The sequence below is a fragment of the Sylvia atricapilla genome, chromosome 1 (genome assembly GCF_009819655.1).
Source record: "Sylvia atricapilla isolate bSylAtr1 chromosome 1, bSylAtr1.pri, whole genome shotgun sequence".
Classification (NCBI taxonomy): domain Eukaryota; kingdom Metazoa; phylum Chordata; class Aves; order Passeriformes; family Sylviidae; genus Sylvia; species Sylvia atricapilla.
This window is the reverse complement of record NC_089140.1, coordinates 129,517,785-129,635,060: the sequence shown is the minus strand read 5'-3', so window position 1 is coordinate 129,635,060 and position 117,276 is coordinate 129,517,785. Positions and strand designations below refer to the sequence as shown.

At 41.1% G+C, this 117,276-nt stretch overlaps 2 protein-coding genes across 2 annotated transcripts; both read right to left on the bottom strand.

Moving 5' to 3' along the window:
* Window positions 1–2,348: 2,348 nt before the first annotated feature.
* LOC136370269 (neural-cadherin-like) lies at window positions 2,349–58,355 on the bottom strand. The gene is made up of 33 exons (XM_066333638.1): window positions 57,344–58,355; window positions 44,349–44,543; window positions 43,680–43,905; window positions 42,182–42,386; window positions 41,683–41,794; window positions 38,157–38,406; window positions 37,074–37,216; window positions 36,553–36,725; window positions 36,034–36,202; window positions 34,229–34,399; window positions 30,700–30,872; window positions 30,441–30,608; window positions 29,275–29,524; window positions 27,908–28,035; window positions 26,448–26,634; window positions 26,166–26,309; window positions 24,232–24,515; window positions 21,678–23,295; window positions 19,709–19,802; window positions 18,757–18,941; window positions 17,952–18,184; window positions 16,652–16,929; window positions 14,057–14,271; window positions 13,627–13,758; window positions 12,665–12,788; window positions 12,350–12,482; window positions 12,086–12,266; window positions 9,167–9,333; window positions 8,245–8,509; window positions 7,212–7,392; window positions 5,543–5,796; window positions 4,502–4,656; window positions 2,349–4,135 (listed from the first exon to the last, which is right to left on the bottom strand). Exons 1-33 carry the CDS (start codon window positions 58,353–58,355, stop codon window positions 3,734–3,736), a joined length of 8,607 nt encoding a protein of 2,868 aa, XP_066189735.1. The 3' UTR covers window positions 2,349–3,733.
* A 6,268-nt stretch (window positions 58,356–64,623) lies between these two features.
* Window positions 64,624–95,661, bottom strand: DPY19L4 (dpy-19 like 4). Its single transcript, XM_066333623.1, has 19 exons — window positions 95,487–95,661; window positions 91,786–91,893; window positions 90,713–90,837; window positions 89,876–89,966; window positions 87,976–88,097; window positions 86,991–87,136; window positions 85,193–85,316; window positions 84,515–84,649; window positions 83,151–83,282; window positions 82,964–83,062; window positions 81,669–81,742; window positions 79,707–79,865; window positions 77,909–78,028; window positions 76,720–76,840; window positions 75,163–75,219; window positions 72,721–72,803; window positions 70,871–71,003; window positions 70,301–70,459; window positions 64,624–67,944 (listed from the first exon to the last, which is right to left on the bottom strand). The coding sequence occupies exons 1-19, from the start codon at window positions 95,620–95,622 to the stop codon at window positions 67,780–67,782; spliced, it is 2,289 nt and encodes a 762-aa protein (XP_066189720.1). The 5' UTR covers window positions 95,623–95,661; the 3' UTR covers window positions 64,624–67,779.
* Between the last annotated feature and the right edge of the window lie 21,615 nt (window positions 95,662–117,276).

Genomic DNA, 117,276 nt, shown 5'->3' with positions numbered 1-117,276 from the left:
GATCATCTAGACCCAACCACTGGTGCCATGGACAGACGCCTCCCACCAGACCAGGTTGCTCAGAGCCCCATCCATCCTGGCCTTGAACGCTTCCTGGGCTGGGACATCCACAACCTCCTTGGACAACCTGCTCCAGTGTTTCACCACCCTCACAGCTGATGGGAAAGATGGCTGCTAATGTCTTTACAAATGATTCTATGAGGAGATGATTTCAGAGATTTAGGAGAAATAGGTCTTTGAAATGAGTCTCTAGGAACATCAAGCTGCACAGATTTGTGACAGAGCTCAGGTGTTTTGACCAGACATTTTGAATTCCTGAACTTTAGGGTATTAGGTGAAACAGATCTGTGAAGTCTATTCCAGAGCCCAGATGGTCTGAACTTTTGGTGGATCCGCAGAACCCAGACAGCTTGAACTTCCAAACTTTAGGGGAAAATGACAATACATGTTTTTGGAGGAATATGTGGTAGGCAGTTTGGGAAGGCTGGACCTTCCTGATACTTCAGCCAGGAAATACCAGGAAATGAGGAAATGAAGAGGGGAACATGGTTGGGAGTTTGGGATAAAAGGAGGCTACATCCTCCAAAACCTTAAGAGAGACCCCATGAGGGATTGGCCGAGTAGACTCTCTCCCTTTTATAAAATAAAATTGAAGGATTCCTCTGCCTCCTTTATGGACATTGGCTTTTCACAGTGTGGCTTTTATGTACATCATTAAAATTTTTTTCCTAATATTTAACCTAAATTTCAGCTCTTTGCGTTTTTACCCACTCCTCCTTGTGTGATTGCTACAGTTCCTGAAAAAGAATCTCTCTCCAGCTTTCCTTTGCTTCAGATACTGAGGGGCCGCTGTGAGGTCTCCAGACAACCTACCCTTCCCCAGGCTGAACAGCTCCAACTTTCTCAGCCTGTCTTCATAGTGGGGATGCTCCTGTCCTCTTATCAACTTCATGCCCCTCCTCTGGACTTACTCCAACAGCTCCATGTCTGTCTAATGAATGAATGGCAGAAGAGCTACTCTTTCAGCAATAACAACTTCTAATTTCATTAAGTATTTGCACTGTCCATGTCTGATTGTGCCACTCTCTCAACTGCATCTAGCCAGGATCTGGTTCTGAAGCTTTTCAGGTATCCCTGTTCTTAGAATGTAGATGTCCTGGGGAGAAGCAGGATGACTAGCAGAAACTTTTATCTATTTCAGTAATTGGCTGAGTTTCTCTAATATTTTACCAAGAGAAGAGTTCTCAAAGGCTGCACAGGAGGTTTGCAATGTAGATATATGATGGCATACAATAATATTACAGTACTAGAAAAACTTTTGACCCAAAGGGTAATTCAGCAGCGGAACTCGCTACCGAGGGAAGTGGTTGCAGCACCAAGCCTTACAGTTCAAGAAATGTTTGGACCATGCTTTCAAGCAAATGGTGTGACTCTCGGGGCTGTCATGTGTCTCAGCTGTAAGCATTCTGCATTTTGCTATAAGTGACTCAAGAAGATAGAGGTAAGTTCTTCTTTCTCATCTTCTGTGAGGGCAGAAGTCCATTACATGTCCTGAGTTCAATGCAATTTATCTTCCGTCATGCATGTTCCTTTGTGTGTTCAGTTATTTGAGAGAAAAAATTAACTATTGCTTCAGCTTTCCTGAGTTATTGTTTAATGCATCCAATATGTAAAATATTGTGTAAAATGTAAATATGTATATTTATACGTAAATATATATATTATATGTAATATGTATATTATGTAAAATAATATGTAAAATGTCCAGTTTCAGAATATGAATTACAAAATAACCCTCAGGGAGATCATAGTCTGTTAGCATGATTTGTAGCACATTGTTCAAATTAGTCTCTTTTGGAAGAGACAGTTTACCAATAATTATGCTAAGCTTTACTTGATACCAAGTTCAGAAGAGGCAACTTAATAAAGAGCAATAAAAATGTATATCCACTTCATGAAAATGTTGTAAGAATTCAACACTTAGAAGAGTCCCTTTACTGGAGTTCTGTGGCTCAGCAGTTTTTATTTGCAGCAACAACATATGTAATATCCCTCAATGTAAGAAATGTTGTAGTTTCTTACCAAACTACACATATATTTTTAGAAAGGAGGAAAAATTGACATTAAACAAGATGTGGCTGTATGTTGATATATCTACCATATTTATTTTTTATGACTTCATAATAATGATCAGTGCCTAGGCATGTGAGGTTTTGGCATGAAGGAATGGCTCACGGTGACACGTTCTCCAAATCTTTCTAATAAATATTACTAATTTAGTATCATTTATACAAATCATTTTATTAAATGAATGCAAATTGTTTTATTCAGTTCACATGGTACTTTTGTTCAAACAATTTTTGATGTAAACTATTTGTTCTAACAGTATCAAAATCTTCCTTCTAGGTACAAAACTAATTTACATTTCCATTCTTTATACCAAGTAAAATGATGAAGAGTGATGAAAGATCTGATTTTAAAACATTAATTATAAATCAAAGCAAGTGTCAAGACTTTGATTAAAAAAAAAAGTTGAGTATCATGGCAATTAAAAAATCCCACTGAGTTGAAAACAGTTAAAAAACCCTTGGCTCTTCAGAGCTTACAAGCACTCTGTAAGCACCTATTAACATTCACAGATCACCCCATGCTTTGGGAGCTGCCCCACTTCAGAGAGATTAAGAGAGAAAGGGAAAGAACAAAGTGATTTACCCATGGTCACAGAGGTGAGTGTTCAAGTCCATGTCAGATTTCAGAAGCTTCTGATTCCTTTTTTTCCATACTAAAACCAGTCGTTTTTTGGAGAGCAGGAGGAGGTAAAGGATTAGAGACCAGGTTTCCCATGCTTTCTGTTTTGAGGATCCCAGTTTTTACAATGACTGTCCTGATTGGAAGAATCCAGTTCCATCTTTTGCCTGGATGCCCTTCTAGCTTGTCTTCACACCTATCAGCTCTTCTGTTTTCCAGCTGCACACTCTGAAGAAGGGTTCCATATGAAAAGCAAAGTTGGATATAAAAGTTTCCTCAACAGAAACTTCTTCCAGGTCCCACAATTGCCTTTAAGAGTGTAAAATTGTCACAAAGTCATGTTCACAGATGGGATCTTGCTACTCTTTTCCTCTTGGTAATTAGAAAAAGGGTCAGACAAAAAGTCCCACAGAGTTGAGCAGCCTGTAACAGTGAGTGACGGGGTGTGTGTCATGTCACAGAAGGGCAGAGTTTAGGAGGATAAAACAAAAGCTGACTAGAAACCAGAAATTGTAAATGGTTTATATTTAACATTGGTAATAATTATTTCACAGTCTAAAATTAATTCAATTTTAAAAAAGAATGCCCTATTCGTTCCATTGTTACCTGCCTGACAGGTTTCATATTAATACTAGGGAGAAAATAGTTCAAGTTCTTTTATCCAGGATAATACTAGTAAGCCACTGTGGTCTACACAAATAAAAAAGGATATTATAATACTATTCTATAGAAATCCTACATTCCAAAATTTTCAAGAAAATTCATGCTTTAGAAGTTTTTGCACTTACATAATGAAATAACTATGTACAGTGCATATAAAAAAAGATCAGTCAAATAATCACTCCCGGGAAAAGTGAGTATATAATGCTATTGTAACTAAAAACTTACATCACATGAGTTACTTGATGTAACATATATAAAAAAGGGCATTTTTAAAAGTAGTGTCCATATGTCATGACAATGTGTCAAATTCCTTTAACTCCAGTTACAAATTTTCATTTGAGACTGCATAGAGTTCTTTAAGCTTCTCAAACTTTGACCCCCACTCTTGGAGGAAATCGTAATTTAGATCTTCATCCCCACTGATGGAATCTAATGAGCTAAGGCTCCCTGCTAGAGAGCATTGCCCTTCCAAGCAGTAAAAATGAATAGTGTCAGCTGGAAGACTCTTTAGATCATTGTCTGCATCCCGTATGATTTGAGAAACATAATCCTTGAAGTCTGGGATGCTGGTAACAGCTGATATTGATTGCTTTTGATGTGCATGTTTTGGGAGTGAGTCTCTTTTGGGGCCAGTTGGTGTCCTGGAGTGTGGAGCAGCTGCTTGCAAAGAGGAGCGAGGAATTTTATGGAGAGGTTTCTTCAGTTCATCTATATTGTAAGCATTCTGGAAACAAAGAGAATGCAATTATTGGAGAGAAACCGCTCAAAAGGAAACTGATTCAAAAAATGTTTTACAACACAAGGCAACACAAGACTAAATTCTGTGGGTTTTCCACAAGCTGAAGAAGAGAGGGCCTAGTTCAGAGGACTAAGTTCAGATCATACCAAATTTCTTCATGCAATGATAGCTTTCAGCTAAAGCAACAATGATGTGTCCAGAACAGCTCCATTGAAAGTGGGCACACATGACCAGCATCATTAAAGGTGCAGACTTGATTGAAATAGAAGCCTCCCACTAAAGAGGACTTAAGGTTAAAAAAAATAAAAATAAAAATAAAAAAAAGAAGACTGGATTGAAGCTGCATCATACCTGGTCACGTTCTCCACCTCCTTCTTCATTATAATTGAAGACATTTTCTCGAACATCCTCCCAGCTTTCATGCTCTTCAGGAATATGGTAAATTCCTCCTTTTCGAAACCCTGAACTTCCCCACTGACTCCACACCGTATAGGAAACCAAGAGTGCTGGAAGAAATAAAGACACATATTTGTTATATAATGTATGTCAATGTATGTTGCATGATAAACAAGTAGTTATATGATTCCTGAGATATTAAATCAATTCTTAATTTGACAACTAAATTTGCAAGTAAGAAATGAGTATTGTTAATATATAAACAACTTAAATTCATGAATGTAAAGAATAATCTATGTATATTACATCATAAACTTCATTAAAAGGGTATTTTACTTACCTAAAGGAATCCATTTAAATAGAAGGCATTTTGGCCAATCTCTGGCCTTTCACCAATCCTGAGTAAATAAGATACCCAAAGTAAGTAAACCACTGTTTTAATGAAGGTTACAAGTGTAATATGATCATGGAGTCTTTGCTATTATGAGATGTGTATACAGTTTATCAACATGAACAGTTTTATGTTGTTAATAATTTTTCAGCCAAAATGCAGCTGAGAAAGGACACACTGTGAACATCTCTCTCTGCCCACACTTTAAATGAGGTTTGGCTTTTAAGACCATAAACTTTCTAGAAGATCTCTTCCTTCCTAGTGTGTGAAGAGGATACATAGCTGTAGTTCCTACCTATTGCAATTGTAAGGGCTCAGGGCAGGTGAGAGTTTCAAATGGATGTGGCTGCACACAGAGTTGCCCACAAAGATGGAAAGCTCTTACTTAAGGATTTAAAATAAGTGTCTCTGGAAAAGTCCTAACTTTGCTTGAACTGTCTTCAAGTAAGATAACTATGTGCTGTTGTCTGTCTCTTAGCATCCTCAAATAGTGATCTCCAGAAAAGCCAGAACACTGATCACAAAACTCAAATGTAAAACAGACTTAATTCAGTGGAACAAGGTACAAGATTAAAAATAAGGAAAAAGGGTACATGATCTCCTACCTAGGAAGACAAGGAGGCACATGCTGATTGCCAGAATAGAGCCAGAGCTTAGTCCAACAGGTCTTCCAGCCTTCACCTGGCTAATTTCACACCATCTTCCCTTGTAACCTTCAGGGCACTGGCAGATAGTCTTGTCTTGGGATTGAGCCACACAGGTACCCCCATTCCTACAGGTCCAGTGTCCACAAGGGGATGAGGTACAGTGTCTGAGCCCTGTAAGGGTGTCAGTCACTTCTACTTTCCCAGCTGGGCACCTGAACAACCAAAGCAGATGATATCTTATAGGCAAGCAAAGCATCTGAAGCTGTATTTTGTTTTGTGCAAAGCTCATTACTGTTTCTTTAAAGTAAAGTTTAATTATTTTCAAGCAAACCACAAATCCACATTGGAGGTTTGAAATACAAGAAAAGTCTAACTTAGTGAGTTAGTAGACTTATGAAAACATGAACACATGTTCTGGTTGCCTGATCCAGAAGATATGCAGAAGAGCTTCACTCTTTCCTTAGAAGAGGGAGCCATCACTTTCTGACTAACCCTTTTTCTACATCCATGTTCTAATCAAAGCCCCTAAAAGAAAATAGACAGCTGATATCAATAGGAAAAGAGGTAGCAAGGACTTGGTAGTTATGTTTAGTAATGTTCCTTTGGACCCTGAGGAGAATAGTCATTGACCTCCTCAGAATGACTTGGTTTGTCTTTTAGGATTGATTTCTTCTTGCGTGTAACTGGAGAGGCCCTGGAGGTATAGTGTGAGGTCACAGACTTTCTTTCTGCAATCCAAAGAAGAAATTAAACTGAAAAAAAAGGCAGAGACTTCATATTGTTCTTTCAGAAGCAGTGTGAAGAATGGAGTGTCCCCAGGCATGCTTAAAACCATCTCATAGCCTCTTCTAGCAAAGAATCACCAGACTTCAGAAGTGCCAAATTTTGTCTGAATTCCAAGAATTCAAGTGACTCCTCCTCTCAGTCATGTGTGTATTTATGTTTGGGTTTTTAAAACAGGAATGCCTGTATTTTGATTTGCATATTTTAATAAATATTTTGAATTTTTTCTTTAAATAGTGGATATTCTCCAAGAAATGAACTGTGTAGGAAAAGAGCTGTTAGGCTTTGGTTCTGGCCCTGGGAAGCCAATTTTAGAATCCAGTTTTGTGACAATCTAATTTTGAAAGTCTCATTGTTTCATACAAATTAGGATTAATTTCAACTTCTTTACAGGAAATATATGTAAATATGTATTGTATTTGCAATATAAATATATATATTTTATATACATATATGTATATATCGATGTGTCTATACACACACACACTGTCTATATACACTATAAATGTATATATACAGTATATTAGTATTTTCATATAGAGGACAGATGAAATCTTTTGCAATCCACCTTTTATCAAAAGACATTTCATTTTCTCACTGGCTTTCTGGTGATCTTCTCACCATGAAAAAAAGGTGGAGTAATTAGGTTCCGTACCAGACTTGCAGAAAAAGACAAGTCTAGTCCGTGATAGGAGAGGAGATAGAGAGAAGGATTTGTCTTTGGAATGGCTCTCTCTGGCCTGCAGCCACAGGGAATTTCACTGTTTGAAGCAAGTTGCCTGGCCAAAGGTGGAAAGAAAGAGCTTCCCAGCCTTCCCTTGATGAAAACAAAAGCTTCATGTACCGGCATTCATATTTTCTCCAAAGGTCTACGCAAAGGAAGGGGCTGTAACAGGGCTGGCTGCTGCAGGCACTGGAATGGCATCCCATGGTGACCCCTTGCTGCCTCAGAATTAATCCGAACTCTGTGCTCCTGCCTTCCACAAGGAGCGGCTGACCATCCAGCTGGACATCACGCATACAACCTGCAACAACGCAGAGGAGTATGCACAGAAGAACATTAAGTTATCTACTTCCCCACCTCAAGCCTTGCCCCCAGCACATAAGCAGGAGAACTTAGCGTATTGCAGAAAACTTAAAACATTGTTTAAAAACATCCTTATGCTCCTCAGTTTTATTTTAGGAGAGCTACAGAACATGTGTCTATTGTGCTCTGGCCAATCTACAGGTTGACAGTACTTCCCCAGGAGAGCTGCACTGTACCATTACCACAGTTCAGAGAACTGTGCTATGAATCAGAACAGCTCCAGTAAATTAATCTAGATTTAAGATATAATCTTGAAAGTGGGGCTGAATAAGAAGCAACATAATGGAAAAAGCTGTCTTCTTGTTGAACCGCAGTCTCAAAGTCTCAGCACTCAACCCTAGGAAATGGAGAGAGCACCACAAATTGCCTTGTAATTCTTTCTCCTCCTGCCCATTGTTTTTCCCGTTCCTTGAAACTTTCCAAGACAAAAAACAGGAGTGAAGATCACACCATGAGTACACTGCTTGAGGCATGGGAAACCCTGATCTAGTGGAAGTGCCCCTGCTCCTGACAGAGGGTTTGGAATGAGATGATCTTTAACACCTCTTCCAACCCATTCTAGGAAACAAAAAACTGAAGTGCTATTTTTTAATATTTACAGGAAATCTCATGTCTTCACTAGAACCAGATACAATGGCACATTGGGTTGCACATTGAATTGCCCAGTAAAAGAAGGGCATAGTAGTCCATACAGGAATTGTTCCTTGGGTTTTAGACTATCCAATACACTCAAAGATGCCACTTCCAGGCTTTAATTTCCCCCCTTTTATGAAGCCATCATATCACTTACCTTGGAAATCACTCTCTGAATGACTGGGAAGGCGGTTTCCTAGTACGATGCTTGCCCAATCCATTTCAAACCATCTATTCACACCCAAGACAGAGGTGACTTCTTGATCACCTCCACCACTGTTAACACGCAGGGTAAATTCATTGTTGTAGCGCTCCATGGTCAGAAGAACCCACTGGCCATTGTTTATACGTAATGTTCTCATTCTCAAAGAGTGATTTTTGTCCCCCAAACTGAAGTTAACACTAAAGAAACCCTCAACCACCTAAAAGAAGATGATAAAGACCTTTAATAACAGAAATGCACTTCTAAATGTTATTACTCAGTCCTGCCTCAAGAAATGGATGTGACTTTTTAAAATGGAAATGGCACTCTTGTTTTTAAGTGCTTTCTTCCCAGATAAAAGTTACCACAAGAAAACTGCAGGTGAAGGTATTATAAACTCTTTTTCTACAGGCCACTCTTCTAACTCACATGAACTCTTTAATCAGTCTTCTCCCTACTGATATCTACCTCTAAGTTTTCCCAGCTGACCCTCCTGCTTCAATTAGAATAATTAGCCTCTCTCTAGCTAGCATAGTCCAGACAGCTTTTTTCAACAGCAACAAAAATGTAGAGGCAAGTTTTACAGACAGGGAGAGATAGAAGCCAAGGGAAAAAGCAAACAGGATGAGCAGAACAATCTTCTTCATTCACATGCATCACATGGACATTTTACAGGCAGTGCAAACTAGAATTTATGCGATGAAAGAGTAATATTGAGAAGGACACACACAAATGAGAGTGGTTACCCTCATATGGAAAATTCTTGCTCTTTATTACATTACAGAACAGGTGTCTTTAATCAGAAACTGCATCTTTTTCTGCCACTGTGGTACTCCATGACAAATCAAGAGCACTCAAGAAGAGCAGCTCGGCTCACCTCCAGTCGGATGTGTCCGTTCCCGTCTGCAGAGGCCAGGCTGAGAAGGGTGCTGTGGGAGATCCGGGTGCGCACCATCAGCTGGATCCGAGTGCTCCGAGGGCTGAGGATGCTCCTTGGCTCGTAATGGATCCAGCTGTCCCTTCCAAAAGCCCATTCTGGAAGAACTGAGCACAGCACGCAAAATCAAAGTGAAAACCTCAGAAATAGCAGCTCACTCAGGTCTCTGCTCTTTGAGAATTTACTGGCTCTGAATGTCAGAGTTTTAGCTCTTGGCAATAAAATGAAGCATCAAGGAAAACAACCTCTGTCCCACTTCAAAAGGAATTAAGAGAAAAAACAACAAATCAATGATTTAGAGTTTAGGCAGGAAAGGGACAATTAGATACTGTCTCTTGCAGTCTGTCAGTTACAAGCTATATGTTCTACCCAATCATTCCCACACCATGCCCAAATAAGTTTTGGGTTTTTTTTTTTTAATCTGAAGCATATTTTCCAGTAAAGTAGCTCATGTTGATCTGAGAAATAGAAAAACCAAGCAACTCCCAAAAAAACCAACCAAAGAAAAGAATCAGATCAGTAGTTTAGTCCCACAGTTTAAATCCCTGCTGTTAGAAAATATGCACTTCCCATCTCAGTTGGCACAGGAGAAAGCCCCAGGCAAGACACAGGATTTTTTTAACCATAAAGTTTAAAAAAAGGGGGATTGAATTAGTGTTTACTATTTAAACTAGGGAAAATGCACTGAAATTATTTGTATCCTTATCCCTCAGAGAAAACCAGGGTTCAGCACAGAGTCTGATGAAGTTGCACTCCACACTTCTGTGGAAATCAAACACCACTAAACTACCTGGGCCCTGATGCTCTTGCAGAGAAGGCACCTATTTCAGTCTCATTAACTGACAGAAATTCTAGATCTGTTTTGGGCCAAGCTCAGCTGAAAAAAGGGAATTTCACCAAATAAAGAAATGGTTCAACTTAGTTAATAGACAGGACAGACCCTGGGTCACCAGGGGCTCATCAGATGTCAGTGTCACACAGTAGAAGTCCAAAGTGTACCCAGCTTGTCCATTTAGTTTGGTTCCCAGAACATGAAATATCAAATGATCAGGAGACTTAATTTCTGCACTCTCTTTTCCTTTCACTGTTTGTCTTCCCTCTATCCTTCCTGGGAGCATATTTTCTTATCTCCTCTAGATTTTTCTCCCACATTATTGTTCCTAACCCAGTTCTCTCCTTTTCAGTGTCTCTGCAGCTACAGGTTCTAGCTGATGAGCAGGCATGGATTTGCCTAGGATGCTCCAGTGACTCCTGTCCTCAGCTCTCTGCTCCTAGCTGTGAGCATGTCACAGTCCTTCATAAAGCACCAGCTACACACTAGCATTTTGCAGCCCAATATATTAGAAGAAGATGGTACCAATCAAAGTTTTTCTGTTACATCAGGATATGACTTACAGATTTTGAACAATTACTTTCTGAGCCATTGGTTTGTCCCACAGTAGTGAGGGGTAGAACCAACACAGCAGCTGGACCTATGAAGGAGCATTTCAAAATAATGCAAAACAGAGCAGGATTTGCATTCAAGCAGATGTTTACAAACCAGTATCATCTGTCTGTAATACAAACAGCTTAACCATACTAAGTAATTTTTTGATCATTATGAGCATCTTAAAAAGTGAATGCTCCATGCCTAGACCATGCCAGTTATAATTCCAGTCCTTGCCCTCATTGGACAGACAGGGCTTCTACTGAGTAATTTCCTGTCATATTTTTAAGTCTTGTGTGGCAGATGGAGAAAGAAGAGAGGGTCTGGCTGCTTGCATAGGGTATTATTGTTCTATATACAAGAAGGAAAACTAAGTGCATTGAGCTGAAAGAATATGTATAATGTACCACTTTCCTGTTTATTAATTCCAAAATATTGATCCAACACTAGCTTGCAAGCGCTCCATTCCAGCTGCCCACTGCTCCTTGTCCTCACCTGTAGGTCACTCAAACTACAGGACTAAGTGGGATAATTCTCTTCCAACAAAAGAGCTTTGGGGAACTGATGCTCTTTACAGACTGTTTTGATCTATCACATCGTTTGTACCTTGTACCTAGAGGCAGGTAAAGTCCCAATAAACACGTGTCACTCACTTCTGATTCCTGCCTGGCTGATGAAAGTTTTAACATAGAGGGGACAGAGCCAACTTCAAGTGTATATCCCCTGTACCCTAAACATGGGTGTGGGCTACTAGGAGTTAAATAATTTATTTCCTACATTTTTGAATTGTGCTAAAATTTTCCACTTTGATACAACATCTCTGAGGTTTTCATTATGCACCATGGGAAGTTTTGTTCTCTGATACATATTTCATGCCAACTTTGTATGGGATAACACATTTGTTGCAGCAAGCCTGATGTTATGCCCCCATGTACACCTACTGCAGTGATCTAGGGGCGTTGCTCAACTTGCAATTCATTCTAATGGGAGATGCAAATGCAGTTATCACCATTTTATAAATGGTAAATGGGACCCAAAGATAACAAGAGGGTTATGCCCACAGGTTTCACATGTTCTTTAAACTTCATTTTTTGATCAGCATGAGCAGAGGAAAAAGGCACAGTGCAGAATATTTCCCCCTTTACCACTGAGAAATAAGATGGTGATAAAAGGACAAAAGAAGCTGACCACTTCCCTACCCTGCAAAATAAAGCAGCTCTTAACACAACCCTCATCTGTGATATTATCTTTATTTAACAAGAGTTAGTAGGATCTTTATATCTTTGAAGATTTATATCATTCCCAGAGTGCAGCATGATGTTAGTATTCTATTCAGTTCAAAGTCATGGCAGTATGACTTTGAACATTGGAGCAGTGTCTGATGATGTTCCCACAGATCCTCACCACAAATTTCTCCCTAGAACTTGCAGTACCTTTTTCACATGCTAATCCAGCATATCCTGGGGAACAGTCACAGTGAAAGAAATCCCAGCCACCAACACATTTGCCATGGGTGCCACAGGAGGCCATCCCACCACTCTGACACATTTCATCCATAAGGACACAGCCAGGAGCACTGTTCAGGGACTCTGCAGGGTGCTCCAAATCATAGACCTGGAAAAAGGTCAAAGAAAACCATCACAGCAGGTGCCTACAATTATCAGCAGTAAACCCACACCTGGTCTTTGTGGCCCTACCTTACTATCAACGATGACATTGCGTATGCAGCCCACAAACCCTCTGAAGTGCCTTTGTGAGTTGTGGTAAGGCAAGGTCCTCTTAACTCCACCCAGCTGCAGGGGCTGGTGGCCACTGAAGAGCTTACGCATGCTGAAGAGAAGGCAGGGAAAGAAAGAATTAGTGGCATGCAAAATACAGCACGATGAATTAGTGGGCTGATTTCACCATCTCCCCCCCTGCCCCCCACCTTTTTCTGTAGCTCTTTTGAGGGGAGTAGGGGGTTATTTTTTGCCTCTTGTTTATTTGTTTTTTTTTGGTTTGTTTTGTTTTACCTTTGAAATCCCACAATCTCTCCAGAGGCTTCACAGGCAGACAGATCCATTTGAGAAATCTTCTTAGTGACACTGCCATTGTCTCTAACTGAGACATTCACACAGTTGTCAAGAATCAGCTTTACTTCCTAGAAAAAGGCATTATTTAAAACAATTATATCCAGAGACATGCATTTATTTTAATTACATATTTTATTTCACTTAGCAGAAGATAGAATAGTAACTAGCAATTACAGTGCAGGAAGCTTTGTTAGAACAGTAAAATACTCCACATAATTATCTGGAAAGTTATTGCACATGGCATATAACTAAAGAGCCATACAAAAAGGAAGATCTGACTCTGCCATGACCATGCCAAGTCATTGACATAGTGTGGGAGCATGGGACATGCTTGGAGTTTTCTGAAAGATGACAACACAGAGAGATAACCTAGAAGAGCAGGTCTGTCAGGCTGCATCCAAGATTCTGACATGCCCTTCAGCTTGTCTTATGTGGGAGAGAAGGGTAAGCCTAGCAGATGCCTTCAGCAGTGTTAGATCAGCAAGATATTCCCTGTGCACAAAGTGCATCTGCCTCCTTTGTGCTACACATCTAAAGTCCCCTGGTGGGGCAGGGCTTCTCATTCAGACAAAGTATGGATATTTCTCAATCCACTCAATCACATCAAGAAGCATTTAGCCCCTGAATTATCACAATTCTGTTGTCTAACCAGCAGGCAGGATAACTAAATAAATGAAATAGCATGGCCAGTTTCATAACCAGATCAGACTGCTCTAGTCCTTGGTCTGCTTCACTTCTTCAAGACTAAGAGGATGTCCGAACTGACAAACTTCTACTCCTGCTGTTTCAGAGATTATGGAAAATGGATTGATTGATAAGAGTTCTACAGAAGGGAGGAAGGATTTGGAAGGAATTAGTGGGTACATGAATGAATGCTTACACAGGGCTGTCCATATTTACACTTGCCTTTCCATCATTTATAATTTTAATGTTGTGCCAGCGACGATCTGCAACATTAACTTTTTGTGACAGCTGCAGGAAAAGCTCACCAGAGCTGTGGCTCACGGTCAGTGATGGGACCCCACCAGAGAGTTCTGCAAAGGAAGGAGTCTTATTAGATATGCAGTAACCATGTCCCCATTTAAATGAAATTGAAATGACTGTTGCAATTAGATCTTAGTTGGAGAAGATCTTTAGACAGCTTAAAAAAATTCAGCTTGTAACAGTGACACAAAGATATTAATTAGACATAATGGCAAACTATTGTGCCTTCTTCTTATTCTCCAAAAGTAACTGTCTGAGTCTTTAAAAAAAAAACCACAACAACCCAAACCTATGAACTAAGTAGAATCTCACCTTCACATAAACACAAATACTTTATAAGGAGCTAACCTAAAGCAAGGAAATTTTCCTGTTCTCCAGGCTGTCCTTGTGCTGCTGGTCCATGGTACAACAGAAGGCCATCAACAACCTCAGTGATGAACTCTAAGGAGATGCGACTCTCAAAGCAAGGCTGAAGAGGAGGGAACCAGGCATAACCATGGCCTCTGAAGCTGTGCTTTGTCTGCTGGCAGTCTGGTCCATGAAAATTTGCAACACATTTGCATCTATTTAATAAAAAAGAAAAAAGTAAGTATCCACCATGCAAACAGAAGATGCAGAGGTCTCTTCTGACAAGAGGACTCCATGTTCCCTAGGCCACAGTACAGGTAAAGCACTAGCAAAACTTCTCTCAAAAAATGTTTTGACTTGTTTGTACAAACACAATATAAGTTTAGTCTAAATAATATCTATGCAGGATATTCTGTGAGTAAATGATGGACCTGTTGTAATATATAAAGCCCGTGAAAACCTCTTACCTCTTCAGCATAAAAATACAAAAACATGCTTTTCACTAGGCTTAGTTATCAGCTCGTCTGAACACTTGCGGACAAGAAAAGCAAAGGAATCACAGAATCATAGAATGCCAGGTTGAAAGGGCCTCAAGTATCATTTGGCCCAGCTTTTCTTGGCAAAGGAATGATCTAGACAAGATGGCCTAGCATCCTGGTAGTCAAATCTCAGAGAAGTGTCCATCGCTGGGTAAACCATCACCTCCCAGGGAAGATTAATACAATGGTTGATTATTCTCATTGGGGAAAAAAAATCTGCTTGTGTCCAATTAGAGTCTCCGCAGGAAGGGTGTGGGAAGGTAATATCACCCAGAAAAAGTGAGGTGTGGCTGTTATAGATCTTGATGTCTTCACTTATTGCAAGATATTTGCTAGTTTATTTATTTTACACTATCAAACAAGAGACACTTGAAGTTCTTTCCTTAATATGTAGAAAAAAGTAGCTACAGTATGACAGTAACAGAACCTGTAAGTGGGAAACCAAAGGAACAACAGAAATGGGCAGAAGAACAAGAAGGGAGATCAGCTGGGCTCCTATTCCTTAGTTTCTGTTTCCCATAGATTTCTAGTCCCTTTGAGAGCAGAATGATGGGGGCAGGATGCAGGAAAAGATGACACACAAAACTACTGAAAATGGACCTCAGAGCTGAACAAATGGTAGGTGACAGAGCCTACCTAGAGTTTCTGGGCAGCAAAATTTCCCTGTCTGATTATACCTGAGCAGCAATGAGAACTTTAGCATGACAAGAGCTTCTGCAGCTTCAGTCTGAGTTCTGTCACCCCTACCAAGGGTGCTACGAAGACACTGGCCAGTGTTTCTACTTCTTTATATTGGGATGATTATTTTTAAGCAAACATGCTGGAAGCTGCATTCTCAAAGGGGATCAGACTAATTCTGAGCTAGTGCAGTCCTATCATTTTTTTCATCTATATACTATATTATATATGAGATCTCATTCTTGGAGAAACAAATGAGGTCAGAGATGTGGAGAAGAGGTTATTAAGTGACATAAGAGATGTCATTAAAATGTTTAACAGCATTAAAATGTTTAAGGCAGGCTCCACAAACTAAGAGCATTTTGCAGGGTGGCATTAATGGAACTGGTGCAGCCTGGAATATTCCCAAGGTTTTCCTGGAGACTATATTGGACATAAAATATATGTAACTGAAAAGAGAAGTTCTTTTGCAAGACCTGTGTGTGAAGTATAACAAAACTTAGATCTGCCAGGGGAAAAACATGTGTCCTGGATTGCAATGCAAGATGTAACCAAAAGTATGTATTCTATTGCCATCTGTTGAAACAGGCTGGAGAGGTGTTTTTCTTTATCTCTTCTATGACCCATTCCTCATAGCTCCAGGGGGGAGGGAGCAGATGCCTTCTGATAATGGGGCAGCTGTTAAAACTAGGTGGGGCAGTGTTCTTTATCTCTTCCATGACCCATTCTCCCTCCCCTCCAGGGGGATATCTTCTGTTAATTGGCCATTGAGGCTCACTGCATGACTGATAAAATTATATCATCCCATTGTGAGATGCTGTACCCAGTGGGAAGAGCCAAGCATTCCTACCTAGATAAAAATCTGAGATTCAGAACACAATAGCAGCCTGTTTCCACTGGATTCCCAGAGGAAGACTGGACTCATCTCACCCCCACTGGACATTCAGAAGAAAACTACAGCCTTCTACAGGATCATCTCTGCTCCAACAGAACCACATCTGTTGCTCCAGGAGGACTTAATTAGACTGCTACCAACATCCTGATCAACACGGTGTCAGGTCGTATTCCGACTTTGTCAGTGTTTTCTTTTTTTGTTTGTTTACTTTTTTTTGTACTATTACTTTTTTATTTTTCTTATTCCTGGTAAAGAACTATTATTCCTATTCCCATTTCTTTTTTCTGAAAGCCCCTTAGTTTCAAAATTATAATAATTCAGAGGGAGGGTGTTTACATTCTCCATTCCAAGGGAAGCTTTCCCTGGCAGATACCCATCTTTCCAAACCAAGACAACACGCAATGATGGTTCCTGAAGCTTTGACTGATCCTCCTCACAGTCTGCACTACATTTTGTTTGCACACCTTAAGAAGCTTTACCAACCTGTAGCCCAAATCAGTATCCACACATGTGCCACCATTGAGACAAGGGTTTGTCTGGTATGAGGAGCAGGAAAGATGAGGATTCTCCCGAGCAGCACAGCCACACACAGCATGACTCAGCACCGTCACAGACACCAGTGAAACACTTCCAGCTGTGGTTATGGTTGGTACATGGTTCTGTTCATGCTTACTGATGCATCCACTGCTGTGAGTGCAGTCTGCAGTCACACATTCATCAATGCCAATCTGGGTGATATTTATGTCCAGAATGCTTTCCAGCTGAAGAAGAAGGAGAAAAATTAGTTGTATTTACCTGACTTTTCCCCTGAGTTCACCAATGACAACAATGAAAAGCCCAAGTCTTGTTTATTTTCAAAACTGGTTGCTGTGCTAACTCCTTCCAATGTCTCTACTTCACCCTATACAGCCAAAGGCAGCTCAGTCTGGCATCTGTTAAGGCCAAAGCCCTGATGTAAGTCAATTGCAGCAGGAATAAGCATTTTGAGGGCAAAAATACTGTCAATATTCATTAGAGACTGAGTAGATATTTTTTTTATCACTAATGGTTCTGATTCATTATTTACATGGCATCTACACTATATTTTTAATCTGAACTTCTGACTTAAAGTTAGTAGGAATTGGCACTGGATAGTGAAGAAATACCTTTTCTGGCAAGAATGAGTTGGTACAGCTCTGCACCAACATGTTTCCAGCACAACAAATAGCTTAAAAATAATTAGAGGGGGTTTTTTGTTGTATTTTTGTGTGGTTTTGTTTGTTTGTTTGTTTAGGTTTTTTGTGATTTTTTTTTTTTCCTAGAGGGAAAGGAACTTTACTAAATTTTAAACATATTTCCAACCCGATTTTGTACTGGAGAGTGGCTCTTTGACTACTTTGCTCATTTAAGTCTAGAAACTTGAAATGTTTGACTGGATTGAGAGTTTCAATTAGAGAGCTAAAAATTGAGACATTAAGGCATAATGTAGAAAGGCAACAGCCAAACACATTCTTTCTACAGTTTTACAGTCTTTCAATAGGAAAAGCATATTTACAGTCCTAAAAGCATATTGTGTTTAGGTGATTTAATATATATTTAGAGTCTGTCTTTCAAAACATTCATATTTGAAACCTTTAGTATAAGTTGAAAAGGATAGTTTGATTTTACTGATTAAAACTATATATTTTTCTCACACATTACTCTCTCAATCATTCTATTTGTTCACATTCACTAGACAATGGATATTGCCTGAGTAGACACAGTGAGAAGAGGCTGTGGTTTCATACACAGGATGGATACTTACCCAGTCTCTGGAAGCTGCTACATTGCCATTAAGTTTTTCTGCTTTATAATAAGGTGGACCATAAACTGCAAACCAAATATCAACCCCTCGCATTGGACTTGGGCTATTCAGTACGCTGAAAATGTGAACATTTGCCAGTTGAACTGAGATAATTTCTGAAAGGAGCTTCTTCATCTGGTAGTATTTACTTTGTTTTTCAGGGGACTGGGATATGAACTCCTCTGGTGTGATACCTGTAACAGAAGTTGAAAACTTGACACACCTATTTCTCGCACCTATTGTAACAATAGAAGAGAGGAGCACCACAGAATAAATTATAAGGTTGCAGAAAATGGACTCAACTGCAGGCTCAGGAGTATTTTCATTTTTAGGCTCTGAAATTTTCTGTGCTTGCTTCTGCTAAACCTGTGTGTTCTGAAACTTTTTTGACTTTTATTAATTTCCAATTTTTAAATTTTTTTTTTTATCAAAAACATGTTTAAGAAGATTCTTTCAACCACAGAGGTTGAAAGAATTTGGTGAATGTCAGGCAGGCAGTTGTTCAAATAAAGTTTTTCTTCTGAAATATAAATTGTTGGAATTTAAAAAGTTGGTGTAGAAATCAGACAACTTTTCCTTGCTGTCTTTTTTGTCCGTAGATGTTCCTTCCCATGCAGCATCAGAGGACCATGCAAAGATGCATTTTCAAATCCTTACCTAGAAAAATATTAATTCTCATCCCATGTCTAAGAGCATTCTAAGCAGAATTCTAAGTATCATAGCAGTATCATTAAAGACGTAGACTGCACTTGAGCACATTGCTTACCTTTTATTCGTACAGAACCAGCATTATGGAGGGCATCATCTTTGATTTCCTTCACTATAACCTTAACTGTTGAGATAACATCTGGCCAGACTCCATCAATGACTCTAACTCTTATGTTGTATGTTCCTGATGGGGTTCCTTCTTTAATAGTCAGCAAACCTGAGTTATCATTAAGGATAAAGTACCTGTAATAAGAGTTAAGCCAAGGAACAAGCTATGAGAAGTTCAAAACCTAAGTACTAATTATCATCACTGATGGTTTTCCTGAACCACTTCCTATTTATCAAAGAAAGCAGATGTGCTCGCTCATGAAGGGACAGAGCAGAACAGAACTTTTTTACATTGTCTCCTATTGGCTCCTAATGACTCTTCACCAGTGTATCATGAAGATACTTCCTGCTGCTATGCTGTATTAACTGTGTAGGAAGACTAAAGCTGCAATAGCCATAACTTTGGAAAGCGTGCAGACTCCTAGCATAGATACATTCACTGAAAGTGACACCTCTGTCAAAACCTCTGAGTGGCACATGTACATCTCAGCCCCAGTCACAATCCAGTCACTCTCAAGTCTCTACATCTAGTGTAAATAAGGTCCTAAAACCAGTGGTGACATGGAAACTCCAGGAGCTTGGGTGAAGGAATTTAGAAGTTAGTAGGTATATTTCCTGTAACAGCTCACTGATACAGATTTTGGGCATGCCTGTGAACAGGAATTTATAATTCTGACCCATGAGGCAATGGGCAGCAGGCTGCTTCAGCATGCAGTGTCATTTACTGCAGCCTCACACTCAGAATGGCTTTTGGAGATCTACACACAGAGAAGTGTCTAACCAACAAAATGCTTTTGCATTCTTGTTCTCAAAAAACAGTCAGTGTAAATGCTTGCTATGGTTTTGTGTGTGCTCAATTTCCCCATAAAATTTACTCAACTCTCATTTTTCTCTCCAAATACCTTGATGTTTTCCCTTCAAATTGGTAGATTTTGCGATCCCAGTCATCAGCATCAGGGGCACTGACCTGGCCCAGTACTGTGGTGGGGAGAATACCTAGAACAACACAGCACACAAGTGGCACAGTCAGACCTCTCACATGTACACAAACACGTACTGGTCAAAGCACATGTGTCATAAGCCTAAGATCTCTACACAAACAGTTATGAAAGTTCTTGAGAAAGATGCACCAGTTTGCAAATGCCACATGGTGCCCTACTTATCACATGTTTGCTGTATGACTACATAGATTTAATTCATGGATGACTGCAATAAAAAGCAATGGGAAGGAAAAAAGAAAAGCCACCTCTGAGAATTTTCATTATTTGATCTGCATTATCCAATCAGCTTACAAAGTAGTTTAGACAGGGATTGGTGTTTGGCAGGATAAACAACCAAAATGCAGACTGGGTTATAAAGGACAAAAAGCAATAGCAATTACAGAAAGATAGAAATTACAGCAAGATAGAGAGGACATCCAAAGTACAGTGGCCAGGCTTATTTTGAGTAAATGGTGAGACTTGGGCTGAGATGGAAAGCAGCATGTATGCTGCTGGTTTTGCATTCTCTCAGCAAAACTGACAAATTAGTATTTTCCGGATTTACAAAACTTACTTCTGAAGGAAAGGTCCATAGTTATCTGAATTCATAAATCTACTGAGTAAGGAATCAAGGATACACAAAGAGGATAAATACAGGACTTCATCATGTGACAAGGAACAGCACAAACCCCAACAACCAAGGAACTGAAAGCAAGGAAAGAAAACTGTACCTCTCTGGCAACCATGTGACATTCACTGGATATTTTTAAGGAGACAGTATACAGGATGCCCCGGTGTTTGATTCCCACAGGATATGAATGTAACACACAATGTGATAGTAGCCTTTTGATTTTGTCTCTCCTTCATATTTTAATTAATCAAAGATCTGAGATCTTGATCTCAGTGTACCAATGATTTTACCAGTGTACCAATGATTTTAAAGAAAAAACTAAAATGGAACTCAGGTTTAATGAAAATGTTTGGTATTTAAGCTACAGGCAGACTTTCTCAGCAAATAGAAACAGACTTGGTTTCAATTTAACAATAAACTGAACTTGAATAGTCTTGCAACAGGCAGTACAACATTTCAGTACAAATAAATGTGAACAGCATCTACTTAGAAGTAGTTCCTAGTGTGCCACAACGGACAATCTATTTAATGTGCTAGCAAACCATAGGACACAGAGTAGAGTAGGAGAGGAAGGAATGCCCTGAGCCAACATGGATGCAAGCATCCCAAAATGTTGTCACCTGTGTGGTTTATTTTCCTGATGGGCTTATTATGGGGGGCACCAAATCACAAGAATACTGCTGCCTAATCGCCAAAGCAAGAAGGGAAAGATGGCATCTCTCACATAGCATGAAGCCAACATTCACAGAAAATTCCTCCATAACAGCATTTTTCAGCTGAAGACTTGCATGGATGTTTCAGCAGTTTACATGAGTTCAGTTTAAGTGTATTCACTAAAATTCAATTCAGTCTGAAGAAGGAAAAAGGTTTAAGGAGGAGAAGGAAGGTTCTCGGCATTCAAAATTTCTCTCATAATTTCTCAGCAACATTATGAACTTTGGTAATTTTTTTCTCCCCTGATGTGTTAATGTTGCTGAAAAACTGTATCTGAAACCAAGAGATCATTACTCAAGTTTGACAGAAAGGTGCCAAGAAAAGCAGCCAGTTATGCCCTTTCTTCAAGGCTGGCTCACTTTCTTCCACAAATCAAGTGGCCCAGAGCCCTGTGCCCCACATATCTACTGCTCTCTTTTGGGGCTTAAGCAAACCAGCACCTCTACTGACAGCTTATGTGGAATAGGACAGTCCTCCTGTAAAACTTAAAGCTGCCTCTTTTGACCTTATGTCACCCTTGGAAGCACACATCAGGGAGTGATTTACCATCGTAGCTGTAAATGAGACATTCCATGTAGCCAGCAGAATGTGGGTGGTCGTTTTGGTCCCCGATGTTCACGGTCAGTGTGTTGGTGGAGCTCATGGGTGGCATCCCGCTGTCTGTGATCAGGATGGGCAGGTAGAAGGCCTTGTGCACCTCCCTGTCAAAGGTACGCAGTGCGGTGAGCATGGCACTTCCATTGTGGAAGTCCTGCAAGCTGAAGCTGGTCAGGCCATCGGAATCACTGAGAAGGCAAAAGGAGAAAGGGGCTCCGTTCACAGCAGTGTCTCGGTCCTTGGCGAACAGCAGTGTGGAGGTCTCATTCATTTGGACAACCTGTGGAGAAGCTGTGTTTTCCCAGACCACTGGGTTATAATGTGCCTCGAACTCTGGCCCATTGTCATTTACATCCCGCAGAGTCACTAAAACAGTGGCACTGCCAGTTAGAGGGGGCTGTCCCATATCAGTGGCAACCACAATGAGTTTGTACTGAGCCACTGTCTCATGATCCAGCAATCCTGCAACCATCAGCCACCCATCACTAGCCAAAGAGAACTGGCCACCTGGGTCAGACTTGTTTTGCAGGTGGAAAGAAAACCTCCCATTCAGGCCAGAATCCAAGTCAACAGCAGAAACCTGAATGACTTTGGTGCCAACTGGTACATCTTCCGCAAGTGCAGCTACTTCATAGAACTGGGGATAGAAGACAGGAGCATGATCGTTTGAGTCCTCCACATAGATCACACAGTGAGTGATGCTGAAGAAATCCATGTCCTCTGCTTTCACAGTCAAATTGAATACCCTCTCATGAGGTTTCTCAAAGTCAATCCGTTTGCGTAGCCGGATAAACCCACGGTTGTTGACTTCATCTGTCTCTATGGAGAACTTGCGGTCATTGTCCCCATCAATGATGCTGAACGTCACCATGGCATTTTCTCCCTCATCTCTGTCCACGGCAGACACCACAACCACCTCAGTGTTAATACTTGCATTCTCAGAGACAAATGCTGTGTAAATCCTTTGCAGGAAGACTGGAGCATGATCATTTACATCAGTCACCAAAATAGTGGCGGTGCCTGTCCCAGTGAGCCCTCCTCCATCTCTGGCCTCAACCACCACTAGGTATTTGTCTTCCTTCTCACGGTCCAGGGACCCCAGCACCGTAGAGATGGTGCCACTAACTGAATCAATTGAGAACAAGTTCAAATTAATTTCATTTTTGACGTTCTGAATGATACTGTATGTAAGGACAGCATTTATACCAGCCTTGGGGTCATCGAGGTCCACTGCTGTCATTTCCATGATAGGAGTGTCAGCTGGAGAGTCCTCAGGGATGTGGCCCGTGAAGCAGCCATCTGACACACAGAGGAAAAGGGGTGAGTTGTCGTTCACGTCCCTCACTTCTATGATCACATCTGCAAAGCCAGTCAGGCCCTCTCCGCCTTCATCCGTCGCAAGAACAAGGAAGCGCCAGGTGGATCGCTTCTCCCGGTCCAACCTTTTGTGTGCGCTGATCTCACCCGTGTTCTCATTGATGCTGAACTCGCTGCTGGCTCCTTGTCCATGCAGAGAATAGCTAATGGCATTTTGATCTGCTGCTTGGTCGGGATCTGTTGCAGAAACCTGGAACAAGCCATGGCAGGCAAAAGTTTTATGTTAAAAAAAAGGGGAAATCACAGTTCTCTCATTGATGGCAGCGGCTACAGTGCAGGCTAAATGAATAGTGTGCATTTTAACAGCAAGCATCTATTGGTCTGAGTCATTCAAGTGCTCTTTTAGTAAACATCAGGAACAGCCTAGAGGAACAAAAAGAGGACATTTCAACAGACCAATACATTCTGCTTCCCAGTATATTTTGGAAAGAAAAAAAACTGTAGGAAGAATCAAGTGAAAATAATAGCAGTTCTGCTAAGCAAATATTTCTTGTGAAATTCTTTGAAGCTTAATACAAAGGAATGCAGAGGCTGATTTTCTCTGAGTGAAGAGACTGCTGTGAAAACAGGCCATACATCCAAGCTGATGATCAGCACAAGCCAGAGAGAACTCGCAGCTCCTGATTTGCATCTAGGGATTGTTTGGGAGATTGCTAGTTGGGCCTACCAACCTTTTATTGTTGCTCTAACAACAAAACGATGATGATTGATCTGGAGTCAAAGAACTGTCCCTGGTAATGTTTATTTTGTAGCATAAATTTAACCATTGCATGCATGAGGTACACATGCCAACCATTCTGTGCTTATACAGTTACTCAAAATGTGCCAAATCTTCTTTGTAAAGGAAAGTTATCACATTTTTCAATACTTAGAATCACTTAATTTTAGAATCAGTTTGGAAAGGCCTTTAAGATCAAAACTGACCAATATTTATGTTTGCCAAGAGACCAAGTCCACCAGACAAAATTACCAGGCTTACTTTATTCTTTACAGAGAGTTGCTAGTTAAGTCCTAATACCAGGCCTCACCCACCCTAAATAAACTATCTTTTTGGATGTCTGTGAATGAATGTGACTGAGCTGAACACAAAGCCAGGTTTTGTTCTGCTTTTTGGAAACTGCTTTACCTTTAGAACAAGTACAGGCAGATCTGTAAGCTCCTCCATGACACTGCCCTGGTATTCATTCTGAGTGAAGACTGGCGCTTCATCGTTCTTATTGACAACATTGATGATGATTAGAGTGTGGTTTTCCCATTTTCCATCAGATGCTACAAGCCGGAGCTCATAATGTTGCTCTTGTTCATAATCCAGAGGCTGAGCAATGAAGACAGTTCCAATCTCAGGTTCCACATCAAAAACCCCTTTCACATTCCCCGAAGTGATCTGATACCTTAGTTTGGCATTTGCACCTATAAGAGAAAGAAACAATTGCCCCCTTTGTTCGCTCTGTGAATGCTCGATCCAGCTATGCACAATGGACATATATCCAAGAGAAACCTTATTTTCCCAGACTGCTGTGTGTGTGAGAGAGAAAACATAAAAACATACACAGAATGATCTGTGTATGTAATTTGAAGGTTTTGTGTGTGGTAGATGGGAGCCTAGGTTTGCAGATATGTTTACAAGTATAATTTACAGACACAGACAAGCAGTTGTTGATTGATAATGGAGAAAACGTGTGACCTATAAATTATTGTGCATTCATTTGCCAATAATAAAAAAAGTAATATACTATGAAAATACAAGAAGTTTTTTTACTCCATGGTCCCTAAGCTTCTCATTTCAAATGCCAGTATTCCTTAACTTTTTTTAAGCCACAGGGTGGTGCTAAAATATAACAGAAGTCCTCTATTTTGAGTAAGAATTAATCTTTGAACATTCCACCTGTGCAACAACAGTTGTTTGATTACTGCAAAACTTTTAGGAACAACAACAAAACTTTTAGGAACAATAACAAATAGTTTACTGCTTCCTGTGTGCTTATTTAGAAAGGTAAAAAAATACATTGCAATGCAGTATACAAAATCATTTCCTAAATTAAATAGGTGAACTACTAGGAGCAAAAAGAACATTCAGCTTTTCAGGTTGTGGATGAGAAGACTAGAGCAATATGGATGGCTAGAAAGTGAAAAACCTGTGCTCAACATTAGTGCATGGAGGGACTTGGCTGCCTTTGCAGCAGGAGTTTGAGCATCAGTTGCTAGCAGCTTTTGTCAAATTCTCCCAAGTGCAGCAGCTGGTTTCAAATGGTCTCTTTACATCTCCCTTATGGGCACTAAGAAGCACAGGCATTGCAGCACTGCCACAAAAAGGAACAGCCAGCTCTCGCTTGCTGCCAGTGACATGTCCCTCTGGTTCTCATTTTTGCTGTGTCACCAGCTTGTCTTCTTTTAAATAACAGATTTGTTTCTCTTGAGCAAGTTGAGCTGGACCAGCTGACAAAAGTAACCAAAATGCAAAGACATGGACTGACTAGTGATATATGCTGTTGGACTGGCTCTGCCCATCTGGTCTCACCACAATGTAGGGACAGCTTCACACCATCAGAGCTGGTGTCAGTGTGAACCCAAATAGAAGGGCAGATTTTCCCTTTCTTCCTGTCTTCATTTCTGGCCATGTCAGCCCACGCTTTCCACTGTTTGTCAGACTCTTCCACAACGCATATTTAACCCACTAACTCACCCAAAAGCACACATTTGATTTTCTTACAATAGTGGTAAATAGAACTGTTTCCTAAGGAGATCTTGAAAGCACAGGAGTCAGCAAAAAGCAAATGTGCTCCCCAAAGAGTGAGTGTAAATTTACAGCACTGCTGTGATTCCAGGTGATTTCATTCTACCCCAAAGACATTGCCAGCTAACTTAACCTTCCCTCTACAAATCTGAGCACCTAATTACAGAAAACACTCACATGCACCCAGAACTTCTCTCCCCACTTTCACAAATGTTTGGAATGTGGAATTGTCTCCTGAATGCAGAAAACTGTTTGTCCATGAAGGAAGAGCCCTACACACAAATACACATTAAAAGGACTTAAAAAGACATGCAGGGTCTACTCACCCTCATCTTTGTCATCTGCTGTTGCTGTCACAACAGGGCTCCCAACATCCCTGTCCTCATCTATGCTGACCTCGTACACTGACCGAGGGAAGGCCGGAGCGTTGTCGTTCACATCGCTGACAAAAACCCTCACGTAGGCCGTGTCTAAGGAGGAGATGCAACAGGAACATGCACAGTAGAAATGGCAGAGGTGGAATACCTTGTATTATTCCAAACATTTCACATACCTACCAAGCCTATGAAAGTTAAAAAGCCCAATATAAAATTCCTTCTTAGATTTACCTGTGTTGGGCTGCCCATGAACACCAGGTCTAGCAGATTCTGATAAGTCCTGAGACTGAACTTCAATCAAGTAAGAGGCTCTTTTCTCTCTGTCAAAAGATGCCTGGGTGGAAATAATTCCTGTCTCAGGTTCAATGGAGAAGAACTGATAATCCTCATTAGCATCTTTTAATATTAAGTAGTGAACCTAAAAAGGAAATAGTTGAAAGAGGTTACATTTTCAATTTACATTTGTCTGTCCAAATGCTGTGACCTCCCCCTTCCTCAAAAGCCTCCTGGTTCTGTCTGCAGAGTAGCAACACTGGGGAAAGACAGATCATCTGAACATAATTTTTCTAAGTCTTTTGTTCATTTTGATACAAAAAGTGCAGAATTCTCAAACAGAAGAACAACTGTACCAGCGATATCAAGGGCCATCAAGCCCAATATCTAATCTCCCACAGTGGCCAGTAGGAGCAGTTAAGAAAGATCATGAATAATAGAAGGAGAGAGAATGTATGGACTGGAATTTTCCCTGGTTTCTCCTCAGCTTCTAGTAACCCACTGTGCTTCTGATCTTAACAAAAAAAAAAAACACCAAAAAAACCCAAACAAGCAAACAAAAAACAACAACAACAACAACAACAACAAAAAAAAAAAAAAAAAAAAAAAGGAAAAAAAGCCAAAAAGCTACTAATTTTGCTCCTGTTCAACAAGACTACGTAAAAGAAAACCTCCACCCATGAAAGCTATTTGAAAGCTATTTGAAACCTATTCACATTTTTCCCTTTAATATAGATCATTCTCTGAAAAAACACCATTTCCATTCCCATCCCCAAGTCATGTCCAGAGCAGCACCAGACTGTTCTACCACACAGGTTGTGCTTCAGAAGCTGCCAAATGACAGCTTCAGAACAGCAGTTCTCCACTAGCTAGAGTTTCTTCACAGAAGAGCTAATAGGATTTTTAGGCTCAGAAAAATGCAAAGGAAATGAGCAATTCCCTTCAGAATTCTGCTTTTTCCTAGGGTTGGGTCATTATTACTATGATGGTCAAATATTGGTTTGACCTATTATGGTATTTAATAGATCATGTTTAAATGGCTGTTAATTTAAACTCAAGATAATCACTGATGGTCAATTAAAAAATGAGCTAAAGAGGCATGAGTTTGGAAACATGTCCTGCAGCCACATCCACTTGTCTTGTCATGGGAGCAATCCTGAGAATCATGCAGCAGTGCTTTGTCGGGGTTGCTGGATCAGGATGAGCTGCCACGCTGCAGGACCCTGAGATCACAAACAGCATCTTCTCTGCCTGCATCCTGTGTGATGCACACCAGCCATGAGACAGACAAATGCTTGACAAGTGCTGTAAGAAGTGCTGGTAGCTCATTACCCTGCCATCTGCTGACTGCATATTCTCACTAATTACAATGCTACAACTTGAGTGTTGTGAGGAAAAGAACTGGATTAAGGTCAAACCTCTCCGTGTAGGCCAGAATCCAAGTCCATAGCTACCACCTGAACCACGGACGTGCCAACATCAGCTCCTTCTGGCACAGACACCTCGTAGTTAGAAGACATGAAGAATGGAACATTATCATTGACATCTGAAAAAGGAGGTGATGAGGATCATGGTAAGAAAATATTTGAATACTTTTTTGTTTACTGTGGTTTTGTTCTTTTCCTTCCACAGTTGGATTTTGCTTGGAAACAATTTTACATTGTTTATAATAATAAGCAATCCTGGTTTGGGTTTTTCCGTGTTCATGGTAGCAGTCAGGAGGCATTTTATAGGCACTGGGCAGTTTCTGGAAGACAGTGGCCTAACCCTAGCTGAGATATTGACTAATGATTTGACCAGAGATACACTAAGTCCATGAATGCCAGGACCAGGAGTGCTTTCATCCACAGCTAAGTTACTGAAAAAAGATTTTTTTCCTGTGAGCAGAGTGAAGCTTCTACCAAAATCTGGTACTAGTAACTGCACTACAGGAAAAACCTTTAGGGACAGGGTCCATAACTTACAATGAGGCTCAGACCCTGCTCTACAGCCTGAAGGGATTTTGCATTGGTGGATTATGAAAGAAAGGACAATGCTGAGATAAAGTGAAGCAGGAATGTTTGATTCCCTTTCAAATTACTAGCCCATTTTCATTTCCATGGTGGTGGGAAGGACAAATGTTTTTTGCTAGAGACTTCACTTATTCATATTTTCATTTGAATGTCTGCCTAACAAAACTGACACCACTAATCCTGCAAAAAACCAGGGATTAATATCAGATTTAGAGTTTTATGTGGATCTACAGGAACAGAGCCTTATGAAAAGATCATACTATAGGAGATCTGGATCAAATTTTTGAAAATTGCATCTATCATAAGGACCCTTGCAATTTCATTTCTATAGTTCTAATCTCAGTGTACAATGGAAAATTCTGAATGTAACAAAAATGCCATAACATATATCCAACACAAACCCAGCCTACCTGGGCTGTTTCTCTTTCTATAGCACAGACTATTTCCAGTAATACTCATGTCCTTTCAGTAGCTTGGGAACAAGTATTAGATTTCTCCTCCTTTTGAAAGAAAATCTTTCTAATTACCTTTACAGAACCAGGAACTAGTGCTGCCTAAACATTCAGACAGCAAAGTTTTGCACTGTCTTATCTCCTGAGGATTGTACTTAGGAATTGTTCCAAACAGAACTTTTTAATGACTGCAGAACTTTTTACAGTACATAAATGTACAAAGCATTCTGAGGTGGCTTGCCATTTCATGGATGTTACCTTAATTTGCAGCATTTTACTAAAAATCACAAGACTATTGTTCTGAACAGCAGCAAAGCTTACCTGTTATGTTCACACAAACAGTGGCAAAGGAAGCTAAAGGAGTCATGGCTACGTTTTGTGCCCGGACTGTCAGGGTGAAAAACTTAGTTGTCTCAAAGTCAAGTGGTTCAGCGACTAGAAGAGAAGCAGATCCATCAGCTCTGTTTGGCTTCAGATAGAAACGAACTGGCATGTTAGTCTCTGGAACTTGACCCTCCTCCAGATTATACGTAACCCTGGGATCACCAAGAGGGGATGTGGCTTTGATGGTCTGAAGAAGAAAAGAGCCACCAGATACGTTCATGAAGCACGGGGTTGCAAGTGTTACATGTTGAATTTGATGGCAGAAACATACATGCATGTACGTTCTCCAAGAACATGCATGCCTGTATGACTCTCGTAGCAGACAGAATAGAAACATTTACAGAGCTGAGTTTTATTTTACAATATCTAGGTTTGATGCAGGTGTTTAATCAACAGGAAATTTATCTACCTATAGATGTGCCAAGCCAGAACTGCTGCACAACTAAAGGAAATCCCTCTTCTCTCCTCCTTCCAAAGCAAAGCTGATCCATAAGGAGACCATTTCTCCACCGAGTTTTACATTTTACCCAGCAAGTTACGGAAAAAAATGCAAACCCTAAATTGTTTCCAAGTGCTTGACTATTACATGCAGGAGGAGGAAGGCAGGAATTATGTAGCAACATATAGAAGGCACTGTCCTTAAAGACTAAGTCTCTATGGGTTTAAAAGTAATTAGTTTGAGTTAGAAGAGTCTGAAGCTATGTCACTCCATGCTCCTGTGCTAAACTGAGAAAAGCTTTAAGGAAGACAAAAGCAGATAACACAGCCCACAGAGGATGGAGGAGTGAGGACCTGGCTCTTGGAGGGAACACTCAAGGATTTCCTTCTCTGGCAGCGCACAAGTCTTCCTCCTGTGGAAGCCTGCCTTGAGGGCTATTAGTGTAAGGATTCACTGGGGAAACTGCTGCTAGCTGAAATGCCAGCCTATTCTGTGACAGGTACACCTGACAGACTTCAATGGCTACACAGCAGTGAAGGCTCATAAGGGAACAGGGGCATGCAGTAAGGCTGCAGAGCGGGAATCCACATACTTCTGACTTAGAGCACAACAGAAGAAGAAGTGGAAATGCAGAGGGAGGGAAGTAATCATGCTTTTGACATACCACAATCTTGGTGTCACGAATGGTGTTTTCGGGGATGGTTACCCAGTATGTGCTCTGCTCCCACCGGGGTGGCTGGCTCAGTGCACTGGTGACAGTCACCGTCAGCTCCACCGTGCTGCTTCTGTTCCCGCCATCTGTCGCTACGATATAGCGGATAATGCGCATTGTCTACAAAACAAAGACAGAGGATACTTGAACAAACTAAGAGATTGCAATTAACCCTCTGCAGTGGATTTGAGGGGTTGGAGTCTCACATTACCTGAGGTAGAGGGCAATTCACATACACCCAGCCTGTGCTGGGGTTGATCTGGAAGTATTCCAGCTGATGCTCTAACATTGAGTATGTGACAGCAGCATTCACACCCTGGTCACTGTCGTGAGCTGCAACTCGGAGGAAACTCATCCCCACCGGAGTGTCTTCACTTAGGAAGTCTTTGAAAAGAGAAAGATACTGTCAGCAGGGCTGCTCTGGTTTAGCAGGCTGTATTTGTTAAGAAATACCCCTGTAAAACGTCATTGTTCACTTCATGGGAGGTTAAACATTTCTGTACTGAGGCAGGTTATAAAGTATTGTCACCGACAGTGTCTATATCTCTCTTTTAGCTTCCCTTTCCCTCTCCCCTGCCGCACAGGTTGTTAAGTGAGCTGCTGGTGATGCAGATTGACTGACACTGCTGCTGCCAGCACTTGTGCCTCTCCACGGCGGCGCTGGCAAGCCCCACAGCGGCTCACATGCCCACTGCTTCAGATCACAGCCCAGCCTGCCTGGCTCAGCTGATGATAAAAGCAGGCTGGCATCAAAGGGAATTCTGTGTGAGTTGAATTAACCCTGAATATGAGTGGTGCCAGCAGCACTGCCAGTGGGAGGCACTAGGTAATTGCAAAGCATAAAGACTTAGGTCACAGCGAAGATGCCTCCAGCCCCCAAGTGTTTTGGAGAAGCTGCCCAGAGCAAGGGCAATGATCATTTTATATATGTCCCTTTCCTTAGGTTTCACTCTCTGTCCCCTGAAATCCACCTGTGTCAGAGGTCGTGTCTTTCTGCCCATAGTTCTAGAGAGACTAATCCTTCTTTGAACCTGCTCAGATAATTGTCATCTAAAAATCTGGTGGCAAAGTCACAAATTTGAAGAGCCCACTGCACAGAAGAGTAATTAATTTTGTCGTCCTAAAGCCTAATTTCTGGAAGGCACACCAACAAAATGATGGGAAATCATGAGCAGTCATTTCCTGCTCTTCTCCATTTTGCAAGGCAGTTTTATATGAAGCAGTTGCATCCGTGCCAGCTGTCTTTCTTCCTCACTCATTAAATTGATTTTTTGTCCAGCTCTTCTCTCTATCCTCAGCCATCCAGTCCCAATTCCTCCTTCAAGTAGCTACGTGTGCCTGCCTGATTGTGTTTTTGAGCTGCTTCCTTGTACTAAGACTCCATCAGCTCAGTGTACTAAAACTGGCAGTGAGAAGGTTGTTGCAGTTGGGTTTAGGCAACCCAGTCAGTCTGTTAATTCATGTCTTGTTCAGAAACTATTTCGTATCTTTAATCTCCCTTATATGTATTTCCTTCAGCATTTTTGAGGTGAGATAATCAGAACTGCACACTACTTATGGAGTGGCTGTGTTTTCTGTTTTGGTCTTCTCCTTTAATGTCTACAGTCTGTAGTAGTGAAGCAATACAACTTTAAACAACAGCAACCTCTTGCTCCATGAACAATAATCTGGGATTCAATTGGCTTCACTCATCCTTGTGTCATTTAATTGGCTTCATTCATCCCTGTGTCACTTAATTATCCTGGGATTCTTGTCTTTGGTGTGTCAGTAACAGACAAAGCTAATCTCACAAGAGATTTACCAGCACTAAGATAGATTAATGAAAATTGAATTAACTGCCATAAATCACTGTAAAATACTCCTTTTTCGTGTTTATGTGTGTGTGTGTATTTATGCTGTCTTTAACAGTCAAATTCTGTTAAATCGTATTGTAAGAAAAAAGGCAAAGTTACTTGGAAGAGTGGTACTCTAATTAATTTGGTAATTAAAAATTTCATGTTCTTTGCTTGCTGCTGACACAACTTCAACACTTACTGTACCATCCCTACTAAATTAAGCATTTCTTTAATGCCTGTTTTGCAGACAGATTATAAGATGCATGGCTAGATCAGGAATTTGACCAGCATCCTAGTGCTGAGAGTAAAGAACCAGCAGTTTCCAGGATGAATAGAAACCTATGACTAATGGCATTTGATCTTGTTAGTGAAGAAGCTATTTTTAATTCTGTGACGTTCAAGCATTGATTACTTATGTAGAGATGTTGGGAAAGTGCTAGGCATGACCTGACCACATTATCTGCGGTTTTACCATCTCAAAAAGCTGCCTTTGCTTCAGAACCTTTGCTGGCACCCTCCTTCATGAAAAAAGAAAAAATCTGCCTGTTCTTCAGAAGTGCTGAAGCCACCATAATTACAAATGCAACTTCTCAGCTTCACAGCTTTTGAAAGAGAGAAGTCCTGGGCAGTTTCACTTGAAGGACATGTGTGATGGTAGAATAGAAAGGTTTACCTTTACCTTTACACAAACATTACCTTTACCTCAGGGACTTACTTGTCTTTGCTCAAAATATTTCTCTCCAGAAAGATAAATCCTACTCGACTTCTCAGTGCAGCTTTGGCCAGGTTTGCAGAAGACACTGGTTAGAATGTAGAAATGGCTATTCCAAATCTACACATTTTTATGAATTTGGCACTAAGAATTAATCACTATGAGGTACTTTAAAAAGTGCAACACAATTTTCCTTCTGTCCTTGTACATAACTCTGAAGTGTGGATGTATATTTTGCTTATTTCCCAGCAGATCACTTCTTGTTAAAGAATACAAATATAATCATCCAACTTATTTTTGAATCTTTCTAAAATGCTGGCATCTATGATGTTAAAGACAATTTGGTCATAAGCCATCTCCATTTTAATAAGGCATTGGTTAGTGCTTTGCCCTCCATGACATTTCCATACAAGTGGCAAAAAACTACTAAATGAAGTTGTTGGCAGATGCATCAGGAACGATTTTTTATCCATTTTAAGCAATTTTGCAAGGAAGGACCTGTTCCAGTCCAACAACTAGATATTATGCTCATGACTTGTGGATGACAATAAATGTAAAGAGTCCAAGTCTAATGAAATGCAGGATTCTACTGGAAAAGCATCAAGTCAAATTTAATGAAAGACTGATGTAAAGCATGCCATGTGGAGATGAAAAGGGAATGTCACCAGGGCAAATGGGAAAAGCTAGCTCAGCAGGATGGATACAGCAGGCATTGCCTCCCAGCCAAAGGTAGCCTAGAAACCAAGGATTTTGGGCTGCTTGACAAGACATAAATGCCACTTCAGTCTATTCAAACAGAGGTGCTGTGCTACAGAGACACAGATGACAATTGCACTTCTAGTCAGAGTTGATGATTTCCCAGCTAGGATGTCATGTTTTGCTTTGGGACATCAAATTAAAATTCAGTGTGGAAAAAAGCTGGGCAGAGAAAAGCTGCCCAAAAGAAAAAAGAAAGGATCAGATCTACCTCATCTGTAAGAGTGAAATATGTCAATCTTTTTAAGAGAAGTGGAGTGACTAAAGAGGACTGGGTAATTCTGCACGTTTCCACTGATGATGGGTTAAACAGTCACTGGCTTAGTGGGCAACCAAGGAAAATCACTCAAACCTAACAAACTGACTGCTGTTATAAGGAATAACCTTCTAACAAGATTGATTGGCAGTACTGGGACAAGCAGTTAAGTAACACTCACACTGATAGCGACTGTTCTCAAACTTGGGGTCGTTGTCGTTGACGTCAGCGATGAGGACGGTGACCTGGCACACGCCGATCAGCGGCTCCCGCGCCTGGTCCGTGGCTGTGACAGACAGAGTGTACTCCCTCTGCTGCTCCCGGTCGAAACTCTGCGTGGTGGTGATGACTCCTGCAAACACAGACACCTCCTGTTCTGTGTGTCACAGCCTCAGGACTGAATTCGCAGGGAGGAATCTGCACATCTCCTGTGCAAAAGGAAGCTCTGACCGCATGCAACACAACTGTGAAGCTTGATCCTCACTCCGACCCTGCAACACATGTCTTGGACTAGACCAACTCCAGTTCTCCTGTCTCTCTTCTCCTCACATGTCAACTTTTTCCTGCTGCCCTGATAAGAAGCTCAGTCGGAGTATCTTGTTATCTCATGGCTCATGGAGCACAGAAGGACTTTCTCCTTCTCATTAAAGGGCCTCTCTAGGTGTACTCCAGTGGTAGTCCAAGTAACTGAATCAGCTCATTGAGGAAGCTCTACGAGGAAGAGTCACACCACAGAAGACACAAGGGATGTGACCAAAGTAACCTCTGCTACAGGAGTTGGAGGCTGCCCCATTGAACAGATTAAAATTGGGTAAAATCACAGAGTGGATAAATCAAACTATTTTCTTCAAATCTTCCTAGTAGTAGGTTTTCCTCCCTACTAATAAAGTCCCTCCATACCTCAGTTATTTTCTTCTGGTTATCAGATTTTGAACTGGCCTTCTTGAGGCCATTCAAGACTTATTCTCTATAGACCTATGTCTCTACTATGCTCAGAGTTCTTCAGCTCTGTTGTAATCCCTTCTAGTCTCCTGCACAGTCCTGGACATAACAGTATCTCACATTCCTATTTTGACTATAGAAACATCAACAACTATATAACATCTCTATTTGAAATAAATCGTATATTAAGACGTTATTTCCCTGTTCTGATGTGAGGGTTTTGCCTGCAGTGCACTGGATCTCCTATTTGTGCATGAGATAAGAAATAAACTGTGGCCACATCAGAGGGAAGAATAAACTTAACCTGTAAAAATCACACTTTCTGCTCTGCATTTTTATAGCTACCATTGACCCAAATAGGAAGGTAATAGAGAACAGATTTTCATATTCTAATTGAACTGTGGTTTGTTTCCCTATTTGATTTGCATTTAGGACCCCCAATATAGGAAGTATGTGGATCAGTTGGAGTGAATCCAGAGGAGGGACATGAAGACGATCAGATGGTTGGAACACCTCTCCTGTGAAGACAAACTGACTTGGCATTTTTCAGCCTGGAAAAGAGAAAGTTCCAGGGAGACCTTACAGCACCTTCCAGTACCTTAAGGTGGCCTATGTAAGAGCTGGAAATGGTCTCTGAGCATGTAGTGATAAGACAAGGGGTAATGGCTTTAAACTGAGAGAGAACAGGTTTAGATCAGGAAGAAATTCTTTACTGTGAGGGTGGTGATACTGCCCAACACAAGTTGCCCAGGGAAGCTGTGGAAGCCCCATCCCTGGATGTGTTCAAGGGCAGGTTGGATGGAGCATTGGGCAACCTGGTCTAGTGGAAGGTGTCCCTGCCCACAGCAGGGATGTTGGAAATAAATGATCTTTCAGGTCTCTTCCAACCCAAACCATTCTGTGCTACAATGATTTGAATCACTACAACCTTTAATCTAATCTAATCTAATCTAATCTAATCTAAGTGGGCATACTGATAAAGCAGCATTTTCATTACCATACAATGTCATTTTCATTCTTTCTCAGTAATCTGAAGCCACTGACCTGTGTCTGGGTCAATGCTGAAGCCCAGGGAAGCTCCATCTCGGTGCATGAGTCCATACTTCACCTCTCCATTGATGCCGAGGTCTGCATCATAAGCTTCTACCTGTAGCACATGCGTGCCTGGAGGCTGATTCTCCAGAACCCAGGTGCTGTCACTGTAGTAAGCGCACTAAAAATACACCCAAACATCCGACCCTAAATATTACACAGAGTCACATGAATTTGCTGCACAGTGTCAATATTTTTCCAGCAGGTCTGAGAAAAACTTGGAAAAAATAACTACTATTACTTATGCACACAAAGAAATCAGTTTCTAAGAGAGGAGACAAAAAGGAGGATGAAGGCTTTACGCTTCCACTTATGAAGAAAGCTGACTGTTGTTCACTTACAAGTTCATTCTGCTCTGCACACACATTCCCTTCAGCCCAGCAGCAATCACCAGTAACTATGGAGGCTCTATTACCCCAGGTATAGCTTAGACTACAGAGGGAAAAGAATATCTGCAGAAAGACTTCTTACCTCTCTAAAGACAGGCTTGTTGTTATTAATGTCGTTAACTCCAACAATAACTTCAGCAAAACTGCTGAGAGGAGTGGGACCCCCTGAGGCATTGTCATCTATGGCAGTGACATTCAGGCTGTACTGTGGCCCTTTCAGACTGGGTGGTGGATTTCTGCGAAGTTTAATGATTCCTGAATTTGGAAGCATTAAGTGTCATGTTAATTTACTGTGCAAACACACTAAATCAAGTGAGCATCACATTTCTCTGTCACTGTAATTCTGGCTCAGTTTGTGTTTTGGTTGCAAAGAACAGGAACCTGTCATCTTAGTCTGCACAGCCTTGGAACAGGATCCCAAGTTTTAGCTGATAGTTGAAGAACAACCATCATATCAAAGAACAAATCCTCACTGATACTAAGTGTCCCCATTTGGGGACTATATAAATATGGTGCTTTCTTGCGTTTTTTTGACATACAGGCAGACCAGAGTCAGTAGAGATTAGACAGTAAATAACTGTGTTCTAAAAACTCTTTCCTTACCTTTCTGGCTATCCAGCTCAAAGTTGCCCTCCTCGTTGCCTCCTGTAATCAGATAAAGCACCCCATCTCCATCAGGGTCCTCTGCCCGAACAGTAGCCACCAAGGTGCCGGGACCAGCATCTTCCGAAATGAAAGTCCTGTAACTGATGGACACAAACGAGCAATGGCAGCACACAAAGTATCAGAATAACCATCACCATGTAAACCATCAGCAAGATTATGAATTCATTACAAAGGGTTTTTTAAAGTTTTGGGCATGAAACCATGGAATCTTAAATTGGTTTAAGATATTACTTAGGTCTTCTTTGTTCAACATAGGGTATTTATTTTAGGATTGTAATCCTGTACTTTTGGTATACATAATTTCAAAGGATCCTTTGGAGGATAACAGTATGCACCATGCCACATTGTACTATAAAATAAAACAGAATCATATATCTCCTGAAGCTGAAAAAAAGGACTAGTATCTGCCATGCAGTGTTTCTTATGTCCCTACATATTAATGGAAATCGCAAGATACTATAGAGACAGATGTAAAAATATATTTAATTTGGTAAATAAATATGTGTATGTTTTGTATTTTAAACATGTTCATACTTCAAAATTGTGCAAAGAATGGAAATTGTATTGATTAGGGACAGGAAAGAAAAAGGAATCCTAAACAATCAGGGGCTCATGAAATTAGCTTACAATGCAATCTGTTGATGCTGAAATTAAGTTTTAGTGTTTGCTAACTACCATATTTATTTGTCACCTATACATGGATAATCACTTGGAGACCTAGGAGTCAACACAGTAAAAATCATTCCCTGTATAGATAGGTCTTCGGTTCATTCTGTTTTCTCTCTATTAAGTCAGTATACTGGTATCACAAATTACGTTTTTTATTTTTATATATACGATCTAGAAATGAAAGTCCAACTCATAAAGCCTTTCTGTATAGAAATTACCCTTCAATTTCACTGGTACTTACAGTTGTGCAAAACAAGTGGCCATTTAGCCAAGTGCTATTAAGGTTACATGTAAGAACTAAGGTTACATGTATGAATTTTAAAACCAAGGCAGGTGTTGAGGGTGCCTTACACGGGCTGGGAGAAGACAGGAGCCTCGTCGTTGACGTTGGCCATCCGGATGCGCACGGACGCCGTCCCTGTCCGAGGGGGATGTCCTTTATCGACAGCGATCACCACAAACTCGTACATGTGGTTCGCCCGCTCAAAGTTCAGCCTCTGGTTAGAATTGATGACCCCGTGACGTGTGATGGAAAAATCGGTGCTCTGGATGAAGTAAGAGATCTCAGAGTTGGAGCCAGAGTCGCAGTCTGTTGCAAGCACTATTAGAGAACACATTTAACAGAACAGTCATACTGCGAAGGAGGTTCGGTTATGCTGTTTCCCACCAAGACAGCTCTGGGATTTTTTTGTTAGTTTTTGAGAACGGGCATCACCTAAACCTATTTCATCCATAAAGCTTTTGGGGTTTGTTTGTTTGTTTGTTTGTTTTTTGTTGGGTTTTGTTTGGGTTTTTTGTTTGTTAGGGGGTTTTTGTTGGGTTTTTTGTTTTGTTTTTTGTTTTGTTGGGGTTTTGTTGTTGCTGTTGTTTGTTTTTGTTTTTGGTTGTTTTGGTTTTTTTTTTGTGGTTAGAGTGTAGGAACTCAGCAGGAGGCTGGGAGTGAAAAATCCAAACAACTCTTCCCTCTGCTCCAACCTAGCCCCAGTGACCACAGCCAGGTGAGTTTGCGAGAGCTGGGATCCCAGCACTGGGCAAAATGCTCTGTACAAATAGCAGTCAACACTGGTAATTAGCACACAATTAGTATGCACATTGGTTGAACATTATCACTCATAAACTGGTTCCTCACTCTTTCCAGGAATGCCATGTTCAAATTTAATTAGCTCCCAGCTAGTTATATATTTTTTAATTACCTGGTGCTTCAAGGTACAGAGAGTGATTAAACATTCCTCCCCAGTAAGTGCTTATTCAGTACACTGAATGTCCCATCTGCTCAGAAGCAGCAAACCAACACAACAAAGACCTGGAGCTCACAGAGTAGCATCAAAAGTGATTTTTAAGAGTGGAAGCTCACCTCTCCAATTACCTTGCAATTTTTCTAGCCTAATAATGAGGCTTCACATCATAGCCAGACTGGTAATACACAAACTCCTTATTCTATCAATAAGATCCAGATATGGCCAATGTGGTAGCACACAGACTTCTGGAAGCAGAACAATGATTGCAGTGAGTGGACACCCCAGCAAATAGCTGCAGCATCATCCACAGAGGGGTGACAGAAACAACCCATCTCTGTCAGAACATTAACTCAAAATAGGAAAGGAGCAGAGAATTATTTCAAAAGTACACTGAAGAACTGCTCTACTTAGTTGCAAAAATTTCAACTACAGCTGCCTGTGGAAAGTTACTCATCTTTGTTTACAATGATATTTAGAGTGGTTGTAACATTTTGTTTACAATCTCTCCAAATCCTGCTGTGAATAAATGTTTGTGTGTGTTACAGACTACAAAATCAAGGGCTTTAGAGTTAAGCACTCTTTTACTGCACTGACAGATGAAATACATTAAAAACTCAAGGAAGACTAAAATGACACTGATTTAAATCTGTCAAATATAGTGGTTAAATATTGTTTTTAGAAAGGCATGTAGAACATGAAAAACTTATTTGATTTGAAAAATTCTGATTTAATCTACAGTCATTAGTGAGCCATTGTAACCATTCACAAAAATACATTCTATGTGCTTAATCATATGCTTCTTTTCCCCCAGATGTTTTCTGGCAAATATGGAATATGGCGCTTACTTGTACATGACAGAACCATGCCTTACCTCCCAATAGCACTGGGAATTCTATTCCCCCCCATTTCATTCGGTCCTGGAAACCGGTGTACATTGCAAAGGATATTTATTTTAAGGATCATATGCCAGCCACAAGCAGCTCTGTGCTGGCTTTGCATGTGTTCTGAGCTAGCTCAGGGCAAACTAACTCTGGCTCAGAGGCTGAGTGAGCTACCAGCTACAACACCAAGCCTTGCTCTGCTGAACAGTGATGTAGCTGAAGGCTGAGGGCCCTGCTTAAGAGCACCCTCTGTGCTTCAGACTCTGAGTGTGCTAAAATAAAAGTGGCTGATAGCTGAAACATTTGCATCATCCACAGTTTTATCAGAAGCGTGTATCACACCACCTTTTTCACTGCCATCAACAGCTGCAAGCATGCCCAGCTGTTGGGCAAAAGCTGTCTCATATTTGCATTTATTTTTGTTTGTGGGTCATTCTGAGGCTGCAACAGCCCACATCTCAAGGAACTATGACAAGGATAAGAACTGTTTGTCTTTTTTTTCCTGAGATACTTGCTTTGGCAGTCAGAGTTAGTGGCACAGGTCTCGTCTTGCACAAGGTACAGCTTCCTTGCAGGCACTAACAATTCTGCTCAGCCCTTCTACAGTAAGTGAATTAGCACCTATTTCCACTGACTGTCACTATACTTCCATCTCACATTTTCTTTTCTAAGATGGCTCTTTCTCTTGAAATGTACTCCATGTGGCAAGACAACAACACAGGATGCAATTGCACAGCTTTCACATTCTGATTGCTTTGGACATGGGGAGTACATTTTTTCCCCCACAAGGGGAATTTTGATGAGCTTTACAAGTCCTCTGGACACAAGGACTTTCATCTCTTTAAGGAAAAATCACATGCTTAGGAATTTTAGGATTTGATTATTCTGACCAATTTCTTTCTTCCCAAGAGCAACTAAATCTAAAAATTAAGTATTACAAGCTCTGAACTCACTTAGCAAGTGTTTAGAGAAAGCAGGCCCTGTAGTCCCCTTACACAAGGGAAGCTAAGCTTCTTATCACCTCTGCAACCTGCAGAGTTCAGTTCCAGCTTTGGAAAATTTCCGTTTCTGTATTTTTTGCTAAGCCTTGCCTTGGCACATACTCATTTCTTAGGGTTCATATGCCCTGAAGTCTTCTATCAGGATACTATTTGAGCCTCTAAAAATGTCATCTGTTTACTCAGGGTTTATATGCAAGTGACACATGGCCATGATAAAAACAACAAACGTGGGATGATGACTGGTAAGCCACAACCATAAATATAAGTTCACAGGCTTTCAAAATATTTTTTTCTTTAACACTTTGCAAATCAGTTATGCAGCATTAATGCCTATTTGACAAAATTATCTGCCCATTTAAAAAAGCCCTGCTTTTTCTTAACACATTAAGAAAAAACAAAATAATTGCAGCTGCTTCTGGGACACAAAAAGATTACCAAGATGAGTTAAAAGACATCTACAATATTTAAAGGAAACTAAGCCACTTCCTATGAGCTGCTTTAACTGCCCTTGGATATCCTTGGATATCCAAGGAGAGATCCTTGGGCACAGTACAGTGATCCTCACCTGAAGACACTTACAACTCTACTTCCAGGATACCTAAAAGGCATCCACAGACTGCCAGGAAAGCTGCCATCCACATCTTACAAAGGCAGTGCTTGTGGAAGGGAGCACTTCCTCATGGCCAGAACATGGAAAGGTAACACACTAGCAGGTCCGTGGCAAGACTAAAATGAAAGGTGACAGGATGGTCGCTACCTTGCAGAAGAGACGTGCCAACAGGAATGGTTTCGGGCACGTTGTCTCTGCTGTAAATGGAGCGCTGGAATTCAGGAGAACAGTCATTTTCATCGGTGATATGGACCATGACCTGAGGAAAAGGGACACATTGAGAATGGATTTTAGTTTCTACACTGCTAAAAGAGCACCTCATTCTGGACACTGCAGTGGCAGTCAGTGCTTTTGGTGCTGATCCATCCTTACACTTCTAATGCTATTCTTCTCACACTACTCCTGTAACACAGAGAAGTATTTTCTCCTCCACTCCCAAGATGAGAGGCAAAGCCCAAAAGTAATAACAAGAGGTATTTGCAGAGCCTAGATGTGAACCCAGGCCAGAGCCCAGATTTCTGCCTGTACCTACAAGGCCTCCTCCCTGCCCAGCATCCTCAAGAGTGCCGTCGGCTATCCATCTGTGTAACTGGTCCCACAACAAATGATTGCAGACCATGGGTAGGATGTGAAGAGACTCATGTACCTCAGTCACACTGCTGAGAGTGCTCTCAACTTCCATGGCTTTCAGCAGGAGGTGGTAGAGGTGGTGCTCGCTCTCGTAGTCCACGGGGTGAGTCAGGCTGAGCTCTCCACTCTCTTGCCTCACCCGGAAGAGCCCAGAGGGGTTTGTCAGCAGAGTGTAGGAAAGAGGCTGGCTTTGGAAAGAAACAGCCTCAACAACTGCTACTCTGCAAAGAATGAGAGAACATCACTTTGCTTCTAAACAATAACAAGAGATGTCTCCTCAGCATCTAGAGGAGGAGAACAGGATGAGGAGAGCTGTCTTGCTCACTCTTTGTCAATGCTTGGCTCACCTTTGTATTCAGACTGGAAACCCCTTTTGCTACAAGGAGCCCATCTACCTTCTCTTCTCTCACCAAACTTATTCACTGACATAGCAGTGCTGAAATAACAACCCATTGCAACCCCCACTAACACTAAAACATCTTTTTCTTCTCTACTGTAGCTTTTTAAACACTTGACAGCAGTTACAGGTTTACCCCAGTTCCTCAGTTATTCAGAAATGTGACCTACTATACTTTTAAGTTTCTCTGTAGTTGTATTTTCAGAAAAGAAACAGGTTCAGGCATGGATGGGAAACCCATGGAGCACATGGCTTTCCAGATCCTGCTGTCCACCTTGGCAGGACATCAAAGGAACATTTGTCTCCCTACTGTGACTTATGTTTTGAAGCTCCACCTCTCATACCAGTCTTTCACCAGCATAATACACTTTTAGCTCATGTCACTGAAAGCTCCTGGGAAGCAGTAAAATTTCCCTCCTCCTTCTCATTCAGTCTCTCTTAAGGATTAGTGGCACATCTCCAGCAATTTTTCCTAGGTCATCAGTTTATTTTGAGGTTTCCTGCTCCTTAGAGGCCTTATGGCACTGTTCCACCTGCTCTTTAGAGGCCATTCTGATCTCAAGTAGCTGAACAGTGACAATAAACCCAGAGCCAGCTTGAGAGAATCTCCCCACTGTGGCTTGGCTTAGCTACTCTTCATGCAACAGCAGAGTCCCTTGGAGATTGAGCTTTATCTATTTGTGCTGTTATCTCAAGAGTCTGGCAATGACTTGTCTTTCTAGAAATTTAAACACAAGTCAAACGGAACACAAACAACTCCAGATCTGGTTAATTAAAAGATTATTTTTCAAGCATTTGTTTAAATTACCAGGAGATACATAGCCAATAGTTTGGCTGTTCTAATTCATGATGCAATGCACTAGAGACCCCAAAAGTATTAAAAAAATTCCAGCACCCAGACTACATTTGACACATGGAGACTCATGTCACACTGGAGACTCTGAAACGTCAGAATAGGCATAATTTCTTTTAGAAAACACATTATTTTTGAAGTGTGATAAACAAAGGCATATGCATAGCCCTGAGAAGCAAAATCACAAGTGTTTCACTCTGTTGTGCTCCGTGAAGCTCCTCTCAGACTGCGGGGAGGGAGTTACCTAAAGCAAGTACAACTTACTTTTCTCCTGCTGGAGTATTTTCAGGGACAAACACACTGTAGGACATGTTAGTGAACTGTGGAGGTCGGGAGCCTGCCAGGATGGAAACAGAGGCGTAGGGGCTTTTTTTGCCGTACTCATCAGAGGCTTCCACAGTAACCACATACTCCTTGTTCCACGTCAAAGGCAAACCAGTGGTCATGATAATGCCAGTGTCCTTGTCCACTTGGAATCGCTCTTCACCACCTATCAAGACATGCACAAAGCTGGTCTGAGACATGCCCCACTGCAAGGACATTTGCACTTCCAGCATTTCAAGGTGAGCCATCTTCAACTCACCCACTTATGTGCCTCTATGCACTTCTTTTTACCTTTCTAGTTGTTCACCTTTTCTTTCACTTACACTGCTTTGTTGACTAATGCAGCAAAAAAGAGACTAAAATGAGTAAGAAATGGAGCCTAAAGCCAACAGTAAATCTGCCATCAATTTCAAAATGAGCAAAGAAAGTGGCAACAAGAAAGATTCCCATCCACATAACTTTTACTTACAGCACTTCCAGCTTCTACTCGCTGTATCTTTAATGATTCCCAAAGGGAGAAAAATCTACCAATGAAATTATAAAATGGGGACTTGACAGGAAACATCTACAACTCAACAGAATTTTACCTTTTTTTCGGACTAGGCCTACCTGCAATGAGTGTGTAAGTTATGCCAGCAGTGGTGTTCCCGTGGCTGCTGCAGTGTGCCACGAGCTGGTAGACGAGGGTGCCTTTGCGCGCATCGGGGTCAACGCGCGCCAGGTACGGGTATGGGTACATGGCCCAGGACAGAATCTCCTCCTCTGGGGCAAGGAGTGTCACATGGCACAGGTACCAGTCATCCTCTGCAAAAGACACAAGGGTTTCTAGACAGCCTGGTCGCAAACTTTAGCCAGGAGTGTTAAGATCTTATCCGTTAGTATCTGTAAACAAGCTGAGAAGGAAGCTTCCACTGCTAAGGACGTGTAGAGATTTAATCACAGTATTCTTACCTCTAGGGAGACCTATATTCAGGCCTTTTTAATTCACAGCAAGTCACTAACAAATGCTATAGGTATATATGGGCTCCTTGAAGAAATTTTCCTAAGCACATTTATGTTCTAAAAGTGGCTTTAAGGTTTGACTTCAAATTAAAAAGAATGTATTATTGAATGTAGAGAAAAGAATTTGAATAAAAAGAGAAACTAAATGTAGAAAGTGGGGCATGCAGAAAGGTACATTAGGGAAATGCATGTTTTCTGCCTGTTAAAATATGATGATCACATATTTCAACAAATTGTGCTGGGGTTGCAGGTCTGTTAAGGGCTACAAAATGAAACACCCACCCAGGTGTATGTGCGTCTCATACAGGAAACCCTTCATCTCTGCCTTCAAGAAGGCCATTTCACACAGAATGGAAGAAGACAGGAGCATGGGGACAAAACCAGCACCAAAGGTAAGAAGTAAGCCAGAAATTCCAAACAATTTTAAGTGTATGCAACTGGGAATTCTATTCAGGGATGTGATACTAAATAAAAGGCTACCCACAGATAGATATTCCCTGACACACCAGACCTGTACTTACAAGCAGCCTTACCCTGCAGTAAAAATACATGCCAGACAAATTTCCCAGAGATAATAATTCCCAGGAAGGAAAGAACTTAAACGAAGTTTTGTGGGGTTTTAAAGTATTTAAAATCATTTAAGACATGGTTTTCTTAGTTTTTCTAAGATTACAAGATTTCTGGTTTTCTCATATACCAGCACTGCTTACAAGAGAACATCGGTTCACATTTTTTCTTCCTCTGTATTGCTGAGTAGGACAAGTTCTTATGTAGCTCATAAGAACAGCTGGAGGAGTCACTACTTTACCTATAGCCAAGAAGGAGGGTTGAGAAATACATGTCCTAATTCAGCCAGTTACAGATAGCATTATTTTGCTACTAAAGGGATGAAAACTTGTAGACATGAGCATTTAAAGATATTTTTGTTCATTTATTCATCTAATTCAGGCAGTTCTAATTTCTGCAGAGATTGAATATCTAGTAAAGTAATTTTCCCGTTTAGTGAAACCTGGAGAATTATTTAAAAAATTATAATTACACACATTATTCTTAATATTGCTCCATGTAGGTGATCCAATTGTTAAGTACCAATCAATAATGAGGGCCTAATTTTGCTGTAGGTACTGTAAAACCCACGAAAAGCCATCAGTAAAGCAGAGATTTATGTTTTTAAAAAAACAGGCAAGGGAACAAATTTCATTTAGTTCAGGACAATATGTCAGGGAAAATACTTGTGTTCAAATTAACAGTAATTTTCTGGACTTTTACAAACACCTCACCTTCTTTCTCTATGAAAGGTGTATTTAAATAGAAGCATAGAAGAATTTAGGTTGGAAAAGATTCTAAGATCATCAAGTCCAACCATTAACCTGGTACTGCCAACTTCACAACTAAACCTGGGATTCACAATCCTTGGAAATGTTGAAAAAGCATGTGGACATAATTGTGGCACTTGAGGACATAATTTAATGGTGAACATGGTGCTGGTGTTAGATTGACAGTGGGACTTGATAGTTTTAAATGAGTTAAGAATTCTACAATTCCATGAAAGCCACATCCACATGTCTTTTAGATACCTCCAGGGATGGTGACTCAACTACTTCCCCAAACAGTCTGTCCAAATGCTTGGCAACCCTTTCTGTGAAGAATTTTTCCCCTAATATGGAATCTAACCCTCCCCTGTCACAATTTGGGGACATTTCCTCTTGTCCTCTTGTTACTTGGAAGAGGAGACCTAGCCACTCCTGGTTACAGCCTTCTTTCAGGCAGTTGCAGAGAGCAATAAAGTCACCCCTGAACCTCCTTTTCTCCAGGCAAAACACCCCCAGTTCATTCAGATGCTCCTCTCAAGACTCACCAGCTCCAGTGCCCTTCTCTGGACATGTCTCCAGCACCTCAGTGTCCTTCCTGAATTGAGTGACCCAGAACTGGACACAGCACTCGAGGTGTGGCCTCACCAGTGCCCAGTGCAGGAGGACAATCACTGCCCTGGCCACACTACTGCTGATACAGGCCAGGATGTCATTGGCCTTCTTGGCCACCTGGGCACACGCTGGCTCATGCTCAGCCCTCACTGAACATTGGTAAAATTATGACATTTAGCAAAGGTTCAGATCACAGACTCATGGGATGGGTGAGGGTGGCAGGACCTCTGGAGATCATCTGGTCCAATTGCTCTGCACAAGCCAGACTACCTAGAACTGGCTGCTCAGAAAACTGTCCACAAGGCTTTTGAGTATCTTCAAGGAGGAAGACTCAAAAACCTCCCTGGGCAAGCCAGTGAACTAAACTTCTAGGGGCTGGATTTCAAGAAAAATATGAACCAGCTAGCAAGTGTCCAGAGAAGAACCAAGAGCATAACCAGAAAGGATGCCCTTCAAGAGAGGTGAAAATTGTGGAGATTTTCAGGAGACTACAAGAGACATGCAAACAGTGATATTCTTATATCTTATTCTTATATCACGGAGGATGCAGGGCTGATATGAAGTCAGTCAGCTGTTCTGTAACCTGTAAACCAAAAAATAACTAACTCTCATTCCAAAGGAAAAGACTGGCATTAGATGTTGGGCATGGGATCCCTCAGCATATTTTTAATTGTTAGGACAATGGAGCCCTTGAGAGGGGCCAGAGAGGTGGGGCAGAGACTGAGATCTTTAAGACCTGACTAGACAAATATCTGCTGGCAATCACTTTGTTGTGACAAAACCTGCCTCTAGGCAGAAGTGTGGAACCAGCGAGACTATTAAATCCTTTCCATCACACTTTAATCTCCCTGCCCTTCAGCTTTCACATCTCATTGATTTTTGAGGCATGCATGTCCTCATGTCACTCATTCCCCTGCAGCTTCAAGGAACTTCTAACATAAACATTCTTTGGACTTTGTGTTTTATCTTGGGTATCTGCTTAAGGGTAAGAAGTGAGAAGGGGAGTGAATGGCAGTCTACAAACATCCAGCACCACATATGAAAGGAAAAACATGGGATAAAGCCAAACCTGGAGGGCTGTAATACAGCAGCAGGGGTAATAAACTTCAGCTGTAGGGTGGATATCTTTCTGCAGCTGAGACCTGGCTTACCCTTTCAGGCCCTCAGCATTTATTTCAGATTTTCAGACTTGAAGCTGTTTTCTCCATGCATGTAAACAAAATTTAAATTGAAGCAACCTGCAAGCATGCTGACGAAAGATTTCATGTTATATCTATATAGATCAGAGCTCTTATTCTAGCAAGGCATAAATGGGGGAAAAAAAGATAGTTATAAAGAGCAGATTTTATCAATTCAAAACCCTAAAAAGGCAGTGTTGAACATGATCTGGAGACTAACAGGAGGTCAGGTAAACTAATTTCCCCTATCGTCTAGAAAGCTCTTCAGAAGCAGCACTATGAGTACAGACATTTTTGTTCTTTGCACACAGACCAGGTGTGAGAAACTCAAGGATTTTAAGATGTTACAGACACATGGTAATCTGATAGTGTGCAAAATTATCACACTGTCTTGAAACAAGTCAGTGAAACAAAATAAGCCTTGACAAAGTAGAATTTTTCCCCAAGAATGCACTGGGTTTTTGACTGTCATAGCTGCAAAGGCATTAACACATCAAGCCTCTGAAATCAATAGTTTTATTTTGTTCCTGACACAACCACAGCATCCTATCAAATCAAAATGCAACATCACACAGTGATGTTGCAGTTCACCCATTTTGTCAATATGAATTATCCGCTGCAAGGAAGGAAGTAATCAGGAAACCAGGCTCTATACCCTGTGAAACCTGACTACCAACAGGATGGTCTGGCCTCTGCACCACACATTGGAAAGAGTCTTGGTAGGATCAGTCTGGAAGAGAATATTAAGAAGTGCTGATTCTCCTGGAAATACTGGTGTATCCCCAAGGCTCCAGCTTTGTGTCCTGCTTACATCTAAAAAAAGACATGCAAACAAAAGAGATGTCACTCAATCACCAGTTAAGAGCATCCTAAGTAAAAATGTTAGAATGTAGAATGTACAGAATCTCTTTCCTTAAGATTAGGATTAGAGCTGAACTGACTGATATGGGTTTGAGGGGACTAATGTTGGAAAATTAAGAACTAAGAAATGTGCATTAAAAATGGTAGCTTATGGTTTTTTTCTATCCCCTCAGGCAAAAAGAATCATTTAAATTGAAAATTGAGACTGTGGTATGTGAAGAAGTTTCTGAAGTACCCAGCCTGAAATGAGACACCCCAGTGGGATGCCTAGAAACCCTCTCATTGTGCTGTCGGGCCACACCACTAGTCCTCTGCGGTAGGGCAAGACATCAGGAGCTTTGGCTCATTATCGAACCATAGCCAGGAAATCTACACCTGAGAAATGGTTACTATCATGCTAAAACCCCCTCATCATCCTCAGGACCATAGGCATAATCTACTACGGGGTAGTTAAACTTAAACCAAAATTTCTTGTGCAGTAATTGATCTTTAACCAGTGTTCATCATCACTTTTTTTTTTTTTTTTTTAATTTTTTTTATTTTAATGGCACTGCTAGTGATATTGACACAGCCATGCTGCCCACTGTGCCACTCCCTCCTGCCCAAGTAGCTTTTGAATCTGGTGGTAAATTTTCTTACAAGACTGAAAACCAGTAGCTGGCCAGAAGATGAGCACCCCAAATAAAGGTATTCACTAGGTAAAGGAGAAGAGAAAGCACCTTTAACTTGGTCTTGAGAACTAGTCCAGTCAGCAGCACCTATGATGCTCATGCCTCTGCCCCAGATATAGCATGTGCTGTCCCCCCCACTGAGACAAGTGCAGGGATATCAAGAAACTCTTACAGCAGGGACAGCCTTCACAACACAGATCCCCCCTTCAAAACTGAAGGCTTAATTTTGTGAATTTCTTATCCCCAACTCCCTTAAAAAAGGTTGTATGGGAACACCTTTAGTCCAGCTAGTCTGCTGTCATGAATGTGACAGGTCAGCTCTACCTCAAACACTGATGAGAGATTCCTGAGTGTGATGTTTTTATGTTTATTAACAGATTTAGAGTCTCACAAATACTTCTAAGTGGATGCAATGCCCAGGGGTATCATATTCCTTTGCAACACACATGGGCACTGACTGGACTCATGCTGGACCATGTAGTGAGTACTGTGTCCTGAAGGCAAGGTAATGCCTTCACCATCAGTTATGGAAATAGGCCTCTTTACTCTCTTGGAACTCCACAAGCTACTGCAGCAGCCTGGGGATAAAGAGCCCACAGCCACAGTACTCCTGGGCAATGTGACTGTACCAACTGCCTCAGCTAAAGCTATGCTAATTTCATTTTCCTCTCCTCAGTTAACCACAACCAGCAAGCTTGAAAGAGCAGCCTGCAGAGATCATTTTGCGTTATACCTATTACATATTTCTAAATATACACCAGCACTTGGACACATTTTCTATGTGTACACACTCTTGCCCAGTTTAGGAGACAAGGTCTTGCTTTTCCCAGTGCTGCCTGTGGACTCATGCAGTGGATGAGTCAAAAGGCAGCTGCAGGTGCCACTGGACGCATGGAGAGCAAAGAAAACTCTTCAGCCAATTTTTCACTTTCTGTGTGAATGCACAGCATCCATCACATGGGATGTCTGAGAACCAAGGCATTTGTTAGGCACCAAAGATAATTTCCACAGGCAGATGTCTGTACACCACAGGAAAAGCTTCAGGCAGTTATAGGAACAGGACTTCAAAATCCTTTGTATTTTTACTGCTATCACATCATCTTGCCTGTGGTGTCTTCTTGTAGCTTTTCAAATCTGTTTTAATTTTGTTGTCTGCTTCCAGAGAAAAGTTCTGAAGCACTCTCAGACCTGTGACTACAGATGTAGCATTTCTTCCTCAACCCTTAAATCTACTGTATCTGTCAACAGCTACTCATTACCACAATCAGGAGAATTAGAACACAGCACCATAGAGAAGGTAGGAGGTATAACTACTTACAGGATCTCAAAAGCTTCCATACAACAGGATTCTACATAAAACAAGCTTATTATTACAGTTTGTCATGCTAACAGCTGACTAATCCTCAGCATAAATGTTATTAAATACGATACAAAAAATAATTATTTGCAGGCACGTCAGTTGATGAGGAAGTCAGATCACACCAACGTAGTAAGAATACCTGAGGAGTCAACAGCAGAGAGGGTGTTTGAGGGATTTTTTATGGCTTTAAAAGAGGAAAAGCTACAATCATGTCTTCTTGTCATCCTACCTAGCACAGCACCTGCTCTTCCTCAATTAAGTGGCACTTATATAAGTTTAAATTAGTTTGTGTGGGACATAAAAAAATCTTGTTACTGAGAGGCTGTAGCAGAGTCTGATTGCTTCAGTGGTTAGGAATCACTTTGCTTTGATGTCCAGTCTTCCTGTGGAAAATCTACAGGCATTTATCAGTGTGGTCCTTTAATGTAATTAAGTCTCTTCTCCCTAAAAATTGCCTAAAGGTTTTTAAAACAAAAAGTTGCTTGCTGAGGCTTCAAGCAGTAAAAGCTGCTCCTACGACCATACTTAAAGTGTATTAATTTATTTCCAAATTCTTAAAAAGTTAATGTCACCAGCAAAATACAATCATTTTAGAACAGCAAATGTTTTTGACGTGTGCAAAAAGATGCCAAAAAACCTTGTAGCAAAATTAACTTTAACACTTTAACATCACTGGTGGCAGTTGTGAGAAGCAGCTCAGACTTAGCAGCACTTTGGTCCCTTTGGTGAAGCTGGGCAGCAGCACTGAGAGGAGCATTTAGAGTTGCAGTCTCCAAAGGAGCCCTGTGCTGTGTTCTAAGAGATGAAAAGGTAAAGTTGCTAGCTCACCTTCCAGTTTTTCTAATATACTAAATTTCCAAACAGATCCTCTTCCACAGACATGACCCTTGACACTTGGCTACTTCTCTCTCACAAATCAGTGTCTAAAGACATACACAGGGTTTGCTTACTCAGGCAAAAGCTCAACCACCCATAGGAACTAATGCTCCTTACTTCGTTGTTATCAAGCACTGCTTTTAGGGCATTCCATCAGCAGAACTCCAAATCCTTTCCACCAGCCTGTTTCCTCAGGTCAGGTTTTTAAAGGCTTTTCTTAAACTTTCTGCTTTACCTTTTCTTAAATCTGGGGTAGTTTCCACCAGCAAACTGATCTCAGTGCTCAAACTGCAGTACTGCTGAGTTCTGCACTAGCCAAGGTCTGACTGCTGTAGCGGTGCCAAGGGAAAATAAAGGCTGGATATCAGGAAAAAGTCCTTTACAAAAAGGGTAATAAAGTATTGGAATGGTCTACCTGGGGAGCTGGTGGATTCACCATCTCTGGATGTGTTTAAGAAAAGACAGATGTGGCACTTGGTGCCATGGTTTAGTTGAGGTTAGGGTTGGGTTGGACTTGATGATCCTGGAGGTCTCTTCCAACCTAATGATTCTGATTCAAGGAAGGAAGGAACCCCAAGGAATCCCTAGTGCCTGCCCCAAAACACTGGCTGTGGAGCTTTCTGGGGAGGACACAGCTTTCCAAGCCCATTGCAGATGTATGAGCAGAAGGAAGTTCAATTCCACTTCAGTCATAGTGGCAGAAGAGAAGGCTTCGAGCACATCTGCCATGAGGAGCTGGTATGAACAGACTGCCTGTGCAAACGTGATACGTGGGAATTTTGGGACTCCCATGTGTAATGCAGGTGTGTAAAGGCAGCCCCAGGTCAGCTGGTTCCTGCCAGTAAATGAAAATCAAACACTGCTGCACACTGCACAGTGCTCCTGGAGTGTGAGACAACACCAGGAGCATGCAGAGGTGTCTCTGGCATGGTGCAGCATTGATCTAGGTCTAAAATCAGATTTTTAAATGCCTTCCTGCTATTGAAATGTAATGAAAATTCAGAAATACTAAATCATTGTATAGAAGGATTCAAGATGCTAACCTTAAGAATAAAGGGCTGAATGTTCTATTTTTAAGGTCTCCCACTGCTTTTCTCTCAAACTTGTTATATTAGAGGTTTTCTCATTGTTTCAATAGCATATGTAACTTACCAAGAATACTTGTAACATAAGCTTTACATTTACCTCTTCAGTTATAAGCTTTTCCTAGGCTTCCCAAAATGTCTGACTTTATCAGACATTCTTAAGACTTATTTATTTCCTCCAGATCATTATATATGTTCACATTAATTTTTTTTTTTTTTTTTTTACAGCAGGGTTTTTCCAAAGATAGGTACAGACAGGGTAACATAACCTTCATCCCTGAGCTTGCTCTTTCATCCAATGATCTCTGGCCATTAAAGTGGCTTCATGGGTTAAGTGAAGCAAGATTTTTCTGTCAGTATCCGAATTTGGAAGAACACTAATGGCATCCACAGATGGTTTTAATCAGCTTGATACCAGGAGGAAACACCCCCTGGACACCCAGAGAGAGGGGAAGGGAAGGGAAGGGAAGGGAAGGGAAGGGAAGGGAAGGGAAGGGAAGGGAAGGGAAGGGAAGGGAAGGGAAGGGAAGGGAAGGGAAGGGAAGGGAAGGGAAGGGAAGGGAAGGGAAGGGAAGGGAAGGGAAGGGAAGGGAAGGGAAGGGAAGGGAAGGGAAGGGAAGGGAAGGGAAGGGAAGGGAAGGAAGGGAAGGGAAGGGAAGGGAAGGGAAGGGAAGGGAAGGGAAAGGAAGGGACATATAATATGACCTCAATATCTGATCAGGTCAAATACCTATTTCTGGAGTGAGATTTATTTTCTAAAAATGTCAGGGGGTTCCAGGAAGCAGTGGGCCATTTCTGGCTCTGGCAACAAAGAAAAGGAAAAAAAACAAACCCTCCAAACTTAAGCTATGTCTTGATTTGAAATCATGGCCAGCAACATACATGAATTACTTGTTAACTTTTACAAAAGCTGTATTACGTGGATTGAAAGATTTCCCTTCCCAGTAGGAACCCTGATGGAAGTTTCTTAAGAAAGTAGAAGGGACTCAAACCACGTATTCTTTCCATGTGCAGTCTAGGTTGTATTTACAGGAATGTCAAGATCTGACAGATGTCTTTTTAAAATACTGTTTACTTTCTGTGAGTCGTAAGAGTTCAACACTGATCATATTCTACCATAAGACACTGCACTGAAGAAACTGCATTATGCTACAACCTCCTCAGTCAGATTTAAGATCTATCTCCTTGGAATTCACTTGCAGTAATAAATAGTTGTTATCCTACCAGAAAGAGAACAGGGAATGAGATATCCATCTCACCTCCAAAACCAGGAAAATGCTGAACGGCCTTGCAACTGTTTTACTCACTTCAGTCTGAAACTACCTGCTGGTGTTTGGCCCACTTAGATGTCTTGAGGCATCCCAGAGTTAAAGCGTTGCTAACACCAACCCTCTAACCCTTCAGTGAACTGCAGACACATGGGAGGGAAAGAGATTTGTCTTGTAATGCTCTTTTTGAGTTCCTACTGTTGGAAAACAAAATTACCCTTTGTAGATAGATTATGGAGTGACTTACACAGTTGTTTTCAGTTAGATAGCGTGTGGAGAGTGTCTGCAGTGTGAGTGTGTGCAGGAATACAGACATCTCCCACTGGGTCTCACTAGTCCAAGCCAAGGCAGTGTGCACTCTGTAAGCCCTTTGTGACAGGCTCTTAAAGAAACAAAAAACCAAACCAACAAAAACCAAAACAAGCAGAAAACCCCATTAAACAAAACAAACAAACAAAAGCCCCCAAACCAAAGAGAGAGCTAAAAGCCTTTTAGAGTTGAAGAACAGGGGTAAGAAAATACTTTTTGAAGCATGATAGACAAAGTCCTAAATGTCAAACTACTACACAGTGTGCACCAGTATCGGTTGCCACCATCAGAGAGGGCAGCTGAGGGTGCAGAACAGGAAACTGCACATCCCACTCTGTGTAAGTAGGTAATACCTACAAGAACCTATGTAGGTACTTGTAGGTGTGCATAAAGAGAGGCAGACTTGGAATAGAAAGGGAGCTTCAACTCTTCCTCACCACCCCCAGCCTTTCCAAACTCAGGCCCCACACTCTTCTGATGTGCAGTCAGTGTTTCCAGAATGTGAAATGCCCCAAAAGAAAACCTGGATGAGAAATGTTGGGTCTGCAGTTCATACCTTTGTATGAGAATCTTATCTAAGCTCCAGGTCCACTCCATAACTATCCATGAACAGAGCCCAGAACAGCAAGGCTTTGACAGACAGAGGCTGCCAGATTCCTAAAGAAGATGTAAACTTCTTGGTGTAGGTAGATAAAACCAGTCATAGAAGTTGTGCAAACATCTTTGTGATGCACAGTCCGTGCACCAAGTGTATATTCAGTGGGAGAACAGCTGTGTTTTCACAGTGCCTGCAACAAGATCCCCACAAAACAGATGGCAGCCCCCTCCCTATCACTGCTATGTGTGCTACGGAGCAAATGGGAAGATTCAGAAGGTAATTGTACTCTGTGCTCAGTTTATTTCAGCATTTCAACTGTGCACAGAGATACCATGTCTTCCTAGGACTACTGTTGCAGGAAACAGTGCTCTAAGTTGCTACCTACTGTTTTATATTTTAAAGGTTTTTTTTAAAAAAGCTTTTATTTTCCTGGGGAGAAAAATAAGGCAAATTCATACAAAACCCCAAGACACACACTTCCCTGGAGAAGTGGCACCTGTAAAATGCCTAAGTCCATTCATGTCTTTTACATAAGAGATGGCAATTAATAAAGGTCTGATAGCTTTGTTTTTCAATTAAAGAGGTGATTAAAAGTTTGGCATATGTTCCATAATATTGATTGTTTTGTGAGTGATTGTTAATTACATTCAGTAAGAGATGTGAGGAGAAATGAGGAGCAGACCAAAGCTAATTGTTTGACTTTTGACAGTTCACCAGGTCTCTTCTGACAAAAAAAAAAAGGATGCTCAAATCCTCTCACCATTTCAGCGTATTTTTGTAAAATTAGAAGACAGAAAAAGATCCCAAGTTTGTTGCAGTACAAAGTTAGGAGAGAGTTTTGATTTTCAAAGTAGCTTAAAGGAGTGTCTAAATGACCTTGTCCCACTTGATCATTGAATTCCTTTCTCCCTGAGGCTCATCTCTTGTCAATACATTATTAGCACACAGACAGTGGTAAAAACATGCTGTGCGCCACCAGATTGGAGAGGACAACACAATCATATGTTGAACACTGTTCACAAGGTTATTTGCTTTCATTATAAATAAGCAGGACAATTAAGCTGTGTGTCCCCTTTCCACCCCCATCTTTAGCTTGAATGAGAAGTTCTACTTTAAACATCGCGTGATTTGTTTAAAGTTAGTAGCTGGAAATACTGTGCAGAGTTTTTCTAATGCTAAATGTTTGTCACTTGTACAACACATCCCATGCCTGCAAGAATAAGTTTCTCAGGCAGGCAGCTCTGGACTTGCAGACTGCACACAGCACTCTGGTAAAGATCACAGCCCCCAGCATGCTTCAACATGTTTCTTTTCTTGCCATCTCTACGTTTCACATTTCCTAAGCACTAGGCTGTAAAAGTCATTGATATAAATTGGTAAATATTCCCTGTTTAGTAAAGTTGCAAGCATCTAAGAAGAAAGGCAAGCAAACAATACCAAACAAACCCAAGAAAATGGCAGCCAGTTGTGGTATTAGCGACCTGAGCTGCACTTACAAACACGCGCTAAAACTTACTCTAAGATGAAAATAACACATGGAAAGGATGGCTCTTGCAACCATAACACACCTCAAGCCTAATGTGGTTTAAGAAGTTTATCAAGTCTAACCGTTCTCTATGCTGTCTGAATAGGAAAACCATACACCACATTATGTGAGCTCTTGACATGTAGCTATAACTACAATACATCATTTAGCTCTCTACAGCAACTCCTACGATTCCGGATTCAGATTTTTTTTTTTTTCCCTTGTCGTAAGCTCTTTGACATCTATTTTGTAAGGACACCTTTCCCTTCCCGTGCGCTGCTGTGCCGGTGTCCGCTGACTGCCGGCATCATCCGGCTCTGCTCAGGGAGCGGGCACAGCGGGATCCCCCAGCGCCCTGGGTGCGGCTGCAGCCTGTAAGTGCCCATCCTGGGCAGAGTAGCCTCTTCCTTCTCAGGTCCTTCCAGCGGGACCAGAGGGACAGGAGAGGCTCCCTGCTAACTGCCCCTGCTAGGAGACAAGCTATCTGTTGTGGCGTGGCCCCTTCTTCACCTTAATTGCTTATTAACACCTGAGCAGACACCTCTGGTCCCACAAAAGCGAACCTACTGTGACAAGAATTCCTTACAAGACAACATAACCAAAACACTATTCCCTACGTTTCCAGCTGCTCCTTCAAAGGCAAGAGGCAGAAGCTCTGCGGGCGGTACCTGGGGAGAGCCGGCACATTCCCATGAGCTCCCACAGCCGGAGGACAGCTCTCGCAGCCGCCTGTGGTTCTCGCACCCCACGGAGGGCAGCATCTCAGCGGCCGCATCTCCTCGAATGGCAAATGCCCGGCACGGCCGTGCCCGGTCAGCACCCTCCTCCTGAGGGGAAACCCTTCGTGCTCGGCCATCCCTCTCGCTGCCATCCCGACCCGCCCGGGGCAGCGCCTCGGGGAGAATCGACCCCATCCCAGCCTCCCCGTCCCGTCCCGGGCCGCTACCTCCTCCTCCGCCGCGGTGCACCTTGACCAGCACCTCCGCCCGGCCGCCCGCTCGCAGCTCCCGCCGCAGGTAGAGCCGCCCCGACGTCCTGTCGACCCCCACGGGGATGGCGCCGGGAGAGGCCAGCTCGAACCAGCCGCCCGCCGCCCGGTCTCGGCTCCTCGGGACGGTGAAGACTGTGTCTCCCACCCTCGCCCCGGAGGGCAGGCGGGCCGTGTAGCGCCGAGCGCCGGTCCCCGGCGGCTGCAGCGAGCGCGGTTCCCGCCGCCGCCCCGCTCCGCCCGCCGCCCCCGGCCCGCGCACGGCCAGGCGCAGGCACCGCGCGGGGCTGCGCAGCGGCCGCGGCCGCCCGTGGTCCAGGGCCGCCACGCAGAGGCGGAGCCGGCGCAGCCCCAGCAGCGAGCCCACGGTCAGCACCTGCCCGCTGCGGGGCACCACGAAGAGCAGGCGGCTGCCGGCGCCCGGCGGCCAGGGGCGGTAGGTGAGGCGCGCGTTGGCGCCCTCGTCGCCGTCCGAGGCGCGGAGCCGGGCCACCTCCGTGCCCAGCGGGACCAGCTCGTCCACTTCCAGCGGCCGCGCGGGCGGCAGCCGCGGCCGGTGGTCGTTGCGGTCCAGGACGCGGACCCGCAGCAGCGCCTCTCGGGGGGAGCGTCCCGCCCGCCGCCGCAGCCGGAGCCCGTACTCGGGCCGCGTCTCCCGGTCCAGGGGCTCGGCGGTGCGGAGCAGCAGCAACCCCCGGCCGCCGCCCGGCCGCCGCTGGAGAGAGAAGCGGGAGGCGCCGTCGCCTTCCAGCGCCCACTCCCCGGCCGGCTCTCCGGGGCCCAGCAGCCTCCGCAGCGGCACCCGCAAGCCCCGCACCCGCGTCCCCGCCGGGCTGTTCTCGGGCACCTGCCCGGAGAACCGCAGCAGGCGGAGGCAGCCGCCGCAGCCCGGCCCCGCCGCCCCGCCGAGCAGCGGCAGCAGCAGCAGGACCGGGAGCAGCCCGCAGCCGCTCCGCCGCGCCCGGCCCATCCCGCCGAGCGGAGCGCAGCCCGGCTCTGCGCCGCTCCCGCCGCGGGCACCCACGGCTCGGGCAGCCCCGGCCCGTCCCGCGGCCACTCACGGCCGTGGGCGGGGACGGAGCGAGCCCGCCCCGCGTGGTGGAGCGGGGAGCCCGCCCGTGGCAAACGCACGATGTTGCTTGGCAAATGTCTCATCTTCCCCCATTTCACACTGCCCGTGAAGATCATAAGTGAGTGATCTCTCCCTGGTCCTGTTTCAACTCGTGAAGTTTTTGTTGTATTTTTTCTCCGCTGTCCAGTTGCAGAGAGGAGTAATAAAGCAGCTTTGGCGGGTGCCTGGCATTCAGCCGGGGTCAAACCATCACATTCAGCCGGGGTCAAAACACCACAGACATCTAGCTGCTCCCTCTGGCTCTTATGCAGGCTGAGCAGACACAGGATGAACTACATTTCTTGGGGAGGGAAGGGGGTGACTTGGGGGAAAATGAGCAATCTCTAGCTCTCCTTAGCTAGAAAAACCGAAAAAACCCACCTCGCCAAGCTACGAGAACAACCATAAAAGAAACAGAGGAAAACACCATTGTCTAAAGGAGAGCAGACCTTGGGACACTTGCATCATAAGAGTAGTTGTCACCCAGCAGACATGATTCTCTGTTGTAAGCTGGGTTTGTCCTGGAAGCACAGCCTCCCAAAAGTGCACATTCAGATTGCAGCTCCTCCAGGAAAGATGCAATATTTTTGGGACAAGAACAGTGTGTGCTGTTGTTGAGAGCAAGACTGAAATGCCCCTTCTGAAAGTACCAAGCGAACACATCAGTCCCACTAAACATGCATAAAACAATCTGGGCATGGAACCCATCACTCTGGTTAGCCTGTGATAAGTGCAAGTGTGAATACAAGCCAGACCACTCCAGTGTCAATCACTACCCATCAAACCAAACAGTACTCATTTTCTCACTGCTCCAAGCATGAGTTCCCAGCAGTAACTTCCTGTTAATAAACAAGAACAAGAGTGTCTCCCTTCGCATGGTGATGATAACAGCTCAGGAACAGCCTTTTGTGGAGTCTCCACGTCCAGCTGGTCAAACTGTGTTAGGTGTTGTTCTATCAGAAATGCTCCCCCTTCCTGCTTCGAACAGACTCTCTAATTTTACCAGAAGCTTGTTAGGAAGGCAGGGGTGTTGCCAGCTGTGTTGTAACTTCAGTGATGACATACCTAGGCTGGAAGTGAAGCTCTGCTCAAGAAAGCCAGAACACAGTTGACTTGTCTTTATTCAAATATTGTGGGCAACAATCAAAGGTAACAACCAGCTGCTAGATCTGCACCTGTGCCACCTGGGAAATCACCAGTTTTAAGGAGAGGTAACTGTTGGGAGATCACATCCCATTATTACGAGCTGTCAATCTTTATTTTTGACCCCCTCAAGGTTAAGGGATGATAGCTTCTAAAATGTGGCATAATGTAAGATTTCAGACTGGGAAGGCAAAAGGTAAAACTAAATATTTTTACAGAAGGGTTTACCAGTAACGACAATGAAAGTCACCATCCAGATCCAAGCCTGGTTAATCTGCTGTAGCAAGCTTTGAGTACGCTGTGGTTGCTCTTTGTGCCCTAATTCCTTCCTTCACAAAGGCACTAGAAGGCTCATTAATTAAAAACATTTAATGAGCTAGCCAGACCATGCAAACAATCCAAAGTTTAGGACAAGCTTAGCTCTGTATGGAGAAAAAGCACAGCATTCCCTCTTCTGAAGTGTGTTGCATCCTTACACAATTTTCAACAAGCACATTAAATACTCTCAAAATCAAGTTCCCATTTTTAGCTTACATTACAGGACACACTACCTACTAACACTACCTCACTTTCTATTCTCTTCTATTCAGGCATTTACAAACGTAAATAGCCTATAGCCTGTGAAAATACAAACTAGATTTTATTCACAGTATTCCCTCCCACCTATGAACCTATGTATTTCTAATTCATTAAAACAGCATTTTGGTGATGGAAATTCAGGCTTCTCCTGCATGTCCCTCCCGTTGCCAGAATTTAGGGCACACCTTACAGAGCAGAATCAGAGCCAAGTTCATCTTTGGATACTCAGTAGCACAAGTGTGTTACTTTCAACATCCAATTACACAAAACCTGTGTGACAACAAAACAAATGTACAGACAACAGACATTAGTGGCCACAGATCCTACCATACCATTTAAAGAGATGCAAACACACTTGAGTGTAGCCATGTTTACCAAAGGAACTTGTCTGTTCCTGCAAAACTGAAGCAGAATCCACAGAGACTGACCCAGTGTTAATCCAAGAGAACATCTCAGTAAAGATAGTGGAGATGGCTCTTGGCTTCAATAGGAAGCAAAATAGACACGAAATAAATACAAACAATTAAGCTCCTTAGATAGTGTCTAAACCAAGATATCTTCAAGACACTGTCAGCTTCTATTGCCAAAGGATCATAGTGAAATTTAGAGTTCTTCTTAAGCAAAACTGATCTAGTGAACTGAGGACTGTTGAACTGCAGCCACTAAATTTAAGATCTGCCATTCTGAGGCCAAAACATCAGCAAACCCAACAGCCTTCCTCTGGCCTTCCCTCATAGCTGGGACAAGGCCCTGGAATGCAGCCAGCAGTTCGGACCACAGCTCAGATTGTCATAAAATGGGCCAATTTGGGAGGAAAAAAAAAAAAAAAAAAAAAAAAAAAAAAAAGAGTGGCTTTTATCCATGTGCTAACAATGCTGAAAAAGAAGAAATTAAAACCAGGCTTGATTTCTAAAACTGTATAAATGGTTTAGTCACTTCTGCTGCTTCTGTGATTCTGTCTTACTGCCTAGAATTAAAGTCAGCCATGGAAATCACAGGTGCACCCAGCAGCTACTCCAGGGAGACCACAGCTTCTGTGCTCTGAGTCTCATGGAGTGTAACATGAGGCAGTGAAGAATGGAGCTGCATTCTTACCTGTCCTTTTTCAACTTCCTTCAGAGGGGAGAATAGCTTGAGGCATCACTTTACATTCATCCTCACCTTACAGGATATTCTGGTATTCATTGCAGTTTAAAAATAAAGTCAGTCTTAACATGTTTTGGGTCTTTCTATTACCAGTCAGCACAGCACCAGCAAGAGTCATGGCTTGACGGCAGACAGTACATTGTAACTGTGAAATGGAAGAAATTCCAAGGCATTGAAAAGCTACTCAAAGTTCTGAAAGTAAATGTATGTACTGATAGCATGTTACAACCTACTGAATAGCTCTGTAATACTCAGGATTGCTTAATGTTTGTATATTCTATATATGCAGTTTAATCCATAACAAGATGTATCTCATAATATTAAAAAACATCCATGACATTTATTACCATTTATAAAGCAACCTGAAAGCATAGAGGGGTTGAAGTATGATAGGCTGGGTCACTGCAAAAATGTGAAAATCTGGGAAACTAGGTCCTACAAACATATTCCAGAACCACTGTTTAGGTGGAAAATAATCCAAACCAACAGTAATTTTACCTAACACTTCTGAGTCATCGATTATGAACAGAGTATGTATTTTGTACAGAGATACAGACTCACATAAAACACATATACACCTACTTATAGACATGTATCAATACAAATTCTATTATATATAATTGAATGTTCTCTGTTTCACAGCTAGTTACCACAGCCTCAGTTTTGCATAAAGGCATAGAAGAATACACAGATACCAACATGAATCTCATGCTGCCACAAAGCTCTATTCCCCTTTGAGCTATGCAACCACAAGGCCTGGTTGCTTGAATGGCTAAACACGGATACTCCAACATCAGCTCACTTCCCGACTAGCCTCAAACAAAGCAGTCTGATAAATGCTCAAACTCAGAACCATTATAAATTGAAGATGTAAATACATAATTTTTTTCAGGTGCTAAATGATCTGTTTTGAGAGAAGTGCTTTGTAGGGTATTTCCACTGTCTTTGGAATTTAACTAAAAAAATCAAAATTTTTGTATCATTACATGCTAAATTATTACAAAGTAATCTGCATTCAAAGATTTCCACTAATAATATTGTATAAAACAATAGAGGGCTCCAAAATATATAATCACGATCTGTAAAAATTCAAGGCAGATAATACATAGATTAAAAAATACATAGATTAAAAAATACGTAGATTAAAAAAAATTAAATCAGTAAGCATTTGATGTTGCATAGCACTTTATTTCCAGGTGACATGCTTGCTGTAGGAAGATCTTTAGGGAGAAAGTCACAGAGTTCAGTAATTGCATATGAAGCAGCTCACATTTTGCTGTTCATCCTCACACAAGTATGCCTCAACAGGCAGTCACAGTCAGCACAACATATGGATCCAGTCTGAGCAGGCTGCTTGTCCTCAAGAGTTGCAAGACTGTTTATGCTGCCCGTCAAGACAAACATTTGCATTATGCTGCACAGTCTTCCCTTGACTTCCCAAAGGATGAAATGGTTTAGATCCCAAGCAATCCATACTTTCTGGACTTGGCTTTTATTAAGTTTTTATTCCACAGAAAAAAAAAAAAAAAAAACAAAAAAAAACAAAACCCTGTTACAAGAGAAAAATATTTACTATGTATACATTACTTTGATAAAAAAACTGTCTGAGACAAGGAAGAGAATAAAAGGAATTGTATTCCTTAGACTTGTTATTAAATAGCTGCACATAGATAAGTCCATATGCCATACACACTACTGCTAAATGTCACTGTTAACAAGTAAAGCACCACCAATAATTCTTCTGTATTATTGAAGTAAACAAGTTTGAAACTTTGGAAGGCATTAAACCTTCTGTCCCATCAAATAAATAGGTAACCTTAAAAATCATTTGAAAGGCAGAAATACATATATTTAACTGTGCTGAAACCAAAACCATTGCCAGATTAATTACATTTAAACACATTGTTGAGGTACAAAACAATTCAGAAGACCTTCAGGCATCACTAACTCTGCAATTTGGCATAGTTAGAGCGCAGCAACATAACGGTGATTGTTTTTTTAGCTGTACTGATGAAGTAGAAAAAATTATTAAGATAACACACAATGCATGTCTTAGAATTCCCGCTTTTCCCCCCTCTAAAGTTAGGTTCTAAAAAGCATGATTATGCAGATTTATGTTGAGGTATTATTTCACATGAAATATTGCTTGTGTTGGAATAAAGGTCCGCTTCTCTTTCATCTCCAATATCACAGTACTCCAGATCCACCTGCCCATCAATATTTACCAGACTTACAGATTCAATCACCATTAGTGATAAGAGAAGTTCCTCATTCCATCTCCAAAACACAACAGTAAAACAGACACCTGTAAATGCAAACACATCGTGTGTGCACACACCCACACATTCACAAGCACAGCCTACACTATCTCCCGTTGGAGTTTTGGTTGAAGGACAGGTTAGATGAAGTTTTAAGGATTTCAGAGATACCTTACAATCCCTACAACCTGATCTTGCAGCTCCTTGTCATGTGACTTGCATGGAAAAGCTAATGCAATGTTACAAGGTCTGGATACTTGAAGATGACTTGGTGAAAATCAGGTGGTAAGAACAAGACTTGGTCCCTAGCGTCTACCTTTTAGTAAATAGTAATGCCACTAGAGCAAATAGTTGGAAAAATTTTCAGTGCCTGTGAAACCTTTTGGCCCACCTTCTTCCACATTTGTGTATCTTCTCCTTATTCCCCACCCCCATGGAAAATGTATTTAAGATCGTGTTGTATTAAATTGTATTTCTGTTTACTTTGGAAGAAATGAAATCAATGGTTTTTTTTAAATAATACTAATAGAAGTTTATTCTCAGAAATACCTTTCCTTAGTCTCAAGCATTTCCCGTCAAATCTGAGTTCAAGTATGTGGCAATTCAGGAAGTGAAATAGCATTTTTAAGATTAAGACAAAACCGTGTATGTTAGTTTAGCTGCGGGTTGCCCAAACTTCAATTCACAAGTCTAAGGATAACAGGTGGGTGCCTGAAAATACTATACTAATTTATTCTTTCAGCGTAATTTTTCTGCATTTACTAAGATCAAGTATTTCAGAAAGTGGAAACATGAAGGAGGAAATAAGCCAGCAGAACAGTCACACAAATTGCTATGCAAATTCTCATTCTTGCCAGTGAACAGCTGTTAGATGGCTGGCACACATCCCAGCTGCACCACTTGGGCACCCTTGGAGGCTGGCATATTAAGACACAACAGAAACTGTAGAAATCAAAAGGACAGGAATTTTTAAAAAAAATTTTCACAAAAAGAAACATGAATTGAGGTTTTTGTTTGTTTAATAAAAGCTTGCAAGGCACATGTTTCAACTGAATTGCAACATCTACAGCAAAGCAGATCAAAATTTTTAAAACCTTCCCTCAACCCTTTCAGGGAGTTAAGTTAAACCTGTGGTCTAGTTGAAAATCAAGCCAGGGTCGTCTGCACAAGTCTGGCATAATTATGCCCTATTGTTGTCCCACTGAGGGATATCACTGGAACTTCTTATTTTTCACAGAAGCTGGAGATTTGACAGTATTTTTGCTAATCCATAGCTGGATAAGAAATTAATTCACTTTCTTTGTAAGATACAATTCTTTCAGTCACTCGTTTTAATTATGCCTTTTTACAGGAACAACCACAATGTTCTCCCAAATAAAAGGCTTCTTCTGTTACTTAAGGCTGCTGTGCCAATGGTGCTGCAATATAATTTTCTCTAATATAAAAAGCAAGGTAAAAATCTTAAACGATTCTCCTAAAGCAGAATCAATTGAAGTATCAAGAATAGATTTTTAAAACTACATCAGAACTAATAACAATAACTATGTCACAGTTCAAATAAAGTTCAACTCATTCACTTACACATGTATAAAGGCCAACGTGCTACAAGACAGTTTTTTTTAGATCTGTGGGTGGCCGCATTTGTGGTTTTCTTAATATGTATGTTCTACATGTAGGTGTTCAAACTATGTTCTATGTGAAGTAACACAACATTGCAATAAAACACAACAGGCAGTCAAGGACAGTTGAGTGTTGCACCTAGGCATGGCAGTCCAAGGCATGAAGCCATAAACTCGGCAACTTCATCTACCCAAGTACAGTTGTAACCCTGAAGTTTGCACCTGGAATGCCTTATTGCTGATATGAAATGATATTCATGAATTACTAACTTCAAGAGATTAAATGACTGACACAGACATGTAATTCCTTGACAGTGATTTACACAAATTTAAAAAGGAACTCTAAACTTACTTCCAAATATTCCATCTGTATCCACATATACAGAGGGGGGTCCTGCAGGCCTGCCATAGCTCAAGTTAATACGCAAGCTTCTGTTGATACACGGTAATTGAGTAGTTTGAAACAGCCCAGTGCAGTAAAACATGCACTTGTGCACAAGCAAATAAATGCAGCCTGCACTCCAGCAGACACACAGGTACACATTATCCCCAACATGATGCCTGTATGCCCAGAAAGGATATTTACTTAGAACTTGTAACTCAGTTATATGGATAAATGTTTCTCTCAGTGACAACATCCCATATATTCGATGGATTTATCTAAACATCATTGGTTTCAACTAAAATGTATATTTTAACATTTTGTCAAGAGTCATAGGCCTAAAAAGATAACTAAAAGTAAAAAAAACACATTACAGACATGTTGGCTTTTAAAACAATAAAGCTTTTCTCTTTTAAATCACTCCAAAAGTGATACGAGTTTTAAAAAATCTCAGCACTACGTGTCAGTGTAAATAAGCAACTGTATCTGCATAAGCAGAGAAGAATCATGCACATACAACAACATGCTGCATTTCCTAATAATTTCAGAGTTAAAATCTCCGATTGCAGTAAGGATTGTTTTGCAGCTTCCACTTGCAGAATGGTTTGCAGATTTTTCAGCTGAGGGTTCATCCTATTTTTCCAGATCCTTCATTAAAGATATCTGGGCTCCAACACATGCCTGACAGACTGGTCTCTGGGCCAGGCGTTACATTAATTTGTAACTGCATGTAATTCCTAAGGGGTGAGCAACTTCTTCCAAAATTTAGTCCTGGCTTTTTGTCCAGTTACATCTACATTAAACAAAGCTACTGTTACCTTTTATTGGAGTTTCTATTCTCAACACTAGGTTTAGGCTCAGAGTTGTAATTAAAGCATCATTCATTTTCCTGAAAGTCTATCAGCTAGCAACAAACAGGATGTACAGATAATTTATTAAGAAAAGGAGTCGTAGAGACAAAGAGGGTCCTTTAACAAAGACAATTTTTAGAGGGAAGCAAACCTGCAGAGTACTTTCCCATATTTTCAAGAATCTGTGTATTTGCATAATTGATATAAAAATAGCTATGAACATCTGTACCATTATTTATCAATGGTGGTGATTGTAGTGTTTTAAATGACAGTTATGGCACTATCTTAATATAGCTATTGCATAAGTTGAATGAAATGAGTATCACCCATCCCTCTACACATACACACAACCACCCCCACACACACCAGCACACACAGGGGGTGAAACTGAAGTGCAGAAGTCTCAGTAGCAAACCTGGTTGTCCTGCTACACTTGCCTGAAAACAAGTATGGCATAGTGTAGTATACTGGCCCATTCTGGTGGCTGCTAAAAAAGACACACTTATGCATACACACATGCACACCTAAGTGTGGAAAAATGCTGAACACAAGTTCTTTCCAAACTGAAGATCTGAGCTTGTCAGCTCCTATTGCTAGGTATAATTCCTAGCATTTCCACCAACATGTCTCTGTAGACAATAATGTAGAGATCAGTGCCTTAATCTGTGAAAGTGTTGTTTAAGTAAAATCTTCCTTATTTGATTTATATAAACTACATAGCTACACATAAGATGTATAAATGTGTGTTTGATAAATACAGCTACACATAAAATGTATAAATGTGTGTTTGATAAACACAGAAATGTTTACCATGGAAGACAAGAAAAATTAAAACAAAAAAAAAAGAAACCCCACACTAAAAATCCAAACACTTACTTGAAAAGACTTGGGATAGAGATTGCATTCTTGCTAAAAATTAAAAGCTATGTGACTTAAATGAGCTCTTTAAATAATTTTTTCTGTATTTACTGATGTCTACGCATAACAACTCATTAACACTAAAGTCAGAAATCTCATTTACATGAAGGTTAAGATGATTTATAATGGGAAGAAAAATGTAAAAACATGGAAGACTGTAACACATTATAGGGACTGTAAAACTGATAAATGTTCCCATTTCCTTCAAGGATGGTATATGAGTCTGCTGATCTGTAGATCACAGAATTTCAGTTTGGTAGAATAAAGTTGTCAGTACACTGCATGTGTGCACATCTATCTGCAAAAATAAACTTCCTTGCTCAAAAGGAACTTTTCCAACTGAAATTCATTCACAATCAATCCTCAGAAAGAAGCTTGCATGCTTTTTCATGACTGGAAGGATATCACAGTGTTGATTTTATATACAAAGTAGGATCTATTCCAGTATACTCGAGTGAAATAATTCACATATGGAGAATAGTTCATTTTGATTTCATGACAAAATCGTCCATATTTTGAGTAGGCATAGTTGTCACCTTCCTCACAAACCACCTGTCAGAAAGAAAAAGACCTAATTACAGTACTGAAGATAAGTGGTTACAGAATGTAATTCTGTACATTTAATTAACTTTTGTATTCCGTACATTTAATTTATGATAAACATTTCATTTCCACATTGTACAGTTCCAATAAACTGAAAACACATTCCCCTGTAATTTCTTTAACCATCTAAAATAACCTTTGTGAATTAATCCCTTTGTCAAGGTAGCAGACATTAAAACCAGTATACTGCATTCATATTATAAAGAACAACAGCAGTGGAAATCATGCACATGCCCCATTTACCCAGTAGTTCAAACCTGACCTGCACAGCGCATACCAGTATGAAGGAAAGGAAAATCTCAATTACCTTTCCCAGGCAATTAAGTTTGACATACCTAATAAAGACCAAACACACACACATCACCCTACAAATTCTAACCAACTGACTTGGAAGCAAACTGTATGTTATAGCATCTACTGTCTGATATCCCTTCATTATTCCTTCTGATGGCACAAATTTACGTAGTTTTTAAAAAAGGTGGTAAGACAAACTCACGAAGAAACATCCACCAGTGGCTGCCAAACACAAAGATAATTGCCCTGAGCTACAGCCCTTCAGCAACAGACTGCTGGAAAACATTTGTCTTTCCCTATCAGTAAAACTATGCTCTCAGCCAGTGTCAGAAACAAGATATTGGACTTGGACTACAGGATGTAGCACAAGCTAGAAAATAGTACTTATCTTCTTAAACATAGCAATTCAAAACACATCCACAGACCTGTCAACACACTATCTATCTATCCACTGTCTCACTTAACTCTGGGAATAAGTAAATGCTACAGTTGCAGTCTCCAAATACGTACACTAGCTTCCACTACTTTGGAATGTCTTGATAATCTTCCAATATGTCTTAAACAATTTTTGTTAGCAAGCAAACGGAGAGATTTGTTTAAAGCTTCCTGAGACAATCCACTTTATTAATTTTCCAGAACAAACAATGTCAGTTTTCTGAAAAAACCCCCCCAATATACTCAAATCAACCACTCTCCCCATAACAACACCACCATCACCACCAAAAACCACAACAAAAAACACAAGAAGGATTATCAAGCTTATGTGTGAGAGAGAAGCTTGCAGGAAGCATGAAGATGAGAGATGCAGGGGTAATAGGGCAAGGAATCGTGAAATCGTGGTTAATTGCTCCAATGGAGATCCTAAATGTGGAGAGGAAACAGGAACTTACTCATGCAAACACAGATCTGAGAAGAAACTAAGAGCTAACGTGCAGATTAACAATGTTGGAGGTTATTCATGAACACACACTCTAGTTATGGTACAGTATATTGGATATATTCTGGAATAATCAGAGCATACATGATCTGATAGCAGCAAGACAAGGAAAAAAATAATAGATTTCAGCAATGGTAAGGAAGTAAATAGAAAAATGGAGACAATACCCTTCATGGATAAAGTAGTTAGGAAACCTAGAAGTGAAACTGATGCCAGCTGTAGATTCCTGGGGAAACACAGAGTAATCCCCTAATAATATACCACTCCTATACTGCTTAGAGGTAACTGGTGACTCCCTCTTTCCTGTTGACATGAGAATAAACAATGAAACTCTAACTGAGTTTAAGGCCACCCCCTGCCTTTCTAAAATCAAAATTTTTGCTGGATTTCCAGGAAGCCAATGAACAAGTGGCAGTGAGGTCACCTTATAAATCCCATCTTATTCCCTACTTTAGCAGCAAGAGCAGCACTACCAACACCCAAAGAGACAGAACAAGAAAATGACTGAAGTAGCATTCATGGTGCAGTTTATTCAACCAATCTTTCTAGCAGATGTGGTTTAAACTATCTGTTGGTGTGCTAACCTATCTGTAAGGCTGAACTGAACAGACTTGCACTCTCATCAGAATCAGTCTGTACTGAACTAAAATGCGGCTGGTCCTCATCCCAGCCAGAGTTTTAGAAGAACTGAGTTTATCCATTTTAGAATTTCATCTTCAAAGCTAGTAAAGAATGCCTTCTGAGGCAGATTTCACTGCTTTTGTAATAACCTTTTCAGTTATTCAAGATGTCAGTCTTGAACATTTATATATAGTTAAATGGTATTTAATAATTGGCAGAAAAGCAGCACAGCTAGGTACTCATGTGTTAGGAGGGATTAGGGCAGTTAATAGTATTGGGTAAGATTACAAGTTTAAGAAATAGACAATCCAAAACTTAACTGATCACTTTTAAAACTTGAGTCTTTGTCTGCATGTCAATTACAATAAGAAAAATAAGACCAGCATTTTAAGGTTTACTTTTAATTTAATTATTTATGCATTCAAACATTCATTTTTTCTCACAGATACTTACATGACCATTAGCAATATCCAACAGATCTTTAACTCTACATCCTCTTACAGGTCCCACTTCATTGCAGATTGAATCTTCAATAACCAGAAAGTTGGCTTTGTAAGACGTGAGTATCTTATAAATATCCTCTGCTGACCTCTTTGAATAGATTTGATAAATCTATAAATTAAGAAGACATGTTCATGCAATCCACAGATCAGTGATACTTTAAATACTGGGACACACACACCCTGCAACAATGACCTATCTGCAATGACAAACTCTGTACACATCAAACTGTAAAAAGTTTGGTTCTGAACTCTCCAAAACAGTGAGTCAATGGCCAGCTGAATGGGAAATATCTGATGATGCCAAGTTCTCATCTTATGTATTTCAAGTGGCCTGAAAAGTCTTCAGAAATAATATTTTGATATTTGTTTCTGTGTGGGGTGAAGCACTGATCAATCCCTTCCATGTCTGCTGGACTACTATGTCCTCCTCCCATCTAATACATTTGATTTTTGCATTACATTTGGGTGAAGAGGAAGACAGTTCCTGTGATATGCCACATTTATGAAATTCGATACTTACGTTCTCATTTCTTTTCAGGAGATCATCATCATTATACAAAGGCAAGCTCGACACCATCCATCCTGTACAGAGCTTAATCACACCCATGAGCTGTGGGCTGCCTGCAAACACTGCAGCCACAGGAGCCTGTCGTCTGCAAAAGCAACACCAACATGCATGTCTGAGTACTGCATGTACTCATCAACACAACTTTATATACTGTGGGGTCTGTTAGGGTGCTGCAGAATGAACAGGAATACATGAAGTTATCATTGGGGGCATCATTAGTTGGTGATGGTGCTGCTGTGGCAGCACTTTCCTTGCCAGGGAAAGCACAGACCTGCAGCAATATGGAGTTTGAAAGGAAGAGTTCCTGCTGGGACAAGGGCTGATGGTTGTTCTCCCCTCCCTGCAATCCACTGAGCACCATTCAGAGCGGTCCTGGAATGGATCCAAGTATTGCTTTTCTGAATGGTTGCCAACTCGTGACAAAACAAGCTTGGGAGAGATGGTAGGTAGAAGGAGAAAGTACATGATGTTATCTTGCAAGGAAAAGATTTGTGATTGTTGTAACTTGATCTCTATAACATATTTCATGTGTAATCTCTGATTATGTATTTCAAAATCTATGAGAAAATAATGTCAGCATACAGAATAATGTCTACAGTAATTATGTTTCTGGGTTTGGTAGAATTTTTGACTATTTGTCTATCTGTATTAGTGAAAGAAAACAGTCTTTGTCACACTTTATTACAGACTTTGGCAACTTCTCTAGAGAAAATTCCAATTAAATTTGTATTATCAGAGAGAAGACTTTGAGAAAATATACTGTAGTAATGACATTGAATTAAAATTTCAATGTGGATAGCAAAGTATATCCATAAGAAAAAAAAATCTTTAGTTTCTTTAAAAATAAGAACAGCTGCTACAAATAGGGTAGTCAAATTGCTCATAGCTGAGTGAATCTCAATTAAATTCACCATGATTAATTACGTACTTGAAGTATATGCAGACTAACATAAAAACCATTAGGTACTTGGCATTACTCCACTTGCTGCCTTGAAGAGCTGCAGCAGTGACAAACAACATACACTACTACAACAACAAGAAGACACTAATTACCAGCCTTGCCTTTTGTGAAGATGAACAGGTTGACATTAAAAGACTATATAAATACAGAAAGTAATATTCTAAAAAAATACAGTTAAAGCTAAGTGATCTGAATACAAGGGATCTAATTTTCAGGAAAGTGCAGTTCCTAATGACACAGCTTGAAATTAAGGTGAATGAGGCAGAATGCAATTCTGAAACTTCTGGTGGTAAGTATTTCTGTGAAAATAATTTGACTTGGTATTAGCTGTGTGTGTATTCAGTATGAGCTGTATAACATTGCTCCATATTTGCTGTGGTCAAAGGGAAGTCTGAATCACCTGTGTTCCTCTCCATGGATCCTGACAAAAGTCTCTAAATCCTCACACTCGAGCATTTAATTTTATTGGCTCAGGCACCTAACATTTCAGAGTTTTAGTCCCCCACTAGCATTACAATCAACATGAATCCTGTAATCTAATGAAAAGTTAGCATGCAAAGAAGCAAGCTCTAAGATCACCTCTGTTAGGAAACTAGTCTGCAACGACATTAAACATGACTTGCTCGTGTGTTTCAGGATCTTCTCTTGTAATCCATGACAAACTCCTGTTTATTTTCATGGGAACATTACCAAACTTAAAATATAAAACATCTTCCCCCATGCACTTTTGAATGACTCTGCAAGGGAAAACCCAACTTGACAGAAGTAGCTCCACAAACCACTGAGATAAAAATACCCTTACAAAAAGCAGCAAAATAAAAATGTTGGACTTCATGCTTACTTTATCCATGTCATAAGCTCTACTGTATCAGGATCATAGAATTCTTGCAGTTCTGTAAGCTCTGTCATTATTCTGGGGAAAAACTGATGGAAATGATTTTGGTTACTTACAGTTTAAAAAAATATCTATAGAGCATCTCATTATATTAAGGCCTTAAGTGACACAACACAAATGGGTTTCAACAGTTTTCCCCCCTGACTGGTACTTTTACTTGAATGTTTTGCAAAACTCAGCTTATATTTTCTTACCTGATGGCAGAAGACCCTCTCCAAAATAAGTATATTAAACATAAGTTCTCATGTCTCTATTTTATTAGAATACTTATAATTTTTTAAAAATAAACAAATAGCAACAACAGCATTTATCAACATCAAGTGGCCTTAAATACATCAAAACCATAGTTCAGGTGGTCATATGCAAATGTCTACAAATAAGGGCAGTGAACCATAAGGATGATAAATCTTTCATGGTAAACCTGCTTGAGCGGGAGGGATTGATTGGACTGTTGTGACTTGATGGAAAGGTGTCATGCAAGCAAGACAGGAGAGAAGAAATTTCCTAGAGGAGCCCTGGTAATATGCCCTGGACTTGCTTCTGACTTCAGTCACTGCAATGAAGGAAAGTACACTACAACGTATGAAGTGAAGCATCTCAGTTTATGCTCTTGAAAAACTGTTAGGGAAAAGGAGGCATTTTGTGAAGTGAGATAGAATGCCACCTCTTTCAAACCCGGTCAGATTGCAATCCTGCATCACGGCTTCCCTACCCTGTCAGGTTTGAGGTCCTTCTTTACTAAGATGGGAGATTTTGTCAGTCCTTAAGCCATTTGGAGCATTTATCTGAAAAATGCATGGCTGGAAACTGACCAGCCTTGAGGGCTGGAGCAGGCACATGTATATGCTGTTGTAAATGCTAAGTGAAAGTTACTGGATGTCAGCTCTTCTGGAAAAGAATAAAGTTTACAGGTTATGCCAGATTAAAGAGACAACTTACTTCAGAAGAGCCACAGTGTACAGACAGAAGTGGGAGCCTGCTTTTAACTGAGAAGTTTCCACCCCCACTACCTGGACAACCTAGCTGTCAAGTGACAGCAGTCTACAGCCAGCCCAAGAACAGCTGCCACATGTTTGTGTCAGGGACAAACAGCACTGCTGCTACACACACATTGGAACTACTCCCAGAACAGAGGGATAGAAAGAGGAACTGCTACTGCCACCCCAAGGGGAACCTGCTTCATGCATCGATCACAGCACCTATAAAAACCTAGTTAGAGGATGGACTATGCCAGGCACAGTCAGAAGGCAGCCAAGCAAAAAGATGCTGAGCTATACACCTTTTATAGCCATGGTAACAGATGAGGAGCCTCAAGGCATTTCTGCTGCTCTGTTACTTCTAATCAACATTCCCAACCTCAGGGATGAGTTATGAACCTGGAGAGGAAACTGTTCACCACTGCTTAAAAGCAGAAGCTGGATCTGCAATGGATGAAGCCCTCTAGAGTCCAAACCCCCACACTGCTTTCATTAAAATAATCTGAAAAAGAACTACTTGGTTAACTAAATTAATTTCCTCTACTCTATTGTAATAGATTTCATAACTCTTTTGAGCAACTCTAGCTTTTTTTACAGAGAGTATCTATTGCTCCATCCAAAACATGTAAAAAGTCAGGCTACAATAGAAAATTTGGTTTCAACATAAGATAGATGTTACAAAATCTGTTAAAATATTGTTGGGCAAGACTGGCTCCTATATATGAATTCTTAGACTATCCAAAGTATTTTAAAGCTGTGCCAGTATAACAGGGGATTACACTTTATGAGACATTTCACATATTTTTTGCACTCACAGCAGCTTAAAAAAATTTCAAATACTCTACCCCCAGTCTGTCTGTGACTTGCAATGAAGAACTAAGAATTCATTTTAAACATGGAAATATCCGTGGCTTTTCTTCACTGTATTGTAGTAGGTACACACCTCAACACAATGGTCTGCACAAAACATTTAACTCCATTCTAATTTGATGGGAGCTTTTCAAACAGTTTGTTTGCATAGGGCCTCCTGTAATTTTACTTCATCTAACTTTACTCCTTCTCACTGAAACTAAGATTGAGGCAACATAGTTTTCAATATTCTGAGTTTTCATTTAGCAGTATTTGCTTTGTTGAGTCAGTTTATACATCCAAAGCTAATATAAACTGAATATAATAAAGTATTCATTTAAATTTAATCACAATAAGTGATTGTTAAAAATTAAATTGTCAAGTACCTTATACTGAAAAAAGTGAAGTTTTTTTAAAAATAAAACTTATTTTTAGTGGATGACAGCTTCAATTTCGTCACATATATTTAATTTCACTGAGTACATTTCATTACATTTGCTTATCATTTTAACTCATATTGTGCCTACATACAAAGAAAACTACACAAAGGTACTTTTCTTACCTCTTTCCACAAGCTGAATCCAATTATGGTGGGAACTGCCATACTCAGAATAAGAGCCTAGAAAGTACATGTTAGAGAAAATGGATTATGCACCGTTCTCCAGCACTGAGATGTCTGTTGCTTCTGCTCATACAGTGAGCAATATTTATGCCTGAAACCTCAGGTGACAGAAAGTGAAACTTTCGGTTTTCTACCAGGCAAAAAACTTTCCTCAAACAAGAATTTGCCTAATTTAGCATGGAAGGCTTCATTTGACTCACAGAAACTTTACCATCAATTTCAGGGACAGTTAATTACTACTCAAGTAACAATGATTCCATGTGCACTTGACGTAGGGAACTGGAGAAGGTAAACACCTCACATTCAAATGCTATGGGAAAGGAAAAAAACCAAGCATTTCAAACCTCTGATCTTGTTGATAATTTTGCCCAGATTAGCATTACTGATATACAAGACCCAGAAATCCATCTTTCAGCACTGCCATCCTTCTAGCTGATACAATTCTAGCCCATTCTAGCTGATACAATTTTTGCTTTGCAAGGAGAAAGTAGCTTGTATGGTACAGAAAACGTTTGGTAAAGAAGGCACACAAGGCATTCCTTTGACAATAAGCTACTAACAAATGTACTGTGTTAACAGTAAAAAAGCAGGTCTACATCACAGAAAACATGAAATGCTCACCATGTCCCTGAACACATTGCTACTCCTTGACTGAAAGAACACAGTCGGTGTTTCTGATATAGCAATGTATGGTATTTTCACATGAGACATAATGAACCTCTAAGTACATTTATTCCTATAAGCCTCTTGAATTTAGGGTAAGCAATATCCTATCCTTATTTTATCAATAAAACCAATGCACAAAGCTGCTAAAATCACACAAAGCCACTCTTGTCATATTAGAGAATAAAGCTAGGGCTGGAAGCAGGGGAGCTGTTCTGTAACACAAGCTTATCTTCAGTCACAACACTTCTCTATAATGGCCATACATGAACAAATCTTATTCAAAGTAGTTTGACTTACCATTTCTTATGAAGCAGTTTTACTCTCAGCAGTTAAATACACCATACTACACCATTTTAAGACCCATTTCTCAGTGAAACAAAGCTTATATATCTTCCCTGTGCACCAGTACTTTTTCCTTTGCATTCCTTTTAAAAAGTACATGACCTTTTTGACCAATCCCAACTAGGTAAGACAGAGAGACTGAGGTCTCAAAGATTTGTTAAAATAAGTTGAGAAGAGTGAAAGGGAGATGAAGACAGCTGAGGTCTCAAAGATTTGTTAAAATAAGTTGAGAAGAGTGAAAGGGAGATGAAGACAGCTCTGCTTTTTATGAGGAAAGGTTGTACTGTGAACACAACTTTATCACCAGCTACCAGAGAACATGTGATACTAAGAATGAAAGACATGGAGAAAGCAGACCATATGCAATCCACTGCTCACAGAACAACCTGCTGTTTTCATGGGTTCTTTCATGGGTCTTAGGTAATTGTTGTTTGCAAAGCTATATGCTTGCTAGTTGTATTTTCCAAGACTTTGGCAACAGCAACTCACCAGCAATATTGGGTGCACAGCTTTCAGTCGAAGCCATTTGAAAAGCGTCATCCAAAGTTCAGGAGAGCACACACCAAATGCAGCAAGCATGCAAACATAAGGTGTCCATAGATATTTCATTCTGAAAAACACTGCAATAACTTAGTTGGGACCCTGTGTATGCCTCTGTACTCAAATTATCATAAAAACATTCAGATGTTTTTCTTATTTCTTTCAAACAACCTGGATGCTCAAACAATCTGAGGTCAGCTTTGATGGTACTGGAGGGTAAACCAAGGAAATCTCTAGCAGAAGAGCTGGCACCTGATTATCTATCTGCTGTGAGATGGAGGAGCAAGATCCAAGGTAAAAGACGACAAAATCCTTCACAGAGTTCAGGGGAGGATGACAGAGAATAGTAGTCACTTGGCTGTTGTGGTTTTCCAGCCAAGAAGGGATAAAAAGTGGCTATTTGGCAAACTGTACAGAAAATGTACTGACAGTTCCTGAAGAAAGGAAAGGAAAATATTTCATTAACAATTTATGATTTGCTGGTGTTGTCCTCCTCTTAAGGGCAGACTACTCAACTTAGAACAACTACAGTATAACACACTTTAAGCAGTATTTATGAATATTTAGACTTTAAGATGAGGAGCCTAATAAAAACAGAAGCTTGACATCTTCAAGCTGATTAAGCTGAGAAACAAGATTAGAACAATAATGCCTTCCAAACATCGGCTTCTCTAGCTTCAAGGACTAACACAATACTTTCGAAATTAGTTCTCCTGCTGCTTTTAATGTGTTAAGCAAAAGTACACTTTGTGGTAGCCCATACACACAGAAGTAGGATCAGATATCTTCCATGTCCCAATATTCCAGCACTATTCTGTTCATCCAAACACAACACAAGTTCTTGCTAAAAATAATTACAGCACAGTTCTACACTTAAATACCATTAAAAAAGAGTGATAAAAATGTGATTCAATTAATGTCTTGGATCTTGGCTGCATTAAAGCTTGGAAAACATGCTAAAAGAGACCAAGTGTTCATATAACCATATCCAAATTATAATCAAAATTGCCTTTGACTTCTCCTAAGTAGTATCACTATATGTTAAAATTATTTCCAAAAAAGGGTGAACTTCAAAGCATATCATGTCCAGTAAGGAACTCTGTTCCTTTCAAAAGAGATACATCAAAATCCGACTTACCCTTCCAAACACATCGCTAGACAACCAAGCAAAATCGTGTGAATTACATGATAAACTATTTCTGGCCTCTCTCCAATTCGACCATCCTCAAGTTTAACTGTCTCTTTCAGTGGTTCACCACTGCAGATGGAGAAAATGAGACATCATTTAATTCAGATATTATCCCAGGAAAAGGTGCCAATAAAAATGCTTTTAAGTCAGCAGTGTACTGAGATCATTCCATATCATAGCATATAATATTGCTGCACTGTTTACTTGCTCTTTGCACTTGATCAATGACCTATCAGTACCCACTGTCCTCTGTTTTAGATTGCAACCTCTCTGGGGCAATGGCTGTAAATTAATACAATGGGGTCGCTGCCTATGACAATAAATCTTACTTTAAGGCAATACAGCACCAAGAGAAAATCTGATTTAAGAGCATGTACACTCTACAAACATTTAGACAAATCATGCTGAACATGCATTTTAAGTTCCTTCATACCATTAGCTTGATAAAGAATTATGGAATCTGTAGGATGGTAATTGTGTATGGAATGTGTGCACAACAAAGATAACAAAACTAGCTTTTAGTAATATTATTATAAATTCTAGTAATGTATTAAATAAAAATAATTATAGATAAAAATCATAGCCAAAATCTTGCAATGGAAGGTTTTCTACTAACAAGATAGCAAGGCACGGAAGAGTTAACAATTCTTTCTACTATGATGCTATTTCGGGTTACATTTTTATAATAAGCTTCCTTATAAAAATTAGAAAAAATATTTTGATATTATTAACTCATTCAAAAAGAATAAAAAAAAAAAAGAGGGACAAGGTTTATTTTAAGCTTTTCTGTAAAAAGGTATAGGACATAGTGTAGCCACTGCTCATTACAAAGTAATAACTAGTTATTTCAACCACTAACAAACAGTAAGAAGATTGCTCCATTGCTCTGAATATCCTATCACACATCCAACCTGACAAACATATTCATTTATAGCAACATAGGCTTTATCTGTTAGAAGCCTTCATCCTTGAAATAAATCTATTGATTTTTGCTGCAGACAAGTGAGAAAATTGTTCCAGTATCTGAGCAGTTACACCATTCATCTTCTGCTAGGAAGAGATAATTTCCTAACCACTGAGTTTCCAAGACAAGTTATGCTAGGATCTACAGTGTTGGTATTCTTAGTCTTTTTACAAAGACAGTTCCACTATCCCTTCTCACAAGGGAACTGTGAATCACTGTGAAACTGCAACTAACTGAGTCAGTTTTACTTCAGATCTGTTCCAAGCAGCAAAGGCTAGTGGACCTTATCACAGTAAATAAGTGTTTTTAAAAAACAACAGTGAAGCATTAGAAATCCAAAGTCCTCTCAGCTCCACCCATCTAATCTTTCTCACCACATAAACTTGGAAAAAAAATAAAACCCTCAAATTCAAAAGCGAAAAACAAATTCTAGCAACAATTAGATAACTTTGCGTTGGAAGGAGAATTACAGATATAACATCTTTCTCTGTCAGTGGGAAGAGACAAACACATCAGTAAACATCAGCCAGAGCTCTGCAGGAACTGCACCTGCAGGGAAACAAACCAGTGACAACCCCCTGTCCTGACAGGAGGGATGCTCAAGAACCTCCTCACTAAAAGACTTTTCTTTAGGAGGCTCTGTTGGGTTTTCCCACTGGTGCTCACACACTGACAAGCTCAACCATACAACAAACTTTGTAGCAACAAACATAATGACCATTCCCTGAGGCATCCAGGAGCCTCTTATTTTAAACTTATTTTTCACATAAACAAGTTACTTACCAAATTCTCCTAAAAATGACCTGAGTTACAGAAAAAAGGCAGATAATTAATACTAAAATATAAAAAGGCAACAGTGATGACTGTGTTAGTCGCAAAAAAAAGTCTTGGGAGGGTGCTTGAAGAGATTCTTGACAAAGGAGCCAATTCATTGTAAAATTCCTAGTAAGGCAAAAAACATTCCATTAAAAACAATAATAATATCCCATAGATTAGAAAAAAACCCCAACAACCCAGCACAAAACAATCACAGTTCAACCTATTCATGTCATAGGAACTACTTGAAATCCATCTTTGAAAAGTTATCTTTTTATCTTTTGAAACTGTTTTGCAAATACTCTTTGGAATAACTGTCAAAAGTTTATCTTCCCAAAAAGTGTCTGTGATCTGAAGAGACAAGACTACAAGTCCTTTATAGCACAAAAGCCCAACCTCCCATATAACTCAGTTATGGGGACCAAAAGAATCTTGTTGTCACAGTGGATTAAGATTATAGAGATATTGATACAAGAAGGTATGCTTGTCCTCATTCCAAACAAGGAGATGAAGAAGGGGAAGTGGTCATCTGAGATCACAAAGAAGCCTGAGGCACTGCCAGGAGTAAAATCTTAAATGTTGAAATTCTAGTTCTGTAGCTGAAGCCATTTGATCATTCTTCTTTCTCGGTTAGCAAGCAGGAAGATAATACACTCTGCCAAGAAGCACTGTCAGTGTATATTCTCAGCTGGAAGTGGTGCAGCACGGTGGTGCTGTGAATGCATTCTTGTCTTACTTTGTTTTGCTTTCCTCCCTCTTCATTTTCTCCCAGGGGAAGACTAAAGAACAGAACCACTTTCAATTAGACAGAATCAGTTTATAGATTAACAGCTGGGCATGTCCAAACTGGCCTTAAAAGACAGATCTTGAAGCTCTTGTGCTGCAAATCATGATTTCAATACACAGCTACACAGTGTTCCAGGCATAAAGGTACCCAGTTTGTCTCAATCTCTGGCTTCATTGCAGAGTCTGACAGCCTGAAAAGTGACATTTAGCAAGGCCCCAAGGGGGAAAAAAAGGAAATCCATCAATACCTAGGAGCTGAATAAACTGAAATCCTGACTAGGAGTCCTTTCTTTTCTTCAAAACACTTAAGAATGGGTATGTGTGTGTGTTAAACAATGCATGGTAGTCAGCGTCACTGCATCTTGTCTTCCAAAAGTTCCCCAACAGCTTCACTAGAGTGTGATGTCATTTTCCACTTGTTCCCCTGAAAGGCTGTGAAGCTGTTTTTTGTAAGAGAGATGCAGTTCTTCAGAGAGAGCTCCAATTTCTGCACAGAATTGCAAGTCTTGGCTTGGGTCCAGGAGCGTGTCAATCCTTACTAACACTCCATTGGAAGTTTTCCAGAAAATCTGTTGCCATGACATCTTGCAGTCCAACATCCAACTCTTTTACAGATACTCATGTTTTTTCTTAGAATCACAACAATTCCCTCTGACTTTCAAGTTGTCCCTTGTCCTAATTTCTTCCAAAACATACAAGAGGGCTTGGGGGTACCCACAACCCAAGCCTCTTTTGAGGCAGTGTCAATAGCTCATAGACTCTTTCCAAAGCCTTCTTTTCCAGGCTATAAAAACCTCATACTGTCACCTTTACCCTATTATCTTTGCTTTCAGTCTTATTAAAAACACTAGACAAGGTACAGAAAGTTTTCACTCTTCAACACCACAAGAGAAAAAAAATCCATGAAATGCTTTCACTCCAAGGCATGAAAAATATTGAAGTGCCTCAGAAACCTCAATACCCCTAAGTAAATTCTGCATGTGTATTTTTTAAAGTTCAATCTTAAAACCAGACAACAAATAACTAAACTACTTCCCTAGCTCCACCATAGAATTCTCACAAGCCACTGAAATGTTACACTTCTCAGAGCAGTTTCAAAAATTTAGATATCTTGGGAGGTGTAAAGAGTTTAAATAAACTTACTTAGTTGTGTTTAAGCCAAGTTTTACTTCAATGAACTTCAGTAAATGCTCATTTTCTTTATGAGGAATGAACATCTGAAAATTAATTTAGCAGAGAAAAATCATACAAAATACTGGAAACAGCTTTCACATGGTCATTCAGACTACAAAATGTCAGGTAATGATCAAGTGTCCAAGATTTAGTTAGAACTAACAAAATGGATTAAGTGTGCTAATTAAGGTACTGGTATAGTATTGTAAACCTTCACTTCAGTAGATCTATATTTAGGGTTTCCTTGAGAACGCTATTCCCTATATGCCAGTCCCATACCACAACAGGAGGGCAAGTGAAAAGCTGACAATAACTTGTCAAAAGACTACTGAGCACTGTAAAAAGCATCATGAAAAACACACACAGACTTACTCCCAAGCATGTCTAAAAGTGCTGTGCTTGGTTCCACTAGAAAATGGGACTGCGCTGAGCTAAAGTCATGAGCACTTGTAATCTTCACACAGACTGTCTGAGCTGCCTGAAGTTCTGTAACTTACTCATAACTGTAATTTAATTCGTATTTTTTAAGGTTAGATTTTATTTTCCTGGAGATACATCAAGGCTAGTCATTCTGAATGGCATAAGAAAATAATTACGTGTGAGCATTCTTTCAAGCCTTCTAGGGTTCAGTAGTTTCTTTACTTTTAAGTTAATACTGTTAATTAACACAACCATGGTGAGTTTGAGACACAGAAGAAAAGCACAATAATATGTGTAAAAGGCCAGCACAAGAGGGAATTGCTAATCAGAATACAAGACCAGGCTAAAATCCCACTGTGTAATATCAACCCTCAACTGACCCCCACACAAAGTGAAAGCCTCTATTCCCATGTTTTACTTGAAATGTAATTAAAAATTAATACCTACCCTAAGACTACTTATACTTGTTCCTTGTTCATTGTGTCACCATGCATAAGAATATTGTTTTAATATTTAGACTAGACTGTAGAGGCCATTCAAGTTATAACAATGCCCATATTTATAAAATAGATAAAAAGTCTTTGAAAGAGTATATCTACACTGCTTCAACCCAAAAGACCGTAACACCAACAAGACCATAACACCAAAAGACCATAACACCAACACCAAGCTGTATGAGTGGGTACAAAATTACTCAAATTTTACTACTCATACTAACTATGAATTAGGCTAAGAACTATCATATCAGTAAGATAAGCAAGACTTCAAAAGATTTTTTTCAAGACATATCGGCAACTTTCCATTTAGATTCTGAAATTAAAATAATTTCTTCAGAGGAATCTTACCTTTAATAAGAAGTTTAGTGTCACTGCTACTGTAAGTACCAAGTAAATATACATTATTTTCAGCAATCTTGACACAAATGCACTTTTTTTCATATTCATCTGCAAAAATATTTAAAGAATGCTGTATCATTTGGAGTTTAGTTTAAATTTTAAAACTAAACTCAGGGTTAGGTGAAAGTCGAGTTACCTGAAGGGATTTGGAGAGCATTAAAGCTACTACAAGACTCAGTAATGGTGACACTAGTAAGGCTGAATTTTCAAATTGCAGAAGGTACCCCCCAATGAGAGAAAACAGGTAGATTCTGTATACTTCATGCACCTGTTGAAGAAAAAGATAAACAATAAAACAAAACTACAGTGGATATAAATCCTTCTTTTTAGAGCAGTAGATAGTTCACGCATTCTTCTGTTAATCAGGGAATTAAGAGATCTCAATCCTTCAATTTATGAGTCTAGCAGGGTACCAGCTGGCTCTGGAAAGAATTGCACATGAAAATGATCCTGGTCAGCATCAGTAACTAATGGGTAATTACTTCACAAGAATCCTGTAAAAATGCCTGAAGTAGGAGTATTTTACCAGGTCTCCTCATTCAGTAACACCTCCCTGTGATGCAGCACAAAGCAGTAACTACGAGGCACCAGTAAGAACACCTGACTTGTGACAGAGCCCACCTGCAAACAGCTGCCTTCCTTGCCCTCAAAATAACTTGTTCATTAACCTGTCTCAGGAATACTCAGACTATTATTAATGCTAGCTGTTATTTACTATTTGATAAAGAGATCTTGAAACCTATTTGATAAACCTTGATGCTCGATTCTTCAGACTTTTACCAAAACACCCATTTTCTTCCTAATACACTCTGCTTTGAACTACAATAGATCAAACATTTCCCACTGCTGAGGAACAGAATAAAAAGACACTGAAAGAAGGGGTGAAGAATTAGAATTGCATGCAGTTTGATATCTAATAAAACCAGAAAGCACACAGCAGAAAGGAGCATATTTACAGCAACTGTAACAGGCAGAATAAAAATGCCTTATTGTTGCAACATTTCTAAGAATCATTTTGCAGAATAAATTTAAATACTTCCTTGTATTGAAAAATCAATTGGCCTTCAACATCTGTCTAGTCTATTTATTGGCAAATCAGTGCAGGACAGCCACGGAGGGTGAAAATGAGCCCTTTAACTGCACAGAGCCAACACAGCACTTCTTTGGTCTGTCCACCCTGCTGTGAATAAGAGAAAGAAAAGAGGGAGCTATGTCAAAATGGAGAAGCATCACTCATCACTCTTTTAGCTCTCCAAGGATGTTTCAGGTCTCAGAAGCTTTGTTTAGCTTCTATCCCAACACAGTAGCTCAAAAGAAACTCATTTTAAATGATTTTATTCTTCAGATGGATATCACGTGCACTTCAGCTGGGCCCAGGCTGCAAGACACTCATCCCTCAGTGCCTTGTGCCCTCTGGAGCTCCTGACCAGTATGACTGGCAGGCACCTCAGAGACTGCCTCTAAGCCCCCAACTCTCAGAAGGCTGAAAAGTTCCAATACCTTCTCTGTCTGTGCTAGGGCAAAGCTGTCCAGCAGGAAAAGAGAAACAGCCTGGACAAACAGGAGATAATGACTGTACTCCCACATCATCATGAAGGTATATGTTGAGGCATTCACCAAAAGATAACAAAACTTCTAGAAGAAAAAAAGAAAAGAAAAAGCATTAATTTTGTACCAAATCATGTCTGTCACCAAGTAACTAAGAGGTCATTAAAACATAAACTATGGAAATTAATTATTATTTTGGAAAATAATTAAAATGCGACTTCAAACGTGCTTAACTTTCAGAAGGAAGAAAGTAACTCCTGAAATATTCAAAAACATTTCAACCCAGTCAGAAGAAACATGTTTGAGAGAGAGTCAGGATAAGAAAGAAACAACCATCTTCTTCACGAAAAACAGCTTACATGAGAAAAATTCTTCCTCAGTTTACACAAAAAAAAGCAGCACATGGCCCATTACCACACTGTTCTCTCTGAACCCTCCTGGGGGCATAAGAAGGCAGGGAACAAGTTGCTTAGCAAAACACTGCACATGCCTAGGTGACATCCAACTGGCTCTTTTGAAAAGAAACAAAACATCTACTGTTTTCTGCCCAGAAGGGCAACAGTAGCAGAAGTAACTACCCTAGAGTAGTTTTACCAGGAGCTCTTCATTAAGAAAATCATTTTTCTTTACCTCAGCAGAAGAGTTTAGGTTCTTTTTTAAATAGCCTGTGAGAGCTGCTACTTGACATGCAAAATACGGCAAAGCCCAATTTTCTCTTGATGGTATGGAGTAATCAATTCTTGTTGTATCTGTCCTAGAATAAAGTACAAAGAAACAAAAATATTAAAATATTTATGTAATGAAAAATCAAGGAAAGCCTAAATGTCACTTCCAGTTGTAAATGCGGCCTTGCAAGCAAACTTTTCCTTATTTTGGTGCAAAGTAACACTGACACAATTTTGCTGCTGATACAGTTCACAAATTTATTAACAGCATGGAAGGCTCCATCTTTACTCATCTCTTTAGCAGGTTTCCATGTTAGCTGGCATTTATAGGACTGAAGCTAAAAAGCATCTGTCTTGAGCCTTTTCTGACCTGCAATGAAAATCAGCTCATAGCTGATAGAAAAGACTTCTTTCAGTTCTCATACAATGCTTTAAACAAGTGATTTAGGCCGTTGAGCACAACATACTTTGGATACAAACTGGTGCTTCCTCAAAGCAGCAGCAGCAGCAGCAACTATTTTGTCTACAGGGAAAAATTCTGCCCAGCAAAACAAGAGATTAAAGATGGATGGGGAGCATGCAGGGTTTTCTCATGGAATGACTTGACAGTATCCACACAATTAGAGGTGTAGGTGAAAGTTTTTTAAAGTGCTAAAGTGTCTCAGAAGCACAAGTCAGGCTTTCAAATGTGATCAAAGGCATCAGCCTCAGAGGTACATAGTCTTCTTTGTGTCTACTATGCCTTTAAAAAGGAACCTCAAGCTCCTTTATCATTTAGGTATTTAAAAGCATCACCTTTCATTTTTTCCTCTGAAGCCTCTCACAGAGGCATATTCGAAGCTTTTTTAACTACTAAACCTTTCATTTTGTTGACACTGTTTAATCTTATTCACTGTTGAAAAAAATTACAGATTTTTTCACTATTTTTCCCACTTTCCACTGTTCACACCAGCTCAATGAATAGTATTTTCAGCTACTAAGCACAGATTCTGTCATGATGACCTCACACTCCGAGAAGATGTTTCCCAACAGTTCAACTTTAAAGGTATATCTCCAATATTTTGCTCCATAGTTGTTTCATTTCAAGTGCTCTCAAGTTCACAGAGAGCCCCAGAGCTCCATGGTGACAAACCAAGAGCATGAATATAGGTTTTCACTGCCCAAATGAGGCTCCCTATTATTGTGGTGCTTCATAAGCAGAAGGCGAATTCCAAGTGAACTGTTTAAAAATAAAAAAATCTTGATATTAGGATCACCTAAGAAAAATACACTATGCAGAAAAACCCATACAAAAAGAAGATTCAAAAATCAAATATTTAAAAAAAAAAAAAAAGCACTTCATCATTTCTTTCTATGCCACTGAACAATTGTCACAATATTTAGACCTGGCTAGAGACTGCAGTTCTATTTTATAGGTGTTCTGAACATCTGTCTTCATTCTTCATCAGCACAAAACTAAACTTTCTGAGGAATATTTATGAAAAATGAAATTGTGTGCAAATACTTCTGTATTCACACATATATTAAGTCAGTTCAACTGGTAATGTGGATGGTTTGGACAACAGGAGGCCTTTCCATTAAAAAAATCATCATGAGAGTCAATGAATCTCTTGGAAATGTTTTCTATTCACCGTAAGATTTTGCTCTCACAGTGAGAACACAAAGCTTAATAAAAGCATTTCAATCCACTAATTAAAATCACTTCACTAGTATTTTAAAAAGCCTTATTGACAAACTAGATTGTATAAAGATGTTTTTCTTACCTGTTAATAATGAACCATGCTACAGTCAGCATTCCTGCCAGCCAAGTCCCACTCATAACCCAACTGGTTACAAACAATGCAGTCACATAAATTCCCTGCAGTCCAAAAACTATACCAATGTAGAAATACACTGGTTCAATAACTTCCTGAAATTACAAATAAAAACGAAGAGACATAGTGGCAACTGAGCTGAAGCTGGAAATTATTACTATTTACAATTTGTTATTGCTAACAATGTGCTAGGTGCTTTACAAACAGGTAAGAGACGCCTCCTATTCTAGAAAAGTACTGGGGATGCTTTTATTTGGGGCTCAGGAAGAACAAAGCAGTGTGAATTAAGTGCACACTTCAGGACTCAGCTTGCCAGTGCCATGATTTTAGAATTTGCTTTAGCTTGAACACTCTATGTGTCAGATTTAATAAATCTATGCTGCAGTGGGATATAAAGTTCAAAGGACTACTACAAGAAGTTATAAAAGGAAAGAACTTGAAGAAGTAAAGATGTGGTAAAAATGGTTCTAAAATAAGTAAATAATAAAAAAAGGAAAGATAATGAGAGGACCCAAGTATGCAGCATAAGCAGAACAAAGCCTGAGTAGAGTGGAGTGGAAACTGACAAAAGGTTAATCTACAGAAGTGCTTTCCCTGTGAGAATGTGTAGACAGGTACTTTGTACCAGACTTCTGTACTCCAAAGGAGTTAACTTTCCTGTTGGATAGCACAGATACTCCTGAATTTTTTAAGCAGTTTGTAGAAGTAAAGAATAACAGAAAATGTTAGCAATTAGTGTTAAACCCCCAAAATCCTATGCCAGAGACTGACCAGAATTGTGGAGAACCTGGACCTGGTGAGAGCCTTAGCTCAATTAATTCAAGAAAAAATCGTTTTGCTTTTGTGTTCACTGGATACAGCACAGAAAATCTCATACACCCATACACAGATACAACCACAATGGAAGTACAGAAAGTAGGAGAAATGCACATACTTCGCTACCAGATGCTTGATATAAAACACTGGCAATCAACTCTGGGTACAAAGTCATTTGCTGGACAGCATTTATGGTCCTCAGTGATACTGTCCTATTGTTGTGTGTCAACTCATAAACACCTACAGACAAAAAAAAAAAAATAAATTATTCTTGGAATCACTTACTACTGCTGTTCTTAAAAGAGGCCAAAGTGTTTTCAAAGGTAGGGAGAAACAGATTTGATCATTAAAGCTACTGACTGATTCACCACACCTCGTTTTAGGAAGGCGACATTTCCGTGTTAGATGTCATTCCACCTACTGATCTGGCTAGAAAGTTACTACATTTTTTTTAATCTAGTCTTTAAACAGAAGGCACAAAACTAATCATCTAAAGCACAGTCTTTCTGGTAACACACTGATGTAGTCCTGGAACTACTTGCCAATATATCTACCTTCACAGGAAGATCTTAAGGATTGAGACAGATCTAACAGGGACGAGCAGGGTCTATTAAACCCATCTCCAGAATGACATCAGATATGATGGCCTCATCATCCCTTTCAGCTCTGAGTTTCTGACGTTTCTAAGAATCATTCACCAAACACAAAGTGCCTTTCTATGGGGTTAAGATGAAATTGAAGCTGCCATACTTGAAGGATCATTCCAAAATGTTATAAATAAAGAAAAGACTTGTCAATACTTAGGACCATAGAGGGAAGAGCAAAACCAATTCAAATCAAGATATGGGGGAGAACAAAAGACTCAAAAACAATGCAACAGTCAAACAGACAACTGTTTCCAGCTCTGAGCATATCTGGGTGCATGGTCTGAAGCTGGTCCCCTGTAGGCCAAACCAGGTCTTTCAGGACTTATAACTGGGTTCAGCACAGCTGTAACAAACTCTGAAGACTGGATGTCTTGTAATACCTTATGGACACATGAGTCTACCTGTCTGCAGAGACAGCATCCCTGAATGAGGCATACAGTCCCTCCACTCACAGCATGGGCAATATCCCCAGAGGTCATGAGGCACTGAGTGTACCAAAGACCTCAGATATTGCTGATGTGCTACATTTCACCTGGGAAAATGTTCAACCAATAAAACGCTAACCACAAGGTTTAGTTTTACTGGCTTCAGTGAGGTTTCACAAAGGGACTGAACTAATTCAGTGGCTGACCACTGCAAGATAGGGCACTTCATTCTCTTCCCTCCTGAGTTCCAGCCCCATGCTAGTGCAGTGCACTTCTGAACTCCCTGGACTAGCACGGAAGTGCTCCTTCTTCTTTCCACTGCTTCAGCTTCCTTTTGGTTTAGGGACCCAGGGTTAGTGAGCCCCAGAGCCACTGCAGGATAAAGAGCAAGAGCACAAAGGAAGGAGAGATCACTGTCACTCAGTCTGTTCTCCTTCCTGTTGCTTTCTGTCCCCACCACTCAGTGCTCATCAGCATCTATTCATCACAGCTGACAAGAGTAAAAACTTCTGGCAGGGACAGGATGGAGCAGATCAGCTTGTGACAGAAACTGTTCTGTCTTCTGACAGAGGATGGAAAACAGTAATTTTCATCCCTCATTCCCAAATTCAACATAAATTATATTTACATGGCTGAAAATCCACTATTGTGACACAGGCAAACCCAATGATGACTTTGATACAGAGCATCATAAGCATAAGACTAACCGTATCCTAGAGTATTGATTAAATTGAATACAGGATATTCAATTTAATCTGGAATGCACGATAGTTAAATACTGGTTTTGAAAAGGCACGGAAAAGTTAGGACAGTGTGTGGCTTTTAATTAAGCTGACCAATATACCTACATAAGAGAATAAAGTCAGTCTCCCCAGTCTGCAGGTTTTTTACTGTCTCCAAAGAAAACAGGACTTTTAAAAGTTAATAAAACAAACGAGTTTTGTACCTCTTTCAAAAGATGGAGCCTTTAGCAGTTCTTTATAGAATGAGTAATAAATGGCACTGTCACCCTGAAACGTAATTTCTCGTTCAAGTTCCTAGAAAAAAGAATTAATCTCCTGTAATCTCTTTCCAGAGAAGACAACATATTTTTAGATAGACTAGTTCTGTAACACAGTACACAATTATGACTTCCCTGTACATCTTCAGAATATTCCACAAAGCATTAATTTTCACAGTATTTCTATCAGGTACATAATGCTCTCCATAACTTATCAAACATGCTCAGAATCAGAGCAACTCAAATCCACATTGTAAGTCAGCACAAAATCAACAGGATCTTTTCGTATTCAGAAACTTCATTCAACTTTCTCTACTCCACTTAATAATAGAGTTCTCAAGAAAACAAACCCAGCCAACCAGAAAACACAAACATCCCCCCGCAACCTCCCAAATCCCAAAACAAACAAGAAAACACCCCAAAAAGCCAACAGATATTTCTGTTGATAAGCTTCTGCAACCCCAGTATGCCTCAGTTATTTTTCCATATTTTAGAGAGGTATTTTAAGGATAAAGGGTGGCATGGAAAAACATACAAAAGCATGACAAGCCATGACAACTGTTGACAACTGTTAGCAGGAGGGAAAAAAACCAAAAAAACCAAACAAAACAAGAAAAAAAAGAGGGAAAAAAAAGAAAAAAAAAAAAAGAAAAAAATAAGCTCTTTCAAAGACGGAGGCCTCAGTAGAAGAACACAGGATTCTGCAAGTAGTGTCAACATGACATGGATTAGATTTGATTTCAAGGACACAATTTGGCTTTTGTTTCAGTAGTTTATCTTTACCTGCCTGCTGGAAAACCAGAATTTCCGTTCATGATATGTGGAGAGGTACACAGCATACATCATTCCACTGGTGACTGCTGCGAGACAGCCAAAGAAAAGCTTTGCAAAACGCTGGATTAACATATCTGAAAATGAACAGTCAAAAAGCTAAAATAGTCCAGAGGACTGAGAAACAAACAGTACATCCTACACATGACTCTTATTTCTGAGCATCAAGTGAACTTACTGGCATGAGAATTATCACCATCAGCAGCACAGATACACTGAAAACTGGTTTGATATTCCTGTCCTGCAGTTTTCTTTCCCAGCTATTATCACTGCTTCACAGGACCCTCAGACAAAATACTCACTCACACACTACACTGCTGATTTTGTCCAGCAAACTTTGTTTTCAAACGAATTCCAAGAAAGAAAAGCCTCTTCCAGATAAACAGAACAAACTCTAGATTCTACACAAAACACCATAAACTTCTCAAAGACATTAACAGACAGAGGTAGCATACCACATAATTTCTGAAACATTCTATTTTCCATTCTGTTTTTGAATGTGAGAACAAAAAAAATCTGAATTTTACCAAACTAATTCAAAGGGTATCTACTTCATCTCTAGCTCCCCTGAGTTGGTATGTACTTTCAACATGAAAGTTTTTGGTAGCTTGGTGAGCATCTGCCTAAAATTAAACCTAGTTTTAGTTCTGTTTCTTGAAAAGCTGTAAGGACTTTCTGTCTCATCTTGTTTCAGTACCATTACTTCATGTGTATCAGCTTCCAATCAGAAGATCATTCCAGGAGCAATAAAAATATTTACTTGTAAGCAAACAGTAATAGTAAATCTCTTAACTCCCCTGCCTCTACCTCCCCAAGTCTGAAACAGTCCAAGACTACCATTTCACTCTCCAATACAAAAAATTATTAAAGAACTCTAGTGTGCATGCCTGTTCTCTCTTGAAATATTCAAAAACCTCATTCAAAGTAAATCTGTTATAAATTACTGTGCTACAAATATCTCCTCATAAAATGTAAGAGAATAATGAAAAAAAACAATCAAGTCAGCTAAAAATTCTGTAGCTTACATTTTGGCGACCTGCCCAGCTTTGAATTTTCTTTGTTTCTCTCCTCTGGAGCCATTTTGTCAGATTCCGTGCAGTTTTGTTTCTTTCTCTGTCGCAGGTCTGCTGCCCCTGAAGACATTTTTTTTATTTAAGTTACTGCAACACAATACCTAAAATCACACTGGAAAACCCACACAGCAGTAGGTAGCAGCCAGCTACTGCTCCTGATTCAATCCCATGAAAGATATATTTGACAAAGTCTCAATTAAAGTATGCCATAAGCCCAACTAAAATAACAATATAATGGATTAAATATAACTACAACTACATAAATGTAACTACAGAAATCAATTCTTATGTTATTCCATAGAAAAAAAACACAGAATTCTCCTGAAGCCATACTCTGGGATTAGCCAGAATCCAAACTGGAAGCTAAATGGTTTATTTCATTTGATGAACAGAAATGAAGGAAATCAGTAGTTGAGCTAAGTTGATGCAGACACTGGGAGAAACTGGTGCCAATTCCATTCTACTCTCATCCTGGTTTTACGCTGCTGTAGCAGTGTAATACAAAAACTGGGCTAGTCCATTACTTTTAAATTGAGATGCCTATTATTTATATGGCAAAGGCTTTTATAAAGTAAACGTAATATCACTTTTTTCCTGCTTTTGGATCTACTGGAACTAAGCAGATTTATGAATATTTAGTCAAACATATAATTAAAAATCCCTCAGTCTGCTCAGCCACATAGATCACAAGACCAAGGGCTTCTGTTAACTTTTTTTGTGAGCAGCAGCAGTTTGAAGTTCTGGCCCATTTATTTTACAGTCTGAAAAGCAACGAGACTAATTCACAGACTACAAGTCTGCATACAAAAAGACTCATTGCAAAAGGTATTTTTTAATTCCTATATTAAAGATACCCTACAATATTTATGTCATTCTGGAAGTGTAATGAACTTAATGTAACTGTAATTGATGCTCTGGAATTTTTAGCTCTCATGTTTGACCTACTGCCCAACATTGCTTGAAATTTTGCAGCCATCAATTTTCTTCTGGACTTAAAGCAGCTCCTTCATAAACCTATTCACCCTCAAATTTGAAGTGTCAATCTTAATCTTCACACCCCACAACAAAGTTTTTAAGTAGTCTGGTTGTATATTACTTCAATTCTGATTCAGTCTACTTTAAGTTCCTGGCTACTAGATCTAAAAGTTAGAAACTACAGATAGAAATATAAATGGTTAAAGCTATGTCTGCCTGTATCAGGACACCTGTGTGCTAACAGAGCAGTTTATAAATCATTTTGAGCAAACCAAGATCTCAATGGTAACATTTTTCATGGAATGAACAGAAAATCTCTACCTTCTTAACCAAGACAAGAACTGGAAAGACTTTAAACAACACAAGATTTAGGGTTTTCAATTATCATCACGTCAATCCAAAACAAAATGTATACCAGCATCTCCTCATGACATGTATATCAGAAGTTTATCAGCAATGCAAACACAAAGTGCACTGCAGTTAAAAATCGTTTGTACCACACAAAATAAAACACAGTGGAAGAAAACTCTAGATCACAAAATTGGGCAGAAACGTGCTTGGAAGGACAACTGAGTGCCCCTGTCATTCTAGTTATGACCAAAGCAACAGCACAGAGAACACTGGAGGAAAAGGCCTTTGCTTCTCTGGCAGAGAAGTGAACCATAGCAGAAGTATAACAAACTTAAAAAGCATAACTTTAACAGCAGTAATAGAAAGCTCCCAAAGAGTAACAATATAAAATTCTGCTTCTGAAACAACAACATCTCAATAAGCAAATGATCTTCACCTCAATTTTCAAGACTGTTCAACATATTTCTCCCCAAAGCAATAACACAAAAAGATCTGAGTGTGTTACTTCTGTTTCTTGCTGCTGCTGCAAACAAGAAAAATGCTGTTTTCACTTCAATGACTCCTTCAAACAGAGTGAAATGAAAGATAAGCAAGGTAACAACTAGAAATTATCCAGAATTTTGAACTGATGACAGTCTCTTGTAACTCTCTATCCAGCACATAATTTTTCACCTGCTTTTCAGTTTCCTGTAAGTGTCCCCAGTTCAAACAAGTTCTTGCTCAGAAAACATGCATTCCACATATTTTTTGTGTTTCTACTGCAGAAAAACATAACTCATTCCTACTTTGTGCCACTATACTCATCTATTTTTCACCTACTAATCGAGCCCTGTCTGTAATTTCTGTCTTCTTATCTAAAGAAGGATAAGATAGAGCTGGGAAACATTCAGAGAAGGGCCATGAGGGTGATATAAGTTGTACAATGGCTCCCATACAAGGAATGAGGAAGCAAATTGAAGATGCCTCAGTCTAGAAAAGAGGATGACCAAGAGAAACATGCCAGATGTCTACTAGTTAGTGAAGTCCACAGACAGACTGAATAGAGAACATTGATTTACCTTCTCTTATACAAGAAGGTCTCAAATAAACCTCATCAGTCAGGCTAAAAAGAACCAACTCATTGCACATCACCTTCATGGAGAACACTCCTAGTCAAAAAACATTCCGTAAACCAAGAATTTGCAGATTCATAAGAAGATGGACACAATTGTGGAGGACAAGCAACTGGAGACTCCTAAACATACAGAAACCATGTGCAACTCAGAAAGTACCCCTGCTGAGATCAGCTGGGAGGCTGGAATATGCCATAGGACAGATTTGCATATGCTTGCTCTGCTCCTGCATTTTTCTAGGGGCCTATTAATAATTTTGTTTCTGCTGATTTCTCCAAGAAAACCAAATGTCATCTCCTACCCCCCACAAAGGGGGTTTGCACTGAAAAGACATGGAGAAAAAGGCACTACAAGTGAAACAGAATCGCAGAACACCCTGAGTTAGACGAGACCCGCAAGGATGATCCAAGTCCAGCTCTTGACCCTGCACAGGACAGTTCAATAACCACACCACGTGCCTGAGAGCACTGTCAAAGCGCTTCTTGAACTCTGTCAGGCGTAGTGCTGCATCCACTTCTCTTGGGAGCTGCTCCATGCCCAACCACCCTCTGGGTAAAGAGCCTCTTCTCTAATACCAACCTCAACCCCATAAGCAGCTTCAGGCCATTCCCTCGGGTCATCACAGAGAAGAGATAGTGCCTGCCTCTCCTCTTTCTTCCTGAGCAAGCTGCAGACTCCGATGAGGTCTCCATCAGTCTTCCCCGGGCTGAAGAAACCAAGTGACTTCAGCCGCTCCTCATACAGCTTCCCCTCAAGGCCCTTCTGGATGCTCTCTAACACTTACCGACACGAGAGAGAAGCCTGACTAAAAACACACGGAAGGATGCCAAACAGAAAGTACACCCACGGAAGCATCCACGGAGCCCAGAGTGCTGCCGCAGGCGCTCTGCCCAGAGACAATGCCGGGCGAGGGAAGAGAAAAAGAGCCCACGTCCCCTAGAGACCGGCCCGGCCTCCCGCTCGGGGCCGCAAAGGACGGGCTGCCTTGGGCTGGGCTGGGGCCCGAGGGGCCGCCGGGGCGGGCTGGGCCCGGGAGGCCACCTGCGTGCTGCAGCCCGGTGCTTCACCTCGCTCCGTGCGCCGCGGTCCCGCCACGGCCCCGGCACGGCCCCGGCACAAACCGCGAGGGGCGGCCACAGCGCCGGCCTGGCCAGCGGCCTGCCCCGACCGCCTCCGCCCGGCCCCGGCCCCGCGGCCCGAGGAGCCGCCCCTCACCTTCCTCCATCGCTGGCCTGTGCTCCGCCGCTGGGTCCCCCCGCCGCTCTCTGCGGGGCGACGCGTCCGCCCCACCCGCGCCGCCGCCGCCGCCGCCCGCCTCCCGCCGGCCGCGGGGGCGGGAGTGCTCCCGCATCCCCCGGCGAGCGGAGCGGAGCGGCCCCGCGCTTCCTCCCACGGCCGGAACTGCGGCTGCGGAGCGCGGGGGGCGGCCGGAGCCGAGCGGCGGCGCACCGGGTGCAGGCGGTGTGCCGGGGCGCAGCCGATGTGCCGGGGCGCAGCCGAGGCACCGGGGCGCAGCGAACGTACGGAGGCACAGCGGATGTACGGAGGCGCAGCGGGCGCACCGGGAGTAGCGGGGCACAGGCGGTGCACCGGGGCGCTGCCGGGCGGCGTCAGGGCTCCCCTGCGGGAGCTCCCCGCTCCCGTCGCCCGCCCCGCCGCGCAGCCCCCGAAAGCGGCACCTCCCGGGCCAGCCCCGCTCCAGAGGGACCGGGCGCCTCCAGAGAGGCCGCGGGGCCCCAGATTGGCTTGGACAAGAGGAGGCTCAGGGGTGACCTTAGCGCTCCCCACTATTGCCTGAAAGGAAGTTGTAGCCCGGGGAGCGTGCGTCTCTTTTCCCAGCCACCCAGAGATAGGACGAGAGGACGCGGCCTCGAGCTGTGCCCTGGAAGGTTTATGTTGGACATCAGGAGGACTTTTTTTCACAGAAAGGCTGATCAGACATTCGAACGGGATGCCCAGGGAAGTGGTGGAGTCACGGTCTCTGGAAGGTGTTTTAGGAAAGACTGGACGTGGCACTTCGTGCCAGGGTCTAGCTGACATGGTGGTGTTCGGTCAGAGATCGGTCTCCATGATCTCCGAGGCCTTTTCAAACCTAATTGATTCTGTGATTACAGAGCTGGTAACAGTTCTGTGGAAGAGGTTTATGACAATTGCCCCTTGGAGGTTTACGGGAATTGCCCCTGGGAGGCTGCGTGTCTCCTGACCTGCAGTGAGGCCGACAGCCGGTCAGCTGCTGGAAAACGGATTGCTTGTCTGGCAGCTGCAGGCAAAAACTAAACCAATATGTGTGTCCTGTTGGAGTGTAAAATGAGATTTATAAGTTTCCTGGATTTTTTAATAAAATCTAAAATACTTCTGCAGTTGTTGATTTACTGGATAGCAAAAGGAGTTGCGTATGTTTTTAATGATCCACAAATTATCCATTGCATTTCTAAGGCATCGTGTTTGATCTGGGTTTTTTTTGTTTGTTTTTTAGTTTAGGGTTTTTTTTATATTACTGGAATAAGCAACAATAATAATTGCAATGAAAAGAACAGTAATTGTTTAAAATATTTGTGCTCAGACCATCTGTACATGAACAGGCATAAAATAAACTATTGCTCAGTTGTGCTCTAGATGTCCTTTTTTCTTAAGTCTTCTTTGCTGTTTTATAGTTTACCTTGTTGCATTTATTGTGCAACTTCAATTTTCTGCTGATGCTCCTGTATGGATCATCCCACATCTTGATTTCAGTAAATTTATAAATGCACATCAAGTTATTTACATGTGTAACTGTATAGTTAGCAGAGAAGTGAAAAATCCAGCCTGCTCACTCCATTCTCGTTTTTTCCTAAGGAAAAAAATTGCACATTTGAAGGTGAGAGAATCAAAAATAATTTTTCATGCAAGTTTCTTTCTCCCAGAATGAATATGCTGAAATGATTGTTAAGGTAATATTTAAAATGTTATTACTGTTGCACTTTAATCTTCCAAAATGCCTTCTGTAACCAGTATTATATGAAAGTTATTTGATTTGACAGCTTCTTATGTGCCCTAAACATTGTGCTGTAATACATTACAGTGAGTCAGTACAGGGATGTTGTGTTCTTTTTCCAAACTTTCTCTGTACAAACATGCATCATATATCTGCATGGTGGCATTTGTCCTGTGTTTACATATTATTTCTAAGCCCTGCAGACATAACTTTCCTTCTTATTTGCAAGTTCATGTTAGTGATGCTTTGCAGTTTAACATTCATTCTTTCTCTCCTTTGGAGATTGTTGTCAGGAGGCAGACACAGACCTTAGTATAATGCATTAATACTGGGCATGTTTGTCATTACACAAAATTTTTAAAAGTATGTAGTTGTTTATTTTGCAAACAAACCAAATTCTACTTTTGTTTGTTAAAGATCCCGTGCCTAAAAATATGTGTAATGTTTTAATAATCAGGTAACTACTGTGGATATTTCTCCTATTCTCCTAATTTCAGCCTTTTGAAGGGTTCATTTTCAGCCTGCTAATTTCCCATTCTGGATTGTCAGTATTGAGTGGTTTTGCTTATTTTAATTATTTCAGATTCTTCCCTCCCCAAAGCTGTACCTCTTTTACCAAAGTGTAAAAAACATAGTGCCTACAAAAGTGTATGCATGACAAAAATTTTGCTTGAAGTTGGAAAGGTGTGCTCTCACAATGATCTGGGGACTGCAAGTGGGGTGGGAATATTGAGGGATAATGATAATACGGAAGCATTACTTAAAACTGGACCTAAGAAGTCCTACGAAAATTGAGTTGCACAAAATATATAGAACCTCTGGGATTTTTCCCCACCTATTTAATTCTTTTCCTGTCTTATTTCAGCACAGTTTCCAGTGGTTTTGATTGCTTCAGCTCCTGGCTGCCTTGCCTAGCATATAAGTGAGCTAGGCACTATTGTCATCTGCTGTATTGTAAAACATGGAAAATACACATTAAATCAAGGCAGCCGATTTAGATTTGCACTCTGAAACTGAGCTGGGGACATGGAAACATGCTTTGGCTCTGTTCTCTTTTAGCTTCAGTCCTCTGGTGGTAAATCTATGTTTTGATTTCTCCTGAGGCCTTTGGAATTTCTTTAAACAGCGCTCCTTCACAGATGGAAGACACTACAGATGTGATTGCCATGACCATCTTCCTGTTCTTTCTTCTCTGCCTCTTGTATTCACTGTCCTGGAAGCAGCATAAGATCCTGCATATTCATTTTCTTTGCTTCTTCATGTCACTCCTTGTACTTCCTGTAATCTAGAACTAACTCCTGTCACCCTGTGCTTAGATGTGTGTGATGCTCAACAGCCTCTCATCCCGTACACTTTCTCTTCGGCGTCCTTCTAACCATTTCATCATCTTCCCCATCCCTTTTTTTTTTTCTCTCCCTCCCACCTGAAAGAATTCCTTCTTTGTGTTTTCAACCTCTTAAATGGCATTGATCCTTATCAGTTGCCTTTATCTGACCTGTAACTTTCTCTGTTAGTTTCTTGCTTTTCATCTTACCTCCAAAGACTAAGCCATATCAGCTGACTAATTGCTGTATTGCTCCTTCAGCCCAAGTACCTGCAGAGCACTGTATCAGTAATAAAGTCATGGTAAATGGACTACAGGAGAAGAATCTTAGTAAATGTTACTTCATTTAAACACACACAAAAAACCCCACACCCTTTGTGGTGTGACTTACTTTCTGTACCACTCCACTCTTTCTGCTCTTGCTCTAGTTCTTGTTTGTGCTGCAGGTGAAGTTCCCCAGAGCAGGAGGCTGACCCTTATATTTGTGAAACATGCAGAGTATTGTGTACCTGGCCTGAAATAACAGTAAGGGAGCATAAATGGCCGATAGCTGCCTTGCCCTCCACGTGGCCTCTGCTTCGTGAGGAGGCCCACTGCTCTGCTGTTGTCTCTGTCCTTTCCCACACTCCTTTTTTCTCCCTGAGCTGGCTCTTTGACTTTTATCCAAGGATAAAGCCCTTTGAGGTGGATGACTCACAGCTCTGCACTTGCTTTGACTCACTTTGCCACCTAGTATATTGGTCAGCTCTTACTAAACTGCAATTTGGGGTTTTTTTTATTGCTAATGACGACAACCGTTGCAGCCCACATCTTTGATTTCACTGTCATTTCTGCTGGGTCAGAGCTATGCTTGTTTTCTCTGTGATTGCTCAAAGCTGTATTTCCATTTTTTCCCTCTTCTTGGATTTGATAGATTTGGGTTTTTTAAACATCCCCTGCATATTTCAGGGTCTGGAGGCTCTTTTGTCTCTGGTCCCCAGGTGTTTGGGCTGTATTTCTGAGGGTGAAGGTGCTGGTCCCCACACACCCTGCCCTGCCAACATGGAAAGGCAGCCTCATCCCTTGCCTTCCCGTGCAGAATCCTCACCATTCACCAGCTGCTTGACCAGGAGCAGCTCATTCCCCACCTTCCAGTGGCATTCCCAGTAACATACCTTGAGTGATGACAGAGTTGGTGTCATCACAGAGGTGCTGCTGCTGAGGGCTTAGCAAACACTTCAGCTAGTGCAAGACAAGCACCAAAGTACACGTTTCTTTTCAGGCATAGTGTTGTCCCTGAAGGGCAGGCCTAGCATGACTGGAGTCACTGAAACCCCATCCCTGGCACTGACATCAGCAAGAATGACTGATTACATCTAGGGAATTGCTCTTGGAATATTGTGCTGGCCTTTTTTATATCAGTATTTTTCAGAGAAGTGGAGCAATGTGATCTTTAATGTATCTTAATGTCTTACTAAATACACTAGTCAGGCACATCTCCCATCCCAACATAGCAACCAGCAGTCTTAGCCCCACATTCTTGTCTGACCATGTTACAGCTGGCAGAAGAAAGGGCGATATCACTGCTTTTGATGGGTTTCCAACTTTAGGCAGGAAGCAATTTGGCCTGGTACTTGAAGATTATAAATCAGTAATACAAGTCATAGCCCAAACACTAAGCAGACATGAGATCCCTTCTCAAAAGCTGCATCTAGTGTTATTAAAACATCTTGGGCTGAGGCAGCTCTCTGCAGCTGGTACTGCTTTTCATTGGAGTGAGTAGAAACAGACTCCAGTACAGGCAAAACACACTCTGACCAGGCAGATTAGTTATTACCAAGCTACTGCTTGTCTGCTAGGATTTCCTAGACAGCAGGGAAAGAAGTGAATGGGACTATACTTGGCAGTAGGGTGCAACTTCCATCTGGGATGCAGATTCTTGACTCTGAAGGAGCTCTGATAATCCCAGCTGTAATTTTCCAAGGAGGAAACATAAGCCAGGCAGTTTGTTACAGAGAAGTGTGATCCCTGTAAGGAAGGACAATTCTGTTTCCTGAGCTTTTCTTCAATCCCAGACAGCATTGCCAGGCTTTGACTTCATTTCCAGAACTGATGCTCTCCAAGCCTAGAATTGTCTGAGTTGAACGGCCCCATTTGAAAATATTAATTTTACTGGCATCTGTATCAGTCTGTATAACTGCTTTTATGAGACATGGAGCACTATGAAAAATGCAGAGAACAAACAGACCTAGTGTGTAAGCAGGATGCCTATCAATGTGTAATTATGTATAACTGTACAGTTACATAAATGCTTTTCTTGGGGAATCACCAGTGACGGCAGCAAGCTTTGCCCATCATGTTTGGGCTAGTTAAAAGCACTGACTCATCATACTTTGAATATTCTGTTTCCTACTTGTTCTATGGCAAATGGATTGCTTCCTGCAATTTCAGTAGTAATTAATGAAGATGAGAGATAGATCCAGTGATAAAACTGGATCGTCTGAAGACGTGGAATAATTTACTCCAGTTGTCAAATCTCATATTGTTACTAGAATACCACTACCTTGTTTGCAGACTGATTCTTCCTCTTCTTGACTGATGCAGTTTTATCATTCACAGTAACAAATCTAAGCACAAGAACCATGATTTGACTATTTTGTTCATCCTCCATGTGAAGTATCCCCCTCCTTCCCTTTATGCCACTCACCTTGGGCTCAATTTTGCAATTGCGTATTTCTTCTTGAGCTGTCCCATCATCTGGTATATGCATCAAGCTGGTCAAACCTTGGGTGCAGAAAGCAGCAAATTTGTGCTCAGCTCGTAGCAGGTGTCATTGTACCACTTCTGGTACCCCCTCTAGCTTGTTATCTCATTCAGCTTTGGTTGAAACCTTTTTGCTTAGATGGAGAGCAATCCACAAAAGGAGCAATGCCCTGAGAGACGAGCTGGCTAGGCAGGGATCTGAGCTTCTTCCACTCAGATGGAAGCTCCAGAGGAGATGCCTGCATTGATGATTTTAAAGCACAGTGTGATCCCCAGAAAAAAGGCACTATATTAGTTTAAGATAATTATTATTAGTGGTACCATTACCACTGTTATAGTGACTGTTACTGTAATGCCTTATTGCAATACTTACACAAGAAGAAATATGCATTGGCAAGTGGAGGCAGGGAAGGAAAGTGATGGCTTTGCTCAAGCAAAAGATGGCTAAATTTGACATTTGATTGGAATATAGTCATGTTTCTGATGTTAGTTGGTTAGAGCATGGTACAATGACACCAGGGTTGTGGGTTCTATCCCCCCTGATGGGTCATTTACTCAAGAGTTGGACTCTTGTTTTGAGTTAATGCAAGCGCAATTTGCACATACAAAACAGATAACCTGGATGGTAGGTAGATAGAAGATCTATCATTAAGAAGCTTATGGAGAAATTAATTTATGTACAGTTCAGATGAGCAAAGAGTCAACATGTTGGTGCATAGCGCTAGTGAAAGTGCCAAATATTTATATGGCTTTTGTGATGGGAGAAACTGAGGAAACCAGGCTTTGTTGTTGGCCTTAGCTGGCTGCCCTGTTTTTTCCTGTGTACATCATTTTAGAGTAATTTGTTAAATATCCTTCCCAACTTTACATAACTCTGACCTTACAGGTGAAGAGTTGGTCCTGCCCTACGAATTGCAAGAAGAATGATGTTTGTTGACAGAGGTAGATAATATCTTCCTCTTCAGTGAGTCAAAATGTCAGCAGCAATGACTTGGACAGGAATTGACAGGAAATTAACGCCTAGTCCTTGAACTCCGTGGTTTTGGCAGAGATATGACTGAATGAAACACAAAGTGAAGAGGGAGAAATCTGGATTCCCTCCCAGAGAGGGAGTTTACTTGAATTGCTTGGTCATGGACTAGTTTGTTTCATTCACAGAAAAATTCTCGATCTTAAGAGAGACTATTATAGTATCCATCTCACTGACATCAGGGACCCTGAGGAGCAGCTATCATGAAACCATTCTCTGCAACGTACTTAGGAGGATGTAATTAATTGCTGTAAGTCTCCAGTGTGGCTTCACTGAATTCAATCAGCCCCACAAATATCACTGAAACTTCTCTGGTGTATTTTGTCAACAGGATTTACCTGTAAAATAAACCCAAGCACTGATGATGTTCATTCAAAATGTCACTTAATTTTATCCTAAAACATTTTCTTTTATGTTAGAGTTTAAATTTTCATTAGTTCAAAGAATGGACATTCTTTTAGGGTCATGTCTTCCAGATGTGCAGGATTGCAAATCAATAGCCAGTCGCTGCAATAAATTTTCATTTAGACACTTTATGACCCAGGCAAAGAGTACATATATAAACAGGGAGAAAACTGATAGACTGCTAGAAAACAAGAGTGCCTGCCTTTCCCTGGGAAGGTTAATGGAACTATCAGCCTACAGGTATCACACTTGCTTGTGGAGTTTTCTTCCCTCCTCCTCCTCAGCCCCATTTTTGCAGTTGACATTTGGAAAAGTACCAAATTAAATCCAAGGTAATGTATATATCATGAAATTCTGCTGAACTGAGTGGAGAGGCAAGAGGCTTTGGGAGATTCTGGCTGCTGCTTGTGCCTGCAGTAGGGAGCAGTGGAGGGAGTTCAGGGTCTTAGGAGGGCAGAGTCTGAATTAAGGCACGCTCTGGCATGCGCAGTGGCGAGGAAATGCAATTTGGTATAAACATTGGAGCTCCAAAGTGAATGAATGCCACCTACACTGCTCCCAGGAGGCTCCTGTTTCTCAGGAATGTTCTGGCAACATGTTGCAACCTAGATATTAGTTGTATTTTTCAGTTTGCTTTGTCATTTTCAGCAGCAGCTTTTAGTCTGTAAAAACCATGCTAATACATGGTATTGTATTAAGGAGAATGCACATTTTCATTGACTCTAAAGAAGTGGGCAGCATTCTGCCATGCACCCTTGCAGTTTCCAGACTTGATTCCAGTGAACAGTTCCCAACCCTAAACACTGAATTTCCATCATTACAAAGAAAGGATTCTCAGTACATACAAAATTGCTAAAATTGTAGCAAAAATTGCGACAAAATAATATTAAAATAATAAAAGCGTTTTTCCATTGGACTAAACATACAGATTGACAGACCTCACTTGCTGACCAGCTTCAACGGTAAATAAACTAAGAAAGCAAAATTAGACAGGAAAAAAAAAAATCCTACTTGTGCAACACTGCCTAATGAACATTTCTTGCCGTGTGAAATGTTTAGTGATAAGGAAGATATTTTCCCTCAATGGACCCTACTCAACAGACACCTGTCAGAAGGCTTATTGATAGCTCTCTTGTACATAAGATCCGTTCTCCTGTTAGCCAGCGCTCTGCTGCTCTCATTTGACCTCATCCCTAGAAGGGTGAAACTTTATTACTGTAATGAATCTTTGTTTCTCCTTCCTTGCATCTGGGGGATTTAAACGTGCTTGTGCCAAGACACCGTCTCCTTGCTTGGTTGTATATAATCTGGGATACATGCAAGTTGATTTCACATGGAAATTAGAGAGGATGGAAGAGATTTGTCACCGGACATTTGTGACCCATGTTACATCAGCCTTCGGGAATACAGTATGTCAGCCAAAATAAAGGCTTGCCTTGCGAAATAGGTTGTTAGCACTGATGAACAGAGCTTCAATTGGAGTTGAGGATCAGGCTAGTAGCCTGAAATACTGAAATCATTTGGGACCTTGAATTAATATATTTGTCCACAAACAAGTTGATGGTGGAGATGGGCAGGGCAGCCTTTCCCACCTAGCAAACACCATGCCTCACCTGATGCCAGCTATTGTGGGAGAACTTTGATCTTGTTTGATTGCTTCTCTGCTCTCAAACTGCCACTATTTTTGATTAAATTGATCAGTACAGAATTCATCCATTTTGGTGCTCCCTTCTGATTCCCAATAGCACCAGCCTTCAGTTTTGTAATTTCCTGATTTAATGACTCCTGACATACCTGAACCAAATCACAAAATGGAAGCTCTCCTCTGAAGGTCAGCAGATCCCTTCACTTTTACACTGCTTTATTGATGTGTGTCACTTGAAGTGAGACACAAGTGGGTATTTCTGCCTCCCTTTTAAAGCTCTGCCTAAATGCTTTTCATCAACAGCTCCCATTGGAATCAGATTTCTCCTTTGTTGTTCTGTTTCCTCCTTTTTCTTGTGAGGCCAAACAGTTCAGCACGGTTTAATCCTGGGAAAACAAGGAAATGAGAGTTACTGGGAAGAGGGGTAGGATTCCTCTTGCCTGTCTTGAGATGAGTGCCTATGTGCTGCTCCATCTCATCATCCAGGCTCCAGCTGAGCAAATGGAGAGAGAGAGGAGTCTCCTGGGGCCTTTCACCCCTTTCTGAGAGAACTGGCTGGGAAAGGTGTGAAGAAACACATGAATTGTGCCTGAGGAGCACAACTGTGGGGCTTAGAAAGAGAGAAAAAGACTTAGCACTAGCAAACACAGATTGGTGGTCAAGGGTACCTAGGCAAACATAGGGGACAAAGCAGATTATATAGTGTGGATTGTCTAGTATGTTATTGGTGAAGAAGTTCACAAAGCTTCTATGAACATTTTCTCAGTAGTTTACTTTTAAGAGATTTATTTTATTACATTTTATTTATTATAGAATGTAAATAAACATATATTTGTAAAATTGTAGTATAATTTTTCTTAAAGCTGGTATTTGTTTCACTTGAAACCTTTCTCTCACTTTGCTTTTCATAAAACTTTTTATAAAAAAAATTTATTTTCAAACAACAAATCAACAAACCCCAGAAAAAGCTCACAGGTTACAGTTAAATCTACATGATTCCTTTTGCATCTAAAGTTTTCAGCAACCAGAGGTCAAGCTTCCACCTCTACCCTGAGCACCCTTCATGCATTATTAACTCTCAAAACACATTACGGTGCACATTCAGTGTATGTAAATACAGAGTTGGATTTTTATTTACTCTACATAGTACAGCAGAGGTAAAGAGCTTTTAAAGTGCATGTATATAAAACATTGTTTCTCGGAAAACTAGTTTATGTTTAAAAATCTGGACCAAACCTAGAACTTTTAACCATGTAGCTTATCTGTCATAATCATTATTTGTTATGTGACCTCAGAATTTATTTACTTTTATTAATTATTTACTATGTAACACAATAAAAGTAATCCACAAATTATTCTTTGCAGTGGTTTTACTTCTCTTGACTTCTAAAGCATCGTGTTCATTTTATGTTTTGCTTTTAACTCACATTCCAGAAGTCACGTGCCTGGTGAATAATCTCAGTGATATTTCTGATTTGACTTTTGTTAAAAAAAAAAAAAAAAAAAAAAAAAAAAAAAAAAAAAAAAAAAAAGCAAGCAAGCAAATTCCCAACCTTCACGATTAGATAGAAACTTGGAAGGCTTGAAACCACAAAAGCAAACGTATCCCCATTATCTTTACAGTCACGACTTCTAAGCCATCCCCGATGTGAGGTTCGTTGGTGCCTGGGAGGCTCCTGCTGTGCTCTAAGTTGTGAAAGCCTGAAAGCCAGACTGCCACGTGAGCAAACAAAGAAACAGCAGTCACAGTCAGGGCTTGGGGTAGAGGTGGCAGATTGCTTTCTATGAAGGTTGTGAGATTGGTTTAAATGCGGAAAAGGAGAGGTATACAGGAGTCAAGGAGCAGAACTGATGAAGAGAACAAGGTTCCTTTGTGCAGAGGGATGCTCAGGGCTTGTCAGTGGATGAAGAACTGACCAGTACAAGTGCAGGGTTGTCCTGCGTGTGTTCCAGCCTCACTGCAGGGAAGGTACTGGTACAGCAACGAGCATCCCACTGCACACCAAAGGAATGTTTGAATCCTCTGATCACATCTGAAGCATCAGTAGCTGCTTTGTTATTGGAAATAAAATAATTAAAACAATACCATTCGAGCCGTAAATTAAAAGCCCACTGCAGATGTAGATTTCATGAGCCAAGTTATTAAGAGCATTATATGCATATAAGAAGTAATTAAAAGCAAGCAAACCGAAAGAATGCCAGGTGAGAACATACAGGTTGGAGGAGAATTCGCTACTCATTTACACAAGTGTAAATTACTATCTTGTAAATAATCCACATCATTTTCTTGGATGAGTTACAGTCCTGCTGCTTGTAAGTAACTTAACCATAAGCACTGAAAACCAGAACAACAGCATACAATCTGTAACAACAAGAAAACAAAAATTAAATGTAAAACAGAACCACTTGTTTGTCTGGTGTCACTGGTGCCCTGGAAATGAGGTTATCCTCTCTGGGATGCTGATAATTTGCTGGGCTGGGACTGATATGATTTTTTCTGACTAATGTCATAATTAGTCAATTACTTGAAGATATTGTTCTGAGAAACCTCTGATATTGTCACTTGTTTTGAAATGTTGTTTACAGTTGTTTACAATTTATAGTTGTTCATTCTATTTTATTGACAAACTTCTTCCCTATTGTGTATGCATAGTTGTCTCTGTTTTCTCTACATAAATTCTTATTTTTGAGTATTCTGTAAATAATTCAAAGAATACTTCTCATTTCATGTCACATTCAGTAATTATTTATACCTTATATTTTATAATGAAGGGGTAAAATGAATCATTGTACTTGCTCCTGACCAAAACATGAAAAGCTTTTAAAAACCAGGTATAGTCAACAACAGTTCTCTTTGGATTAAAATAAGTCAGGGTTTAGAAGTATTTTCAAGATGTATTTTAATGTCTGAAACTTGTCTGACTTGTCAAATAAAAGACGACTCATAGATCCCCCTAGGAGAAGAACTATCCTTCTTGTTTTCTCAAATGCCGACCAATTTTAATCCTCTTCGGATTAGTTTATGGGGGTAAAATCAATATTTCAGGTACTTACACTACCTCACAGAGCATGTAAGTTGCTAACCAAGCTGGGCTCCGGAGAGTTTCTGCATTCCATCAGGTGTCACTAGGAGTCTTGACTGGTCTGTGCCTGCTCTGGGGGAATTAAGGCCAGGTGAAATGCCAAGCCCCTTAGCTCATCTGCTGCAGAGAACGGGTCTGCAGTGTGCCTGCTCAAGTCTTGTTATGGGAATAAATCCTACGTGCCTCACTTACTAGGTCAGAAACAGTCAGCAGTGTCTCAATATGCAGTGTCCCATGATATCAAATATATCACAGAAGCCAAAAGCATATTAGGTTGCAATGGCAAACACTGAAATTTTAAGAATGCCAGAATTAGGATGCTTACTCAACTGACATTTGTTTGCTGGTGGCAAATGAGTTATGATACGTTATCTCTATCCACATGATCAGCCACTGGTGTTTTCTCCTGCCCTCATGCTCAGAATCAGCAGTTTGTTTACTCTGTGCTCAGTGTGCCCAGCCCTTGGTTACTGAACTCTCTTCAAACCCTGCTTTGGAGGCAGCTACTTAGTCTTACTCAGGATTTTTCATATGTTGTATTGCTGGAGCAGCTCAGCAAAATAGAAGATGTGTGGCGTCCACGACATTTCCCATCTGCAGATGTTGACCTGACAATTGCAATAACAATCCCAAGGGGTAGGAGAGGGAGTATTTTACCCACACAAGGGAGTGGGGGAGGACAAACCAAGGCAGTTCCCTCAGGAGCTCACTGCAGAGAAGCCCACCCAAGTCACCAGCAAATTCAAAGCCTCCTGCACAGACACTCCATCAACTCCATCTCCATCCACAATTTCTTGCTCTGGTGTAAACCTCCTCTCTCTCTTCCCACAACTTATCCCACCTATACTCCATAAATCAGGCCCTACATCTCTCACAGCTCTGCATTCATACTGGGCAACTTCTTTATGGCTACATTCACAGCTTCCTATTAGGGACCTAAATTACAATCTCCTCTTAGAGACGACAACTAGCCCTGGACTAGATGCAACCAGTCCAGTTTGCTGGACTGACATTCTCTCCTGTAACTCAGGTAAGGTCATGGCCACCATGGGCTGGAGCACACCAAACAAGTTGGATGTCTTATGCTGCATCTTGACTGGTTATGCTGATTTTTTTTTTTTTTACTGCAGAAGAACATAATTTAGCAGATATCCCTAATTTACCCATGAAACTGCAAAAAAGAAGATCACTGAAAAGAACCACGCTGGTCTGACAGATTTCTGAGTACAGAGAAATTAGCCTTCCTCAAAAAAAAGTCAACAGTGTCTTACTTTAACACAGACAAAATGATGTCTTTTCCTCTAGCCTCACAGCTGTACTGTTCTGCCTGAAATGTTCCACAGTAATTCAGCAGGAGACAGAGATTCAGAATGAAAAAATTCAGTTCAAGTTTGACAAAATCATAAACAAGGGAAAACAAGGCTCCTAAGGGACATGCTGAAGGCCTTAATAACAGATGCTTTCAGCAGCTCTGCTAATAATATGCTGTGGGAATTGATGGTGTTCATTTTAAAATGATTTTCACATTTAAATTTTGATGGGACTTATTAGTTAGATGCTGTGTGCAGGGCAGATAAAGCAAATAGCCAGCGGACCTGCTGGGACATTTCAAAAAATCTCCCTTGGCATTTAAGAGGAGGACGAGACTTGTCTGCATCAGAGATGCAGATTCGGGGCATGTAGGTCTGTTCTTCCACAGGACTGTTTTAGTGCCTTTCTCAGAACAGCCCCTGGTGGTGCTGTAGCACGTATGACACACCCCCGTGCCCCATACTTGCCCTTCAGAGACCAGTCCCCACATGGTTATAGGACCTTACTCTGCAGGCTTGGGCTTTTTCAGGGTGCTTGTCAGTCAGGTGCTGCTTAGGTAAGCTCCAGGAGCTCAGCTTGGGGTGACTGATGGGAATTTTCAGTTGCCTGGCTGGACAAACCCAGATTTCTCTTCAGTGTTTAGAAGAGGGTTATAAACTATTAGGAAGTGACCTCAGCTGACGGGTATATCATGTACTTTCATTCTATTCACTTACAGCATTTACAACATCTCCCATTATCGTTTAGACTTTTACAACTCTTAATGACCCTTTATCAGAGCAGCAATAACCAATAATTCCCCTTGGCATTTATTGCCCTGTCTCTAATACATAAAAGAACCAATTTATAACATCTCACGAATGCTGGAGATTATTTTTCAAACTACTTCTTCAAATCTCACTACAAAAATAAGTGCTCTGATAAAGGCCCTGTTTCTGTGGTTTGCTCAGCATCAGCCCTAAATTAAATTTACCAAGAATATGCAATAAACTTTGTGGACTGGATGCTGTATGGCAGAGAGAAACGAGAAACCAGAAATCCAAAATGTCTTCTCTGTAGGGAGATGTTCCTTTCCCTGCCCATCTCCTGCCAGCATCAGTTTTGTCCTTAGCTGCCAGGAGGAGTTTCAGGTCTGAGCACAATCAACAGGAGCTCTTGGGATAGGGGATGCTACTTTGTCAACAGCCATCACAGAAAGTACAGGTGGACCTTGTACACCTGACATGGTGCACTCAGCACTCAGATAACTGAAATCAATTTGCTGGGCTTTGTCTGAAAATGATGGAGAGAAACAGACACCACTAGGAGAGGCTTTATTCCCATCCTACAAGAGGTGCTCAGCAGAGACAGCTCCAAGGTGAGCAATCTCAGCTGCACTCCTCTCTATGCCTCTGGCTGGCAACAGTCATCTAACCTCAAAACACCTAGAATTAGATATCACTAATCTCTATGCCTTCGTTTGCAGCGATGACAACATAACTTTGAAGTTACCTCTGTTATTACAAGCAGAAACAAAACTTCAAATGAACCTTGTTTACTAATTTTTGTAATTTTTGCCCAACATGCAATAATGTCCTGCTCTCCTTGTAGGACATTCAATAGTACCTTTGGAAGGAGTGTTTTGTCTTGGTTTATCTACAGGTAGATAAACACATGCAGCCACAGGACTCCTGCAGAGAAACTCTCCCCTGCACTTCCAAACCCGTCAATCAGAACACAATGAAGTAGTCCTTAGGAATCATTTCAAAGCAAACTGGTAATGAAGGCAACCTAAGGATTCTATGTGTTCCTGGCAACGATTTCAGTTTTGCTTCCTCCCTATCTAGACACCAGACTTGGACTTGATGCAAAGCCCAGCATTGGGGAAGACTTGACATCAGCAGATTTTGGACAGGGCTGTAAATATTTCTATTGGGTGAATGAAATTCTGTACAAAGATGCCCAGTGCTGAGTGAGCCACTGCCTAGGCTGGACGCCAGTTAGGTTAAGTCTGGGCTGGTTAACACTGTATCCCAGCTAAGTAGCCTTGATGAGAAAACTCTCTATTTGACCTGGGCAGAGAAGCTCAGTTAGGGCAGCAGTTTTACCCCTAACACAAGCTAGCCCAAGCACCTCTGTGCCATGTGGAGACTGCTCAGTGCCATTGTAGCATGGTCTGTGCCACAAAACCAGATGTACTCAGTTCATCCTTTTTCCCATCTTCTTGGTTTCCTGTTCATTGCACTACCAAGGTCTACTGCCAGGTCCTCCCATTTTTCTCTTTGCTCCTGCTGACCCTCTTCTCCTCTGCAGAACTACAAACCCAACGGCTCTCAAAAGAACTTTTCATTAATATAATTTATTAACTAAATCACTCCTCTGACCTATTTCTTGTTCAACTAGCAGATTTCCCCATCCACTCAATATAATTGGCACAGCACCTGAACTCTGCTGCCGGGGTTTAAATGGCCTGACATATATCACTGAGTCACAGGATATTAAGAGAAAGGTGAGAGGATTACTGGCGCCCTGCCACTGGGATCAGATTGGATTTCTTGTCCAACCACTGAAACATGTGGTTGTATAAAGAGGGTTTACACAGGCTTGCTTTAGTTCTTATTCAAAGCTTGACCACTTGAAAACAGCATGGGACTTTCACTAAGGACTGGAGACTTGGCCATGTAAGGAAGCCTTTCTTGCATACATCGTCCTGTTGGTTTTTGGAAGCGGATGATCTGCACGAGGCTCTGCAGGATAGGACTGGCCAGGAGTGCTGTGCTGGAGCTCTCTGGACATGGAGTTGCATCAACACTTTTCTCCTGCCTGGCTGCAATGGTCCATTGCAAAAGCCATTACCAGCAGCCTGGCCTTGCCTGCCAGTTTGCATATGGTCCCACATACTCCCATTGATGTGATTTCTTATTTTGCATCATAGTTCTCCCACTAATGATCCTCTTGCTTCTAAGTTTAAGGAAGTATTAAACACTGGGCTGTCACTGGTGATTAATTTTGTTGTATAATCTTCTTCTCCTTTTGAATTATAAAACATCAAAGGGTACCAAACACGGCCACTGTCCTTGCTGAGAGACATCCGTTCTGTCTTTTTGTTCTTTTTCCCGGGAAAAAAGGCCTGCTGACGTCATCTGCCTTGCTCAGGGTCTTTGTAATTGGCCCCTGTCTTTTTTTGGCTCCTCCTTCCCTCCCCTCATCTCTCATCCCCTACTCCATACTGAGAGGTAACCAGGGAAACCAGGAAACCATGGCAACCCAAAGCTGCATAATTTTTCTCTGAGGAAAAAAATATAAGCATGCAAAATCCCTTTAATGTTTATACCAGTCGACTGGGTCCGAATCTTCTCTTTCCTCCTCTTTGGAGCAAGGAAGCCAAGGGCCTGCTTCCTCTTGCTGGGGGCCCTTGCCATGAGCCCTGGGCAAAGCTCACCTTCCAGCCAAAGCTCCCCGTGCCCCCACAAAGCCTGTGTGGCAGCCAGGGCCCACTTTCCACCACTGTGGGTGGTCCTACCCCACCAAGAGCAATCAGACATGCTAAGACAGTAATCCCCACATTAGGGTGTGCATCTGTCCCCATCACTGAGTGCTCCTCAGTTTTGAATACATTTCTCAACAGGACACAGGCAAGTGCTTCTTTCACTAACTGGAGATGGAGAGCTCAGGCACAGAAGGTTTACGGTCTGGTTTTCAAAGGATGAGTCAACTGGGCACTTCTCTGTAGCTCTGGACATCTTTTCTTTGCCACAAAACGAGTGTCTGATGGAGGATAGAAAAGTGGATCTTCCCACACCTACTGAATTGTTCACCCTCAGATTCCAAGCTGTCTGGATGAGAGACAAGGATTCTACCCTGCCAGGCAAGGCCAAGAATGTAGGATTCCAGAGCACAGAATATACATTCTTATTACTATGCAGTATAATGACAGTATTGGAGTGGTACTATCATCGCTGCTTCTCCAAAATGTGGGAAAGAAGGGCAGCCATCCTCTTTCTCCTCAAAATGGGGCCCAGGGTGACACTGCCTCACTGGCTGCTCATGCCCCAGCAGGGCTGGCACCAGGATATAGGAAGCATCACCCCAGGGCAAAGCTCTCAGGGCTCAGCCCTTACTCCCTGTCCCTCTCCCTTCAGCCAGCCCAGTCTCCTTGGGATGGTAGTAACATCCCTGCCCCTTGGAAACCTCAAGGTCACTCTTTCGCAAAGGGCTACTGCAAGTACCATTCTTGGTGGGGTACAGGAGCTTTTGGAATCGCTGTGTGGAAGCTTCAGGCAGCACGCCCAGCACTACTCGAGGCTAAGTCACCAAAGAAATACTAGCAAGTTTTGCTACTCTAAAAGTGTACAAGAGACAAACTGCTTGACTTCTAGCTTATTTCCAAAATAACACTGACTCTTTAGGAGAGAATGATGACAGAAGTAATAAATTGTACACGTTTATTTTTGAGTTTGCAGATGAGGGAATGTCAAGCAGTGGTTGGGAAAAAACAAACAAACCCTGGCAAACAGCTATTTTATAGAATAGTTTTGTGTTGAAATTTCTATAAGTTGGCAACAGAGTCATCATGAGACCTTTTATCCAGATAAGACTATGCCAAAATCTTCAGGAAACATCTTGCATGTTAATTTTTTTACTTACAAAACAGGGGAGAGGGAGGGAAACAAAGGTTTAGGGAAACACTTGCAGACATTCAGTGTCTGCTCTATAGTCACCAAATCCTTTTTATTCTGTGGATGTAAATGGAACTTTTTCCAAACCTGCCCTTTGTTAGGTTCAGTTCTGGGGTAGCTGTAAATCAGAGCTTGCAGCAGATTTGCTTGCAGCCTGGGGAGGGAGATTACCAAGCCGAGTAAACAAAGTTCAGGAACCCTAAGGACTAGTGTGGGATATCTCACCTTTAAGGTCAATGAGCCTGTTGAGAGAAGACTGGCTCTCCACTCCCTCCAAGTACAGTTGTTTTAAGGAGACATTGTGAAAACTCAGTTGATTATGTTGTCCCTGTCTTCTGCTTCCTTGCCAGAGCACAAACAAGGTCTGTGCAGGAGAAGCATTGAGCCAAGAGGACATGTGCTGTGTCTGCCACTGCAGCTTCAGGACCAGTCCTCTGGGAAGTGGCAATGTTTGCTATTTGTGTTTGATGTCTAGGAAATGTCTGGACTTTCTTAGACTTCACTCTATGCCATGAAAGCATTGCTGTGTGCATGCATGCATGTGTCTGTCCCTAAAATCTATACTCTGAAGAAAACATTTTAGATTTAAATGTTGGCTCATAAAGAAAAATTATTTTGTGCTAAAAGATCGCTTGCCATTGCCCCAGATAGTTTCTGGGTAATATCTGTCAAAATTCTGTTTATTAGAGTTGTTCTGTTGAAATGTGTCATCTGTTGGAATCTGCTGGCAGAGGAGAGGAAAGGGTTACCTGCTATGTGAGAACGGAAATCTAAGACGGGAGCTTATAACTAACTGGCTCTGTGACGTGACATTAGATAGTAATGTCTCAAAAGTAACTATTTAAGCAGTTCCAGTTTCTATGCTGAATTGACTCTAGTGTGTTTGTAACCAAAGGGTCAGCTGCTTCCTGAAGAGCCTCTCTTAACCTTACAAGGATTAACTGGTTTTGGTGTTGAGATTATTGAGATCATCTTGATGCACTTATTTTAGTCTGATTTGTTTTTTCATTTTATTATAGTTAATAACTTCACTTTAGAAACATCATTTTCCTTGATTTAGTCCCTTTGTTGAGCTTGATTTCTTTGAGTAAGGGGGCCAGATGGGGGTCAGAAATGGATACTATCTAAAAGCTGAGCTCCAAATTTTCCTATAGATTTCTTTCTAAATATTCATAGTGATTTTTTCACTTTTCACATTTTCATGCGCTTCTGCTGCTGCAAGTAGTTGAGCCACTGAGGGGAGTTTTCAAAGCAGTGTGTGTGAGTAGCACACAGTAAGTCTTCCGAGTATTTCAGAGGTTTTTTGCAGAGGTCACACCTGTCCTGAGCAGCAGGTTGGTTTCCTCTGAAGTGCTCTCCAAAGACCCCGCATGTTCACCCAAAGCATGTGCCTTATTTATGTTCAAGGCATGGCTGCACCATGAGGTTAATTTAATATCCTGCTGCATCAGTCACTAATTAGCTTCTGTGCCCGCTGCATACCATGGAGCCCATGCCAGGTAAATGGAAGACATATGCCAAGCACCTTGGAGACTGAGGGAGAGGGAGAGAAAATAGAACAAAAGCTGGGGCAAGATGTGAAGAAGGAACATCATTTATAGGTGTGTCCAGGATGGGACAGGGTCAGAAACATTGAGGGAGCTAAAAACTCTGTGTGAAATGATCAACAGCAATCAGCAATAACCATAACCCTACCCAGAGTGAAGGGCCATAGAGAGCAGGTGAAGAAAAAGACAAGGACAAGGCAAAGAGCCCTAGGAGGTGCCCTTGTGTACCACCAAGGAGCCAAAGAGGGCCCTACTTGAGCCTAGTACTGGAGAGTCTTGCAGTATGGCTCCCTTCCACATGACAAGGCTCATGTGCATGGCCCTGGACTAGCATTCATCCTGTGTCTTTCTTCTCAGGACAAGTCCTTTGAGAACATGACTTCCAGCCCTCACAATGGATCTTCAGGTGAATCTTCATAGCTCTCATAGAATGATATCAAGAGATGACCTTATTCTGTGACATGGGACTCAGCTGCCTGTGATGGACTTGTGTTTAAGCATAATATGCATTCACCTAAGTACCTCTGCTTGTTGTCTCCAGGATGTCTGAACTTTTTCCTTTGAGCTTCCATTTCCCTTACAATCTCTTTATTCCATTATAAAATATATCTAATAATTCCCTGGGCTCCTGATAGTGCTTGCAACTGGGGATAATACATCTGCATTCTGTACCTAGACACAACTGGCTGGGATATGTGTCCATCCATTAGCTGATGGGTGTAATCATTGGCTGGGTGTTTCTGCCACATGGAGAAGATGTGTCTATTTCCCACGCAGAGGGCTCAAGTACATGCTTCTGATGAAGATGAGAGGGAGGAATTAATCCCCTGATGAGAGCCCTTGGAGGTTTGATGTTGGAGCTGGAAGGCGTGAGAAATGATAAGACATTGATTAGGTCTCTGAGTCAGCAGCGGACGCACCCTTGCCACACTACCAACTGCTCTATTACCTCTCCCACTTGTTTGTTACCTAACTTATTTTCCTGACTCATCCTAAACCCAGCTGACACCAGAGATAGGCAAACTACACACCACTGTCCCTTCGGCAGCCTCTGGTGCACCTTCTGCTGCCCTATAACTCCCATGAGGATTAACAACTTTTCTTTGCTGAACAGGGCAAAAAAAAAGGTTAAAAACACTGTGAGTGTAAGGAGGAGAGGGAATCCTGGAGAGAAAAACGAGCTAGGATTGCTCCTGGGAGAGAAAAAGGGTTTTTTAAAAAGAGATAATTCCCTTTTGTACACTTCTGGTAAAAATGTGTCATGTTATGGGCACCCGTCCCATGTTTCAGTGATGGTGATGTGCTCACCATGAGTGAGGCAGGAACCTCTGTAGCAGCAAGGCACAGGTAATATGCAGCAGAGTCTTCATCTCTCTGGATATGAGAGGGTTCTGGCAATACTTAATTTTTTGTTTTGTTTAAAGGACAGTTTGACATTTCACAGTGCCAGATTAGAGCTGAGGACCAGCATGGGGATCATGGTTACCCCAGTCCTGGAGGTGTGTGAGCATCACCATTGCAGCCAGTCTCTGCTCCTCACTGGTTCTGAGCTCATTTGGACCCAAAATAGTCTCCTAAGCTCCTCTGCAAATTCCTCCGCAGCTCCTTTTTAGCTAATATGCTCTAAGTTTGGTGCAGCAGTGATGGGCATGGAGGTAAAGAGGAAAATGGGAAAGGGTACATTTCTTCCCATTTCTTCTTCCCATTTCTTCCTTGGGATCAGGTAGACTCAAACAGTCCTGGGCACATTTGAAGAAATCAAATAATTCCCCTCTTTCTCTGAATTTGAAAGGGCAAAACAAGGGCACTGTGTGCTGCTGGTTGAGAATAGCACAGGGAGCAGATCTCACCTTCCAGCACATACTGTGGAACCCCAATGGGAATCCAGCCAGGATCAAGGACACTGCAAAAGGTGATTACATGGGCTCTGGTGGGACTCGTCAGCTGGTGAAGCTGGGGATGGGGTTGATCCAGGTTTGATGGCCATGGTCTCCTCTGCCTTCAGACAAGTGACTTCATTCCCCAGGAGGGGAATAGGTTCTGCTGTAGTGGGCTGCATCGTCCCATAAATACAGCAGGATGGCATCTCTGGCCTGGAGATCTGGATTATATTTACTCTGCCTCTGCAATGTTCAGGTTAGTCTTGCTGGTTGTTTGAAATTCAGCTCCAGGGTTTTTCTTGGTGCAGTAGTCCCTCCTGCTTTGTGAAGTCGCAGTAGCCTGTCTGAAAAAGGCGCCTGGTCATCTTCAAAATGTCCCAATGCTTGCAAGGAGTTTTGTGGGTGT

Excerpts from the sequence above, each read along its gene's own strand:
- LOC136370269 (XM_066333638.1), bottom strand. The coding sequence starts at position 58,355 with ATGGGCCGGGCGCGGCGGAGCGGCTGCGGGCTGCTCCCGGTCCTGCTG. Across the intron at positions 41,795-42,181 it reads CTCTCAGCAGTGTGACTGAG|GTCATGGTCCATATCACCGA; the intron begins GTACATGAGTCT and ends CCTTTTCCTCAG. Across the intron at positions 28,036-29,274 it reads TGTTTGTGTGAACATAACAG|ATGTCAATGATAATGTTCCA; the intron begins GTAAGCTTTGCT and ends CTCCTTTTTCAG.
- DPY19L4 (XM_066333623.1), bottom strand. The coding sequence starts at position 95,622 with ATGCGGGAGCACTCCCGCCCCCGCGGCCGGCGGGAGGCGGGCGGCGGC. Across the intron at positions 79,866-81,668 it reads CTTGGCTTAAACACAACTAA|GAATTTTACAATGAATTGGC; the intron begins GTAAGTTTATTT and ends TTGCCTTACTAG. Across the intron at positions 76,841-77,908 it reads CTAGCGATGTGTTTGGAAGG|AATGAAATATCTATGGACAC; the intron begins GTAAGTCGGATT and ends AGTGTTTTTCAG.